The sequence below is a fragment of the Anomaloglossus baeobatrachus genome, chromosome 2 (assembly GCF_048569485.1).
Source record: "Anomaloglossus baeobatrachus isolate aAnoBae1 chromosome 2, aAnoBae1.hap1, whole genome shotgun sequence".
In the NCBI taxonomy this organism is placed as follows: Eukaryota; Metazoa; Chordata; class Amphibia; order Anura; family Aromobatidae; genus Anomaloglossus; species Anomaloglossus baeobatrachus.
The window spans coordinates 342,148,970-342,293,148 of record NC_134354.1 but is presented as its reverse complement, the minus strand read 5'-3'; the positions used below and the strand labels follow the sequence as shown (position 1 = coordinate 342,293,148).

Sequence of the window (144,179 nt, the reverse complement as noted above, 5' to 3'; positions counted from 1 at the left end):
TGGTTTCACTGAGGATTGAACCCAGAACTTACTGCATGTGAAGCAGACTTGATGACAACCACACTAGAAAACCTGTAAAACCTGCACAGTAATGGCAATTAGAGACGAGGTTTGACCGCCAGGGGAAAAAAAAAAAATAAGTCGTAGTACTGTTGGTGATGGAAGACAAAACATCCCATTATTCGTGAACAAAGCCAAGAACTTTTTATATTGCAAATTGATAGAGTATTACTTCTACACCAAGAACTGATAAGTTTCACTGGGGATTGAATCAGGACCTTCTGCATGTAAAGCACACATGATTACCACTACACTATGAAACCTGACAAAAAATTATAGAGTATTGGCTATCAGAGCAAAATTGTGACTAACGGGGCCTTTATATTGCTGAAGAAAAGTATTTTTGGTAATGAAAAATTTACAATTTTTATTACATATTTTACCAGTTTTATTCCTACAAAGGTATATTGATTAAATTGAAGTTTACATTGAATGTGTTACTTTTTTCTACACAGTTTAGTCGTTTGCTTTTGTATTTATGGGAACTATATATTTTAAAACAAAAAGGATTTTTATAATATGTGATTATGTTTTCTGCTAAATTAGTCAATAAAAAAGAAACCCAAAATCACAGTTCTCTTTGTGATGGAAGCCAATATGTATTGTCATTTGGCAACGAAACCAAGAATTTCATATACTACAGGTTGAGAGCAAATTACTTCAACACCGAAAAAAGATTGGTTTCACTGGGGATTAAACCCAGAACGTTCTGCATGTGAAGCAGACTTGATAACCACCACCTGAGAAAACCTGTGAAATCCTGCAAAGTAATGGCAATTACAAACGAGTTTTGACCGCCAGGGGCAAAAAAAAAATAATTCGTAGTTCTGTTGGTTATGGAAGCCAAAACATCCCGTCATTCAGCAACAAAGCCAAGAACTTCATATATTGTAGTTGGATAGGGTACTATTTCAACACCAAGAACAGATTGGTTTCACTGGGGATTGAACCCAGAACCTTCTGCGTGTGAAACAGACGTGATGACCACTACACTATGAACCATGTGAAATCCTGCAAAGTAATGGCAATTGGAGACGAGTTTTGACCGCCAGGGGAAAAAAAAAAAATTCGTAGTTCTGTTGGTGATGGAAGCCAAAACATCCTGTTATTCGACAACAAAGCCAAGAACTTTATATGTTGCTGGTTGATAGGGTATTATTTCAACACCAAGAACAGATTGTATTCACTGGGGATTTACCTCAGGACCTTTTGCGTATTAAGCAGACGTGATGACCACTACACTTTGAAACCTGTGAAATCCTGCAAAGTAATGGCAATTAGAGACTAGTTTTGACCGCCAGGGGAAAAAAAAAATAATTCGTAGTTCTGTTGATGATGGAAGCTAAAACATCTCATCATTCGGCAGCAATGCCAAGAACTTCATATATTGTAGTTTGATAGGTTATTATTTCAACACCAAGAACATATTGGTTTTACAGGGTATTGAACACTGGACCTTCTGCATATTAAGCAGACGTGATGACCACTACACTATGAAACCTTGTGGAAAGTTACTGTGTATTGGCAAGCAGAGCAGAATTGTGACTGACGTGGCCTTTTTATTGCTGAAGGAAAGTATTTTTGGTTCATGAAACATTTGTAATTTTGATTACATATTTTACCAGTTTTATTCCTACAAAGGGATATTGCTTAAATTGAAGTTTACATTGAATGTGTTACTTTTTTCTATACAGTTTAGTCGTTTGCTTTTGTATTTATGGGAACTATATATTTTAAAACAAACAGGATTTTTATAATATGGGATTATGTTTTCTCCTAAAATGGTCAATAAAAAAGAAACCCAAAATCGTAGTTCTCTTGGTGACGGAAGCCAAAATGTATTGTCATTTGTAGAGTTGAGCGCGGTTCGCGGTTCGAGGTTCTCCAGTTCTAAGCTCGAGTGATTTTGGGGGCTGTTCGAGATCGAACTAGAACTCGAGCTTTTTGCAGAAGCTCGATAGTTCTAGATTCATTCGAGAACGGTTCTAGCAGCAAAAAGCAGGGCTTTTTACAGCTACAGTGTGCAGGAGCCATCTCTGGCAGCCTGCCAGAAGCTGGTAACCAAGATAAACATCGGGTATCCAACCAAATCGGGTATCCAACCAAAGCGCTTTGGTTAGCAACCCGATGTTTATCCTAGTTACGTGCAGGAAGCTCACACTTCCCCGCTCAGCTCGCTCCGCCCCCTCCTGCCCGCAGCATGTACACACGTACACACACACACACACACACACACGGTCCCGCTCGGCTTACCTGCGGTGATGAAGTCCCGCCATCCCGACCTCAGCGCTGTCACTGTCCTCCACGGCCGCCGCTTGTCACATCACCTCTCGCTTCCGACCCGAGACTGACTAGCGGTGACGTCACGGGCCTGTCGCGATATTTGGCTGTGAAAGCGGTGGTCATTGAACTCAGTGACAGGTCGGCAGTGCTGGAGATCAGCGCAGGTAATGTACCTCGCTGACAGGAAGCACTTGTCATGCCCTGCAGTGACCTGGGCTGACCCATTGATGTTAGCTCAGGTAACTGCACTGCTCTCCCAGCCAATGGGGAACATCCTGCTCTTCATTGACTGGGACAGTGTGGATCGTCATGGCAACCCCTTGGATTACACCAGACCTGGATTTGTTTTTCATTCTTATAAATTGGTTAAAGAGGGAATGTTTTGGGGAGTGTTTTTTCAAATAAAAATGTGTTTGTCGTCTATTTTTTTTTATTACTGACTGGGTTGGTGATGTCGGGTATCTGATAGACGCCTGACCTCACCAACCCCAGGGCTTGATGCCAGGTGACATTACACATCTGGTATTAACCCCATATATTACCCTGTTTGCCACCGCACCAGGGCGTGGGATGAGCTGGGGCGAAGCACCAGGATTGGCGCATCTAATGGATGCGCCACTTCTGGGGCGGCTGCGGCCTGCTATTTTTAGGCTGGGGAGAGTCCAATAACCATGGACCTCCCTAGTCTGAGAATATCAGACCCCAGCTGTCTGCTTTACCTTGGCTGGTGATCCAATTTTGGGGGGACCCCTACGTGTTCTTTTTTTTTAATTATTTATTTAATTTAAAATAACAGCGTGGGGTGCCCTCAGTTTTGGATTACCAGCCGGGTACAAATAGGCAACTGGGGGTTGGGGGCAGACTTACCTGCCTGCTGTACCTGGCTAGCATACAAAAATATGGCGAAGCCCACATAACTTTTTCAGGGGGCAAAAAACTTCTGCATACAGTCCTGGATGGAGTATGCTGAGCTTTGTAGTTCTGCAGCTGCTGTCTGTCTGTATGGAGAAGAGCAGACAGCAGCTGCAGAACTACAAGGCTCAGCATACTCCATCCAGGACTGTATGCAGAAGTTTTTTGCCCACCAAAAAAATGACGTGGGCTTCGCCATATTTTTGTATGCTAGCCAGGTACAGCAGGCAGCCACGGGCTGCTTCCAACCCCCAGTTGCCTATTTGTACCCGGCTGGGAACCAAAAATATAGGGAAGCCCATTTTTTTTTAATTATTTCACTTATTTCATGAAATAATTAAAAAACAAATGACGTGGGCTTCGCCCCATTTTTGTGTCCAGCCGGGTACAACTAGGCAGCTGGGGATTGGAATCCGCAGCATAGGTTAGCCCGAGGTTTCTGGGCGCCTCTGCTGCGGATTTCAGTCCGCAGCCGTCCCAGAAAATGGCGCTCTCATAGAAGTGCCATCATCTGGCGCTGTATCCAACTCTTCCAACAGCCCTGGAGCCGGGTGGCTTGTTGGGTAATCATGAGTTAATACTGGCTTTGTTTTACTAGCCAGTATTAAGCCAGAGATTCTTAATGTCAGGCACGTTTGACCCGGCCATTAAGAATCTACAATAAAGGGTTAAAAAAAGACACCACACAGAGAAAAAATACTTTAATAGAAATAAATACACAGACACATTAGAGACTCCATCTTTATTACCCCCTGTCAGCCCTCCACGATCCTGCTCTTCTGTCTTCTTTCTTTCTAGTGTAGTAGTAGTGACGATTGTAGTGAGGATGAGGTTCACCAGCCCATCACTTGGAGCTGGGGAACCTCATCCTCAGTACAATCCTCACTAGTGTAGTAGTAGTGACGATTGTAGTGAGGATAAGGTTCACCAGCTCATCACTTGGGGCTGGGGAACCTCATCCTCAGTACAATCCTCACTACAATCGGGAAGCAGCGTGCAGCGTTCACTCCGTGAGTGATGAGTGCTGGCTGTCAGCGGTAACAGCGGTAACTAGAGATGAGCGAACCGGTCCCGGTTCAGCTCGAGGTTGGTTCGCCGAACGGAGGTCCCGTTCGAGTTCGGCTCGTCGAACGTTCGACGAACCGAACTCGAACTGCATAGGAAACAATGGCAGGCAATCACAAACACATAAAAACACCTAGAAAACACCCTCAAAGGTGTCCAAAAGGTGACAAACAACTCACAACACAACACAAACACATGGGAAAGTGACAAGGACATATACTCATGCGAAAACAAAACAGCTGGACAAGGAAAAAGAGTTGGACACACAGATATATGAGTATATGCAAGTAAACATCGATTCCATTATTGTGCAACTTGAGCCCTGCTCATTTTAGGCTTCCAATCTTGATAAATTGCCTGAGCTCGCCACGTACGCCTTGGGGATCTTGTCGTGTCCTGCAGCCAGCGTTCTCTCGGAACCTGTCTTCAGTGCTGCTGGGGGTCTGCTGGCAGATAAGCACACGTGTCTGTCCACTGACAATGTTGACATGGCTCTCAGAGGACTTTTCTTCCCCTGGGTCAGCCAGGGGACGGGAAAGGCACGCGTATTTTTGAGAGTGCTTCATGCAAAGCATCTTTTTCATTTTGAAAAGGGGGGTCAAGTGATGGCAGTCAAGTGGGGTGTGTGTGGCCCAATTAGTGGAAACGAGGGAGACTGTGGTTGGATTCCCTTCGCTTTTGAAAAAAGAACCAAGATGAACAAGTCGGGGCTCTCAGAGGACTTTTCTTCCCCTGGGTCATCCAGGGGAGGTGAAAGGCACGCGTATTTTTGAGAGTGCTTCATGCAAAGCATCTTTTTCATCTTGAAAATTGGCTCAACTGATGCCAGTCAAGTGGGGTGTGTGTGGCCCAGTTAGTGGAAACGAGGGAGACTGTGGTTGGAGTCCCCTCGCTGTGTTTCTAAAAGAACCAAGATGAACAAGTCATGGCTCTCAGAGGACTTTTCTTCCCCTGGGTCAGCCAGGGGACGGGAAAAGGCACGCGTATTTTTGAGAGTGCTTCATGCAAAGCATCTTTTTCATTTTGAAAAGGGGCATCAACTGATGTCAGTCAAGTGGGGTGTGTGTGGCCCAATTAGTGGCAACGAGGGAGACTGTGGTTGGAGTCCCCTCGCTGTGTTTCTAAAAGAAACAAAATGAACAAATCATGGCTCTCAGAGGACTTTTCTTCCCCTGGGTCAGCCAGGGGACGGGAAAGGCACGCGTATTTTTGAGAGTGCTTCATGCAAAGCATCTTTTTCATTTTGAAAAGGGGCATCAACTGATGTCAGTCAAGTGGGGTGTGTGTGGCCCAATTAGTGGCAACGAGGGAGACTGTGGTTGGAGTCCCCTCGCTGTGTTTCTAAAAGAAACAAAATGAACAAATCATGGCTCTCAGAGGACTTTTCTTCCCCTGGGTCAGCCAGGGGACGGGAAAGGCACGCGTATTTTTGAGAGTGCTTCATGCAAAGCATCTTTTTCATTTTGAAAAGGGGCATCAACTGATGTCAGTCAAGTGGGGTGTGTGTGGCCCAATTAGTGGCAACGAGGGAGACTGTGGTTGGAGTCCCCTCGCTGTGTTTCTAAAAGAAACAAAATGAACAAATCATGGCTCTCAGAGGACTTTTCTTCCCCTGGGTCAGCCAGGGGACGGGAAAGGCACGCGTATTTTTGAGAGTGCTTCATGCAAAGCATCTTTTTCATCTTGAAAATTGGCTCAACTGATGCCAGTCAAGTGGGGTGTGTGTGGCCCAGTTAGTGGAAACGAGGGAGACTGTGGTTGGAGTCCCCTCGCTTTGTTTCTAAAAGAACCAAGATGAACAAGTCATGGCTCTCAGAGGACTTTTCTTCCCCTGGGTCAGCCAGGGGACGGGAAAGGCACGCGTATTTTTCAGAGTGCTTCATGCAAAGCATCTTTTTCTTTTTCAAAAGGGGGCTCAACCGATGCCAGTCAAGTGGGGTGTGTGTGGCCCAATTAGTGGCAACTAGGGAGACTGTGGTTGGAGTCCCCTCGCTGTGTTTCTAAAAGAAACAAAATGAACAAATCATGGCTCTCAGAGGACTTTTCTTCCCCTGGGTCAGCCAGGGGACGGGAAAGGCACGCGTATTTTTGAGAGTGCTTCATGCAAAGCATCTTTTTCATCTTGAAAATTGGCTCAACTGATGCCAGTCAAGTGGGGTGTGTGTGGCCCAGTTAGTGGAAACGAGGGAGACTGTGGTTGGAGTCCCCTCGCTGTGTTTCTAAAAGAACCAAGATGAACAAGTCATGGCTCTCAGAGGACTTTTCTTCCCCTGGGTCAGCCAGGGGATGGGAAAGGCACGCGTATTTTTGAGAGTGCTTCATGCAAAGCATCTTTTTCTTTTTCAAAAGGGGGCTCAACCGATGCCAGTCAAGTGGGGTGTGTGTGGCCCAGTTAGTGGAAACGAGGGAGACTGTGGTTGGAGTCCCCTCGCTGTGTTTCTAAAAGAACCAAGATGAACAAGTCATGGCTCTCAGAGGACTTTTCTTCCCCTGGGTCAGCCAGGGGACGGGAAAGGCACGCATATTTTTGAGAGTGCTTCATGCAAAGCATCTTTTTCATCTTGAAAATTGGCTCAACTGATGCCACTTAAGTGGGGTGTGTGTGGCCCAGTTAGTGGAAACGAGGGAAACTGTGGTTGGAGTCCCCTCGCTGTGTTTTACATGCTTTTAGAAGGGCATGACATGGCTTGGAGGTTGACTTTCAGCATCTGCAAACTGTTGGCAACCAAAATGCTGCCTTTCCAACCTTTTTAACTGAAGATTTTCGAGACCTTATGCCCATCGCAGTGCCCCAAGAGCCGATGCCCAGGCGCCACTCCTTCTCCAACAAAGGCGTGCACGCGCTACACCAGCATGTCGCACTAAACATCACTGATTCCTTGAGAAACTCTGTGTGACAGGGTGCATTTCACCACAGATAATTGGCCCAGTAAGCATGGACAGGGGCGTTACATGTCGCTGACTGGACAATGGGTTACTGTGGGGAGAGATGGAGAAGGGTCTGCTGTACAAGTCTTGCCGTCCCCACGAGTTGTTTCAATCCTTCTTCTGTATGTAGAAGTTAATACACTGCTTCTGCCTCTTCAACCTCGTGTGGGTCCTCCACCTTGGCGCAAACCCTGTGTGGTCAGGCCACCCTTCCTTGTAACTGCGCACAAGGAATACCACACACCTCCTTACTATGCTGGCAGCAGAGCTCAATGCCATCAGGCGGTCAAAGGTTTACTTTGAAATGTATGGGAAATGTGAGTCACACCGCTGAGAAGTTGTAGACGGTTAGCTCTGGAGACCGAGTTTCATCAATGGTTGTCTCCACTCAACCAGCAGCCAGGGAAGGCCGGGTGCGACAATGATGCAAACATGGGTGCGGCCCTTCGCTGTGACAATGTGACACACGTGCCTTGTGTGGTTCACGTGTTGAACCTGGTTGTCCAGCAATTTTTAAAGCACTATCCTGGCCCACATGGCCTTCTGCAGAGAGCACGGTGTAACGCCTTCCTTGATCCACACACTCAGATGGGCTGTAAATGATAGCCTAGAGGGAAGCCACTCACCAAGCAGGACCCCTAGAACCCTGAAACCCTTTAACCCCTATACAGGGATTAGGAATTACACAGGGCCCAAGGTGATTAATACCTGTGGAAGGCTGCAGTTCCAGAGAATAGTAGTCAGGCAGGGTCAAAACATTAATTGAGGAACAGGAACAGAATGGGACGGCCAGGACTTAATCAGAAAACAAGCAGAGGTGAAATGCGGATCGGCCAACAAGGTACATAAATAGCAAGCAGGAAAAGTAGTCAGGTAACAAGCACACAAAATCATAAAACTGAACTGGGGTTAAAATTAACCAGAGGTTCATAGCTATGTCTGGCAGTGGTCTGCAGACAGGATGGGCATAAAAAAGGGTGTGGTGTCTTCCCATTGGTTGTAGCTGAATGATGGTATTTCATCTGTGAGATACCCACCAGCTACATTCAGCCAGAGATTCTGCATCTGTCAAGGTAATGCAGCCCAGTGGGTGAGCATAACCTGTGTCCACCTGCACCGCTGGCATCGACTCCTCTCCCATCATCAGCACTATGCATGAAAGGAACACGTTGTCACCTGGCGACCGGAGTACAAATTGACGGAGCGTACTCCGTTGGTGACTTAACAGCCGTGTGCGGCAATGATGCAAACTTGGCTGCGGGCCATCGTCAGGGCAATGTGACACACGTGCCTTGTATGGCTCACGTGTTGAACCTAATTCTCCAGCAATTTTTAAAACACCATCCCGGCCTACATGGCCTTGTGCAGCGGGCACGCTCGCCATGTGCTCACTTCCATCGTGCGCACACAGCAGCTCAACAACTTTCATCACTCCGGAAGTCTTAGGGTCTGGCAGTTAAACGCCGGAAATGCGATGTTCCGACACGCAGGAATTGGAATCTGCACATGTTGCAGCGTGTGTGGCAGCACCGCAGAGCCCTGCTGAAATCCGGTATGACATATAGCCTGGGATAACTTGATCCAGAGGTGGTGCAGATCCCGCTGCTGGAGTGGTGTCAGATCAAGGACCTATGCACCCTGCTACACAGTTTACAAATGTCGAAGAAGATGTTTAGCACTGGCAATGTCATTCTCAGCGTGACAATTCTGGTCATCTACATGATGGAGCACACTGTAATTATTATTCGGAGTCAGGTGTTGGGACAAGAGGAAGGGGAGGAAGTACAGGAGGAGTCATATGCGGAAGGGATAACAAGATCTACGAGGTCCAGATGGTCAGCGGCACCTATGCGGCAGTCATGGTGAGGGAGAGGGATTAACAAGGGCGCATAGTATCAGCAAAAAGTGTTGAGGAAAGTGCAGGAGCCCATGAAGAAATGGAGGACGAACTGGCGATGGGCATGGAAGACTCAGCAGATGAGTGAGAGCTTGCTCACATTTCGGTTGTGCGAGGTTGTGGGGAGAGGGCAGAGGAAGGAGGCACGATTCTCACCTCTCTGCCACCAACACACCAAGGACTTGGTCCTCCTGGATGCACAAGACACATGAGCGCCTTCTTGCTGCACTACCTACATGACCCTCGAATTGTACGAATTCGAAGTAATCCTGAATACTGGGTTGCCACACTGTTAGATCCCCGGTACAAGACAAAATTTGGCGAAATAATTCCTGCCATAGAAATGGACGCACGTATACAGGAGTATCTGCAGAATGTGGTACGCAATCTTAGATCTGCTTTTCCACTAAACACCAGTGCTGCACAGAGTGAATCTCAACGCTTTGTCATGGATAGGAGGAAATGGTCTTTTCCTTGTCCACATCGGAGGGACCGAGGGATGGCTGCTGTGCTGAGATGGCGATGAGTACGGTGTCCCTGCAGAGTTGCACTTTTGGTCATATACCAAAATGAGTTGAAAAAGGACAGATGCTGGTGGAAAGGGGAACAGGTGTGTTGGAAAGGGGAAAAAAGTTTTGGTCCGTGGATTTGGTGGTTAAGCAAAAGTAACATTTGATGAAGAAACACCATCTGTTACAGTGGGACTGGCAGATTTGGATAAGGTGGTATATACTATGTTACCGCTATATAACGAAAATTAATAAGAAAAGAAAGAGAAAGGTATATATCCCCATCAGCAGTCAGTGTCCACCGTGCTCACAGTTGGAAAAGGAGAGGTTGGCAACTGGAAGGTTTGGTGGAGGATACAGAGCTGTGTGGCTATGAAACTAATAGTAGCCTGAACCGAGTTAGACGCCATTCGGATCTGGAGACTGGGAGCCCTGTTAGCGTCACAGGGTCCACATGCCCACCCAGCCCAGGAACTCTTTGTTAACAACACAGGAGCCATTGAGTACGCTGACCGTGTGCGTAGGGGCAACACCTGTGGACAGCATGCGCATCAGCAGCAGCAGGCCTGTTAATGCCACTGGGCTGCACAAGCAGGACTGGTAGGACAGGAGCTGGTCTTAACCGTTCTGCGTTACCAACTGTGGTGGTGGCCTGCATCGACACCCTATTCCTGCCTACCTCTGGCCTAAAGCCGCAATGGGTTCAACACATGGAGGTGTGCTCTTTCGGAGCATAATAGAAGAATGCGCACCTCCTTGTTGGCTCCAGCCCCTTTTATAACCTGGGTCCGCCCCAAACCAGGGTGAACCACAATGAACCTCCTGAAGACAAAAGTAGAGTGACACGTCATGAGTGGCATAACTAGCGTCCTATTTGGAACCACAACTTCAATGATGACCTCATGGCTGCCATGACCCAAACACCTCACCAGTCATCGTCTGACCATCAATAATGCGGTGACAAGTCATAGGGGTGGGCCTCTGCAAGCCATTTGGGAGGACACCTGATGCCCTGTGGTCTATATGGGACCCCCACATCAGGGGCAGGGCCAAAGAGTTCATTACCGGACCTAGTCTCTGATGCAGTAAGTGCCTGAGCATGCTCAGTAGCATGAAATACAGTCTCTGAAAAAAGACTATCAGCTTTAGCATGGTGTCTAGGCACAAAACAGGACTTAAACCCAGCACGGAATGCAAGTACCTGTGCAAAGAGGCTTTTGACACTTAGTGTGGGAGCATGCGCTGTATCCCGAAATGAAGACTTAGCGTCAGGAATGGCACAGTCAGGCTGAGCATACTCACTAGGCGAAACACTGTAGTTAGGCTGCAGCTGGGGTAAATCGGCACACGCATGCGCACTAGCTGCCTCTCCACACTTAGACGTGGAGGAGAAATTGCTCTTCGGGTGTGAACTTGGAGATGCTGTCTATGAACAGAAGGAAAAGCTAAAGGAAGCCTCACTTTCTATCCCTCCGAATTATCAAATGCAGCAATGAATTCCCTGAGTTTGCTATAACATTAGCGTAGCAAAATGTGCATGAGGGTGTCATGTAGAGGTGCTAGAAATAGCTTGGCACCAGTGAAGCACTAATAAAATACAACATCCAGTTCTATGATGCCACTAAATGGCAGTATTTTTTGCTATCATTATACCTTATTAAAAACAGAGCAGGAGGGTGTCATGCAGAGGTGCTGCACATAGCTTGGTAGCAGTGGGGCACTAATTGAATACAACAGCCAGTTCTATGATGCCACTAAATGGCAGTATTTTTTGCTATCATTATAGCTTATTAAAAACAGAGCAGGAGGGTGTCATGCAGAGGTGCTGCACATAGCTTGGTACCAGTGGGGCACTAATGGAATACAACAGCCAGTTCTATGATGCCACTAAATGGCAGTATTTTTTGCTATCATTATAGCTTATTAAAAAAAGAGCAGGAGGGTGTCATGCACAGGTGCTAGAAATAGCTTGGCACCAGTGGGGCACTAATGGAATACAACAGCCAGTTCTATGATGCCACTAAATGGCAGTATTTTTTGCTATCATTATAGCTTATTAAAAACAGAGCAGGAGGGTGTCATGCAGAGGTGCTGCACATAGCTTGGTACCAGTGGGGCACTAATGGAATACAACAGCCAGTTCTATGATGCCACTAAATGGCAGTATTTTTTGCTTTCATTATAGCTTATTAAAAACAGAGCAGGAGGGTGTCATGCAGAGGTGCTGCACATAGCTTGGTACCAGTGGGGCACTAATGGAATACAACAGCCAGTTCTATGATGCCACTAAATGGCAGTATTTTTTCCTATCATTATAGCTTATTAAAAACAGAGCAGGAGGGTGTCATGCACAGGTGCTGCACATAGATTTGCACTAGTGTGACTAGACAAAAGTCCAATAGCCACGTTTAGGATGCCACTAGGTACACTGACTGTTTGCTAGGATAATGGCTTAGTTAAAAAGAGTTGGAGTGTGCAATGCAGGCAGACGTGCTGCAAATATCTTTCCACTAGTGTGACTACACAAAAGTACAATAGTCACGTTTAGGATGCCACTAGGTACACTGACTGTTTGCTAGTATAATGGCTTAGTTAAAAAGAGTTGGAGTGTGCAATGCAGGCAGACGTGCTGCAAATATCTTTCCACTAGTGTGACTACACAAAAGTACAATAGCCACGTTTAGGATGCCACTAGGTACACTGACTGTTTGCTAGTATAATGGCTTAGTTAAAAAGAGTTGGAGTGTGCAATGCAGGCAGACGTGCTGCAAATATCTTTCCACTAGTGTGACTACACAAAAGTACAATAGTCACGTTTAGGATGCCACTAGGTACACTGACTGTTTGCTAGTATAATGGCTTAGTTAAAAAGAGTTGGAGTGTGCAGAGGACAGGAGGGTACAGTGCCAGGATTGTGGGGCTCTGGGTAGAGGAATGGAAGCCTGCCTTTCTATTCACTCCTAATGGGGTAATGCAGCGACGAAATCCCTGACCTTGGCTACACAGACGCTGTCTCTGTTTTCAGGACCTGTCACCTATGGCTCTGACCCTGCCGGTTTGATCCCTTAAAAGGACTGATAGAAAGTGCTCTCCCTAAGCTGTCCAGCGCTGTGTATGGAACGCATACAGCTGTATCGGCGATAGGACAAAGGACGGAGCTGCGACAGTGATGTCTGACACCCATGACGCAGAAGAGATAATGGCGTCCTGGAGGAAAATGTCCGGTTTTATAATGCAGGGACATGTGACATGGACATCCTATCACACATGCCGTTGCTTCTCTGGCTAAAAGTCCACTTAGCTGTGTGTGTGTCTGGGATTGGCTGACATGCTGGCCCGCCCCACTACATGCGCGCGCTTAGGGAAGGAAGACAAGGGAAAAAAAAAAATGGCGATCGCCATTATACAAACAGGAGTGATCTGAAGGCGCTGTTCACGCACACTATACACTGAAATGTCATAATAGTGTGAGTCACAGAGTGACTTACACTATTACAGCGGAAAGCCAGCTAGGAATTAGCTGTTTTTTTGCTGGTAGAACCGTTCTCGAACGTTTCTAGAACTATCGAGCTTTTGCAAAAAGCTCGAGTTCTAGTTTGATCTAGAACAGGCCCCAAAATCACTCGAGCCTAGAATTGGAGAACCTCGAACCGCGAACCGCGCTCAACTCTAGTGCGGGGTAGTGCCACAAGAAATTCTAAGTTTGCCCAGATGCTCAAGGAGTACCTTGCAGATCGAACAACTGTACTTCGACATTCCTCTGTGCCTTACAATTATTGGGTATCCAAGGTGGACATGTGGCATGAATTGGCTCTCTACGCCTTGGAAGTCCTGGCCTGCCCTGCCGCTAGCGATTTGTCAGAGCGTGTTTTTAGTGCCGCAGGTGGAATCATTACAGATAAACGCACCCGCCTGTCAACTGAAAATGCTGACAGGCTGACTCTGATCAAGATGAACAAGGGTTGGATTGGGCCAGACTTCACCACACCACCAGCAAATGAGAGCGGAATTTAAAGTTTGAAACGGGAATTTGCCATGTACCTCCACTCACCCATGGGTACACACTTCTGGACTTTGGATAATCACTGGACTGCTCCTCCTTCTCCTCATGCGCCACCATGATGACCGTTACAATAGTTAGGCCTTTGTTTCAGGTATACCCCCAGTGGTACATTTTTTCGCCCATTCTTTCAGAATGGACATTACAACGACAGGAGACCCGCTCCTTTGCAATGGGAACAATGTTTTGAGGCCCTCATGCACGTCTCTATCCAGGGACAACGTGGAGCCTCCCAATTTTTGGCTGCCCTGCCAAAGGGCTATACTACAATAGACCCACTTCCTTACAATAGGCACTTCAGGTTTACAGGCCCTCATGCACGTCTGTATGCAGGGGCATTGGTGAACCTCACAATTTTGGACTGCCATGGCAAAGGAAAATACTACAAAGACTCACTTCCTCAAAATGGGCACATTAGACTCAAGAGGCCTTCATGTACATCTCTTCTCAGGGACATCGGAGTGCCACACAATGTTTTACGTAAAATCTTACATGTATTAATCTCAAAATGTAACATACGCCAGCTCTATCTCACTATTGGGTATGTGCCCTTAACATTTCTGCCATGAAAATTCATTTTGGTGTCATTTTGGAAGGTTTTCTGGTGAGTCCGTAAAAATGGTGTAAAACGCGGACAAAATTGTTCACAGCTGTGACTTTTGAGTGATAAATGCTTCAAGGGGTCTTCCCCATGCTGTTGTCATGTCATTTGAGCACTCTACTGAGACTTTTGTGACATTTTTAGGGTTTCTACATGCTGCCGGGGGTCATTTCATAAAAATACTCGGGTCTCCCATAGGATAACATTGGGCTCGGTGCTCGGGCCGAGTACACGAGTATCTTGGGATGCTCGGCCCGAGCCTCGAGCACCCGAGCTTTTTAGTACTCGCTCATCAATAGTAATGAAACATTTACAATTTTTATTACATATTTTACTAGTTTTATTCCTACAAAGGGATATTGCTTAAATTGAAGTTTACATTGAATGTGTTACTTTTTTCTACACAGTTTAGTTGTTTGCTTTTGTATTTATGGGAACTATATATTTTGAAAAAAACAGGATTTTTATAATATGGGATTATGTTTTCTGCTAAAATGGACAATAAAAAAGAAACCCAAATTCGTAGTTCTCTTTGTGATGGAAGCCAAAATGTATTGTCATTTGGCACTGAAACCAAGTATTTTATATATTACAGGTTGATAACAAATTACTTCAACAGAGAAAACGGCTTGATTTACTAGGGATTAAACCCAGGACCTTCTGCGTGTGAAGCAGATGTGATGACTACTACACTTTGAAACCTGTGAAATCCTGCAAAGTAATGGCAATTAGAGACGAGTTTTGACCGCCAGGGGAAAAAAAAAAAGTAATTCGTAGTTCTGTTGATGATGGAAGCGAAAACATCCCATCATTCGGCAACAAAGTCAAGAACTTCATATATTGTGGTTTGATAGGGTATTATTTCAACACAAAGAAACGATTGGTTTCACTGGGGATTGTACCCAGGACCTTCTGAGCATTAAGCAGACGTGTTGACCACTACACTATGAAACCTGATGAAAAGTTACTCTGTATTGGCAAGCAGAGCAGAATTGTGACTGACGGGGCCTTTTTATTGCTGAAGGAAAGTATTTTTGGTAATGAAACATTTACAATTTTTATTACATATTTTACCAGTTTTATTCCTACAAAGGGGTATTGCTTAAATTGAAGTTTACATTGAATGTGTTACTTTTTTCTACACAGTTTAGTCGTTTGCTTTTGTATTTATGGGAACTATATATTTTGAAACAAACAGGATTTTTATAATATGGGATTATGTTTTCTGCTAAAATGGACAATAAAAAAGAAACCCAAAATCGTAGTTCTCTTAGTGATGGAAGCCAAAATGTATTGTCATTTGGCACTGAAACCAAGAATTTTATATATTACAGGTTGATAGCAAATTACTTCAACAGCGAAAACGGCTTGTTTTTACTAGGGATTAAACCCAGGACCTTCTGCGTGTGAAGCAGACGTGATGACTACTATACTTTGAAACCTGTGAAGTCCTGCAAAGTAATGGCAATTAGAGACGAGTTTTGACCGCCAGGGGAAAAAAAAAAATAATTCGTAGTTCTGTTGGTGATGGAAGCCAAAACATCCCGTCATTCGGCAAAAAAGCCAAGAACTTCATATATTGTAGTTGGATAGGGTATTATTTCAACACCAAGAACAGATTAGTTTCACTGGGGATTGAACCCAGAACCTTCTGCGTGTTAAGCAGACGTGATGACCACTACACTATGAAACATGGGAAAGCCTGCAAAGTAATGGCAATTAGAGACGAGTTTTGACCGCCAGGGGAAAAAAATAATAATTCGTAGTTCTGTTGGTGATGGAAGCCAAAACATCCTGTTATTCGGCAACAAAGCCAAGAACTATATATATTGCAGGTTGATATGGTATTATTTCAACACCAAGAACAGATGGGTTTCACTGGGGATTTAACTCAGGTCCTTGTGCGTGTAAAGCAGACGTGATGACCACTACACTATGAAGCCTGATGAAAAGTTTCTGTGTATTGGCTAGCAGAGCAGAATTTTGACTGACGGGGCCTTTTTATTGCTGAAGGAAAGTATTTTTGGTAATGAAACATTTACAATTTTTATTACATATTTTACCAGTTTTATTCCTACAAAGGGATATTGCTTAAATTGAAGTTTACATCGAATGGGATTATGTTTTCTGCTAAAATGGACAATAAAAAAGAAACCCAAAATCGTAGTTCTCTTTGTGATGGAAGCCTAAATGTATTGTCATTTGGCACTGAAACCAAGAATTTTATATATTACAGTTTGATAGCAAATTACTTCAACAGCGAAAACGGCTTGTTTTTACTAGGGATTAAACCCAGGACCTTCTGCGTGTGAAGCAGACGTGATGACAACTACACTTTGACACCTGTGAAATCCTGCAAAGTAATGGCAATTAGAGACGAGTTTTGATAACCAGGGGAAAAAAAAATAATTCGTAGCTCTATTCGTGATGGAAGCCAAAACATCCCGTCATTCGGCAACAAAACCAAGAACTTCATATATTGTAGTTGGATAGGGTATTATTTCAACACAAAGAACAGATTGGTTGCACTGGGGATTGAACCCAGGACCTTCTGCGTGTTAAGCAGATGTGATGCCCACTACACTATGAAACCTGATGGAAAGTTACTGTGTATTGGCAAGCAGAGCAGAATTGTGACTGACGGGGCCTTTTTATTGCTGAAGGAAAGTATTTTTGGTAATGAAACATTTACAATTTTTATTACATATTTTACCAGTTTTATTCCTACAAAGGGGTATTGCTTAACTTGAAGTTTACATTGAATGTGTTCCTTTTTTCTACACAGTTTAGTCGTTTGCTTTTGTATTTATCGGAACTATATATTTTGAAACAAACAGGATTTTTATAATATGGGATTATAATTTCTGCTAAAATGGACAATAAAAAAGAAACCCAAAATCGTAGTTCTCTTTGCGATGGAAGCCAAAATGTATTGTCATTTGGCACTGAAACCAAGAATTTTATATATTACAGGGTGATAGCAAATTACTTCAACAGCGAAAACGGCTTGTTTTTACTAGGGATTAAACCCAGGACCTTCTGCGTGTGAAGCAGACGTGATGACTACTACACTTTGAAACCTGTGAAGTCCTACAAAGTAATGGCAATTAGAGACGAGTTTTGACCACCAGGGGAAAAAAAAAATAATTCGTAGTTCTGTTGGTGATGGAAGCCAAAACATCCCGTCATTCGGCAAAAAAGCCAAGAACTTCATATATTGTAATTGGATAGGGTATTATTTCAACACCAAGAACGGATTAGTTTCACTGGGGATTGAACCCAGGACCTTCTGCGTGTTAAGCAGACATGATGACCACTACACTATGAAACCTTACAGAAAGTTACTATGTATTGGTAAGCAGAGCAGAATTGTGACTGACGGGGCATTTTTATTGCTGAAGGAAAGTAATTTTGGTTACATAGTTACATAGTTACTTAGGTTGAAAAAAGACCTAGGTCCATCTAGTTCAACCTTCCTCCACCAGTTCTACATTTAGTCACTAAGTCATTTATAACCAACAATGTTTTGTGTACTGAGGAAATCATCCAGCCCTTTTTTAAAAGCTGTTACAGTATCTGCCATTACTACCTCTTGTGGTAGGGCATTCCACAGTCTGACTGCTCTAACTGTAAAGAACCCTTTCCTATTTAGCTGTTGGAATCGCTTTTCTTCCACTCGCAGTGAGTGCCCCCTGGTCCTTAGTACTGTCTTTGGAAGAAATAAGTCATGTGCCAGTCCTTTATATTGACCACACATGTATTTATACATATAAATGAGATCTCCTCTGAGACGTCTTTTTTCTAAGCTAAACATATCTAACTTTTTCAACCTGTCATCATATGGGAGGCCTTCCATTCCTTGTAATAGTCTAGTTGCCCGCCTTTGAACTGACTCTAACTTCTGAATGTCCTTTTTAAAATGTGGAGCCCAAAACTGGATCCCGTATTCCAGATGTGGCCTTACAAGTGATTTATAGAGGGGTAACAATACGTTGGGATCACGTAATCTAATCTCTCTTTTTATACACCCTAAAATATTGTTTGCTTTAGCAGCTGCTGCTTAACATTGAGTGCTGCTGCTCAGCTTATTTGTAATGAGAATACCCAAGTCCTTCTCCTGTTCTGTAGTCCCGAGTTTACTTCCATTTAATATATACGCAGCTATAGGATCACTCCGTCCTAGGTGCATTACTTTACATTTATCAACATTAAATCTCATTTGCCAAGTATCTGCCCATTCTGACATCTTATCCAGATCTTTTTGTAATATTGTACTATCCAGGTCAGTTTTTAATATCCTACATAGTTTGGTGTCATCGGCAAAGACTGACACTGTACTATCAATCCCATCCACAAGGTCATTAATAAAGAGATTAAAAAGAATCGGTCCAAGCACAGATCTCTGCGGCACCCCACTGCTGACTATAGCCCATTTAGAGAATGTACCATTTATGACTACTCTTTGTTTCCTATCTTTTAGCCAATTCCTTACCCAGTTGCATATTGTGTCCCCTAGTCCTTGCTTCTGGAACTTTAGTATAAGGCTATTATGTGGTACAGTATCAAATGCCTTTGCAAAGTCCAAATAAATCACATCAACTGCATTACCAATATCCAGGTTTGAACTTACCCCCTCATAGAACCCCAACAGGTTGGTTAGACACGACTTATCTTTCATGAATCCATGCTGTTTGTCAGTTATCATATTATTTTCTGCAATATATTTTTGCATGTCATCCCTTAAAATGCCCTCAAAAACTTTGCATACTACTGATGTCAGGCTTACCTCTTACCTTTCCTAAATATCGGTACCACATCAGCAATCCTCCAATCCTGAGGCACCAACCCTGTTACAAGTGAGTCTAAAAAGATGAGATACAGTGGTCTGTCGATTACGGAGCTCAATTCCCTCAATATTCGTGGATGAATGCCATCTGGCCCTAGGGATTTGTCAATGTTTAATTTACTCAGACGTAGGCGTACTTCATCTTGTGTTAAATTAATTATATCGGGTGGTGAACTTTGATTTTTCACTTGTTGAATGATCCCTGGTACAGTCAATTCCTTGGTGAATACAGATGAGAAATGCCTATTTAATATCTCAGTCTTTTGTTTGTCCTCTATAACTAACTTGTTATATTTTAAGGGGCCGATACTATCCTTTGTTTTCCTTTTGGCATTAATGTATTCATAAAAGATTTTGGGATTTATTTTAATGTCATTGGCGATTTTTGTTTCAGTAGCTTATTTTGCTTGTTTGATTTCTTTTTTACATTTCCTATTGATATCTTTATACTTCTGAAATGCTATTTCTGTATTCTCAGCCTTTAAGATTTTAAATGCCCTTTGTTTTTGTTTTATTATACTTTGTACAGTCTTAATTATCCATAGTGGTTTCTTTTTATTCCTGGACATTTTATTACCAGAGGGTATACGTTTTTTACAGGACTCTAGTAGTATATCCTTAAACTTACCCCATTTATGTTCGGTATCCCCAGTTATTATGACTTTGTCCCAATCTACATTTAAGCTCTTCCCTTAATTTGTTGAAATCAGCTTTCCTAAAATTCCAGGTTTTAGCATCCCCCTTTGAAATGTTCTATTGAATATTATGTTGAAGCTTACCATATTATGATCACTGGTGCCCAAGTGCTCCCGGACCTGTAGATCTGAAATTGTATCTGGTCTATTTGACAGGACCAGATCTAGCAAATTATCTCCCCTGGTCGGTTCACCTACCATCTGAGAGAGGAAATTGTCTTGAATAGTAGATAAGAACTTACAGATTTTAGCAGAACCAGAAGATTCTATGTCCCACTGTATGTCTGAATAGTTGAAATCCCCCATAATAAGAACTCGATTATTATTATTAGCTGCCTTTTCAATTTGTTCCAGCATTTCACCCTCTATTTGTTGAGGTATGTTAGGAGGCTTATAGCAAACTCCAATTAGTATTTTTCCATTATTCCCCTCCCCATGTACATTTAGCCATACTGACTCTACATTGTTGCTGTTCCCCTCAATGTCATCATACAACACAGGTTTTAGGTACATATTTTACCAGTTTTATTCCTACAAAGGGATTTTTCTTGAATTGAAGTTTACATTGAATGTGTTACTTTTTTCTACATAGTTTAGTCATTTGCTTTTGTATTTATGGGAACTATATATTTTGAAACAAACAGGATTTTTATAATATGGGATTATGTTTTCTGCTAAAATGGACAATAAAAAAGAAACCCAAAATTGTAGTTCTCTTTGTGATGGAAGCCAAAATGTATTGTCATTTGACAACGAAACCAAGAATTTCACAGGTTGAGAGCAAATTACTTCAACACCGAAAAAAGATTGGTTTCACTGGGGATTGAACTCAGAACGTTCTGCATGTGAAGCAGACTTGATGACCACCACACTAGAAAACCTGTGAAATCCTGCAAAGTAATGGCAATTAGAGACGAGTTTTGACCGCCAGGGGCAAAAAAAAATAATTCGTAGTTCTGTTGGTGATGGAAGCCAAAACATCCCGTCATTCGGCAACAAAGCCAAGAACTTCATATATTGTAGTTTGATAGGGTATTATTTCAACACCAAGAACAGATTGCTTTTACTGGGGATTGAACCCAGGACCTTCTGCGCGTTATGCAGACGTGATGACCACTACACTATGAAACCTGTGAAAACCTGCAAAGTAATGGCAATTAGAGACGAGTTTTGACCGCCAGGGGAAAAAAAAAAAATAATTCATAGTTCTGTTGGTGATGGAAGCTAAAACAACCCATCATTCGTCAACAAAGCCAAGAACTTCATATATTGTAGTTTGATAGGGTATTATCTCAACACCAAGAACAGACTGGTTTTACTGGGTATTGAACCCGGGACCTTTTATGTGTTAAGCAGACGTGATGACCACTACACTATGAAACCTGTTGAAAAGTTGCTGTGTATTGGCTAGCAGAGCAGAATTGTCACTGACGGGGCCTTTTTATTGCTGATGGAAAGTATTTTTGGTAATGAAACATTTACAATTTTTATTACATATTTTACCAGTTTTATTCCTACAAAGGGATATTGCTTAAATTGAAGTTTACATTGAATGTGATACTTTTTTCTACACAGTTTAGTCGTTTGCTTTTGTATTTATGGGAACTATATATTTTGAAACAAACAGGATTTTTATAATATGGGATTATGTTTTCTGCTAAAATGGTCAATAAAAAAGAAACCCAAATTCGTAGTTCTCTTTGTGATGGAAGCCAAAATGTATTGTCATTTGGCAACAAAACCAAAAATTTCATTTCTTACAGGTTGATAGGAAATTACTTCAACACCGAAAACTGGTTGGTTTCACTGGGGATTGAACCCAGAACTTACTGCATGTGAAGCAGACTTAATGACAACCACACTAGAAAACCTGTGAAATCCTGCACAGTAATGCCAAATAGAGACGAGTTTTGACTAGAGTTGAGCGCGGTTCGTGGTTCGTGGTTCTCCAGTTCGCGGCTCGAGTGATTTTGGGGGCTGTCTTAGATCGATCTAGAACTCGAGCTTTTTGATAAAAGCTCGATAGTTCTAGATTCGTTCCAGAACGGTTCTAGCAGCAAAAAAAACAGCTAATTCCTAGCTGGCTTTCCGCTGTAATAGTGTAAGTCACTCTGTGACTTACACTATTATAATATTTCAGTGTATAGTGTGCGGGAGCAGCGCGTTCAGATCACTGCTGTATGGATAATGGCAATCGCCATTTTTTTTTTTTCCTTGTCTTCCTTCCCTAAGCGCGCGCGTGTAGTGGGGAGGGCCAGCATGTCAGCCAATCCCAGACACACACACAGCTAAGTGGACTTTTAGCCAGAGAAGCAACGGCATGTGTGATAGGATGTCCATGTCACATGTCCCTGCATTATTAAACCGGACATTTTCCTCCAGCACGCCATTATCTGCCTTCTGCGTCCTTGGTGTCAGACTTCACTGGCGCAGCTCCTATCGCCGATACAGCTGTATACGCTCCATACACAGTGCTGGGCAGCATAGGGATAGCACTTTCTATCAGTCCTTTTAAAGGCTCATACCGGCAGGGTCAGAGCCATAGGTGACAGGTCCTGAAAACAGAGTTTAACAGCTACACAAGATGACAGCGTCTGTGTAGCTAAGGTCAGGGATTTCCTCGCTGCATTTTCCCATTAGGAGGGATAGAAAGGCAGGCTTCATTTCCTCTACCCAGAGACCCACAACCCTGCCACTGTACCCTCCTGCCCTTTGCACACTCCAACTCATTGTTACTAAGCCATTATACTAGCAAACACTGAGTGAACTTAGTGGCATCCTAAACGTGGCTATTGGACTTCTGTATAGTTCCAGTAGTGCACAGATATTTGCAGCACCTCTGCCTGCATTGCACACTCAAACTCATTGTTACTAAGCCATTATATTAGCAAACACTGAGTGAACCTAGTGGCATCCTAAACGTGGCTATTGGATTTCTGTATAGTCCCACTAGTGCAAAGATATTTGCAGCACGTCTGCCTGCATTGCACACTCAAACTCATTGTTACTAGGCCATTATACTAGCAAACAATGAGTGAACTTAGTGGCATCCTAAACGTGGCTATTGGACTTCTGTATAGTCCCAGTAGTGCACAGATATTTGCAGCACCTCTGCCTGCATTGCACATTCAAACTCATTGTTACTAAGCCATTATACTAGCAAACACTGAGTGAACCTAGTGGCATCCTAAACGTGGCTATTGGACTTCTGTATAGTCCCACTAGTGCAAAGATATTTGCAGCACGTCTGCCTGCATTGCACACTCAAACTCATTGTTACTAAGCCATTATACTAGCAAACAATGAGTGAACTTAGTGGCATCCTAAACGTGGCTATTGGACTTCTGTATAGTCCCAGTAGTCCACAGATATTTGCAGCACCTCTGCCTGCATTGCACATTCAAACTCATTGTTACTAAGCCATTATACTAGCAAACACTGAGTGAACCTAGTGGCATCCTAAACGTGGCTATTGGACTTCTGTATAGTCCCACTAGTGCAAAGATATTTGCAGCACGTCTGCCTGCATTGCACACTCAAACTCATTGTTACTAAGAAATTATACTAGCAAACAATGAGTGAACCTAGTGGCATCCTAAACGTGGCTATTGGACTTCTGTATAGTCCCACTAGTGCAAAGATATTTGCAGCACGTCTGCCTGCATTGCACACTCAAACTCATTGTTACTAAGCCATTATACTAGCAAACACTGAGTGAACCTAGTGGCATCCTAAATGTGGCTATTGGACTTCTGTATAGTCCCACTAGTGCAAAGATATTTGCAGCACGTCTGCCTGCATTGCACACTCAAACTCATTTTTACTAAGCCATTATACTAGCAAACACTGAGTGAACCTAGTGGCATTCTAAACGTGGCTATTGGACTTCTGTATAGTCCCAGTAGTGCACCGATATTTGCAGCACGTCTGCCTGCATTGCACACTCAAACTCATTGTTACTAAGCCATTATACTAGCAAACACTGAGTGAACCTAGAGGCATCCTAAACGTGGCTATTGGACTTCTGTATAGTCCCACTAGTGCAAAGATATTTGCAGCACTGCTGCCTGCATTGCACACTCAAACTCATTGTTACTAAGCCATTATACTAGCAAACACTGAGTGAACCTAGTGGCATCCTAAACGTGGCTATTGGACTTCTGTATAGTCCCACTAGTGCAAAGATATTTGCAGCACGTCTGCCTGCATTGCACACTCAAACTCATTGTTACTAAGCCATTATACTAGCAAACACTGAGTGAACCTAGTGGCATCCTAAACGTGGCTATTGGACTTCTGTATAGTCCCAGTAGTGCACAGATATTTGCAGCACGTCTGCCTGCATTGCACACTCAAACTCATTGTTTCTAAGCCATTATACTAGCAAACACTGAGTGAACCTAGTGGCATCCTAAACGTGGCTCTTGGACTTCTGTATAGTCCCACTAGTGCAAAGATATTTGCAGCACGTCTGCCTGCATTGCACACTCAAACTCATTGTTACTAAGCCATTATACTAGCAAACACTGAGTGAACCTAGTGGCATCCTAAACATGGCTATTGGACTTCTGTATTGTCCCACTAGTGCAAAGATATTTGCAGCACGTCTGCCTGCATTGCACACTCAAACTAATTGTTACCAAGCCATTATACTAGCAAACACTGAGTGAACTTAGTGGCATCATAAAATTGGCTGTTGGACTTCTGTATTGTCCCACTAGTGCAAAGATATTTGCAGCACGTCTGCCTGCATTGCACACTCAAACTCATTGTTACTAAGCCATTATACTAGCAAACACTGAGTGAACCTAGTGGCATCTTAAACGTGGCTATTGGACTTCTGTATAGTCTCACTAGTGCGAAGATATTTGCAGCACGTCTGCCTGCATTGCACACTCAAACTCATTGTTACTAAGCCATTATACTAGCAAACACTGAGTGAACCTAGTGGCATCCTAAACGTGGCTATTGGACTTCTGTATAGTCCCACTAGTGCAAAGATATTTGCAGCACGTCTGCCTGCATTGCACACTAAAACTCATTGTTACTTACTAAGACATTATAATACCAAAAATTGAGTAAACTTAGTGGCATACAAGAAGTGGCTGTTGTACTCCATTAGTGGCCCATTGGTGCAAATCTATGTGCAGCACCTGTGCAGGACACCCTCCTGCTCTGTTTTTAATAAGCTATAATGATAGCAAAAAATACTGCCATTTAGTGGCATCATAGAACTGGATGTTGTATTCCATTATTGTCCCACTGGTGCCAAGCTATTTCTAGTACCTGTGCAGGACACCCTCCTGCTCTGTTTTTAATAAGCTATATTGATAGCAAAAAATACTGCCATTTAGTGGCATTATAGAACTGGATGTTGTATTCCATTATTGTCCCACTGGTGCCAAGCTATTTCTAGCACCTGTGCAGGACACCTTCATGCACATTTTGCTACGCTAATGTTATAGCAAACTTAGGGAATTCATTGCTGCATTTGATAATTCGGAGGGATAGAAAGTGAGGCTTTCTTTAGCTTTTCCTTCTGTTCATAGACAGCATCTCCAAGTCCACACCCGAAGAGCAATTTCTCCTCCACGTGTAAGTGTGGAGAGGCAGCTAGTGCGCATGCGTGTGCCGATTTACCCCAGCTACAGCCTAACTACAGTGTTTCACCTAGTGAGTATGCTCAGCCTGACTGTGCCATTCCTGATGCTAAGTCTTCATTTCGGGATACAGCGCATGCTCCCACACTTAGTGTGAAAAGCCTCTTTGCACAGGTACTTGCATTCCGTGCCGGGTCTAAGTCCTGTTTTGTGCCGAGACACCATGCTAAAGCTGATAGTCTTTTTTCAGAGACGCTATTTCATGCAACTGACCATGCTCAGGCACTTACTGCATCAGAAACTAGGTCCGGTAATGAACTCTTTGGCCCTGCCCCTGATGTGGGGGGGCCCATATAGACCACAGGGCATCAGGTGTCCTGACGATGTGGCCAGGCCACTCCCAAATGGCTTGCAGAGGCCCGCCCCTATGACTTGTCACCTCATTATTGATGGTAAAACAATGACTGGTGAGGTGTTTGTGTTGTGGCCGCCATGATGTCATTATTGAAGTTGCGGTTCCAAATAGGACGCTAGTTATGCCACTCATGACGTGTCACTCTGGTTTTTTCTCCAGGAGGTGCATTGTGGTCCACCCTGGTTTGGGGCGGACCCAGGTTATAAAACGGGCTGGAGCCAACAAGGAGGTGCGCAGTCTTCTATTATGCTCCGAAAGAGCACACCTCCATGTGTTGAACCCATTGTGGCTTTAGGCCAGAGGTAGGCAGGGATAGGGCGTCGATGCAGGCCGCCACCACAGTTGGTAACGCAGAACGGTTAAGACCAGCTCCTGTCCTTCAAGTCCTGCTTGTGCAGCCCAGTGGCATTAACAGGCCTGCTGCTGCTGATGCACCTGCTGTCCACAGGTGTGGCCCCAATGCACACGGTCAGCGTACTCAATGGCCCCTGTGATGTTAACAGGGAGTTCCTGGGCTGGGTGGGCGTGTGGACCCTGTGACGCTAACAGGGCTCCCAGTCTCAAGATCCGAGTGGCGTCTAACTCGGTTCAGGCAACTATTAGTTTCATAGCCACACAGATCTGTATCCTCCACCGAACCTTCCATTTGCCAACCTCTCCTTTTCCATCTGGGAGCACGGTGGACATTGACTGCTGATGGGGATATATACCTTTCTCTTTTTTTTTTCTTATTAATTTTCGTTATATACCGGTAACATAGTATATACCACCTTATCCAAATCTGCCAGTCCCACCGTAACAGATGGTGTTTCTTCATCAAATGTTACTTTTGCTTAACAACCAAACCCACTCACAAAAACTTTTTTCCCCTTTCCAACACACCTGTTCCCCTTTCCACCAGCATTTGTCATTTTTCAACTCATTTGGTATATGACCAAAAGTGCAACTCTGCAGGGACACCGTACTCAATGCCATCTCAGCCCAGCAGCCAGCCCTCGGTCCCTCAGATGTGGACAAGTAAAAGCCCATTTCCTCCTATCCATGACAAAGCATTGAGATTCACTCTGTGCAGCACTGGTGTTTACTGGAAAAGCAGATCTAAGAATCCGTACCACCTTTTGCAGATACTCCTGTATACGTGCGTCCCTTTCTATGGCTGATATTATTTCGCCAAATTTTGTCTTGTACCGGGGATCTAACAGTGTGGCAACCCAGTAGTTAGCATTACTTCGAATTCGTACAATCCGAGGGTCATGTTGTAGGTAGTGCAGCAAGAAGGCGCTCATGTGTCTTGTGCATCCAGGAGGACCAAGTCCTTGGTTTGTTGGTGGCAGAGAGGTGAGAATCGTGCCTCCTTCCTCTGCCCTCTCCCCCCAACCTCGCACAACCGAAATGTGAGCAAGCTCTCACTCATCTGCTGAGTCTTCCATGCCCATCGCAAGTTCGTCCTCCATTTCTTCATGGGCTCCTGCACCTTCCTCAACAATTTTTGCTGATACTATGCGCCCTTGTTAATCCCTATCCCCCACCATGACTGCCGCCTAGGTGCCGCTCAACGTATGGACCTTGTACATCTTATTATCCCTTCTGCATATGACTCCTCCTGTACTTCCTCCCCTTCCTCTTGGACCAACACCTGACTCCGAATAATGCTTACAGTGTGCTCCATCTTGTAGATGACCAGAATTGTCACGCTGAGAATGGCATCGCTAGTGCTAAACATCTTCGTCGACATTTGTAAACTGTGTAGAAGGGTGCATAGGTCCTTGATCTGACACCACTCCAGCAGCGTGATCTGCACCACCTCTGGATCAAGTTAGCCCAGGGTATACATTATAACGTATTTCAGCAGGGCTCTGCGGTGCTTCCACAGACGCTGCAACATGAGCAGATTCCAATTCCTGCGTGTCGGAACATCGCATTTCCGGCGTTTAACCGCCAGACCCTAAGACTTCAGGAGCGATGAAAGTTGTTGAGCTGCTGGGTGCGAAGGATGAAAGTGAGCACATAGCAGCGTGCCCGCTGCACAAGGCCATGTAGGCCGGGATGGTATTTTAAAAATTGCTGGAGAATCAGATTCAACACGTGAGCCATACAAGGCACGTGTGTCACATTGCCCTGACGAAGGGCCGCAGACAGGTTTGCATCATTGCCGCACACGGCTGTTAAGTCACCAACGTAGTCCACTCAATTAATTTGTACTCCGGTCGCCAGGTGACAACGTGTTCCTTTCGTGCATAGTGCTGATGATGGGAAAGGAGTCGATGCCTGTGGCGCAGGTGGACGCAGGTTATGGTCACCCACTGGGTTGCGTTACCTTGACAGATACAGAGCCACAGGCTGAATGTAGGTGGTGGGTATCTCACAGATGAAGTACCATCATTCAGCTACAACCAATGGGAAGACACCACACCCTTTTTTAAGCCCCTCCTGTCTGCAGACCACTGCCAGACAAAGCTATGAACCTTTTGTTACTGTTACCCCCAGTTCAGTTTTATGAGTTTGTGTGCTTGTTACCTGACTACTTTTCCTGCTTGCTGTTTATGTACCTCGTTAGCCGATCCGCATTTCACCTCTGCTTGTTTTCTGATTAAGTCCTGGCCATCCCATTCTGTTCCTCTTCCTCAATTAATGTTTTTGACCCTGCATGACTACTATTCTCTGGAACTGCAGCCTTCCACAGGTATTGATCAACTTGGGCCCTGTGTAATTCCAAATCACTGTATAGGGGTTAAAGGGTTTCAGGGTTCTGGGTGTCCAGCTTGGTGAGTGGCTTGCCTCTAGCCTATCCTTTACAGCCCATCTGAGTGTGTCGATCCAGGCAGGCGTTACACCGTGCCCTCTGCAGAAGGCCATGTAGGCCGGGATAGTGTTTTAAAAATTGCTGGACAACCAGGTTCAACACGTGAGCCATACAAGGCACGTGTGCCACATTGCCCTGAAGAAGGGTCGCAGACTGGTTTGCATCATTGTCGCACCCGACCTTCCCTGGCTGCTGGTTGAGTGGAGACAACCATTGATGAAACTCGGTCTCACTCTCCAGAGCTAACCGTCCACAATTCCTCAGTGGTGTCTCACATTTCCCCTACATTTCAAAGTAAACATTTGACCGCCTGATAGCCTTAACCTCTGCTGCCAGCATAGTAAGGAGGTGTGTGGGATTCCTTGGGCGCAGTTACAAGGAAGGGTGGACTGACCACACAGGGTTTGGGCCAAGGTGGAGGACCCACACGAGGTTGAGAAAGCAGAAGCAGCGGATGAACTTGTACATACAGAGGAAGGATTGACACACAAGTCGTGGGGACGGCAAGACTTGTACAGCAAACCCTTCTCCATCTCTCACCATAGTTACCCAGTGCCCAGTCAGCAACATGTAACTCCCCTGTCCATGCTTACTGGTCCAAGTATCTGTGGTGAAATGCACCCTGTCACACACAGAGTTTCTCAAGGAATCGGTGAGGTTGTGTGCGACCTACTGTGGTAGCGCGGGCACGCCTTTCTTGGAGAAGGAGTGACGACTGGCCATCGGCTCTTGGGGCACTGCAATGGGCATAAGGTCTCGAAAATCCTCGGTCTCCAAAGGGTGTAAAGGCAGCCTTTCTGTTGCCAACAAGTTGCAGATGATGAAACTCAACCTCTTAGGCATGTCATGCCCTTCGAAAATCTTGTAAAACACAGCGAGGGGACTCCAACCACAGTCTCCCTCGTTTCCACTAATTGGGCCACAGACACCCCACTTGACTGGCATCACTTGATCCCCCTTTTCAAAATGAAAACGATGCTTTGCATGAAGCACTCTCAAAAATACGCGTGCCTTTCCCGTCCCCTGGCTGAATCAGGGGAAGAAAAGTCCTCTGAGAGCCATGACTTGTTCATCTTGGTTCTTTTACAAACACAGCGAGGGGACTCCAACCACAGTCTCCCTCTGCCACTAATTGGGCCACACACACCCCACTTGACTGGCATCAGTTGACCCCCCTTTTGAAAAAGAAAAAGATGCTTTGCATGAAGCACTCTCAAAAATACGTGTGCCTTTCCCATCCCCTGGATAACCCAGGGGAAGAAAAGTCCTCTGAGAACCATGACTTGTTCATCTTGGTTCTTTTAGAAACACAGCGAGGGGACTCCAACCACAGTCTCCCTCGTTGCCACTAATTGGGCCACACACAACCTACTTGACTGGCATCAGTTGACCCCCTTTTGAAAAAGAAAAAGATGCTATGCATGAAGCACTCTCAAAAATACGCGTGCCTTTCCCATTCCCTGGCTGACCCAGGGGAAGAAAAGTCCTCTGAGAGCCAAAACTTGTTCATCTTGGTTCTTTTAGAAACACAGCGAGGGGACTCCAACCACAGTCTCCCTCGTTGCCACTAATTGGGCCACACACACCCCACTTGACTGGCATCAGTTGACCCCCCTTTTGAAAAAGAAAAAGATGCTTTGCATGAAGCACTCTCAAAAATACGCGTGCCTTTCCCATCCCCTGGCTAACCCAGGGGAAGAAAAGTCCTCTGAGAGCCATGACTTGTTCATCTTGGTTCTTTTAGAAACACAGCGAGGGGACTCCAACCACAGTCTCCCTCGTTGCCACTAATTGGGCCACACACACCCCACTTGACTGGCATCAGTTGACCCCCCTTTTGAAAAAGAAAAAGATGCTTTGCATGAAGCACTCTCAAAAATACGCGTGCCTTTCCCGTCCCCTGGCTGACCCAAGGGGAAGAAAAGTCCTCTGAGAGCCATGACTTGTTCATCTTGGTTCTTTTAGAAACACAGCGAGGGGACTCCAACCACAGTCTCCCTCGTTGCCACTAATTGGGCCACACACACCCCACTTGACTGGCATCAGTTGACCCCCCCTTTTGAAAAAGAAAAAGATGCTTTGCATGAAGCACTCTCAAAAATACGCGTGCCTTTCCCATCCCCTGGCTGACTCAGGGGAAGAAAAGTCCTCTGAGAGCCATGACTTGTTCATCTTGGTTCTTTTAGAAACACAGCGAGGGGACTCCAACCACAGTCTCCCTCGTTGCCACTAATTGGGCCACACACACCCCACTTGACTGGCATCAGTTGACCCCCTTGTGAAAAAGAAAAAGATGCTTTGCATGAAGCACTCTCAAAAATAAGCGTGCCTTTCCCGTCCCTTGGGTGACCCAGGGGAAGAAAAGTCCTCTGAGAGCCTTGTCCACATTGTCAGTGGACAGACACGTGTGCTTATCTACCAGCAGACCCCCAGCAGCACTGAAGACAGGTTCCGAGAGAACGCTGGCTGCAGGACACGACAAGATCCCCAAGGCGTACGTGGCAATCTCAGGCAATTTATCCAGATTGGAAGCCTAAAATGAGCAGGGCTCAAGTTGCACAGTAATGGCATCGATGTTTCCTTGCATATACTCATATATCTGTGTGTCCTCCTCTTTTTCCTTGTCCAGCACTTTTGTTTTCGCATGAGTATATGTCCTTGTCACTTTCCCATGTGTTTGGGATGTGTTGTGCGTTGTTTGTCACCTTTTGGACACCATTGAGGGTGTTTTCTATGTGTTTTTATGTGTTTGTGAATGCCTGCCATTGTTTCCTATGCAGTTCGAGTTCGGTTCGTCGAACGTTCGATGAACCGAACTCGAACGGGAGCTCATCTCTAGTTTTGACCGCCAGGGTAAAAAAAAAAAATAATTCGTAGTACTGTTGGTGATGGAAGACAAAACACCCCGTTATTCAGTAACAAAGCCAAGAACTTTTTATATTGCTGGTTGATAGAGTATTACTTCAACACCAAGAACAGATAGGTTTCACTGGGGATTGAATCAGGACCTTCTGCATGTAAAGCACACATGATAACCACTACACTATGAAACCTGACAAAAAAATTATAGAGTATTGGCTATCGGAGCAAAATTGTGACTGACAGGGCCTTTTTATTGCTGAAGGAAAGTATTTTTGGTAATGAAACATTTACAATTTTTATTACATATTTTACCACTTTTATTCCTACATAGGGATATTGCTTAAATTGAAGTTTACACTGAATGTGTTACTTTTTTCTACATAGTTTAGTCGTTTGCTTTTGTATTTATGGGAACTATATATTTTAAAACAAACAGGTTTTTTTATAATATGGGATTATGTTTTCTGCTAAAATGTTCAATAAAAAAGAAACCCAAAATCGTAGTTCTCCTTGTGATAGAAGCCAAAATGTATTGTCATTTGGCAACGAAACCAAGAATTTCATACTTTACAGGTTGATAGGAAATTACTTCAACACCGAAAACAGATTGGTTTAACTGGGTATTGAATCCAGAACGTTCTGCATATGAAGCAGACTTGATGACCACCACACTTTAAAACCTGTGAAATCCTGCAAAGTAATGGCAATTAGAGACGAGTTTTGACTGCCAGGAAAAAAAAAAATTCGTAGTTCTGTTGGTTATGGAAGCTAAAACATCCCGTCATTCGGCAACAAAGCCAAGAACTTCATGTATTGTAGTTGGATAGGGTATTATTTCAACACCAAGAACAGACCAGTTTTACTGGGGATTAAACCCAGGACTTTCTGCATGTTGAGCAGATGTGATGACCACTACACTATGAATCCTAATGAAAAGTTACTGTGTGTTGGCTAGCAGAGCAGAATTGTGACTGACGGGGCCTTTTTATTGCTGAAGGAAAGTATTTTTGGTAATGAAACATTTACAATTTTTATTACATATTTTACCAGTTTTATTCCTACAAAGAGATATTGCTTAAATTGAAGTTTACATTGAATGTGTTACTTTTTTCTACACAGTTTAGTCGTTTGCTTTTGTATTTATGGGAACTATATATTTTAAAACAAACAGGATTTTTATAATATGGGATTATGTTTTCTGCTAAAATGGTCAATAAAAAAGAAAGCCAAAATCGTAGTTCTTTGTGATGGAAGCCAAAATGTATTGTCATTTGGCAACGAAATCAAGAATTTCATACTTTACAGGTTGATAGGAAATTACTCCAACACCGAAAACAGATTGGTTTAACTGGGTATTGAATCCAGAACGTTCTGCACATGAAGCAGACTTGATGACCACCACACTTTAAAACCTGTGAAATCCTGCAAAGTAATGGCAATTAGAGACGAGTTTTGACCACCAGGGAAAAAAAAAAATAATTCGTAGTTCTATTGGTGATGGAAGCCAAAACATCCCGTCATTCGGCAACAATGCCAAGAACTTCATATATTGCAGTTGCATAGGGTATTATTTCAACACCAAGAACAGATTGGTTTCACTGGGGATTGAACCAAAAACCTTCTGCGTGTTAAGCAGACGTGATGACCACTACACTATGAAACCTGTGAAATCCTGCAAAGCAATGGCAATTGGAGACGATTTTGACCGCCAGGGAAAAAAAAAAAATATCAAAGTTCTGTTGGAAGCCAAAACATCCTGTTATTCGACAACAAAGCCAAGAACTTCATATATTGTAGTTGGATAGTGTATTATTTCAACACCAAGAACAGATTGGTTTTACTGGGGATTAAACCCAGGACCTTCTGCGTGTTAAGCAGACGTGATGACCACTACACTATGAAACCTGATGAAAAGTTACTGTGTATTGGCTAGCAGAGCAGAATTTTGACTGACGGGGCCTTTTTATTGCTGAAGGAAAGTATTTTTGGTAATGAAACATTTACAATTTTTATTACATATTTTACCAGTTTTATTCCTACAAAGGGATATTGCTTAAATTGAAGTTTACATTGAATGTGTTCCTTTTTTCTACACAGTTTAGTCGTTTGCTTTTGTATTTATGGCAACTATATATTTTAAAACAAACAGGATTTTTATAATATGGGATTATGTTTTCTGCTAAAATGGACAATAAAAAACAAACCAAAATAGTAGTTCTCTTTGTGATGGAAGCCAAAATGTATTGTCATTTGGCAACGAAACGAAGAATTTTATATACTACAGGTTGATAGCAAATTACTTCAACAGCGAAAACAGATTGGTTTCACTGGGGATTGAACCCAGGACCTTCTGCGTGTGAAGCAGACGTGATGACCACTACACTATGAAACCTGTGAAATCCTGCAAAGCAATGGCAATTGAAAACGAGTTTTGACCGCCAGGGGAAAAAAATTATTAGTTCTGTTGGTGATGGAAGCCAAAACATCCCATCATTCGGCAACAAAGCCAAGAACTTCATATATTGTAGTTTGATAGAGTATTATTTCAACACCAAGAACAGATTGCTTTTACTGGGGATTGAACCAGTGTTAAGCAGATGTGATGACTACTACACTATGAAACCTTCTGAAAAGTTACTGTGTATTGGCAAGCAGAGCAGAATTGTAACTGACGGGACCTTTTTATTGCTGAAGAAAAGTGTTTTTGGTAATGAAACATTTACAATTTTTATTACATATTTTACCAGTTTTATTCCTACAAAGGGATATTGCTTAAATTGAAGTTTACATTGAATGTGTTACTTTTTTTCTTTGTTCTGAAACAAACAGGATTGTTATAATATGGGATTATGTTTTCTGCTTAAATGTTCAATAAAAAAGAAACCCAAAATCGTAGTTCTCCTTGTGATGGAAGCCAAAACATCCTGTTATTCGGCAACAAAGCCAAGTACTTAATATATTGCAGGTTGATAGGGTATTATTTCAACACCAAGAAGAGACTGGTTTCACTGGGGATTGAACCCAGGACCTTCTGCGTGTTAAGCAGACGTGATGACCTCTACACTATGAAACCTGTAAAATCCTGCAAAGCAATGGCAATTGGAGACGAGTTTTGACCGCCAGGGAAAAAAAAAAAAATTCTTAGTTCTGTTGGTGATGGAAGCCAAAACATCCCATCATTCTGCAACAAAGCCAAGAACTTCATATATTGTAGTTTGATAGGGTATTATTTCAACACCAAGAACAGACTGGTTTTACTGGGGATTAAACCCAGGACCTTTCCGTGTTAAGCAGACATGATGACCACTACACTCTGAATCCTGATGAAAAGTTACTGTGTATTGGCTAGCAGAGCAGAATTGTGACTGACAGGGCCTTTTTATTGCTGAAGGAAAGTATTTTTGGTAATGAAACATTTTCAATTTTTATTACACATTTTACGGATATTGCTTAAATTGAAGTTTACATTGAATGTGTTACTTTTTTCTACATAGTTTAGTCGTTTGCTTTTGTATTTATGGGAACTATATATTTTAAAACAAACAGGTTTTTTTATAATATGGGATTATGTTTTCTGCTAAAATGTTCAATAAAAAAGAAACCCAAAATCGTAGTTCTCCTTGTGATAGAAGCCAAAATGTATTGTCATTTGGCAACGAAACCAAGAATTGCATACTTTACAGGTTGATAGGAAATTACTTCAACACCGAAAACAGATTGGTTTCACTGGGTATTAAACCCAGAACGTTCTGCATATGAAGCAGACTTGATGACCACCACACTTTAAAACCTGTGATTCCTGCAAAGTAATGGCAATTAGAGACGAAATTTGACTGCCAGGAAAAAAAAAAATTCGTAGTTCCTTTGGTTTTGGAAGCTAAAACATCCCATCATTCGGCAACAAAGCCAAGAACTTCATGTATTGCAGTTGGATAGGGTATTATTTCAACACCAAGAAGAGACTGGTTTCACTGTATTTATGGGAACTATAAATTTTGAAACAAACAGGATTGTTATAATATGGGATTATGTTTTCTGCTAAAATGTTCAATAAAAAAGAAACCCAAAATTGTAGTTCTCCTTGTGATAGAAGCCAAAATGTATTGTCATTTGGCAACGAAACCAAGAATTTCATACTTTACAGGTTGATAGGAAATTACTTCAACACCGAAAACAGATTGGTTTCACTGGGTATTGAACCCAGAACGTTCTGCATATGAAGCAGACTTGATGACCACCACACTTTAAAACCTGTGATTCCTGCAAAGTAATGGCAATTAGAAACGAAATTTGACTGCCAGGAAAAAAAAATAATTCGTAGTTCCTTTGGTTATGGAAGCTAAAACATCCCATCATTCGGCAACAAAGCCAAGAACTTCATGTATTGCAGTTGGATAGGGTATTATTTCAACACCAAGAAGAGACTGGTTTCACTGGGGACTGAACCCAGGACCTTCTGCGTGTTAAGCAGACGTGATGACCACTACACTATGAAACCTGTGAAATCCTGCAAAGCAATGGCAATTGGAGACGAGTTTTGACCGCCAGGGAAAAAAAAAAAATTCAAAGTTCTATTGGTGATGGAAGACAAAACATCCTGTTATTCGGCAACAAAGCCAAGAAATTAATATATTGTAGTTGGATAGGGTATTATTTCAACACCAAGAACAGACTGGTTTTACTGGGGATTAAACCCAGGACCTTCTACGTGTTAAGCAGACATGATAACCACTACACTATGAATCCTGATGAAAAGTTACTGTGCTTTTGTATTCATGGGAACTATATATTTTTAAACAAACAGGATTTTTATATTATGGGATTATGTTTTCTGCTAAAATGGACAATAAAAAAGAAACCCAAAATAGTAGTTCTCTTTGTGATGGAAGCCAAAATGTATTGTCATTTGGCAACGAAACCAAGAATTTTATATATTACAGGTTGATAGCAAATTACTTCAACAGCGAAAACAGATTGGTTTCACTGGGGATTGAACCCAGGACCTTCTGCGTGTGAAGCAGACGTGATGACCACTACACTATGAAACCTGTGAAATCCTGCAAAGCAATGGCAATTGAAAACGAGTTTTGACCGCCAGGGGAAAAAAATTATTAGTTCTGTTGGTGATGGAAGCCAAAACATCCCATCATTCGGCAACAAAGCCAAGAACTTCATATATTGTAGTTTGATAGAGTATTATTTCAACACCAAGAACAGATTGCTTTTACTGGGGATTGAACCAGTGTTAAGCAGATGTGATGACTACTACACTATGAAACCTTCTGGAAAGTTACTGTGTATTGGCAAGCAGAGCAGAATTGTAACTGACGGGACCTTTTTATTGCTGAAGAAAAGTGTTTTTGGTAATGAAACATTTACAATTTTTATTACATATTTTACCAGTTTTATTCCTACAAAGGGATATTGCTTAAATTGAAGTTTACATTGAATGTGTTACTTTTTTTCTTTGTTCTGAAACAAACAGGATTGTTATAATATGGGATTATGTTTTCTGCTTAAATGTTCAATAAAAAAGAAACCCAAAATCGTAGTTCTCCTTGTGATGGAAGCCAAAACATCCTGTTATTCGGCAACAAAGCCAAGTACTTAATATATTGCAGGTTGATAGGGTATTATTTCAACACCAAGAAGAGACTGGTTTCACTGGGGATTGAACTCAGGACCTTCTGCGTGTTAAGCAGACGTGATGACCTCTACACTATGAAACCTGTAAAATCCTGCAAAGCAATGGCAATTGGAGACGAGTTTTGACCGCCAGGGAAAAAAAAAAAAATTCTTAGTTCTGTTGGTGATGGAAGCCAAAACATCCCATCATTCTGCAACAAAGCCAAGAACTTCATATATTGTAGTTTGATAGGGTATTATTTCAACACCAAGAACAGACTGGTTTTACTGGGGATTAAACCCAGGACCTTTCCATGTTAAGCAGACATGATGACCACTACACTCTGAATCCTGATGAAAAGTTACTGTGTATTGGCTAGCAGAGCAGAATTGTGACTGACAGGGCCTTTTTATTGCTGAAGGAAAGTATTTTTGGTAATGAAACATTTCCAATTTTTATTACATATTTTACGAGTTTTATTCCTACTAAGGGATATTGCTTAAATTGAAGTTTACATTGAATGTGTTACTTTTTTCTACATAGTTTAGTCGTTTGCTTTTGTATTTATGGGAACTATATATTTTAAAACAAACAGGTTTTTTTATAATATGGGATTATGTTTTCTGCTAAAATGTTCAATAAAAAAGAAACCCAAAATCGTAGTTCTCCTTGTGATAGAAGCCAAAATGTATTGTCATTTGGCAACGAAACCAAGAATTGCATACTTTACAGGTTGATAGGAAATTACTTCAACACCGAAAACAGATTGGTTTCACTGGGTATTAAACCCAGAACGTTCTGCATATGAAGCAGACTTGATGACCACCACACTTTAAAACCTGTGATTCCTGCAAAGTAATGGCAATTAGAGACGAAATTTGACTGCCAGGAAAAAAAAAAATTCGTAGTTCCTTTGGTTTTGGAAGCTAAAACATCCCATCATTCGGCAACAAAGCCAAGAACTTCATGTATTGCAGTTGGATAGGGTATTATTTCAACACCAAGAAGAGACTGGTTTCACTGTATTTATGGGAACTATAAATTTTGAAACAAACAGGATTGTTATAATATGGGATTATGTTTTCTGCTAAAATGTTCAATAAAAAAGAAACCCAAAATTGTAGTTCTCCTTGTGATAGAAGCCAAAATGTATTGTCATTTGGCAACGAAACCAAGAATTTCATACTTTACAGGTTGATAGGAAATTACTTCAACACCGAAAACAGATTGGTTTCACTGGGTATTGAACCCAGAACGTTCTGCATATGAAGCAGACTTGATGACCACCACACTTTAAAACCTGTGATTCCTGCAAAGTAATGGCAATTAGAAACGAAATTTGACTGCCAGGAAAAAAAAATAATTCGTAGTTCCTTTGGTTATGGAAGCTAAAACATCCCATCATTCGGCAACAAAGCCAAGAACTTCATGTATTGCAGTTGGATAGGGTATTATTTCAACACCAAGAAGAGACTGGTTTCACTGGGGACTGAACCCAGGACCTTCTGCGTGTTAAGCAGACGTGATGACCACTACACTATGAAACCTGTGAAATCCTGCAAAGCAATGGCAATTGGAGACGAGTTTTGACCGCCAGGGAAAAAAAAAAAAATTCAAAGTTCTGTTGGTGATGGAAGACAAAACATCCTGTTATTCGGCAACAAAGCCAAGAAATTAATATATTGTAGTTGGATAGGGTATTATTTCAACACCAAGAACAGACTGGTTTTACTGGGGATTAAACCCAGGACCTTCTACGTGTTAAGCAGACATGATAACCACTACACTATGAATCCTGATGAAAAGTTACTGTGCTTTTGTATTCATGGGAACTATATATTTTTAAACAAACAGGATTTTTATATTATGGGATTATGTTTTCTGCTAAAATGGACAATAAAAAGAAACCCAAAATAGTAGTTCTCTTTGTGATGGAAGCCAAAATGTATTGTCATTTGGCAACGAAACCAAGAATTTTATATATTACAGGTTGATAGCAAATTACTTCAACAGCGAAAACAGATTGGTTTCACTGGGGATTGAACCCAGGACCTTCTGCGTGTGAAGCAGACGTGATGACCACTACACTATGAAACCTGTGAAATCCTGCAAAGCAATGGCAACTGAAAACGAGTTTTGACCGCCAGGGGAAAAAAATTATTAGTTCTGTTGGTGATGGAAGCCAAAACATCCCATCATTCGGCAACAAAGCCAAGAACTTCATATATTGTAGTTTGATAGGGTATTATTTCAACACCAAGAACAGATTGCTTTTACTGGGGATTGAACCAGTGTTAAGCAGACGTGATGACTACTACACTATGAAACCTTCTGGAAAGTTACTGTGTATTGACAAGCAGAGCAGAATTGTAACTGATGGGGCCTTTTTATTGCTGAAGAAAAGTGTTTTTGGTAATGAAACATTTACAATTTTTATTACATATTTTACCAGTTTTATTCCTACAAAGGGATATTGCTTAAATTGAAGTTTACATTGAATGTGTTACTTTTTTCTACACAGTTTAAACGTTTGCTTTTGTATTTATGGGAACTATAAATTTTGAAACAAACAGGATTGTTATAATATGGGATTATGTTTTCTGCTAAAATGTTCAATAAAAAAGAAACCCAAAATCGTAGTTCTCCTTGTGATAGAAGCCAAAATGTATTGTCATTTGGCAACGAAACCAAGAATTTCATACTTTACAGGTTGAGAGGAAATTACTTCAACACCGAAAACAGATTGGTTTCACTGGGTATTGAACCCAGAACTTTCTGCATATAAAGCAGACTTGATGACCACAACACTTTAAAACCTGTGATTCCTGCAAAGTATTGGCAATTTGAGACAAAATTTGACTGGCAGGAAAAAAAAAATTTGTAGTTCCGTTGGTTATGGAAGCTAAAACATCCCGTCATTCGGCAACAAAGCCAAGAACTTCATGTATTGCAGTTGGATAGGGTATTATTTCAACACCAAGAACAGACTGGTTTTACTGGGGATTAAACTCAGGACTTTCTGCGTGTTAAGCAGACGTGATGAGCACTACACTATGAAACCTGTGAAATCCTGCAAAGCAATGGCAATTGGAGACGAGTTTTGACCGCCAGGGAAAAAAAAATAAATTCTTAGTTCTGTTGGTGATGGAAGCCAAAACATCCCATCATTCTGCAACAAAGCCAAGAATTTCATATATTGTAGTTTGATAGGTTATTATTTCAACACCAAGAACAGACTGGTTTTACTGGGGATTAAACCCAGGACCTTCTACGTGTTAAGCAGACATGATGACCACTACACTATGAATCCTGATGAAAAGTTACTGTGTATTGGCTAGCAAAGCAGAATTGTGACTGACAGGGCCTTTTTATTGCTGAAGGAAAGTATTTTTGGTAATGAAAAATTTCCAATTTTTATTACATATTTTACGAGTTTTATTCCTACAAAGGGATATTGCTTAAATTGAAGTTTACATTGAATGTGTTACTTTTTTCTACATAGTTTAGTCGTTTGCTTTTGTATTTATGGGAACTATAGATTTTAAAACAAACAGGTTTTTTTATAATATGGGATTTTGTTTTCTGCTAAAATGTTCAATAAAAAAGAAACCCAAAATCGTAGTTCTCCTTGTGATAGAAGCCAAAATGTATTGTCATTTGGCAACGAAACCAAGAATTTCATACTTTACAGGTTGATAGGAAATTACTTCAACACCGAAAACAGATTGGTTTAACTGGGTATTGAATCCAGAACGTTCTGCATATGAAGCAGACTTGATGACCACCACACTTTAAAACCTGTGAAATCCTGCAAAGTAATGGCAATTAGAGACGAGTTTTGACTGCCAGGAAAAAAAACAAATTCGTAGTTCTGTTGGTTATGGAAGCTAAAACATCCCGTCATTCGGCAACAAAGCCAAGAACTTCATGTATTGTAGTTGGATAAGGTATTATTTCAACACCAAGAACAGACTGGTTTTACTGGGGATTAAACCCAGGACTTTCTGCGTGTTAAGCAGACGTGATGACCACTACACTATGAATCTTAATGAAAAGTTACTGTGTATTGGCTAGCAGAGCAGAATTGTGACTGACGGGGCCTTTTTATTGCTGAAGGAAAGTATTTTTGGTAATGAAACATTTTCAATTTTTATTACATATTTTACCAGTTTTATTCCTACAAAGGGATATTGCTTAAATTGAAGTTTACATTGAATTACTTTTTTCTACATAGTTTAATCGTTTGCTTTTGTATTTATGGGAACTATAAATTTTGAAACAAACAGGATTGTTATAATATGGGATTATGTTTTCTGCTAAAATGAAAAAGAAACCCAAAATAGTAGTTCTCTTTGTGATGGAAGCCAAAATGTATTGTCATTTGGCAACGAAACCAAGAATTTTATATATTACAGGTTGATAGCGAAAACAGATTGGTTTCACTGGGGATTGAACCCAGGACCTTCTGCGTGTGAAGCAGACGTGATGACCACTACACTATGATACCTGTGATATCCTGCAAAGCAATGGCAATTGAAAACGAGTTTTGACAGCCAGGGGAAAAAAATTATTAGTTCTGTTGGTGATGGAAGCCAAAACATCCCATCATTCGGCAACAAAGCCAAGAACTTCATATATTGTAGTTTGATAGGGTATTATTTCAACACCAAGAACAGATTGCTTTTACTGGGGATTGAACCAGTGTTAAGCAGACGTGATGACTACTACACTATGAAACCTTCTGGAAAGTTACTGTGTATTGGCAAGCAGAGCAGAATTGTAACTGATGGGGCCTTTTTATTGCTGAAGAAAAGTGTTTTTGGTAATGAAACATTTACAATTTTTATTACATATTTTACCAGTTTTATTCCTACAAAGGGATATTGCTTAAATTGAAGGTTACATTGAATGTGTTACTTTTTTCTACACAGTTTAATCGTTTGCTTTTGTATTTATGGGAACTATAAATTTTGAAACAAACAGGATTGTTATAATATGGGATTATGTTTTCTGCTAAAATGTTCAATAAAAAAGAAACCCAAAATCGTAGTTCTCCTTGTGATAGAAGCCAAAATGTATTGTCATTTGGCAACGAAACCAAGAATTTCATACTTTACAGGTTAATAGGAAATTACTTCAACACCGAAAACAGATTGGTTTCACTGGGTATTGAACCCAGAACGTTCTGCATATGAAGCAGACTTGATGACCACCACACTTTAAAACCTGTGATTCCTGCAAAGTAATGGCAATTAGAGATGAAATTTGACTGCCAGGAAAAAAAAAATTCGTAGTTCTGTTGGTTATGGAAGCTAAAACATCCCGTCATTTGGCAACAAAGCCAAGAACTTCATGTATTGCAGTTGGATAGGGTATTATTTCAACACCAAGAACAGACTGGTTTTACTGGGGATTAAACCCAGGAACTTCTGCGTGTTAAGCAGACGTGATGACCTTCTACGTGTTAAGCAGACATGATGACCACTACAGTATGAATCCTGATGAAAAGTTACTGTGTATTGGCTAGCAGAGCAGAATTGTGACTGACGGGGCCTTTTTATTGCTGAAGAAAAGTGTTTTTGGTAATGAAACATTTACAATTTTTATTACATATTTTACCAGTTTTATTCCTACAAAGGGATATTGCTTAAATTGAAGATTACATTGAATGTGTTACTTTTTTCTACACAGTTTAATCGTTTGCTTTTGTAATTATGGGAACTATAAATTTTGAAACAAACAGGATTGTTATAATATGGGATTATGTTTTCTGCTAAAATGTTCAATAAAAATGATTGAACCCAGTACCTTCTGCGTGTGAAGCAGACATGATGACCACTACACTATGAAACCTGTGAAATCCTGCAAAGCAATGGCAATTGAAAACGAGTTTTGACAGCCAGGGGAAAAAAATTATTAGTTCTGTTGGTGATGGAAGCCAAAACATCCCATCATTCGGCAACAAAGCCAAGAACTTCATATATTGTAGTTTGATAGGGTATTATTTCAACACCAAGAACAGATTGCTTTTACTGGGGATTGAACCAGTGTTAAGCAGACGTGATGACTACTACACTATGAAACCTTCTGGAAAGTTACTGTGTATTGGCAAGCAGAGCAGAATTGTAACTGATGGGGCCTTTTTATTGCTGAAGAAAAGTGTTTTTGGTAATGAAACATTTACAATTTTTATTACATATTTTACCAGTTTTATTCCTACAAAGGGATATTGCTTAAATTGAAGATTACATTGAATGTGTTACTTTTTTCTACACAGTTTAATCGTTTGCTTTTGTATTTATGGGAACTATAAATTTTGAAACAAACAGGATTGTTATAATATGGGATTATGTTTTCTGCTAAAATGTTCAATAAAAAAGAAACCCAAAATCGTAGTTCTCCTTGTGATAGAAGCCAAAATGTATTGTCATTTGGCAACGAAACCAAGAATTTCATACTTTACAGGTTAATAGGAAATTACTTCAACACCGAAAACAGATTGGTTTCACTGGGTATTGAACCCAGAACGTTCTGCATATGAAGCAGACTTGATGACCACCACACTTTAAAACCTGCGATTCCTGCAAAGTAATGGCAATTAGAGATGAAATTTGACTGCCAGGAAAAAAAAAATTCGTAGTTCTGTTGGTTATGGAAGCTAAAACATCCCGTCATTTGGCAACAAAGCCAAGAACTTCATGTATTGCAGTTGGATAGGGTATTATTTCAACACCAAGAACAGACTGGTTTTACTGGGGATTAAACCCAGGAACTTCTGCGTGTTAAGCAGACGTGATGACCTTCTACGTGTTAAGCAGACATGATGACCACTACAGTATGAATCCTGATGAAAAGTTACTGTGTATTGGCTAGCAGAGCAGAATTGTGACTGACGGGGCCTTTTTATTGCTGAAGAAAAGTGTTTTTGGTAATGAAACATTTACAATTTTTATTACATATTTTACCAGTTTTATTCCTACAAAGGGATATTGCTTAAATTGAAGATTACATTGAATGTGTTACTTTTTTCTACACAGTTTAATCGTTTGCTTTTGTAATTATGGGAACTATAAATTTTGAAACAAACAGGATTGTTATAATATGGGATTATGTTTTCTGCTAAAATGTTCAATAAAAATGATTGAACCCAGTACCTTCTGCGTGTGAAGCAGACATGATGACCACTACACTATGAAACCTGTGAAATCCTGCAAAGCAATGGCAATTGAAAACGAGTTTTGACAGCCAGGGGAAAAAAATTATTAGTTCTGTTGGTGATGGAAGCCAAAACATCCCATCATTCGGCAACAAAGCCAAGAACTTCATATATTGTAGTTTGATAGGGTATTATTTCAACACCAAGAACAGATTGCTTTTACTGGGGATTGAACCAGTGTTAAGCAGACGTGATGACTACTACACTATGAAACCTTCTGGAAAGTTACTGTGTATTGGCAAGCAGAGCAGAATTGTAACTGATGGGGCCTTTTTATTGCTGAAGAAAAGTGTTTTTGGTAATGAAACATTTACAATTTTTATTACATATTTTACCAGTTTTATTCCTACAAAGGGATATTGCTTAAATTGAAGATTACATTGAATGTGTTACTTTTTTCTACACAGTTTAATCGTTTGCTTTTGTATTTATGGGAACTATAAATTTTGAAACAAACAGGATTGTTATAATATGGGATTATGTTTTCTGCTAAAATGTTCAATAAAAAAGAAACCCAAAATCGTAGTTCTCCTTGTGATAGAAGCCAAAATGTATTGTCATTTGGCAACGAAACCAAGAATTTCATACTTTACAGTTTGATAGGAAATTACTTCAACACCGAAAACAGATTGGTTTCACTGGGTATTGAACCCAGAACGTTCTGCATATGAAGCAGACTTGATGACCACCACACTTTAAAACCTGTGATTCCTGCAAAGTAATGGCAATTAGAGACGAAATTTGACTGCCAGGAAAAAAAAAAAAATCGTAGTTCTGTTGGTTATGGAAGCTAAAACATCCCGTCATTCGGCAACAAAGCCAAGAACTTCATGTATTGCAGTTGGATAGGGTATTATTTCAACACCAAGAACAGACTGGTTTTACTGGGGATTAAACCCAGGACCTTCTGCGTGTTAAGCAGACGTGATGACCACTACACTATGAAACCTGTGAAATCCTGTTGATAGCAAATTACTTCAACAGCGAAAACGGATTGATTTCACTGGGGATTGAACCCAGGATCTTCTGCGTGTGAAGCAGACGTGATGACCACTACACTATGAAACCTGTGAAATCCTGCAAAGCAATGGCAATTTACCTACCCCGGTGTCATCCTGGGGACGGATAAGAATGGCGTATTTTTGAATGTGCTTGATGCAAATCTAGCTGTGAAGTGTACAACTGGGGCACAACTGCTGCCACTGAAGGGGTGGGTGTGTGTGGGGCCCAATTTTTGGAAAAAAAGGGAGACTCCGCTTGGAGTAACCCTTGCTTACATTGTTTTTAAAAGAAGCCAAGATGAACAGAGCTGGGATCAGGAAAGACTTTGCTACCTATCCCGGTGTCATCCTGGGGACAGATAAGAATGGCGTATTTTTGAATGTGCTTGATGCAAATCTAGCTGTGAAGTGTACAACTGGGGCACAACTGCTGCCACTGAAGGGTGGGTGTGTGTGGGGCCCAATTTTTGGACAAAAGGGAGACTCCGCTTGGAGTAACCCTTGCTTGCTGTGTTTTTAAAAGAAGCCAAGATGAACAGAGCTGGGATCAGGAAAGACTTTGCTACCTACCCCGGTGTCATCCTGGGGACGGATAAGAATGGCGTATTTTTGAATGTGCTTGATGCAAATCTAGCTGTGAAGTGTACAACTGGGGCACAACTGCTGCCACTGAAGGGGTGGGTGTGTGTGGGCCCAATTTTTGGAAAAAAAGGGAGACTCCGCTTGGAGTCACCTTGCGGTGTTTTACATGACTTTAGAAGGGCGTGCCATGCCTATATCTGTGTGTCCTCCTCTTTTTCCTTGTCCAGCTTTTTTGTTTTCGCATGAGTATATGTCCTTGTCACTTTCCCATGTGTTTGAGTTGTTTGTCACCTTTTGGACACCTTTGAGGGTGTTTTCTAGGTGTTTTTCTGTGTTTGTGATTGTCTGCCATTGTTTCCTATGTAGTTCGAGTTCGGTTCGTCGAACGTTCGACGAGTCGAACTCGAACGGGACCTCCGTTCGGCGAACCGACCTCGAGCCGAACCGGGACCGGTTCACTCAACTCTAGTGATGACTACTACACTATGAAACCTTCTGGAAAGTTACTGTGTATTGGCAAGCAGAGCAGAATTGTAACTGATAGGGCCTTTTTATTGCTGAAGAAAAGTGTTTTTGGTAATGAAACATATACAATTTTTATTACATATTTTACCAGTTTTATTCCTACAAAGGGATATTGCTTAAATTGAAGATTACATTGAATGTGTTACTTTTTTCTACACAGTTTAATCGTTTGCTTTTGTATTTATGGGAACTATAAATTTTGAAACAAACAGGATTGTTATAATATGGGATTATGTTTTCTGCTAAAATGTTCATTAAAAAAGAAACCCAAAATCGTAGTTCTCCTTGTGATAGAAGCCAAAATGTATTGTCATTTGGCAACGAAACCAAGAATTTCATACTTTACAGGTTGATAGGAAATTACTTCAACACCAAAAACAGATTGGTTTCACTGGGTATTGAACCCAGAATGTTCTGCATATGAAGCAGACTTGATGACCACCACACTTTAAAACCTGTGATTCCTGCAAAGTAATGCCAATTAGAGACGAAATTTGACTGCCAGGAAAAAAAAAAATTCGTAGTTCTATTGGTTATGGAAGCTAAAACATCCCGTCATTCGGCAACAAAGCCAAGAACTTCATGTATTGCAGTTGGATAGGGTATTATTTCAACACCAAGAACAGACTGGTTTTACTGGGGATTAAACCCAGGACTTTCTGCGTGTTAAGCAGACGTGATGACCACTACACTATGAAACCTGCGAAATCCTGTTGATAGCAAATTACTTCAACAGCGAAAACGGAGTGGTTTCACTGGGGATTGAACCCAGGACCTTCTGCGTGTGAAGCAGACGTGATGACCACTACACTATGAAACCTGTGAAATCCTGCAAAGCAATGGCAATTGAAAACGAGTTTTGACCGCCAGTTGAAAAAAATTATTAGTTCTGTTGGTGATGGAAGCCAAAACATCCCATCATTCTGCAACAAAGCCAAGAGCTTCATATATTGTAGTTTGATAGGGTATTATTTCAACACCAAGAACAGACTGGTTTTACTGGGGATTAAACCCAGGACCTTCTACGTGTTAAGCAGACATGATGACCACTACACTATGAATCCTGATGAAAAGTTACTGTGTATTGGCTAGCAGAGCAGAATTGTGACTGACGGGGCCATTTTATTGCTGAAGGAAAGTATTTTTGGTAATGAAACATTTACAATTTTTATTACATATTTTACCAGTTTTATTCCTACAAAGGGATATTGCTTAAATTGAAGTTTACATTGAATGTGTTACTTTTTTCTACACAGTTTAATCGTTTGCTTTTGTATTTATGGGAACTATAAATTTTGAAACAAACAGGATTGTTATAATATGGGATTATGATTTCTGCTAAAATGTTCAATAAAAAAGAAACCCAAAATCGTAGTTCTCCTTGTGATAGAAGCCAAAATGTATTGTCATTTGGCAACGAAACCAAGAATTTCATACTTTACAGGTTGATAGGAAATTACTTCAACACCGAAAACAGATTGGTTTCACTGGGTATTGAACCCAGAACGTTCTGCATATGAAGCAGACTTGATGACCACCACACTTTAAAACCTGTGATTCCTGCAAAGTAATGGCAATTAGAGACGAAATTTGACTGCCAGGAAAAAAAAATAATTCGTAGTTCCGTTTGTTATGGAAGCTAAAACATCCCGTCATTCGGCAACAAAGCCAAGAACTTCATGTATTGCAGTTGGATAGGGTATTATTTCAACACCAAGAAGAGACTGGTTTCACTGGGGATTGAACCCAGAACCTTCTGCGTGTTAAGCAGACGTGATAACCACTACACTATGAAACCTGTGAAATCCTGCAAAGCAATGGCAATTGGAGACGAGTTCTGACCGCCAGGAAAAAAAAAAAAAAATCAAAGTTCTGTTGGTGATGGAAGACAAAACATCCTGTTATTCGGCAACAAAGCCAAGAAATTCATATATTGTAGTTGGATAGGGTATTATTTCAACACCAAGAAGAGATTGGTTTCACTGCGGATTAAACCCAGGACCTTCTGCGTGTTAAGCAGACGTGATGACCTTCTACGTGGTAAGCAGACATGATGACCACTACACTATGAATCCTGATGAAAAGTTACTGTGTATTGGCTAGCAGAGCAGAATTGTGACTGACAGGGCCTTTTTATTGCTGAAGGAAAGTATTTTTGGTAATGAAACATTTACAATTTTTATTACATATTTTACCAGTTTTATTCCTACAAAGGGATATTGCTTAAAATGAAGTTTACATTGAATGTTTTACTTTTTTCTACACAGTTTAGTCGTTTGCTTTTGTATTTATGGGAACTATATATTTTTAAACAAACAGGATTTTTATAATATGGGATTATGTTTTCTGCTAAAATGGACAATAAAAAAGAAACCCAAAATAGTAGTTCTCTTTGTGATGGAAGCCAAAATGTATTGTCATTTGGCAACGAAACCAAGAATTTTATATATTACAGATTGATAGCAAATTACTTCAACAGCGAAAACAGATTGGTTTCACTGGGGATTGAACCCAGGACCTTCTGCGTGTGAAGCAGACGTGATGACCACTACACTATGAAACCTGTGAAATCCTGCAAAGCAATGGCAATTGAAAACGAGTTTTGACAGCCAGGGGAAAAAAATTATTAGTTCTGTTGGTGATGGAAGCCAAAACATCCCATCATTCGGCAACAAAGCCAAGAACTTCATATATTGTAGTTTGATAGTGTATTATTTCAACACCAAGAACAGATTGCTTTTACTGGGGATTGAACCAGTGTTAAGCAGACGTGATGACTACTACACTATGAAACCTTCTGGAAAGTTACTGTGTATTGGCAAGCAGGGCAGAATTGTAACTGATGGGGCCTTTTTATTGCTGAAGAAAAGTGTTTTTGGTAATGAAACATTTACAATTTTTATTACATATTTTACCAGTTTTATTCCTACAAAGGGATATTGCTTAAATTGAAGATTACATTGAATGTGTTACTTTTTTCTACACAGTTTAATCGTTTGCTTTTGTATTTATGGGAACTATACATTTTGAAACAAACAGGATTGTTATAATATGGGATTATGTTTTCTGCTAAAATGTTCAATAAAAAAGAAACCCAAAATCCTAGTTCTCCTTGTGATAGAAGCCAAAATGTATTGTCATTTGGCAACGAAACCAAGAATTTCATACTTTACAGGTTGATAGGAAATTACTTCAACACCGAAAACAGATTGGTTTCACTGGGTATTGAACCCAGAACGTTCTGCATATGAAGCAGACTTGATGACCATCACACTTTAAAACCTGTGATTCCTGCAAAGTAATGGCAATTAGAGACGAAATTTGACTGCCAGGAAAAAAAAATTTCGTAGTTCTGTTGGTTATGGAAGCTAAAACATCCCGTCATTCTGCAACAAAGCCAAGAACTTCATGTATTGCAGTTGGATAGGGTATTATTTCAACACCAAGAACAGACTGGTTTTACTGGGGATTAAACCCAGGACCTTCTGCGTGTTAAGCAGACGTGATGACCACTACACTATGAAACCTGTGAAATCCTGTTGATAGCAAATTACTTCAACAGCGAAAACGGATTGGTTTCACTGGGGATTGAACCCAGGACCTTCTGCGTGTGAAGCAGACGTGATGACCACTACACTATGAAACCTGTGAAATCCTGCAAAGCAATGGCAATTGAAAACGAGTTTTGACCGCCAGGGGAAAAAAATTATTAGTTCTGTTGGTGATGGAAGCCAAAACATCCCATCATTCGGCAACAAAGCCAAGAACTTCATATATTGTAGTTTGATAGGGTATTATTTCAACACCAAGAACAGATTGCTTTTACTGGGGATTGAACCAGTGTTAAGCAGACGTGATGACTACTACACTATGAAACCTTCTGGAAAGTAACTGTGTATTGGCAAGCAGAGCAGAATTGTAACTGATGGGGTCTTTTTATTGCTGAAGAAAAGTGTTTTTGGTAATGAAACATTTCCAATTTTTATTACATATTTTACCAGTTTTATTCCTACAAAGGGATATTGCTTAAATTGAAGTTTACATTGAATGTGTTACTTTTTTCTACACAGTTTAATCGTTTGCTTTTGTATTTATGGGAACTATAAATTTTGAAACAAACAGGATTGTTATAATATGGGATTATGTTTTCTGCTAAAATGTTCAATAAAAAAGAAACCCAAAATCGTAGTTCTCCTTGTGATAGAAGCCAAAATGTATTGTCATTTGGCAACGAAACCAAGAATTTCATACTTTACAGGTTAATAGGAAATTACTTCAACACCGAAAACAGATTGGTTTCGCTGGGTATTGAACCCAGAACGTTCTGCAAATGAAGCAGACTTGATGACCACCACACTTTAAAACCTGTGATTCTTGCAAAGTAATAGCAATTAGAGACGAAATTTGACTGCCAGGAAAAAAAAAAAATCCGTAGTTCTGTTGGTTATGGAAGCTAAAACATCCCGTCATTCGGCAACAAAGCCAAGAACTTCATGTATTGCAGTTGGATAGGGTATTATTTCAAAACCAAGAAGAGACTGGTTTCACTGGGGATTGAACCCAGGACCTTATGCGTGTTAAGCAGACGTGATAACCACTACACTATGAAACCTGTGAAAGCCTGCAAAGAAATGGCAATTGGAGACGAGTTTTGACCGCCAGGGAAAAAAAATATAAATTCAAAGTTCTGTTGGTGATGGAAGACAAAACATCCTGTTATTCGGCAACAAAGCCAAGAACTGCATGTATTGTAGATGGATAGAGTATTATTTCAACACCAAGAAGAGATTGGTTTCACTGGGGATTGAACCCAGGACCTTCTGCGTGTTAAGCAGACTTGATGACCACAACACTATGAAACCTGATGAAAATTTACTGTGTATTGGCTAGCAGAGCAGAATTGTGACTGACGGGGCCTTTTTATTGCTGAAGGAAAGTACTTTTGGTAATGAAACATTTACAATTTTTATTACATATTTTACCAGTTTTATTCCTACAAAGGGATATTGCTTAAATTGAAGTTTACATTGAATGTGTTACTTTTTTCTACACAGTTTAGTCGTTTGCTTTTGTATTTATGGGAACTATATATTTTTAAACAAACAGGATTTTTATAATATGGGATTATGTTTTCTGCTAAAATGGACAATAAAAAAGAAACCCAAATAGTAGTTCTCTTTGTGATGGAAGCCAAAATGTATTGTCATTTGGCAACAAAACCAAGAATTTTATATATTACAGGTTGATAGCATATTACTTCAACAGCGAAAACAGATTGGTTTCACTGGTAATTGAACCCAGGACCTTTTGCGTGTGAAGCAGACGTGATGACCACTACACTATGAAACCTGTGAAATCCTACAAAGCAATGGCAATTGAAAACGAGTTTTTACCGCCAGGGGAAAAAAATTATTAGTTCTGTTGGTGATGGAAGCCAAAACATCCCATCATTCGGCAACAAAGCCAAGAACTTCATATATTGTAGTTTGATAGGGTATTATTTCAACACCAAGAACAGATTGCTTTTACTGGGGATTGAACCAGTGTTAAGCAGACGTGATGACTACTACACTATGAAACCTTCTGGAAAGTTACTGTGTATTGGCAAGCAGAGCAGAATTGTAACTGATGGGGCCTTTTTATTGCTGAAGAAAAGTGTTTTTGGTAATGAAACATTTACAATTTTTATTACATATTTTACCAGTTTTATTCCTACAAAGGGATATTGCTTAAATTGAAGTTTACATTGAATGTGTTACTTTTTTCTACACAGTTTAATCGTTTGCTTTTGTATTTATGGGAACTATAAATTTTGAAACAAACAGGATTGTTATAATATGGGATTATGTTTTCTGCTAAAATGTTCAATAAAAAAGAAACCCAAAATCGTAGTTCTCCTTGTGATAGAAGCCAAAATGTATTGTCATTTGGCAACGAAACCAAGAATTTCATACTTTACAGGTTAATAGGAAATTACTATAACACCGAAAACAGATTGGTTTCACTGGGTATTGAACCCAGAACGTTCTGCATATGAAGCAAACTTGATGACCACCACACTTTAAAACCGGTGATTCCTGCAAAGTAATGGCAATTAGAGACGAAATTTGACTGCCAGGAAAAAAAAAAATTCGTAGTTCTGTTGGTTATGGAAGCTAAAACATCCCGTCATTCGGCAACAAAGCCAAGAACTTCATGTATTGCAGTTAGATAGGGTATTATTTCAACACCAAGAACAGACTGGTTTTTACTGGGGATTAAACCCAGGACCTTCTGCGTGTTAAGCAGACGTGATGACCACTACACTATAAAACCTGTAAAATCCTGTTGATAGCAAATTACTTCAACAGCGAAAACAGATTGGTTTCACTGGGGATTGAACCCAGGACCTTCTGCGTGTGAAGCAGACGTGATGACCACTACACTATGAAACCTGTGAAATCCTGCAAAGCAATGGCAATTGAAAACGAGTTTTGACCGCCAGGGGAAAAAAATTATTAGTTCTGTTGGTGATGGAAGCCAAAACATCCCATCATTCGGCAACAAAGCCAAGAACTTCATATATTGTAGTTTGATAGGGTATTATTTCAACACCAAGAACAGATTGCTTTTACTGGGGATTGAACCAGTGTTAAGCAGACGTGATGACTACTACACTATGAAACCTTCTGGAAAGTAACTGTGTATTGGCAAGCAGAGCAGAATTGTAACTGATGGGGTCTTTTTATTGCTGAAGAAAAGTGTTTTTGGTAATGAAACATTTCCAATTTTTATTACATATTTTACCAGTTTTATTCCTACAAAGGGATATTGCTTAAATTGAAGTTTACATTGAATGTGTTACTTTTTTCTACACAGTTTAATCATTTGCTTTTGTATTTATGGGAACTATAAATTTTGAAACAAACAGGATTGTTATAATATGGGATTATGTTTTCTGCTAAAATGTTCAATAAAAAAGAAACCCAAAATCGTAGTTCTCCTTGTGATAGAAGCCAAAATGTATTGTCATTTGGCAACGAAACCAAGAATTTCATACTTTACAGGTTAATAGGAAATTACTTCAACACCGAAAACAGATTGGTTTCGCTGGGTATTGAACCCAGAACGTTCTGCAAATGAAGCAGACTTGATGACCACCACACTTTAAAACCTGTGATTCTTGCAAAGTAATAGCAATTAGAGACGAAATTTGACTGCCAGGAAAAAAAAAAAATTCGTAGTTCTGTTGGTTATGGAAGCTAAAACATCCCGTCATTCGGCAACAAAGCCAAGAACTTCATGTATTGCAGTTGGATAGGGTATTATTTCAAAACCAAGAAGAGACTGGTTTCACTGGGGATTGAACCCAGGACCTTATGCGTGTTAAGCAGACGTGATAACCACTACACTATGAAACCTGTGAAAGCCTGCAAAGAAATGGCAATTGGAGACGAGTTTTGACCGCCAGGGAAAAAAAATATAAATTCAAAGTTCTGTTGGTGATGGAAGACAAAACATCCTGTTATTCGGCAACAAAGCCAAGAACTGCATGTATTGTAGATGGATAGGGTATTATTTCAACACCAAGAAGAGATTGGTTTCACTGGGGATTGAACCCAGGACCTTCTGCGTGTTAAGCAGACGTGATGACCACAACACTATGAAACCTGATGAAAATTTACTGTGTATTGGCTAGCAGAGCAGAATTGTGACTGACGGGGCCTTTTTATTGCTGAAGGAAAGTATTTTTGGTAATGAAACATTTACAATTTTTATTACATATTTTACCAGTTTTATTCCTACAAAGGGATATTGCTTAAATTGAAGTTTACATTGAATGTGTTACTTTTTTCTACACAGTTTAGTCGTTTGCTTTTGTATTTATGGGAACTATATATTTTTAAACAAACAGGATTTTTATAATATGGGATTATGTTTTCTGCTAAAATGTTCAATAAAAAAGAAACCCAAAATCGTAGTTCTCCTTGTGATAGAAGCCAAAATGTATTGTCATTTGGCAACGAAACCAAGAATTTCATACTTTACAGGTTGATAGGAAATTACTTCAACACGGAAAACAGATTGGTTTCACTGGTAATTGAACCCAGGACCTTTTGCGTGTGAAGCAGACGTGATGACCACTACACTATGAAACCTGTGAAATCCTGCAAAGCAATGGCAATTGAAAATGAGTTTTGACCGCCAGGGGAAAAAAATTATTAGTTCTGTTGGTGATGGAAGCCAAAACATCCCATCATTCGGCAACAAAGCCAAGAAATTCATATATTGTAGTTTGATAGGGTATTATTTCAACACCAAGAACAGATTGCTTTTACTGGGGATTGAACCAGTGTTAAGCAGACGTGATGACTACTACACTATGAAACCTTCTGGAAAGTTACTGTGTATTGGCAAGCAGAGCAGAATTGTAACTGATGGGGCCTTTTTATTGCTGAAGAAAAGTGTTTTTGGTAATGAAACATTTACAATTTTTATTACATATTTTACCAGTTTTATTCCTACAAAGTAATATTGCTTAAATTGAAGTTTACATTGAATGTGTTACTTTTTTCTACACAGTTTAATCGTTTGCTTTTGTATTTATGGGAACTATAAATTTTGAAACAAACAGGATTGTTATAATATGGGATTATGTTTTCTGCTAAAATGTTCAATAAAAAAGAAACCCAAAATCGTAGTTCTCCTTGTGATAGAAGCCAAAATGTATTGTCATTTGGCAACGAAACCAAGAATTTCATACTTTACAGGTTAATAGGAAATTACTATAACACCGAAAACAGATTGGTTTCACTGGGTATTGAACCCAGAACGCTCTGCATATGAAGCAAACTTGATGACCACCACACTTTAAAACCGGTGATTCCTGCAAAGTAATGGCAATTAGAGACGAAATTTGACTGCCAGGAAAAAAAAAAATTCGTAGTTCTGTTGGTTATGGAAGCTAAAACATCCCGTCATTCGGCAACAAAGCCAAGAACTTCATATATTGCAGTTGGATAGGGTATTATTTCAACACCAAGAACAGACTGGTTTTTACTGGGGATTAAACCCAGGACCTTCTGCGTGTTAAGCAGACGTGATGACCACTACACTATAAATCCTGTGAAATCCTGTTGATAGCAAATTACTTCAACAGCGAAAACAGATTGGTTTCACTGGGGATTGAACCCAGGACCTTCTGCGTGTGAAGCAGACGTGATGACCACTACAGTATGAAACCTGTGAAATCCTGCAAAGCAATGGCAATTGAAAACGAGTTTTGACAGCCAGGGGAAAAAAATTATTAGTTCTGTTGGTGATGGAAGCCAAAACATCCCATCATTCGGCAACAAAGCCAAGAACTTCATATATTGTAGTTTGATAGGGTATTATTTCAACACCAAGAACAGATTGCTTTTACTGGGGATTGAAGCAGACGTGATGACTACTACACTATGAAACCTTCTAGAAAGTTACTGTGTATAGGCAAGCAGAGCAGAATTGTAACTGATGGGGCCTTTTTATTGCTGAAGAAAAGTGTTTTTGGTAATAAAACATTTACAATTTTTATTACATATTTTACCAGTTTTATTCCTACAAAGGGATATTGCTTAAATTGAAGATTACATTGAATGTGTTACTTTTTTCTACACAGTTTAATCGTTTGCTTTTGTATTTATGGGAACTATAAATTTTGAAACAAACAGGATTGTTATAATATGGGATTATGTTTTCTGCTAAAATGTTCAATAAAAAAGAAACCCAAAATCGTAGTTCTCCTTGTGATAGAAGCCAAAATGTATTGTCATTTGGCAACGAAACCAAGAATTTCATACTTTACAGGTTGATAGGAAATTACTTCAACACGGAAAACAGATTGGTTTCACTGAGTATTGAATCCAGAATGTTCTGCATATGAAGAAGACTTGATGACCACCACACTTTAAAACCTGTGATTCCTGCAAAGTAATGGCAATTAGAGACGAAATTTGACTGCCAGGAAAAAAAAAAATTCGTAGTTCTGTTGGTTATGGAAGCTAAAACATCCCGTCATTCGGCAACAAAGCCAAGAACTTCATGTATTGCAGTTGGATAGGGTATTATTTCGACACCAAGAACAGATTGGTTTTACTGGGGATTAAACCCAGGACCTTCTGCGTGTTAAGCAGACGTGATGACCACTACACTATGAAACCTGTGAAATCCTGTTGATAGCAAATTACTTCAACAGCGAAAACGGATTGGTTTCACTGGGGATTGAACCCAGGACCTTCTGCTTGTGAAGCAGACATGATGACCACTACACTATGAAACCTGTGAAATTCTGCAAAGCAATGGCAATTGAAAACGAGTTTTGACCGCCAGAGGAAAAAAATTATTAGTTCTGTTGGTGATGGAAGCCAAAACATCCCATCATTCGGCAACAAAGCCAAGAACTTCATATATTGTAGTTTGATAGGGTATTATTTCAACACCAAGAACAGATTGCTTTTACTGGGGATTGAACCAGTGTTAAGCAGATGTGATGACTACTACACTATGTAACCTTCTGGAACGTTACTGTGTATTGGCAAGCAGAGCAGAATTGTAACTGATGGGGCCTTTTTATTGCTGAAGAAAAGTGTTTTTGGTAATGAAACATTTACAATTTTTATTACATATTTTACCAGTTTTATTCCTACAAAGGGATATTGCTTAAATTGAAGTTTACATTGAATGTGTTACTTTTTTCTACACAGTTTAATCGTTTGCTTTTGTATTTATGGGAACTATAAATTTTGAAACAAACAGGATTGTTATAATATGGGATTATGTTTTCTGCTAAAATTTTCAATAAAAAAGAAACGCAAAATCGTAGTTCTCCTTGTGATAGAAGCCAAAATGTATTGTCATTTGGCAACGAAACCAAGAATTTCATACTTTACAGGTTGATAGGAAATTACTTCAACACCGAAAACAGATTGGTTTCACTGGGTATTGAACCCAGAACGTTCTGCATATGAAGCAGACTTGATGACCACCACACTTTAAAACCTGTGATTCCTGCAAAGTAATGGCAATTAGAGACGAAATTTGACTGCCAGGAAAAAAAAAAATTCGTAGTTCTGTTGGTTATGGAAGCTAAAACATCCCGTCATTCGGCAACAAAGCCAAGAACTTCATGTATTGCAGTTGGATAGGGTATTATTTCAACACCAAGAAGAGACTGGTTTCACTGGGGATTGAACCCAGGACCTTCTGCGTGTTAAGCAGACGTGATGACCACTACACTATGAAACCTGTGAAATCCTGCAAAGCAATGGCAATTGGAGACTAGTTTTGACCGCCAGGGAAAAAAAAAAAAATTCTTAGTTCTGTTGGTGATTGAAGCCAAAACATCCCATCATTCTGCAACAAAGCCAAGAACTTCATATATTGTAGTTTGATAGGGTATTATTTTAACACCAAGAACAGACTGGTTTTACTGGGGATTAAACCCAGGACATTCTACGTGTTAAGCAGACATGATGACCACTACACTATGAATCCTGATGAAAAGTTACTGTGTATTGGCTAGCAGAGCAGAATTGTGACTGACAGGGCCTTTTTATTGCTGAAGGAAAGTATTTTTGGTAATGAAACATTTCCAATTTTTATTACATATTTTACGAGTTTTATTCCTACAAAGGGATATTGCATAAATTGAAGTTTACATTGAATGTGTTACTATTTTCTACATAGTTTAGTCGTTTGCTTTTGTATTTATGGGAACTATATATTTTAAAACAAACAGGTTTTTTTTATAATATGGGATTATGTTTTCTGCTAAAATGTTCAATAAAAAAGAAACCCAAAATCGTAGTTCTCCTTGTGATAGAAGCCAAAATGTATTGTCATTTGGCAACGAAACCAAGATATTCATACTTTACAGGTTGATAGGAAATTACTTCAACACCGAAAACAGGTTGGTTTAACTGGGTATTGAATACAGAACGTTCTGCATATGAAGCAGACTTGATGACCACCACACTTTAAAACCTGTGAAATCCTGCAAAGTAATGGCAATTAGAGACGAGTTTTGACTGCCAGGAAAAAAAAAAAAATTCGTAGTTCTGTTGGTTATGGAAGCTAAAACATCCCGTCATTCGGCAACAAAGCCAAGAACTTCATGTATTGCAGTTGGATAGGGTATTATTTCAACACCAAGAAGAGACTGGTTTCACTGGGAATTGAACCCAGGACCTTCTGCGTGTTAAGCAGACGTGATGACCACTACACTATGAAACCTGTGAAATCCTGCAAAGCAATGGCAATTGGAGACGAGTTTTGACCGCCAGGGAAAAAAAAAAAAAATTCTTAGTTCTGTTGGTGATGGAAGCTAAAACATCCCGTCATTCAGCAACAAAGCCAAGAACTTCATGTATTGTAGTTGGATAAGGTATTATTTCAACACCAAGAACAGACTGGTTTTACTGGGGATTAAACCCAGGACTTTCTGCGTGTTAAGTAGATGTGATGACTACTATACTATGAAACCTTCTGGAAAGTTACTGTGTATTGGCAAGCAGAGCTGAATTGTAACTGATGGGGCCTTTTTATTGCTGAAGAAAAGTGTTTTTGGTAATGAAACATTTACAATTTTTATTACATATTTTACCAGTTTTATTCCTACAAAGGGATATTGCTTAAATTGAAGTTTACATTGAATGTGTTACTTTTTTCTACACAGTTTAATCGTTTGCTTTTGTATTTATGGGAACTATACATTTTGAAACACACAGGATTGTTATAATATGGGATTATGTTTTCTGCTAAAATGTTCAATAAAAAAGAAACCCAAAATCGTAGTTCTCCTTGTGATAGAAGCCAAAATGTATTGTCATTTGGCAACGAAACCAAGAATTTCATACTTTACAGGTTGATAGTTAATTACTTCAACACCGAAAACAGATTGGTTTCACTGGGTATTGAACGCAGAACATTCTGCATATGAAGCAGACTTGATGACCACCACACTTTAAAACCTGTGATTCCTGCAAAGTAATGGCAATTAGAGACGAAATTTGACTGCCAGGAAAAAAAAAAAAAACGTAGTTCCGTTGGTTATGGAAGCTAAAACATCCCGTCATTCGGCAACAAAGCCAAGAACTTCATGTATTGCAGTTGGATGGGGTATTATTTCAACACCAAGAATAGACTGGTTTCACTGGGGATTGAACCCAGGACCTTCTGCGTGTTAACCAGACATGATAACCACTACACTATGAAACCTGTGAAATCCTGCAAAGCAATGGCAATTGGAGACGAGTTTTGACCGCCAGGGAAAAAAAAAAAATTCAAAGTTCTGTTGGTGATGGAAGACAAAACATCCTGTTATTCGGCAACAAAGCCAAGAAATTCATATATTGTAGTTGGATAGGGTATTATTTCAACACCAAGAAGAGATTGGTTTCACTGGGGATTGAACCCAGGACCTTCTGCGTGTTAAGCAGACGTGAAGACCACTACACTATGAAACCTGATGAAAAGTTACTGTGTATTGGCAAGCAGAGCAGAATTGTGACTGACGGGGCCTTTTTATTGCTGAAGGAAAGTATTTTTGGTAATGAAACATTTACAATTTTTATTACATATTTTACCAGTTTTATTCCTACAAAGGGATATTGCTTAAATTGAAGTTTACATTGAATGTGTTACTTTTTTCTACACAGTTTAGTCGTTTGCTTTTGTATTTATGGGAACTATATATTTTTAAACAAACAGGATTTTTATAATATGGGATTATGTTTTCTGCTAAAATGGACAATAAAAAAAGAAACCCAAAATAGTAGATCTCTTTGTGATGGAAGCCAAAATGTATTGTCATTTGGCAACGAAACCAAGAATTTTATATATTACAGGTTGATATCAAATTACTTCAACAGCGAAAACAGATTGGTTTCACTGGGGATTGAACCCAGGACCTTCTGCGTGTGAAGCAGACGTGATGACCACTACACTATGAAACCTGTGAAATCCTGCAAAGCAATGGCAATTGAAAACGAGTTTTGACAGCCAGGGGAAAAAAATTATTAGTTATGTTGGTGATGGAAGCCAAAACATCCCATCATTCGGCAACAAAGCCAAGAACTTCATATATTGTAGTTTGATAGGGTATTATTTCAACACCAAGAACAGATTGCTTTTACTGGGGGTTGAACCAGTGTTAAGCAGACGTGATGACCACTACACTATGAAACCTGTGAAATCCTGCAAAGCAATGGCAATTGAAAACGAGTTTTGACAGCCAGGGGAAAAAAATTATTAGTTATGTTGGTGATGGAAGCCAAAACATCCCATCATTCGGCAACAAAGCCAAGAACTTCATATATTGTAGTTTGATAGGGTATTATTTCAACACCAAGAACAGATTGCTTTTACTGGGGGTTGAACCAGTGTTAAGCAGATGTGATGACTACTACACTATGAAACCTTCTGGAAAGTTACTGTGTATTGGCAAGCAGAGCAGAATTGTAACTGATGGGGCCTTTTTATTGCTGAAGAAAAGTGTTTTTGGTAATGAAACATTTACAATTTTTATTACATATTTTACGAGTTTTATTCCTACAAAGGGATATTGCTTAAATTGAAGATTACATTGAATGTGTTACTTTTTTCTACACAGTTTAATCGTTTGCTTTTGTATTTATGGGAACTATAAATTTTGAAACAAACAGGATTGTTATAATATGGGATTATGTTTTCTGCTAAAATGTTCAATAAAAAAGAAACCCAAAATCGTAGTTCTCCTTGTGATAGAAGCCAAAATGTACTGTCATTTGGCAACGAAACCAAGAATTTCATACTTTACAGGTTGATAGGAAATTACTTCAACACCGAAAACAGATTGGTTTCACTGGGTATTGAACCCAGAACATTCTGCATATGAAGCAGACTTAATGACCACCACACTTTAAAACCTGTGATTCCTGCAAAGTAATGGCAATTAGAGACGAAATTTGACTGCCAGGAAAAAAAAAAAATTCGTAGTTCCGTTGGTTATGGAAGCTAAAACATCCCGTCATTCGTCAACAAAGCCAAGAACTTCATGTATTGCAGTTGGATAGGGTATTATTTCAACACCAAGAAGAGACTGGTTTCACTGGGGATTGAACCCAGGACCTTCTGCGTGTTAAGCAGACATGATAACCACTACACTATGAAACCTGTGAAATCCTGCAAAGCAATGGCAATTGGAGACGAGTTTTGACCGCCAGGGAAAAAAAAAAAATTCAAAGTTCTGTTGGTGATGGAAGACAAAACATCCTGTTATTCGGCAACAAAGCCAAGAACTTCATGTATTGTAGTTGGATAAGGTATTATTTCAACACCAAGAACAGACTGGTTTTACTGGGGATTAAACCCAGGACTTTCTGCGTGTTAAGTAGATGTGATGACTACTATACTATGAAACCTTCTGGAAAGTTACTGTGTATTGGCAAGCAGAGCAGAATTGTAACTGATGGGGCCTTTTTATTGCTGAAGAAAAGTGTTTTTGGTAATGAAACATTTACAATTTTTATTACATATTTTACCAGTTTTATTCCTACAAAGGGATATTGCTTAAATTGAAGTTTACATTGAATGTGTTACTTTTTTCAACACAGTTTAATCGTTTGCTTTTGTATTTATGGGAACTATAAATTTTGAAACAAACAGGATTGTTATAATATGGGATTATGTTTTCTGCTAAAATGTTCAATAAAAAAGAAACGCAAAATCGTAGTTCTCCTTGTGATAGAAGCCAAAATGTATTGTCATTTGGCAACGAAACCAAGAATTTCATACTTTACAGGTTGATAGGAAATTACTTCAACACCGAAAAAAGATTGGTTTCACTGGGTATTGAACCCAGAACGTTCTGCATATGAAGCAGACTTGATGACCACCACACTTTAAAACCTGTGATTCCTGCAAAGTAATGGCAATTAGAGATGAAATTTGACTGCCAGGAAAAAAAAAAAATTCGAAGTTCTGTTGGTTATGAAAGCTAAAACATCCCATCATTCGGCAACAAAGCCAAGAACTTCATGTATTGCAGTTGGATAGGGTATTATTTCAACACCAAGAAGAGACTGGTTTCACTGGGGATTGAACCCAGGACCTTCTGCATGTTAAGCAGACGTGATGACCACTACACTATGAAACCTGTGAAATCCTGCAAAGCAATGGCAATTGGAGACGAGTTTTGACCGCCAGGGAAAAAAAAAAAATTCTTAGTTCTGTTGGTGATGGAAGCCAAAACATCCCATCATTCTGCAACAAAGCCAAGAACTTCATATATTGTAGTTTGATAGGGTATTATTTCAACACCAAGAACAGACTGGTTTTACTGGGGATTAAACCCAGGACCTTCTACGTGTTAAGCAGACATGATGACCACTACACTATGAATCCTGATGAAAAGTTACTGTGTATTGGCTAGCAGAGCAGAATTGTGACTGACAGGGCCTTTTTATTGCTGAAGGAAAGTATTTTTGGTAATGAAACATTTCCAATTTTTATTACATATTTTACGAGTTTTATTCCTACAAAGGGATATTGCTTAAATTGAAGTTTACATTGAATGTGTTACTTTTTTCTACACAGTTTAATCGTTTGCTTTTGTATTTATGGGAACTATAAATTTTGAAACAATCAGGATTGTTATAATATGGGATTATGTTTTCTGCTAAAATGTTCAATAAAAAAGAAACCCAAAATCGTAGTTCTCCTTGTGATAGAAGCCAAAATGTATTGTCATTTGGCAACGAAACCAAGAATTTCATACTTTACAGGTTGATAGGAAATTACTTCAACACCGAAAACAGATTGGTTTCACTGGGTATTGAACCCAGAACGTTCTGCATATGAAGCAGACTTGATGACCACCACACTTTAAAACCTGCAATTCCTGCAAAGTAATGGCAATTAGAGACGAAATTTGACTGCCAGGAAAAAAAAAAATTCGTAGTTCTGTTGGTTATAGAAGCTAAAACATCCTGTCATTCGGCAACAACGCCAAGAACTTCATGTATTGCAGTTGGATAGGGTATTATTTTAACACCAAGAACAGACTGGTTTTACTGGGGATTAAACCCAGGACCTTCTGCGTGTTAAGCAGACGTGATGACCACTACACTATGAAACCTGTGAAATCCTGTTGATAGCAAATTACTTCAACAGCGAAAACGGATTGGTTTCACTGGGGATTGAACCCAGGACCTTCTGCGTGTGAAGCAGACGTGATGACCACTACACTATGAAACCTGTGAAATCCTGCAAAGCAATGGCAATTGAAAACGAGTTTTGACCGCCAGGGGAAAAAAATTATTAGTTCTGTTGGTGATGGAAGCCAAAACATACCATCATTCGGCAACAAAGCCAAGAACTTCATATATTGTAGTTTGATAGGGTATTATTTCAACACCAAGAACAGATTGCTTTTACTGGGGATTGAACCAGTGTTAAGCAGATGTGATGACTACTACACTATGAAACCTTCTGGAAAGTTACTGTGTATTGGCAAGCAGAGCAGAATTGTAACTGATGGGGCCTTTTTATTGCTGAAGAAAAGTGTTTTTGGTAATGAAACATTTACAATTTTTATTACATATTTTACCAGTTTTATTCCTACAAAGGGATATTGCTTAAATTGAAGTTTACATTGAATGTGTTACTTTTTTCTACACAGTTTAATCGTTTGCTTTTGTATTTATGGGAACTATAAATTTTGAAACACACATGATTGTTATAATATGGGATTATGTTTTCTGCTAAAATGTTCAATAAAAAAGAAACCCAAAATCGTAGTTCTCCTTGTGGTAGAAGCCAAAATGTATTGTCATTTGGCAACGAAACCAAGAATTTCATACTTTACAGGTTAATAGGAAATTACTATAACACCGAAAACAGATTGGTTTCACTGGGTATTGAACCCAGAACGTTCTGCATATGAAGCAAACTTGATGACCACCTCACTTTAAAACCGGTGATTCCTGCAAAGTAATGGCAATTAGAGACGAAATTTGACTGCCAGGAAAAAAAAAATTCGTAGTTGTGTTGGTTATGGAAGCTAAAACATCCCGTCATTCGGCAACAAAGGCAAGAACTTCATGTATTGCAGTTGGATAGGGTATTATTTCAACACCAAGAACAGACTGATTTTTACTGGGGATTAAACCCAGGACCTTTTGCGTGTTAAGCAAACGTGATGACCACTACACTATAAAACCTGTGAAATCCTGTTGATAGCAAATTACTTCAACAGCGAAAACTGATTGGTTTCACTGGGGATTGAACCCAGGACCTTCTGCGTGTGAAGCAGACGTGATGACCACTACACTATGAAACCTGTGAAATCCTGCAAAGCAATGGCAATTGAAAACGAGTTTTGACCGCCAGGGGAAAAAAAATATTAGTTCTGTTGGTGATGGAAGCCAAAACATCCCATCATTCGGCAACAAAGCCAAGAACTTCATATATTGTAGTTTGATAGGGTATTATTTCAACACCGAGAACAGATTGCTTTTACTGGGGATTGAACCAGTGTTAAGCAGACGTGATGACTACTACACTATGAAACCTTCTGGAAAGTTACTTTGTATTGGCAAGCAGAGCAGAATTGTAACTGACAGGGCCTTTTTATTGCTGAAGAAAAGTGTTTTTGGTAATGAAACATTTACAATTTTTATTACATATTTTACCAGTTTTATTCCTACAAAGGGATATTGCTTAAATTGAAGATTACATTGAATGTGTTACTTTTTTCTACACAGTTTAATCGTTTGCTTTTGTATTTATGGGAACTATAAATTTTGAAACAAACAGGATTGTTATAATATGGGATTATGTTTTCTGCTAAAATGTTCAATAAAAAGATTGAACCCAGGACCTTCTGCGTGTGAAGCAGACGTGATGATCACTACACTATGAAACTTGTGAAATCCTGCAAAGCAATGGCAATTGAAAACGAGTTTTGACAGCCAGGGGAAAAAAATTATTAGTTCTGTTGGTGATGGAAGCCAAAACATCCCATCATTCGGCAACAAAGCCAAAAACTTCATATATTGTAGTTTGATAGGGTATTATTTCAACACCAAGAACAGATTGCTTTTACTGGGGATTGAACCAGTGTTAAGCAGATGTGATGACTACTACACTATGAAACCTTCTGGAAAGTTACTGTGTATTGGCAAGCAGAGCAGAATTGTAACTGATGGGGCCTTTTTATTGCTGAAGAAAAGTGTTTTTGGTAATGAAACATTTACAATTTTTATTACATATTTTACCAGTTTTATTCCTACAAAGGGATATTGCTTAAATTGAAGTTTACATTGAATGTGTTACTTTTTTCTACACAGTTTAATCGTTTGCTTTTGTATTTATGGGAACTATAAATTTTGAAACACACATGATTGTTATAATATGGGATTATGTTTTCTGCTAAAATGTTCAATAAAAAAGAAACCCAAAATCGTAGTTCTCCTTGTGGTAGAAGCCAAAATGTATTGTCATTTGGCAACGAAACCAAGAATTTCATACTTTACAGGTTAATAGGAAATTACTATAACACCGAAAACAGATCGGTTTCACTGGGTATTGAACCCAGAACGTTCTGCATATGAAGCAAACTTGATGACCACCACACTTTAAAACCGGTGATTCCTGCAAAGTAATGGCAATTAGAGACGAAATTTGACTGCCAGGAAAAAAAAAAATTCGTAGTTCTGTTGGTTATGGAAGCTAAAACATCCCGTCATTCGGCAACAAAGCCAAGAACTTCATGTATTGCAGTTGGATAGAGTATTATTTCAACACCAAGAAGAGACTGGTTTCACTGGGGATTGAACCAAGGACCTTCTGCGTGTTAGGCAGACGTGATGACCACTACACTATGAAACCTGTGAAATCCTGTTGATAGCAAATTACTTCAACAGCGAAAACGGATTGGTTTCACTGGGGATTGAACCCAGAACCTGCTGCGTGTGAAGCAGACGTGATGACCACTACACTATGAAACCTGTGAAATCTTGCAAAGCAATGGCGATTGAAAACGAGTTTTGACCGCCAGGGGAAAAAAATTATTAGTTCTGTTGGTGATGGAAGCCAAAACATCCCATCATTCGGCAACAAAGCCAAGAACTTCATATATTGTAGTTTGATAGGGTATTATTTCAACACCAAGAACAGATTGCTTTTACTGGGGATTGAACCAGTGTTAAGCAGATGTGATGACTACTACACTATGAAACCTTCTGGAAAGTTACTGTGTATTGGCAAGCAGAGCAGAATTGTAACTGATGGGGCCTTTTTATTGCTGAAGAAAAGTGTTTTTGGTAATGAAACATTTACAATTTTTATTACATATTTTACCAGTTTTATTCCTACAAAAGGATATTGCTTAAATTGAAGTTTACATTGAATGTGTTACTTTTTCTACACAGTTTAATCGTTTGCTTTTGTATTTATGGGAACTATAAATTTTGAAACAAACAGGATTGTTATAATATGGGATTATGTTTTCTGCTAACATGTTCAATAAAAAACAAAAGCAAAATCGTAGTTCTCCTTGTGATAGAAGCCAAAATGTATTGTCATTTGGCAACGAAACCAAGAATTTCATACTTTACAGGTTGATAGGAAATTACTTCAACACCGAAAACAGATTGGTTTCATTGGGTATTGAAGCCAGAACGTTCTGCATATGAAGCAGACTTGATGACCACCACACTTTAAAACCTGTGATTCCTGCAAAGTAATGGCAATTAGAGACGAAATTTGACTGCCAGGAAAAAAAAAATTCGTAGTTCTGTTGGTTATGGAAGCTAAAACATCCCATCATTCGGCAACAAAGCCAAGAACTTCATGTATTGCAGTTGGATAGGGTATTATTTCAACACCAAGAAGAGACTGGTTTCACTGGGGATTGAACCTAGGACCTTCTGCGTGTTAAGCAGACGTGATAACCACTACACTATGAAACCTGTGAAATCCTGCAAAGCAATGGCGATTGAAAACGAGTTTTGACCGCCAGGGGAAAAAAATTATTAGTTCTGTTGGTGATGGAAGCCAAAACATCCCATCATTCGGCAACAAAGCCAAGAACTTCATATATTGTAGTTTGATAGGGTATTATTTCAACACCAAGAACAGATTGCTTTTACTGGGGATTGAACCAGTGTTAAGCAGATGTGATGACTACTACACTATGAAACCTTCTGGAAAGTTACTGTGTATTGGCAAGCAGAGCAGAATTGTAACTGATGGGGCCTTTTTATTGCTGAAGAAAAGTGTTTTTGGTAATGAAACATTTACAATTTTTATTACATATTTTACCAGTTTTATTCCTACAAAAGGATATTGCTTAAATTGAAGTTTACATTGAATGTGTTACTTTTTCTACACAGTTTAATCGTTTGCTTTTGTATTTATGGGAACTATAAATTTTGAAACAAACAGGATTGTTATAATATGGGATTATGTTTTCTGCTAACATGTTCAATAAAAAACAAAAGCAAAATCGTAGTTCTCCTTGTGATAGAAGCCAAAATGTATTGTCATTTGGCAACGAAACCAAGAATTTCATACTTTACAGGTTGATAGGAAATTACTTCAACACCGAAAACAGATTGGTTTCATTGGGTATTGAACCCAGAACGTTCTGCATATGAAGCATACTTGATGACCACCACACTTTAAAACCTGTGATTCCTGCAAAGTAATGGCAATTAGAGACGAAATTTGACTGCCAGGAAAAAAAAAATTCGTAGTTCTGTTGGTTATGGAAGCTAAAACATCCCATCATTCGGCAACAAAGCCAAGAACTTCATGTATTGCAGTTGGATAGGGTATTATTTCAACACCAAGAAGAGACTGGTTTCACTGGGGATTGAACCCAGGACCTTCTGCGTGTTAAGCAGACGTGATGACCACTACACTATGAAACCTGCGAAATCCTGCAAAGCAATGGCAATTGGAGACGAGTTTTGACCGCCAGGGAAAAAAAAAAAATTCTTAGTTCTGTTGGTGATGGAAGCCGAAACATCCCATCATTCTGCAACAAAGCCAAGAACTTCATATATTGTAGTTTGATAGGGTATTATTTCAACACCAAGAACAGACTGGTTTTACTGGGGATTAAACCCAGGACCTTCTACGTGTTAAGCAGACATGATGACCACTACACTATGAATCCTGATGAAAAGTTACTGTGTATTGGCTAGCAGAGCAGAATTGTGACTGACAGGGCCTTTTTATTGCTGAAGGAAAGTATTTTTGGTAATGAAACATTTCCAATTTTTATTACATATTTTACGAGTTTTATTCCTACAAAGGGATATTGCTTAAATTGAAGTTTCCATTGAATGTGTTACTTTTTTCTACATAGTTTAGTCGTTTGCTTTTGTATTTATGGGAACTATATATTTTAAAACAAACAGGTTTTTTTATAATATGGGATTATGTTTTCTGCTAAAATGTTCAATAAAAAAGAAACCCAATATCGTAGTTCTCCTTGTGATAGAAGCCAAAATGTATTGTCATTTGGCAACGAAACCAAGAATTTCATACTTTACAGGTTGATAGGAAATTACTTCAACATCGAAAACAGATTGGTTTCATTGGGTATTGAACCCAGAACGTTCTGCATATGAAGCAGACTTTATGACCACCACACTTTAAAACCTGTGATTCCTGCAAAGTAATGGCAATTAGAGACGAAATTTGACTGCCAGGAAAAAAAAAAAAATTCGTAGTTCCGTTGGTTATGGAAGCTAAAACATCCCGTCATTCGGCAACAAAGCCAAGAACTTCATGTATTGCAGTTGGATAGGGTATTATTTCAACACCAAGAAGAGACTGGTTTCACTGGGGATTGAACCTAGGACCTTCTGCGTGTTAAGCAGACGTGATAACCACTACACTATGAAACCTGTGAAATCCTGCAAAGCAATGGCAATTGGAGACGAGTTTTGACCGCCAGGGAAAAAAAAAATTCAAAGTTCTGTTGGTGATGGAAGACAAAACATCCTGTTATTCGGCAACAAAGCCAAGAAATTCATATATTGTAGTTGGATAGGGTATTATTTCAACACCAAGAAGAGATTGGTTTCACTGGGGATTGAACCCAGGACCTTCTGCGTGTTAAGCAGACGTGATGACCACTACACTATGAAACCTGATGAAAAGTTACTGTGTATTGGCTAGCAGAGCAGAATTGTGACTGACGGGGCCTTTTTATTGCTGAAGGAAAGTATTTTTGGTAATGAAACATTTACAATTTTTATTACATATTTTACCAGTTTTATTCCTACAAAGGGATATTGCTTAAATTGAAGTTTACATTGAATGTGTTACTTTTTTCTACACAGTTTAGTCGTTTGCTTTTGTATTTATGGGAACTATATATTTTTAAATAAACAGGATTTTTATAATATGGGATTATGTTTTCTGCTAAAATGGACAATAAAAAAGAAACCCAAAATAGTAGTTCTCTTTGTGATGGAAGGCAAAATGTATTGTCATTTGGCAACGAAACCAAGAATTTTATATATTACAGGTTGATAGCAAATTACTTCAACAGCGAAAACAGATTGGTTTCACTGAGGATTGAACCCAGAACCTTCTGCGTGTGAAGCAGACGTGATGACCACTACACTATGAAACCTGTGAAATCCTGTAAAGCAATGGCAATTGAAAACGAGTTTTGACCGCCAGGGGAAAAAAATTATTAGTTCTGTTGGTGATGGAAGCCAAAACATCCCATCATTCGGCAACAAAGCCAAGAACTTCATATATTGTAGTTTGATAGGGTATTATTTCAACACCAAGAACAGATTGCTTTTACTGGGGATTGAACCAGTGTTAAGCAGACGTGATGACTACTACACTATGAAACCTTCTGGAAAGTTACTGTGTATTGGCAAGCAGAGCAGAATTGTAACTGATGGGGCCTTTTTATTGCTGAAGAAAAGTGTTTTTGGTAATGAAACATTTACAATTTTTATTACATATTTTACCAGTTTTATTCCTACAAAGGGATATTGCTTAAATTGAAGATTACATTGAATGTGTTACTTTTTTCTACACAGTTTAATCGTTTGCTTTTGTATTTATGGGAACTATAAATTTTGAAACAAACAGGATTGTTATAATATAGGATTATGTTTTCTGCTAAAATGTTCAATAAAAAAGAAACCCAAAATCGTAGTTCTCCTTGTGATAGAAGCCAAAATGTATAGTCATTTGGCAACGAAACCAAGAATTTCATACTTTACAGGTTGATAGGAAATTACTTCAACACCGAAAACAGATTGGTTTCACTGGGTATTGAACCCAGAACGTTCTGCATATGAAGCAGACTTGATGACCACCACACTTCAAAACCTGTGATTCTTGCAAAGTAATGGCAATTAGAGACGAAATTTGACTGCCAGGAAAAAAAAAAATTCGTAGTTCTGTTGGTTATGGAAGCTAAAACATCCCGTCATTCGGCAACAAAGCCAAGAACTTCATGTATTGCAGTTGGATAGGGTATTATTTCAACACCAAGAACAGACTGGTTTTACTGGGGATTAAACCCAGGACCTTCTGCGTGTTAAGCAGACGTGATGACCTTCTACGTGTTAAGCAGACATGATGACCACTACACTGTGAATCCTGATGAAAAGTTACTGTGTATTGGCTAGCAGAGCAGAATTGTGACTGACAGGGCCTTTTTATTGCTGAAGGAAAGTATTTTTGGTAATGAAACATTTACAATTTTTATTACATATTTTACCAGTTTTATTCCTACAAAGGGATATTGCTTAAATTGAAGTTTACATTGAATGTGTTACTTTTTTCTACACAGTTTAGTCGTTTGCTTTTGTATTTATGGGAACTATATATTTTAAAACAAACAGGTTTTTTTATAATATGGGATTATGTTTTCTGCTAAAATGTTCAATAAAAAAGAAACCCAAAATCGTAGTTCTCCTTGTGATAGAAGCCAAAATGTATTGTCATTTGGCAACGAAACCAAGAATTTCATACTTTACAGGTTGATAGGAAATTACTTCAACACCGAAAACAGATTGGTTTCACTGGGTATTGAACCCAGAACGTTCTGCATATGAAGCAGACTTGATGACCACCACACTTTAAAACCTGTGATTCCTGCAAAGTAATGGCAATTAGAGACGAAATTTGACTGCCAGGAAAAAAAAAAATTCGTAGTTCCGTTGGTTATGGAAGCTAAAACATCCTGTCATTCGGCAACAAAGCCAAGAACTTCATGTATTGCAGTTGGATAGGGTATTATTTCAACACCAAGAAGAGACTGGTTTCACTGGGGATTGAACCTAGGACCTTCTGCGTGTTAAGCAGACGTGATAACCACTACACTATGAAACCTGTGAAATCCTGCAAAGCAATGGCAATTGGAGACGAGTTTTGACCGCCAGGGAAAAAAAAAAAAAATTCAAAGTTCTGTTGGTGATGGAAGACAAAACATCCTGTTATTCGGCAACAAAGCCAAGAAATTCATATATTGTAGTTGGATAGGGTATTATTTCAACACCAAGAAGAGATTGGCTTCACTGGGGATTGAACCCAGGACCTTCTGCGTGTAAAGCAGACGTGATGACCACTACACTATGAAACCTGATGAAAAGTTACTGTGTATTGACTAGCAGAGCAGAATTGTGACTGACGGGGCCTTTTTATTGCTGAAGGAAAGTATTTTTGGTAATGAAACATTTACAATTTTTATTACATATTTTACCAGTTTTATTCCTACAAAGGGATATTGCTTAAATTGAAGTTTACATTGAATGTGTTACTTTTTTCTACACAGTTTAGTCGTTTGCTTTTGTATTTATGGGAACTATATATTTTTAAATAAACAGGATTTTTATAATATGGGATTATGTTTTCTGCTAAAATGGACAATAAAAAAGAAACCCAAAATAGTAGTTCTCTTTGTGATGGAAGCCAAAATGTATTGTCATTTGGCAACGAAACCAAGAATTTTATATATTACAGGTTGATAGCAAATTACTTCAACAGCGAAAACAGATTGGTTTCACTGAGGATTGAACCCAGAACCTTCTGCGTGTGAAGCAGACGTGATGACCACCACACTATGAAACCTGTGAAATCCTGTAAAGCAATGGCAATTGAAAACGAGTTTTGACCGCAAGGGGAAAAAAATTATTAGTTCTGTTGGTGATGGAAGCCAAAACATCCCATCATTCGGCAACAAAGCCAAGAACTTCATATATTGTAGTTTGATAGGGTATTATTTCAACACCAAGAACAGATTGCTTTTACTGGGGATTGAACCAGTGTTAAGCAGACGTGATGACTACTACACTATGAAACCTTCTGGAAAGTTACTGTGTATTGGCAAGCAGAGCAGAATTGTAACTGATGGGGCCTTTTTATTGCTGAAGAAAAGTGTTTTTGGTAATGAAACATTTACAATTTTTATTACATATTTTACCAGTTTTATTCCTACAAAGGGATATTGCTTAAATTGAAGATTACATTGAATGTGTTACTTTTTTCTACACAGTTTAATCGTTTGCTTTTGTATTTATGGGAACTATAAATTTTGAAACAAACAGGATTGTTATAATATAGGATTATGTTTTCTGCTAAAATGTTCAATAAAAAAGAAACCCAAAATCGTAGTTCTCCTTGTGATAGAAGCCAAAATGTATTGTCATTTGGCAACGAAACCAAGAATTTCATACTTTACAGGTTGATAGGAAATTACTTCAACACCGAAAACAGATTGGTTTCACTGGGTATTGAACCCAGAACGTTCTGCATATGAAGCAGACTTGATGACCACCACACTTTAAAACCTGTGATTCTTGCAAAGTAATGGCAATTAGAGATGAAATTTGACTGCCAGGAAAAAAAAAAATTCGTAGTTCTGTTGGTTATGGAAGCTAAAACATCCCGTCATTCGGCAACAAAGCCAAGAACTTCATGTATTGCAGTTGGATAGGGTATTATTTCAACACCAAGAACAGACTGGTTTTACTGGGGATTAAACCCAGGACCTTCTGCGTGTTAAGCAGACGTAATGACCAATACACTATGAAACCTGTGAAATCCTATTGATAGCAAATTACTTCAACAGCGAAAACGGTTTGGTTTCACTGGGGATTGAACCCAGGACCTTCTGCGTGTGAAGCAGACGTGATGACCACTACACTATGAAACCTGTGAAATCCTGCAAAGCAATGGCAATTGAAAACGAGTTTTGACCGCCAGGGGAAAAAAATTATTAGTTCTGTTGGTGATGGAAGCCAAAACATCCCATCATTCGGAAACAAAGCCAAGAACTTCATATATTGTAGTTTGATAGGGTATTATTTCAACACCAAGAACAGATTGCTTTTACTGGGGATTGAACCAGTGTTAATCAGACGTGATGACTACTACACTATGAAACCTTCTGGAAAGTTACTGTGTTGTGGCAAACAGAGCAGAATTGTAACTGATGGGGCCTTTTTATTGCTGAAGAAAAGTGTTTTTGGTAATGAAACATTTCCAATTTTTATTACATATTTTACCAGTTTTATTCCTACAAAGGGATATTGCTTAAATTGAAGTTTACATTGAATGTGTTACTTTTTTCTACACAGTTTAATCGTTTGCTTTTGTATTTATGGGAACTATAAATTTTGAAACAAACAGGATTGTTATAATATGGGATTATTTTTTCTGCTAAAATGTTCAATAAAAAAGAAACCCAAAATGGTAGTTCTCCTTGTGATAGAAGCCAAAACGTATTGTCATTTGGCAACGAAACCAAGAATTTCATACTTTACAGGTTAATAGGAAATTACTTCAACACCGAAAACAGATTGGTTTCACTGGGTATTGAACCCAGAACGTTCTGCATATGAAGCAGACTTGATGACCACCACACTTTAAAACCTGTGATTCCTGCAAAGTAATGGCAATTAGAGACGAAATTTGACTGCCAGGAAAAAAAAATAATTCGTAGTTCTGTTGGTTATGGAAGCTAAAACATACCGTCATTCGGCAACAAAGCCAAGAACTTCATGTATTGCAGTTGGATAAGGTATTATTTCAACACCAAGAACAGACTGGTTTTACTGGGGATTGAACCCAGAACTTGCTGCATGTGAAGCAGACTTGATGACAACCACACTAGAAAACCTTTGAAATCCTGCACAGTAATAAAAACTAGAGACGAGTTTTGACTAGAGTTGAGCGCGGTTCGTGGTTCGTGGTTCATGGTTCTCCAGTTCGCAGCTCGAGTGATTTTGGGGGCTGATCTAGAACTCGAGCTTTTTGGTAAAAGCTTGATAGTTCTAGATACGTTAGAGAACGGTTCTAGCAGCAAAAAAAAAAGCTAATTCCTAGCTGGCTTTCCGCTGTAATAGTGTAAGTCACTCTGTGACTCACACTATTATGACATTTCAGTGTATAGTGTGCGGGAACAGCGCGTTCAGATCACTGCTGTATGGATAATGGCGATCGCCATTTTTTTTTTCCTTGTCTTCCTTCCCTAAGCGCGCGCGTGTAGTGGGGAGGGCCAGCATGTCAGCCAATCCCAGACACACACAGCTAAGTGGACTTTTAGCCAGAGAAGCAACGGCATGTGTGATAGGATGTCCATGTCACATGTCCCTGCATTATAAAAACGGACATTTTCCTCCAGCATGCCATTATCTGAATTCTGCGTCCTTGGTGTCAGACATCACTGGCGCAGCTCCTATCGCCGATACAGCTGTTTACGCTCCATACACAGCGCTGGACAGCATAGGGATAGCACTTTCTATCAGTCCTTTTAAGAACTCATACCGGCAGGGTCAGAGCCATAGGTGACAGGTCCTGAAAACAGAGTTTAACAGCTACACAAGATGACAGCGTCTATATAGCTAAGGCCAGGGATTTCCTCGCTGCATTTCTCCATTAGGAGGGATAGAAAGGCAGGCTTTCTTTCCTCTACCCAGAGACCCACAACCCTGCCACTGTACCCTCCTGCCCTTTGCACACTCCAACTCATTGTTACTAAGCCATTATACTAGCAAACACTGAGTGAACTTAGTGGCATCCTAAACGTGGCTATTGGACTTCTGTATAGTCCCAGTAGTGCACAGATATTTGCAGCACCTCTGCCTGCATTGCACACTCAAACTCATTGTTACTAAGCCATTATACTAGCAAACACTGAGTGAACCTAGTGGCATCCTAAACGTGGCTATTGGACTTCTGTATAGTCCCAGTAGTGCACAGATATTTTCAGCACCTCTGCCTGCATTGCACACTCAAACTCATTGTTACTAAGCCATTATACTAGCAAACACTGAGTGAACCTAGTGGCATCCTAAACGTGGCTATTGGACTTCTGTATAGTCCCACTAGTGCAAAGATATTTGCAGCACGTCTGCCTGCATTGCACACTCAAACTCATTGTTACTAAGCTATTATACTAGCAAACACTGAGTGAACTTAGTGGCATCCTAAACGTGGCTATTGGACTTCTGTATAGTCCCAGTAGTGCACAGATATTTGCAGCACCTATGCCTGCATTGCGCACTCAAACTCATTGTTACTAAGCCATTATACTAGCAAACACTGAGTGAACCTAGTGGCATCCTAAACGTGGCTATTGGACTTCTGTATAGTCCCACTAGTGCAAAGATATTTGCAGCACGTCTGCATGCATTGCACACTCAAACTCATTGTTACTAAGCCATTATACTAGCAAACACTGAGTGAACTTAGCGGCATCCTAAACGTGGCTATTGGACTTCTGTATAGTCCCAGTAGTGCACAGATATTTGCAGCACCTCTGCCTGCATTGCACACTCAAACTCATTGTTACTAAGCCATTATACTAGCAAACACTGAGTGAACCTAGTTTCATCCTAAACGTGGCTATTGGACTTCTGTATAGTCCCACTAGTGCAAAGATATTTGCAGCACGTCTGCCTGCATTGCACACTCAAACTCATTGTTACTAAGCCATTATACTAGCAAACACTGAGTGAACCTAGTGGCATCCTAAACGTGACTATTGGACTTCTGTATAGTCCCACTAGTGCACAGATATTTGCAGCACGTCTGCCTGCATTGCACACTCAAACTCATTGTTACTAAGCCATTATACTAGCAAACACTGAGTGAACCTAGTGGCATCCTAAACGTGGCTATTGGACTTCTGTATAGTCCCACTAGTGCAAAGATATTTGTAGCACGTCTGCCTGCATTGCACACTCAAACTCATTGTTACTAAGCCATTATACTAGCAAACACTGAGTGAACCTAGTGGCATCCTAAACGTGGCTATTGGACTTCTGTATAGTCCCACTAGTGCAAAGATATTTGCAGCACATCTGCCTGCATTGCACACTCAAACTCATTGTTACTAAGCCATTATACTAGCAAACACTGACTGAACCTAGTGGCATCCTAAACGTGGCTTTTGGACTTCTGTATAGTCCCACTAGTGCAAAGATATTTGCAGCACTGCTGCCTGCATTGCACACTCAAACTCATTGTTACTAAGCCATTATACTAGCAAACACTGAGTGAAATTAGTGGCATCCTAAAGTTGACTATTGGACTTCTGTATAGTCCCACTAGTGCACAGATATTTGCAGCACGTCTGCCTGCATTGCACACTCAAATTCATTGTTACTAAGCTATTATACTAGCAAAACCTGAGTGAACCTAGTGGCATCCTAAACGTGGCTATTGGACTTCTGTATAGTCCCACTAGTGCAAAGATATTTTCAGCACGTCTGCCTGCATTGCACACTCAAACTCATTGTTACTAAGCCATTATACTAACAAACACTGAGTGAACCTAGTGGCATCCTAAACGTGGCTATTAGACTTCTGTATTGTCCCACTAGTGCAAAGATATTTGCAGCACGTCTGCCTGCATTGCACACTCAAAGTAATTGTTACTAAGCCATTATACTAGCAAACACTGAGTGAAATTAGTGGCATCATATAAGTGGCTGTTGGACTTCTGTATAGTCCCAGTAGTGCACAGATATTTGCAGCACCTCTGCCTGCATTGCACACTCAAACTCATTGTTACTAAGCCATTATACTAGCAAACACTGAGTGAACCTAGTGGCATCCTAAACGTGGCTATTGGACTTCTGTATAGTCCCACTAGTGCAAAGATATTTGCAGCACGTCTGCATGCATTGCACACTCAAACTCATTGTTACTAAGCCATTATACTAGCAAACACTGAGTGAACTTAGCGGCATCCTAAACGTGGCTATTGGACTTCTGTATAGTCCCAGTAGTGCACAGATATTTGCAGCACCTCTGCCTGCATTGCACACTCAAACTCATTGTTACTAAGCTATTATACTAGCAAACACTGAGTGAACCTAGTGGCATCCTAAACGTGGCTATTGGACTTCTGTATAGTCGCAGTAGTGCACAGATATTTTCAGCACCTCTGCCTGCATTGCACACTCAAACTCATTGTTACTAAGCCATTATACTAGCAAACACTGAGTGAACCTAGTGGCATCCTAAACGTGGCTATTGGACTTCTGTATAGTCCCACTGGTGCAAAGATATTTGCAGCACGTCTGCCTGCATTGCACACTCAAACTCATTGTTACTAAGCTATTATACTAGCAAACACTGAGTGAACTTAGTGGCATCCTAAACGTGGCTATTGGACTTCTGTATAGTCCCAGTAGTGCACAGATATTTGCAGCACCTCTGCCTGCATTGCACACTCAAACTCATTGTTACTAAGCCATTATACTAGCAAACACTGAGTGAACCTAGTGGCATCCTAAACGTGGCTATTGGACTTCTGTATAGTCCCACTAGTGCAAAGATATTTGCAGCACGTCTGCATGCATTGCACACTAAAACTCATTGTTACTAAGCCATTATACTAGCAAACACTGAGTGAACTTAGCGGCATCCTAAACGTGGCTATTAGACTTCTGAATAGTCCCACTAGTGCACAGATATTTGCAGCACCTCTGCCTGCATTGCACACTCAAACTCATTGTTACTAAGCCATTATACTAGCAAACACTGAGTGAACCTAGTGGCATCCTAAACGTGGCTATTGGACTTCTGTATAGTCCCACTAGTGCAAAGATATTTGCAGCACGTCTGCCTGCATTGCACACTCAAACTCATTGTTACTAAGCCATTATACTACCAAACACTGAGTGAACCTAATGGCATCCTAAACGTGGCTATTGGACTTCTGTATAGTCCCACTAGTGCACAGATATTTGCAGCACGTCTGCCTGCATTGCACACTCAAACTCATTGTTACTAAGCCATTATACTAGCAAACACTGAGTGAACCTAGTGGCATCCTAAACGTGGCTATTGGACTTCTGTATAGTCCCACTAGTGCAAATATATTTGTAGCACGTCTGCCTGCATTGCACACTCAAACTCATTGTTACTAAGCCATTATACTAGCAAACACTGAGTGAACCTAGTGGCATCCTAAACGTGGCTATTGGACTTCTGTATAGTCCCACTAGTGCAAAGATATTTGCAGCACGTCTGCCTGCATTGCACACTCAAACTCATTGTTACTAAGCCATTATACTAGCAAACACTGAGTGAACCTAGTGGCATCCTAAACGTGGCTATTGGACTTCTGTATAGTCCCACTAGTGCAAAGATATTTGCAGCACTGCTGCATGCATTGCACACTCAAACTCATTGTTACTAAGCCATTATACTAGCAAACACTGAGTGAAATTAGTGGCATCCTAAAGTTGACTATTGGACTTCCGTATAGTCCCACTAGTGCACAGATATTTGCAGCACGCCTGCCTGCATTGCACACTCAAACTCATTGTTACTAAGCCATTATACTAACAAACACTGAGTGAACCTAGTGGCATCCTAAACGTGGCTATTAGACTTCTGTATTGTCCCACTAGTGCAAAGATATTTGCAGCACGTCTGCCTGCATTGCACACTCAAAGTAATTGTTACTAAGCCATTATACTAGCAAACACTGAGTGAACTTAGTGGCATCATATAAGTGGCTGTTGGACTTCTGTATTGTCCCACTAGTGCAAAGATATTTGCAGCACGTCTGCCTGCATTGCACACTCAAACTCATTGTTACTAAGCCATTATACTAGCAAACACTGAGTGAACTTAGTGGCATCATAAAAGTGGATGTTGGACTTCTGTATTGTCCCACTAGTGCAAAGATATTTGCAGCACGTCTGCCTGCATTGCACACTCAAACTCATTGTTACTAAGCCATTATACTAGCAAACACTGAGTGAACCTAGTGGCATCCTAAACGTGGCTATTGGACTTCTGTATAGTCCCACTAGTGCAAAGATATTTGCAGCACTGCTGCATGCATTGCACACTCAAACTCATTGTTACTAAGCCATTATACTAGCAAACACTGAGTGAAATTAGTGGCATCCTAAAGTTGACTATTGGACTTCTGTATAGTCCCACTAGTGCACAGATATTTGCAGCACGTCTGCCTGCATTGCACACTCAAACTCATTGTTACTAAGCCATTATACTAACAAACACTGAGTGAACCTAGTGGCATCCTAAACGTGGCTATTAGACTTCTGTATTGTCCCACTAGTGCAAAGATATTTGCAGCACGTCTGCCTGCATTGCACACTCAAACTCATTGTTACTAAGCCATTATACTAGCAAACACTGAGTGAACCTAGTGGCATCCTAAACGTGGCTATTGGACTTCTGTATAGTCCCACTAGTGCAAAGATATTTTCAGCACGTCTGCCTGCATTGCACACTCAAACTCATTGTTACTTACTAAGACATTATAATACCAAAAATTGAGTAAACTTAGTGGCATACAAGAAGTGGCTGTTGTACTCCATTAGTGGCCCACTGGTGCAAATCTATGTGCAGCACCTGTGCAGGACACCCTCCTGCTCTGTTTTTAATAAGCTATAATGATAGCAAAAAATACTGCCATTTAGTGGCATCATAGAACTGGATGTTGTATTCCATTATTGTCCAACTGGTGCCAAGCTATTTCTAGCACCTGTGCAGGACACCCTCCTGCTCTGTTTTTAATAAGCTATATTGATAGCAAAAAATACTGCCATTTAGTGGCATCATAGAACTGGATGTTGTATTCCATTATTGTCCCACTGGTGCCAAGCTATTTCTAGCACCTGTGCAGGACACCCTCATGCACATTTTGCTACGCTAATGTTATAGCAAACTCAGGGAATTCATTGCTGCATTTGATAATTCGGAGGGATAGAAAGTGAGGCTTTCTTTAGCTTTTCCTTCTGTTCATAGACAGCATCTCCAAGTCCACACCCGAAGAGCAATTTCTCCTCCACATGTAAGTGTGGAGAGGCAGCTAGTGCGCATGCGTGTTCCGATTTACCCCAGCTGCAGCCCAACTACAGTGTTTCTCCTAGTGAGTATGCTCAGCCTGACTGTGCCATTCCTGACGCTAAGTCTTCATTTCGGGATACAGCGCATGCTCCCACACTTAGCTGAAAAGCCTCTTTGCACAGGTACTTGCATTCCGTGCCGGGTCTAAGTCCTGTTTTGTGCCGAGACACCATGCTAAAGCTGATAGTCTTTTTTCAGAGACTCTATTTCATGCAACTGACCATGCTCAGGCACTTACTGCATCAGAAACTAGGTCCGGTAATGAACTCTTTGGCCCTGCCCCTGATGTGGGGGGGCCATATAGACCACAGGGCATCAGGTGTCCTGACGATGTGGCGAGGCCACTCCCAAATGGCTTGCAGAGGCCCGCCCCTATGACTTGTCACCTCATTATTGATGGTCAGACGATGACTGGTGAGGTGTTTGTGTTCTGGCAGTCATGAGGTCATTATTGAAGTTGCGGTTCCAAATAGGACGCTAGTTATGCCACTCATGACGTGTCACTCTGCTTTTGTCTCCAGGAGGTGCATTGTGGTCCACCCTGGTTTGGGGCGGACCCAGGTTATAAAACGGGCTGGAGCCAACAAGGAGGTGCGCAGTCTTCTATTATGCTCCGAAAGAGCACACCTCCATGTGTTGAACCCATTGCGGCTTTAGACCAGAGGTAGGCAGGGATAGGGCGTCGATGCAGGCCACCACCACAGTTGGTAACGCAGAACGGTTAAGACCAGCTCCTCTCCTTCAAGTCCTGCTTGTGCAGCCCAGTGGCATTAACAGGCCTGCTGCTGCTGATGCGCCTGCTGTCCACAGGTGTGGCCCCAATGCACACGGTCAGCGTACTCAATGGCCCCTGTGATGTTAACAGGGAGTTCCTGGGCTGGGTGGGCGTGTGGACCCTGTGACGCTAACAGGGCTCCCAGTCTCAAGATCCGAGTGGCGTCTAACTCGGTTCGGGCAACTATTAGTTTCATAGCCACACAGATCTGTATCCTCCACCTAACTTTCCATTTGCCAACCTCTCCTTTTCCATCTGGGAGCACGGTGGACATTGACTGCTGATGGGGATATATACCTTTCTCTTTCTTTTCTTATTAATTTTCGTTATATACCGGTAACATAGTATATACCACCTTATCCAAATCTGCCAGTCCCACCGTAACAGATGGTGTTTCTTCATCAAATGTTACTTTTGCTTAACCACCAAACCCACTCACAAAAACTTTTTTCCCCTTTCCAACACACCTGTTCCCCTTTCCACCAGCATTTGTCCTTTTTCAACTCATTTGGTATATGACCAAATGTGCAACTCTGCAGGGACACCATACTTAATGCCATCTCAGCCCAGCAGCCAGCCCTCGGTCCCTCAGATGTGGACAAGTAAAAGCCCATTTCCTCCTATCCATGACAAAGCGTTGAGATTCACTCTGTGCAGCACTGGTGTTTACTGGAAAAGCAGATCTAAGAATCCGTACCACCTTCTGCAGATACTCCTGTATACGTGCGTCCCTTTCTATGGCTGATATTATTTCGCCAAATTTTGTCTTGTACCGGGGATCTAACAGTGTGGCAACCCAGTAGTTAGCATTACTTCGAATTCGTACAATCCGAGGGTCATGTTGTAGGTAGTGCAGCAAGAAGGCGCTCATGTGTCTTGTGCATCCAGGAGGACCAAGCCCTTGGTTTGTTGGTGGCAGAGAGGTGAGAATCGTGCCTCCTTCCTCTGCCCTCTCCCCCCAACCTCGCACAACCGAAATGTGAGCAAGCTCTCACTCATCTGCTGAGTCTTCCATGCCCATCGCAAGTTCGTCCTCCATTTCTTCATGGGCTCCTGCACCTTCCTCAACAATTTTTGCTGATAGTATGTGCCCTTGTTAATCCCTATCCCCCACCATGACTGCCGCCTAGGTGCCGCTCAACGTATGGACCTTGTACATCTTATTATCCCTTCTGCATATGACTCCTCCTGTACTTCCTCCCCTTCCTCTTGGACCAACACCTGACTCCGAATAATGCTTACAGTGTGCTCCATCTTGTAGATGACCAGAATTGTCACGCTGAGAATGGCATCGCTAGTGCTAAACATCTTCGTCGACATTTGTAAACTGTGTAGAAGGGTGCATAGGTCCTTGATCTGACACCACTCCAGCAGCGTGATCTGCACCACCTCTGGATCAAGTTAGCCCAGGGTATACATCATACCGTATTTCAGCAGGGCTCTGCGGGGCTTCCACAGACGCTGCAACATGAGCAGATTCCAATTCCTGCGTGTTGGAACATCGTATTTCCAGCGTTTAACCGCCAGACCCTAAGATTTCAGGAGCGATGAAAGTTGTTGAGCTGCTGGGTGCGAAGGATGAAAGTGAGCACATAGCAGCGTGCCCGCTGCACAAGGCCATGTAGGCCGGGATGGTATTTTAAAAATTGCTGGAGAATCAGATTCAACACATGAGCCATACAAGGCACGTGTGTCACATTGCCCTGACGAAGGGCCGCAGACAGGTTTGCATCATTGCCGCACACAGCTGTTAAGTTACCAACGTAGTCCACTCAATCAATTTGTACTCCGGTCGCCAGGTGACAACGTGTTCCTTTCGTGCATAGTGCTGATGATGGGAAAGGAGTCGATGCCTGCGGCGCAGGTGGACGCAGGTTATGGTCACCCACTGGGTTGCGTTACCTTGACAGATACAGAGCCACAGGCTGAATGTAGGTGGTGGGTATCTCACAGATGAAGTACCATCATTCAGCTACAACCAATGGGAAGACACCACACCCTTTTTTAGGCCCCTCCTGTCTGCAGACCACTGCCAGACAAAGCTATGAACCTTTTGTTACTGTTACCCCCAGTTCAGTTTTATGAGTTTGTGTGCTTGTTACCTGACTACTTTTCCTGCTTGCTGTTTATGTACTTCGTTGGCCGATCCGCATTTCACCTCTGCTTGTTTTCTGATTAAGTCCTGGCCATCCCATTCTGTTCCTCTTCCTCAATTAATGTTTTTGACCCTGCATGACTACTATTCTCTGGAACTGCAGCCTTCCACAGGTATTGATCAACTTGTTCCCTGTGTAATTCCAAATCACTGTATAGGGGTTAAAGGGTTTCAGGGTTCTGGGTGTCCAGCTTGGTGAGTGGCTTGCCTCTAGCCTATCCTTTACAGCCCATCTGAGTGTGTCGATCCAGGCAGGCGTTACACCGTGCCCTCTGCAGAAGGCCATGTAGGCCGGGAGAGTGTTTTAAAAATTGCTGGACAACCAGGTTCAACACGTGAGCCATACAAGGCACGTGTGCCACATTGTCCTGAAGAAGGGTCGCAGACTGGTTTGCATCATTGTCGCACCCGACCTTCCCTGGCTGCTGGTTGAGTGGAGACAACCATTGATGAAACTCGGTCTCACTCTCCAGAGCTAACCGTCCACAATTCCTCAGCGGTGTCTCACATTTCCCCTACATTTCAAAGTAAACATTTGACCGCCTGATGGCCTTGAGCTCTGCTGCCAGCATAGTAAGGAGGTGTGTGGGATTCCTTGGGCGCAGTTACAAGGAAGGGTGGACTGACCACACAGGGTTTGGGCCGAGGTGGAGGACCCACACGAGGTTGAGGAGGCAGAAGCAGTGGAGGAACTTGTACATACAGAGGAAGGATTGACTTGTACAGCAAACCCTTCTCCGTCTCTCACCATAGTTACCTAGTGCCCAGTCAGCAACATGTAACTCCCCTGTCCATGCTTACTGGTCCAAGTATCTGTGGTGAAATGCACCCTGTCACACACAGAGTTTCTCAAGGAATCGGTGAGGTTGTGTGCGACCTACTGTGGTAGCGCGGGCACGCCTTTCTTGGAGAAGGAGTGACGACTGGCCATCGGCTCTTGGGGTACTGCAATGGGCATAAGGTCTCGAAAATCCTCGGTCTAAAAAGGGTGTAAAGGCAGCCTTTCTGTTGCCAACAAGTTGCAGATGATGAAACTCAACCTCTTAGGCATGTCATGCCCTTCGAAAATCATGTAAAACACAGCGAAGGGACTCCAACCACAGTCTCCCTCGTTTCCACTAATTGGGCCCCACACACCCCACTTGACTGGCATCACTTTATCCCTCTTTTCAAAATGAAAACGATGCTTTCATGAAGCACTCTCAAAAATACGCGTGTCTTTCCCGTCCCCTGGCTGACCCAAGGGAAGAAAAGTCCTCTGAGAGCCATGACTTGTTCATCTTGGTTCTTTTAGAAACACAGCGAGGGGACTCCAACCACAGTCTCCCTCGTTGCCACTAATTGGGCCACACACACCCCACTTGACTGGCATCAGTTGACCCCCCTTTTGAAAAAGAAAAAGATGCTTTGCATGAAGCACTCTCAAAAATACGCGTGCCTTTCCCATCCCCTGGCTAACCCAGGGGAACAAAAGTCCTCTGAGAGCCATGACTTGTTCATCTTGGTTCTTTTAGAAACACAGCGAGGGGACTCCAACCACAGTCTCCCTCGTTGCCACTAATTGGGCCACACACACTCCACTTGACTGGCATCAGTTGACCCCCCTTTTGAAAAAGAAAAAGATGCTTTGCATGAAGCACTCTCAAAAATACGCGTGCCTTTCCCGTCCCCTGGCTGACCCAGGGGAAGAAAAGTCCTCTGAGAGCCATGACTTGTTCATCTTGGTTCTTTTAGAAACACAGCGAGGGGACTCCAACCACAGTCTCCCTCGTTGCCACTAATTGGGCCACACACACCCCACTTGACTGGCATCAGTTGACCCCCCTTTTGAAAAAGAAAAAGATGCTTTGCATGAAGCACTCTCAAAAATACGCGTGCCTTTCCCGTCCCCTGGCTGACCCAGGGGAAGAAAAGTCCTCTGAGAGCCATGACTTGTTCATCTTGGTTCTTTTAGAAACACAGCGAGGGGACTCCAACCACAGTCTCCCTCGTTGCCACTAATTGAGCCACACACACTCCACTTGACTGGCATCAGTTGAACCCCCTTTTGAAAAAGAAAAAGATGCTTTGCATGAAGCACTCTCAAAAATACGCGTGCCTTTCCCATCCCTTGGGTGACCAGGGGAAGAAAAGTCCTCTGAGAGCCATGTCCACATTGTCAGTGGACAGACACGTGTGCTTATCTGCCAGCAGACCTTCAGCAGCACTGAAGAAAGGTTCCGAGAGAACGCTGGCTGCAGGACACGACAAGATCCCCAAAGCGTACGTGGCAATCTCAGGCAATTTATCCAGATTGGAAGCCTAAAATAAGCAGGGCTCAAGTTACACAGTAATGGCATCGATGTTTCCTTGCATATACTCATATATCTGTGTGTCCTCCTCTTTTTCCTTGTCCAGCTCTTTTGTTTTCGCATGAGTATATGTCCTTGTCACTTTCCCATGTGTTTGTGTTGTGTTGTGAGTTGTTTGTCACCTTTTGGACACCTTTGAGGGTGTTTTCTAGGTGTTTTTATATCTTTGTGAATGCCAGCCATTGTTTCCTATGCAGTTCGAGTCCGGTTCATCGAACGTTCGACGAACCAAACTCGAACGGGAGCTCAGTTCGGTGAACCGACCTCGAGCAGAACCGCGACTGGTTCGCTCATCTCTAGTTTTGACCGCCAGGGGAAAAAAAAAAATAATTCGTAGTACTGTTGGTGATGGAAGACAAAACATCCCGTTATTCGTGAACAAAGCCAAGAAATTTTTATATTGCAGGTTGATAGAGTATTACTTCAACACGAAGAACAGATAGGTTTCACTGGGGATTGAATCAGGACCTTCTGCATGTAAAGCACACATGATTACCACTACACTATGAAACCTGCCTAAAAAAATTATAGAGTATTGGCTATCGGAGCAAAATTGTGACTGACAGGGCCTTTTTATTGCTGAAGAAAAGTATTTTTGGTAATGAAAAATTTACAATTTTTATTACATATTTTACCAGTTTTAGTCCTACAAAGGGATATTGCTTAAATTGAAGTTTACATTGAATGTGTTACTTTTTTCTACACAGTTTAGTCGTTTGCTTTTGTATTTATGGGAACTATATATTTTGAAACAAAAAGGATTTTTATAATATGGGATTATGTTTTCTGCTAAAATGGTCAATAAAAAAGAAACCCAAAATCGTAGTTCTCTTTGTGATGGAAGCCAATATGTATTGTCATTTGGCAACGAAACCAAGAATTTCATATACTACAGGTTGAGAGCAAATTACTTCAACACCGAAAAAAGATTGGTTTTACTGGGGATTGAACCCAGAACGTTCTGCATGTGAAGCAGACTTGATGACCACCACACTAGAAAACCTGTGAAATCCTTCAAAGTAATGGCAATTAGAGACGAGTTTTGACCACCAGGGAAAAAAAAAAATAATTCGTAGTTTTGTTGGTGATGGAAGCCAAAACATCCTGTTATTCGACAACAAAGCCAAGAACTTCATATATTGTAGTTGGATAGGGTATTATTTCAACACCAAGAACAGATTGGTTTCACTGGGGATTGAACCCAGGACCTTCTGCGTGTTAAGCAGACGTGATGACCACTACACTATGAAACCTGTGAAATCCTGCAAAGCAATGGCAATTAAAGACGAGTTTTGACCGCCAGGGGAAAAAAAAAATAATTCGTAGTTCTGTTGGTGATGGAAGCCAAAACATCCTGTTATTCGACAACAAAGCCAAGAACTTCATATATTGTAGTTGGATAGGGTATCATTTCAACACCAAGAACAGATTGGTTTCACTGGGGATTGAACCCAGGACCTTCTGCGTGTTAAGCAGACGTGATGACCACTACACTATGAAACCTGTGAAAGCCTGCAAAGCAATGGCAATTAAAGACGAGTTTTGACCGCCAGGGGAAAAAAAAAATAATTCGTAGTTCTGTTGGTGATGGAAGCCAAAACATCCTGTTATTCGACAACAAAGCCAAGAACTTTATATATTGTTGGTTGATAGGGTATTATTTCAACACCAAGAACAGATTGGTTTAACTGGGGATTTAACTCAGGACCTTTTGCGTATTAAGCAGACGTGATGAACACTACACTATGAAACCTGATGGACAGTTACTGTGTATTGGCAAACAGAGCAGAATTGTGACTGACGTGGCCTTTTTATTGCTGAAGGAAAGTATTTTTGGTAATGAATAGTGATGAGCGAGTATGCTTGTTACTACTCGGTACTCGCACGAGTATCACTGTACTCGGGCAACTTGGCGGGGACCGAGTAATCTCGCATTACTCGTGCTGTACTCGTGGTCTTCATCCCTGCATGTTGGCGCTCTTTTGAGAGCCAGCCCTTATGCAGGGATTGGCTGGCAGACCACTGCAATGCCACAGCCCTGTTAGTTGTGGAATTGCAGTGATTGGCCGGCCTGCACAGCGTGACCGAGCCTTTATACCGGCGGGCGCGCTGTGCTCTGCACACAGCCATCCAGACAGTCAGTGCAGGGAGAGTGTTGCTGCTTCAGGGAAAGGTTTGCGGCCCTTTATAGCTATTTCCATAGCAGGGCTGCAAACAGTGTGACCAGAAGTCCTTCTTAGGACTATTATAGTTGTATACAGGCAGGCAGGGTATAGCCAGGTCGGAGTACAGTAGCAGAGTCTTTCTCAGGACTATTGTTGCTGTATACAGGCAGGGTATAGCCAGGTCGGAATACAGGCTAGTGACTAGAAGAGTCCTTGTCAGGACTATTGTAGCAGTATACAGGCAAGCAGGCAGGCAAGGTATATAGCCATTCCTAGTGGTGACCGTATACCAGCCTTCATCATATCTGGGGCTGGTGTACAAAGTCTAAAACAATCCAGATAGTGTCAGACTTCTCAGTAATTGTCGCTCCTAAAAACCTGTTAGGTTCTTAGTGCGTCCGTGCTTGCATTTAAAAACCGCACGTGTGTGCCTGTCGGTGGCAGCGTACAGGTTCACGTTTTGCACAAACTATTATATAACACACAAGTCTAGTGAATAATACACGTCAGTCAGCAGTGTCTGATAGTGTCAGACTTCTCAGTAATTGTCGCTCCTAAAAACCTGTTAGGTTCTTAGTGCGTCCGTGCTTGCATTTAAAAACCGCACGTGTGTGCCTGTCAGTGGCAGCGTACAGGTGCACGTTTTGCACAAACTATTATATAACGCACAAGTCTAGTGAATAATACACGTCAGTCAGCAGTGTCTGATAGTGTCAGACTTCTCAGTAATTGTCGCTCCTAAAAACCTGTTAGGTTCTTAGTGCGTCCGTGCTTGCATTTAAAAACCGCACGTGTGTGCCTGTCGGTGGCAGCGTACAGGTGCACGTTTTGCACAAACTATTATATAACGCACAAGTCTAGTGAATAATACACGTCAGTCAGCAGTGTCTGATAGCGTCAGACTTCTCAGTAATTGTCGCTCCTAAAAACCTGTTAGGCTCTTAGTGCGTCCGTGCTTGCATTTAAAAACTGCACGTGTGTGCCTGTCGGTGGCAGCGTACAGGTGCACGATTTGCACAAACTTGGATATAACGCACAAGTCTAGTGTATAATACACGTCAGTCAGCAGTGTCTGATAGTGTCAGACTTCTCAGTAATTGTCGCTCCTAAAAACCTGTCAGGTTCTTAGTGCGTCCGTGCTTGCATTTAAAAACCGCACGTGTGTGCCTGTCGGTGGCAGCGTACAGGTGCAGGATTTGCACAAACTTGGATATAACGCACAAGTCTAGTGAATACACGTCAGCACAGCATTGCAAAATGCGCAAGTTCGTTGGCAAGGAACAAGGAAGTGGACGTGATGGTGGTGCAGGCAGATGCCAAGGTCGTGGGCAAGCTCTAATTTCGCCACAACAAAGGGCCACATCTAGTCACTCGCACGTCCTGTCCCAAATTCTTGGGGACCGCAGCAGTACACCGCTCTTGAACCAAGACCAGTGTCAACAGGTTGTTAGTTGGATAGCGGATAATGCTTCCAGTCAGATTGGCTCCACCACAAACACTCTGTCTTCCACACGGTCAAGTGTCAGTAGCCGTGATACTGCACCGCACATTTCAGAACCTGATCCTCCTTCCTACTACAAGGCTGAGTACACGTCCTCGGACATTACTGATCCCACACTTGGACACTCGGAAGAGCTGTTCACGTTTCCATTCGCACATTCTGGTCTCTCGCCAGCTCATGTTGAAGTGGGTCATGAGGAGATCGTATGTACAGATGCCCAAATATTTGAGCAGCCACGTTCTCACGAAGTTGGCAACGTGTCTCAACAAGGGGTGGACGATGATGAGACACAATTGTCAGGAAGTCAGGAGGAGGAGCAGGGTGCGGAAGAGGAAGACGATGTGGTGGATGATCCAGTAACTGACCCAACCTGGCAGGAGGATATGCAGAGCGAGGACAGCAGTGCACAGGGGGAGGGAGGCGTAGCATCCCAACAGGCAGTAAGAAGCAGGGTGGTGGCTCCAGGCAGAAGTCAGGCAACCGTTCCCCGGAACAACAACACGACACAAGGTGCCTGTACAAATGTTAGGTCTTCCCGAGTTGTTTTATCATGAACTAATAAAAATATATTTTTTAAGGGTTTTTTTCTATGGTCAATAATCGTGAGTACACCCTTCACATAAATTCTTCTGGTCTTTGGTCTTCCCGAGTCTGTCAGTTTTTTAAGTTGGCTCCAGATGATTCTAAAAAGGCCATTTGCAACACCTGCCGTGCCAGCATCAGCAGGGGTACCAAAACTAGCAGCCTGACCACCACCAGCATGATCAGGCACATGTCAGCCAAGCACCCGACTTTGTGGGAAGTACAACAGAGTCGAGGAGCAGTGCTTGCTGATGTCACTGCTACGTCTTCGCTTGTTGTGCATGCGAGCCAATCCCCTGTCCATGCTGCCTGCGAACAAGCCTCCTCTGGTCCTGCACCTGCAGTTGCCTACGCAGAAATAACACCATCATCAAGCACGTCCTTGTCCCATCGCAGCGTTCAGTTATCCATTCAGCAAACCTTTGAACGCAGGCGCAAATACACTGCCAACACCCCACATGCCACAGTTCTAAATGCTAACATTTCGCGACTGCTTGTGCTGGAAATGTTGCCTTTTAGGCTGGTCGAGACAGAAGCATTCCGCGACCTGATGGCGGCAGCTGTCCCACGTTACTCGGTCCCCAGCCGCCACTATTTCTCCCGGTGTGCCGTCCCCGCGTTGCATAACCACGTGTCACAAAACATCACACGTGCCCTGAACAACGCTGTTTCACCCAAAGTCCACCTAACCACAGACACGTGGACAAGTGCTTGTGGGCAAGGCCGCTACATCTCGTTGACGGCACACTGGGTTAATATTGTGGAAGCTGGGACCCAGTCTCAGCGAGGGACGGAACACGTCCTTCCCACACCAACGTTTGCAGGCCCTACCTCAGTCAGGGTTTCACCCACACTCTACAGCTCCGGAATGTCATGCTCTTCAGCCTCCTCCTCCTCCTGCGCATCCTCATCCACTTTACCCTCCACACCAGTCCCAAGCTGGAAGCACTGCAGCACTGCCTCGGCAAAGCGGCAACAGGCTGTGCGTGCTGAAGCTAATCTGCATAGGTGACAAACCCCACAATGCAGAAGAGGTGTGGACAGCTCTGAAACAGCAGGCAGATCACTGGCTCACACCTCTGAACCTAAAGCCAGGAAAGGTCGTGTGTGACAATGGCCGGAACCTGGTGGCGGCTTTGAGGCGAGGCCAGCTGACACATGTTCCATGCGTGGCCCATGTGCTCAACCTCGTGGTTCAGCGGTTTCTAAAGTCATACCCAGAGCTGTCTGATCTGCTGGTAAAAGTTTGCCGCCTGTCTGCACATTTTCGAAAGTCACCTACTGCTTCAGCCGGCCTTGCTGGCTTTCAGCGCCGTTTGCATCTTCCGGCTCACAGACTGGTGTGTGATGTCCCCACGCGTTGGAATTCAACTCTGCACATGTTGGTCAGGATATGTGAGCAGAAGAGGGCAGTTGTTGAGTACCTGCATCACCTAAGCCGTCGGGAAATGGGTCAAACTCCACACATAACACCTGAGGAGTGGAGATGGATGTCCGACCTATGTACCATCCTCCAAAACTTTGAGGACTCCACCAAGATGGTGAGTGGTGATGACGCCATTATTAGCGTCACCATACCGCTTCTCTGCCTTCTAAAACGGTCTCTGCTCAAAAACAAACATGATGCATTGCAGGCGGAGCGCGATGAGTTGCAGCAAGAAACAGTAGTGGGTGTGGGTGATAACACAGAGCCCAGCCTCGTCTCATCACAACGTGCAGTGGAGGACTATGACGAGGAGGAGGATGAAGACATGGAGCAACTCTCCGGCCAAATTGAGGATATGACATGCACACCAGTCATATCCTCGGTTCAGCGTGGCTGGCCAGAGGACAGGGTAGATGAGGAGGAGGAGGAGGAGGACAGCATGTTCAGTCATCGTGTTGGTCAGGATACTGAAGTACTGGCTGTTAAGAGTCTGGCGCACATGGCTGACTTTATGGTAAGCTGCCTGTCTCGTGACCCTCGCGTTAAGAACATCTTGGCCAACAATCATTACTGGTTGGTAACACTGTTAGACCCACGCTACAAGGAGAACTTTATGTCTCTTATTCCCGAGGCGGAGAGGTCAACCAAAATGCAGCAGTTCCGGAAGGCCATAGTCACAGAAGTAGGCAAAGCATTCCCCTCACAAAACGCTAGCGGCATAGGTCAGGAATCAGTGGACACCCAAGGCGTACAGCCGAGAGAGGCACAAGTCCAATCCGCCAGAGGTAGGGGAACAGTCTTTAAGATGTGGGACAGTTTTCTCAGCCCCTCATGTACCACAGCCCCTGAGGTGCGGGGTAGTGCCACAAGAAATTCTAAGTTTGCCCAGATGCTCAAGGAGTACCTTGCAGATCGAACAACTGTACTCCGACATTCCTCTGTGCCTTACAATTATTGGGTATCCAAGGTGGACACGTGGCATGAATTGGCTCTCTACGCCTTGGAAGTCCTGGCCTGCCCTGCCGCTAGCATTTTGTCAGAGCGTGTTTTCAGTGCCGCAGGTGGAATCATTACAGATAAACGCACCCGCCTGTCAACTGAAAATGCTGACAGGCTGACTCTGATCAAGATGAACAAGTGTTAGATTGGGCCAGACTTCACCACACCACCAGCAAATGAGAGCGGAATTTAAAGTTTGAAACGGGAATTTGCCATGTACCTCCACTCACCCATGGGTACACACTTCTGGACTTTGGATAACCGCTGGACTGCTCCTCCTTCTCCTCATGCACCACCATGATGACCGTTACAGTAGTTAGGCCTTTGTTTCAGGAATACCCCCAGTGGTAAATTTTTTCGCCCATTCTTTTGGAATGGACATTACAACGACAGGAGACCCGCTCCTTTGCAATGGGAACAATGTTTTGAGGCCCTCATGCACATCTCTATCCAGGGACAACGTGGAGCCTCCCAATTTTTGGCTGCCCTGCCAAAGGGCTATACTACAATAGACCCACTTCCTTACAATGGGCACTTCAGGGTTACAGGCCCTCATGCACGTCTCTATCAAGGGACAACGTGGAGCCTCCCAATTTTTGGCTGCCCTGCCAAAGGGCTATACTACAATAGACCCACTTCCTTACAATGGGCACTTCAGGGTTACAGGCCCTCATGCACGTCTCTATCCAGGGACAACGTGGAGCCTCCCAATTTTTGGCTGCCCTGTCAAAGGGCTATACTACAATAGACCCACTTCCTTACAATGGGCACTTCAGGTTTACAGGCCCTCATGCACGTCTGTATGCAGGGGCATTGGTGAACCTCACAATTTTGGACTGCCCTGGCAAAGGAAAATACTACAAAGACTCACTTCCTCAAAATGGGCACATTAGACTCAAGAGGCCTTCATGTACGTCTCTTCTTAGGGACATCGGAGTGCCACACAATGTTTTAGGTAAAATCTTTCATGCATTAATCTCAAAAAGTAACATACACCAGCTCTATCTCACTATTGGGTATGTGCCCTTAACATTTCTGCCATGAAAATTCATTTTGGTGTCATTTTGGAAGGTTTTCTGGTGAGTCCGTAAAAATGGTGTAAAACGCGGACAAAATTGTTCACAGCTGTGACTTTTGAGTGATAAATGCTTCAAGGGGTCTTCCCCATGATGTTGCCATGTCATTTGAGCACTCTTCTGAGACTTTTGTGACATTTTTAGGGTTTCTACATGCTGCTGGGGGTCATTTCATAAAAATACTCGGGTCTCCCATAGGATAACATTGGGCTCGGTGCTCGGGCCGAGTACACGAGTATCTTGGGATGCTCGGCCCGAGCCTCGAGCACCCGAGCTTTTTAGTACTCGCTTATCACTAGTTATGAAACATTTACAATTTTTATTACATATTTTACCAGTTTTATTCCTACAAAGGGATATTGCTTAAATTGAAGTTTACATTGAATGTGTTACTTTTTTCTACACAGTTTAGTCGTTTGCTTTTGTATTTATGGGAACTATATATTTTGAAACAAACAGGATTTTTATAATATGGGATTATGTTTTCTGCTAAAATGGACAATAAAAAAGAAACCCAAAAATAAAACCCAGGACCTTTTGCGTGTTAAGCAGATGTGATGACCACTACACTATGAAACCTTACGGAAAGTTACTGTGTATTGGTAAGCAGAGCAGAATTGTGACTGACGGGGCCTTTTTATTGCTGAAGGAAAGTATTGGTTACATAGTTACATAGTTACTTAGGTTGAAAAAAGACCTAGGTCCATCTAGTTCAACCTTCCTCCACCAGTTCTACATTTAGTCACTAAGTCATTTATAACCAACAATGTTTTGTGTACTGAGGAAATCATCCAGCCCTTTTTTAAAAGCTGTTATAGTATCTGCCATTACTACCTCTTGTGGTAGGACATTCCACAGTCTGACTGCTCTAACTGTAAAGAACCCTTTCCTATTTAGCTGTTGGAATCGCTTTTCTTCCACTCGCAGTGAGTGCCCCCTGGTCCTTAGTACTGTCTTTGGAAGAAATAAGTCATGTGCCAGTCCTTTATATTGACCACACATGTATTTATACATATAAATGAGATCTCCTCTGAGACGTCTTTTTTCTAAGCTAAAGATATCTAACTTTTTCAACCTGTCATCATATGGGAGGCCTTCCATTCCTTGTAATAGTCTAGTTGCCCGCCTTTGAACTGACTCTAACTTCTGAATGTCCTTTTTAAAATGTGGAGCCCAAAACTGGATCCCGTATTCCAGATGTGGCCTTACAAGTGATTTATAGAGGGGTAACAATACGTTGGGATCACGGGATCTAATCTCTCTTTTTATACACCCTAAAATCTTGTTTGCTTTAGCAGCTGCTGCTTGACATTGAGTGCTGCTGCTCAGCTTATTTGTAATGAGAATACCCAAGTCCTTCTCCTGTTCTGTAGTCCCGAGTTTACTTCCATTTAATGTATACGCAGCTATAGGATCACTCCATCCTAGGTGCATTACTTTACATTTATCAACATTAAATCTCATTTGCCAAGTATTTGCCCATTCTGACATCTTATCCAGATCTTTTTGTAATATTGTACTATCCAGGTCAGTTTTTAATATCCTACATAGTTTGGTGTCATCGGCAAAGACTGACACTGTACTATCAATCCCATCCACAAGGTCATTAATAAAGAGATTAAAAAGAATCGGTCCAAGCACAGATCCCTGCGGCACCCCACTGCTGACTATAGCCCATTTAGAGAATGTACCATTTATGACTACTCTTTGTTTCCTATCTTTTAGCCAATTCCTTACCCAGTTGCATATTGTGTCCCCTAGTCCTTGCTTCTGGAGCTTTAGTATAAGGCTATTTTGTGGTACAGTATCAAATGCCTTTGCAAAGTCCAAATAAATCACATCAGCTGCATTACCAATATCCAGGTTTGAACTTACCCCCTCATAGAACCCCAACAGGTTGGTTAGACACGACTTATCTTTCATGAATCCATGCTGTTTGTCAGTTTTCATATTATTTTCTGCAATATATTTTTGCATGTCATCCCTTAAAATGCCCTCAAAAACTTTGCATACTACTGATGTCAGGCTTACTGGACGGTAGTTGCCTGGATCTACCCTCTTACCTTTCCTAAATATCGGTACCACATCAGCAATCCTCCAATCCTGAGGCACCAACCCTGTTACAAGTGAGTCTAAAAAGATGAGATACAGCGGTCTGTCGATTACGGAGCTCAATTCCCTCAATATTCGTGGATGAATGCCATCTGGCCCTGGGGATTTGTCAATGTTTAATTTACTCAGACGTAGGCGTACTTCATCTTGTGTTAAATTAATTATATCGGGTGGTGAACTTTGATTTTTCACTTGTTGAATGATCCCTGGTACAGTCAGTTCCTTGGTGAATACAGATGAGAAATGCCTATTTAATATCTCAGTCTTTTGTTTGTCCTCTATAACTAACTTGTTATTATATTTTAAGGGGCCGATACTATCCTTTGTTTTCCTTTTGGCATTAATGTATTTATAAAAGATTTTGGGATTTATTTTAATGTCATTGGCGATTTTTGTTTCAGTAGCTAATTTTGCTTGTTTGATTTCTTTTTTACATTTCCTATTGATATCTTTATACTTCTGAAATGCTATTTCTGTATTCTCAGCCTTTAAGATTTTAAATGCCCTTTGTTTTTGTTTTATTATACTTTGTACAGTCTTAATTATCCATAGTGGTTTCTTTTTATTCCTGGACATTTTATTACCAGAGGGTATACGTTTTTTACAGGACTCTAGTAGTATATCCTTAAACTTACCCCATTTATGTTCGGTATCCCCAGTTATTATGACTTTGTCCCAATCTACACAATTAAGCTCTTCCCTTAATTTGTTGAAATCAGCTTTCCTACAATTCCAGGTTTTAGCATTCCCCCTTTGAAATGTTCTATTGAATATTATGTTGAAGCTTACCATATTATGATCGCTGGTGCCAAAGTGCTCCCGGACCTGTAGATCTGAAATTGTATCCGGTCTATTTGACAGGACCAGAACTAGCAAATTATCTCCCCTGGTCGGTTCACCTACCATCTGAGAGAGGAAATTGTCTTGAATAGTAAATAAGAACTTACAGATTTTAGCAGAACCAGAAGATTCTATGTCCCACTGTATGTCTGGATAGTTGAAATCCCCCATAATAAGAACCCGATTATTATTATTAGCTGCCTTTTCAATTTGTTCCAGCATTTCACCCTATATTTGTTGAGGTATGTTAGGAGGCTTATAGCAAACTACAATTAGTATTTTTCCATTATTCCCCTCCCCATGTACATTTACCCATACTGACTCTACATTGTTGCTGTTCCCCTCAATGTCCTCATACAACACAGGTTTTAGGTACATATTTTACCAGTTTTATTCCTACAAAGGGATTTTTCTTGAAATTAAGTTTACATTGAATGTGTTACTTTTTTCTACATAGTTTAGTCATTTGCTTTTGTATTTATGGGAACTATATATTTTGAAACAAACAGGATTTTTATAATATGGGATTATGTTTTCTGCTAAAATGGACAATAAAAAAGAAACCCAAAATCGTAGTTCTCTTTGTGATGGAAGCCAAAATGTATTGTCATTTGGCAACGAAACCAAGAATTTTCTATATTACAGGTTGATAGCAAATTACTTCAACAGCGAAAACGGCTTGTTTTTACTAGGGATTGAACCTAGGACCTTCTGCGTATGAAGCAGACATGATGACATCTACACTTTGAAACCTGTGAAATCCTGCAAGGTAATGGCAATTAGAGACGAGTTTTGATAACCAGGGGAAAAAAAAATAATTCGTAGTTGTATTGGTGATGGAAGCCAAAACATCCCGTCATTCGGCAACAAAGCCAAAAACTTCATATATTGTAGTTTGATAGGGTATTATTTCAACATTAAGAACAGATTGCTTTTACTGGGGATTGAACCAGTGTTAAGCAGACGTGATGACAACTACACTATGAAACCTGATGGAAGGTTACTGTGTATTGGCAAACAGAGCAGAAATGTGACTGACGGGGCCTTTTTATTGCTGAAGGAAAGTATTTTTGGTAATGAAACATTTACAATTTTTATTACATATTTTACCAGTTTTATTCCTGCAAAGGGATATTGCTTAAATTGAAGTTTACATTGAATGTGTTACTTTTTTCTACATAGTTTAGTCGTTTGCTTTTGTATTTATGGGAACTATATATTTTGAAACAAACAGGATTTTTATAATATGGGATTATGTTTTCTGCTAAAATGGACAATAAAAAAGAAACCCAAAATCGTAGTTCTCTTTGTGATAAAAGCCAAAATGTATTGTCATTTGGCAAAGAAACCAAGAATTTTATATATTACAGGTTGATAGCAAATTATTTCAACAGCGAAAACGGCTTGTTTTTCCTAGGGATTGAACCCAGGACCTTCTGCGTGTGAAGCAGATGTGATGACAACTACACTTTGAAACCTGTGGAATCCTGCAAAAATAATGGCAATTAGATACGAGTTTTGATAACCAGGGGAAAAAAAAAATAATTCGTAGTTCTATTGGTGATGGAAGCCAAAACATCCCGTCATTCGGCAACAAAGCCAAGAACTTCGTATATTGTAGTTGGATAGGGTATTATTTCAACACCAAGAACAGATTGGTTTCACTGGGGATTGAACCCATGACATTCTGTGTGTGAAGCAGATGTGATGACTACTACACTTTGAAACCTGAGAAATCCTGCAAAGTAATGGCAATTAGAGACGAGTTTTGACCACCATGGGAAAAAAAAAAATAATTCGTATTTCTGTTGGTGATGGAAGCCAAAACATCCTGTTATTCGGCAACAAAGCCAAGTACTTAATATATTGCAGGTTGAAAGAGTATTATTTCAACACCAAGAACAGATGGGTTTCACTGGGGATGGAACCTAGGATCTTCTGCGTGTAAAGCAGACGTGATTACCACTACACTATGAAACCTGACAAAAAATTATAGTGTATTGGCTATCGGAGCCGAATTGTAACTGATGGGGCCTTTTTATTGCTGAAGAAAAGTGTTTTTGGTTAATGAAACATTTACAATTTTTATTTCATATTTTACTAGTTTTATTCCTACAAAGGGATTTTGCTTAAATTGAAGTTTATATTGAATGTGTTACTTTTTTTCACATAGTTTGGCCTTTTGCTTTTGTATTCATGGGAACTATATTTTTTGAAACAAACAGGATTTTTATAATATGGGATTATGTTTTCTGCTGAAATGGTCAATAAAAAAGAAACCCAAAATCGTAGTTCTCTTGGTGATGGAAGCCAAAATGTATTGTCATTTGGCAACGAAACCAAAAAGTTCATATATTACAAGTCGATAGGAAATTACTTCAACACCGAAAACAGATTGGTTTCACTGGGGATTGAACCCAGGACCTTCTGAATGTGAAGCAGATGTGATGACCACTACACTATGAAACCTGTGAAATCCTGCAAAGCAATGGCAATTGGAGACGTGTTTTGACCGCCAGGGGAAAAAAAAAAAATTCGTAATTCTGTTGGTGATGGAAGCCAAAACATCCCATCATTTGGCAACAAAGCCAAGAACTTCATATATTGTAGTTTGATAGGGTTTTATTTCAACACCAAGAACAGATTGGTTTTACTGGGGATTGAACCTAGGACTTTCTGCGTGTTAAGCAGACGTGATGACCACTACACTATGAAACCTGATGAAAAGTTACTGTGTATAGGCTAGCAGAGCAGAATTTTGACTGACGGGGCCTTTTTATTGCTGAAGGAAAGTATTTTTGGTAATGAAACATTTACAATTTTTATTACATATTTTACCAGTTTTAGTCCTACAAAGGGATATTGCTTAAATTGAAGTTTACAATGAATGTGTTACTTTTTTTCTACACAGTTTAGTCGTTTCCTTTTGTATTTATGGGAACTATATATTTTAAAACAAACAGGATTTTTATAATATGGGATTATGTTTTCTCCTAAAATGGTCAATAAAGAAGAAACCAAAAATCGTAGTTCTCTTTGTGACGGAAGCCAAAATGTATTGTCATTTGGCAACGAAACCAAGAATTTTATATATTTCAGGTTGATAGCAAATTACTTCAACAGCGAAATTGGCTTGTTTTTACTGAGGATTGAACCCAGGACCTTCTGCGTGTGAAGCATACGTGATGACTACTACACTTTGAACCCTTTGAAATCCTGCAATGTAATGGCAATTAGAGACGAGTTTTGACCACCAGGGGAAAAAAAAAATAATTCGTAGTTCTATTGGTGATGAAAGCCAAAACATCCCGTCATTCGGCAACAAAGCCAAGAACTACATATATTGTAGTTGGATAGGGTATTATTTTAACACCAGGAGCAGTTTGGTTTCACTGGGGATTGAACCCAGTTTATATTGAATGTGTTCCTTTTTTCCACATAGTTTGGTCTTTTGCTTTTGTATTTATGGTAACTATATTTTTTGAAACAAACAGGATTTTTATAATATGGGATTATGTTTTCTGCTAAAATGGTCAATAAAAAAGAAACCCAAAATCGTAGTTCTCTTGGTGATGGAAGCCAAAATGTATTGTCATTTGGCAATGAAACCAAGAATTTCATATATTACAAGTCGATAGGAAATTACTTCAACACCGAAAAAAAGATTGGTTTTACTGGGGATTGAACCCAGAACGTTCTGCATGTGAAGCAGACTTGATGACCACCACACTAGAAAACCTGTGAAATCCTGCAATGTAACGGCAATTAGAGACGAGTTTTGACCGCCAGGGGCAAAAAAAAAATAATTCGCAGTTCTGTTGGTTATGGAAGCCAAAACATCCCGTCATTCGGCAACAAAGCCAAGAACTTCATATATTGTAGTTGGATAGGGTACTATTTCAACACCTAAAACAGATTGTTTTCACTTGGGATTGAACCCAGAACATTCTGCATGTGAAGCAGACTTGATGACCACCACACTTTAAAACTTGTGAAATCCTGCAAAGTAATGGCAATTAGAGACGAGTTTTGACCGCCAGGGGAAAAAAAAAAATAATTCGTAGTTCTGTTGGTTGTGGAAGCCAAAACATCCCGTCATTTGGCAACAAAGCCAAGAACTTCATGTATTGTAGTTAGATAGGGTATATCTCAACACTAAGAACAGATTGGTTTCACTGGGGATTACACCCAGGACCTTCAGCATGTTAAGCAGACGTAATGACCACTACACTATGAATCCTGATGGAAAGTTACTGTGTAGTTGCTAGCAGAGCAGAATTGTGACTGACGGGGCCTTTTTATTGCTGAAGGAAAGTATTTTTGGTTAATGAAACATTTGCAATTTTTCTTACATATTTTACCAGTTTTATGCCTACAAAGGGAATTTGCTTAAATTGAAGTTTACATTGAATGTGTTACTTTTTTCTACATAGTTTAGTCGTTTGCTTTTGTATTTATGGGAATTATATATTTTGAAACAAACAGGATTTTTATAATATGGGATTATGTTTTCTGCTAAAATGATCAAAAAAAAGAAACCCAAAATCATAGTTCTCCTTTGATAGAAGCCAAAAAGTATTGTCATTTGGCAATGAAACCAAGAATTTCATATCTTACAGGTTGATAGAAAATTACTTCAACACCAAAAACAGATTGGTTTCACTGTGGATTGAACCCATAACATTTTGCATGTAAAGCAGACTTGATGACCACCACACTAGAAAACCTGTGAAATCCTGCAAAGTAATGGCAATTAGAGACGAGTTTTGACCGCCAGGGGAAAAAAAAAATAAGACGTACTTCTGTTAGTGATGGAAACCAAAACATCCCTTAATTCGGCAACAAAGCGAACACCTTCATATATTGCACGTTCATAGGTTCCTATTGCAACACTAAGAAGAGATAGGTTTCACTGGGGATTGAATCCAGGACTTTCTGCGTGGAAAAAAGGCGTGATTACCACTACACTATGAAACAAGACAAAAATTATAGAATAGCAGAGCAGAATTGTGACTGACGGGGCCTTTTTATTGCTGATGGAAAGTATTTTTGATAATGAAACATTTACAATTTTTATTACATATTTTACCAGTTTTATTCCTACAAAGGGATATTGCTTAAATTGAAGTTTACATTGAATGTGTTACTTTTTTCTACACAGTTTAGTCGTTTGCTTTTGTATTTATGGGAACTATTTATTTTGAAACAAACAGGATTTTTATAATATGGGATTATGTTTTCTGCTAAAATGGACAATCAAAAAGAAACCCAAAATCGTAGTTCTCTTTGTGATGGAAGCCAAAATGTATTGTCATTTGGCAACGAAACCAAAAATTTTATATATTACAGGTTGATAGCAACTTACTTCAACAGTGAAAACGGCTTGTTTTTACAAGGGATTAAACCCAGGACCTTCTGAGTGTGAAGCAGATGTGATGACTACTACACTTTGAAACCTGTAAATTCCTGCAAAGTAATGGCAATTAGAGACGAGTTTTGACCACCAGGGGAAAAAAAATAATAATTCGTAGTTCTGTTGATGATGGAAGCTAAAACATCCCATCATTCGGCAACAATTCCAAGAACTTCATATATTGCACGTTGATAGGGTATTATTTCAACACCAAGAACAGATGGGTTTCACTGGGGATTGAACCCAGGACTTTCTGCAAGTAAAGCAGACGTGATTACCACTACACTATGAATCCTGACAAACAATTATAGAGTATTGGCTATCGGAGCCGAATTGTAACTGACGGGGCCTTTATATTACTGAAGGAAAGTGTTTTTGGTTAATGAAACATTTACAATTTTTATTACATATTTTACCAGTTTTATTCCTACAAAGAGATTTTGCTTAAATTGAAGTTTACATTGAATGTGTTACTTTCAAGGGATTTACAAAGGGATTTTGCTTAAATTGAAGTTTATATCAAATGTGTTACTTTTTTTTACATAGTTTGGTCTTTTGCTTTTGTATTTATGGGAACTATATTTTTTGCAACAAAGAGATTTTTTACAATATGGGCTTATGTTTTCTGCTAAAATGGTCAATAAAAAAGATACCCAAAATCGTAGTTCTCTTGGTGATAAAAGCCAAAATGTATTGTCATTTGGCAACGAAACCAAGAATATCATATCTTACAGGTTGATAGGAAATTACTTCAATACCGAATACAGATTGTTTTCACTGAGGATTGAACCCAAGATGTTCTGCATGTGACGGGATGACCACTACACTATGAAACCTATGAAATTCTGCAAAGTAATGGCAATTAGAGACGAGTTTTGACCGCCAGGGGAAAAAAAAAATAATTCGTAGTTCTGTTGGTGATGGAAGCCAAAACATCCTGTTATTCGGCAACAAAGCCAAGAACCTTATACAAGGCAGGTTGATAGGGTATTATTTCAACACCAAGAAAAGATGGGTTTCACTGGGGATTGAACCCAGGACCTTCTGCGTGTAAAGCTGACGTGATGACCACTACACTATTAACCTGATGGGAAGTTACTGTGTATTGGCAAGCAGAGCAAAATTGTGACTGATGGGGCCTTTTTATTGCTGAAGGTAAGTATTTTTGGTTAATGAAACATTTACAATTTTTATTACATATTTTACCAGTTTTAATCCTACAAAGAGATTTGGCTTAAATTGAAGTTTACATTGAATGTGTTACTTTTTTCTACATAGTTTAGTCGTTTGCTTTTGTATTTATGGTAACTATATATTTTGAAACAAACAGATTTTTTTATATGGGATTATGTTTTCTGCTAAAATGGTCAATAAAAAAGAAACCCAAAATCGTAGTTCTCTTTGTGATGGAAACCAAAATGTATTGTCATTTGGCAACAAAATAAAGAATATTATATATTACAGGTTGATAGCAAATCACTTCAACAGCGAAAACGGCTTATTTTTACTGGGGATTGAACCCAGGACCTTCTGCGTGTGAAGCAGATGTGATGACTACTACACTTGAAACCTGTGAAATCCTGCAAAATAATGGCAATTAGAGACGAGTTTTGACCACCAGGGAAAAAAAAAATAATAATTCGCAGTTCTATTGGTGATGGAAGCTAAAACATCCCGTCATTTGGCAACAAAGATGAGAACTTCATACATTGTCGTTTGATAAGGTATTATTTCAACACCAAGAACATTTTGGATTCACTGGGGATTGAACCTAGGACCTTCTGCATGTTAAGCAGACGTGATTACCACTACACTATGAAACCTGACAAAAAATGTAGAGTATTGGCTATCGAAGCCGAATTGTAACTGACGGGGCCTTTTTCTTGCTGAAGAAAAGTGTTTTTGGTTAATGAAACTTTTACAATTTTTATTACATATTTTACTAGTTTTATTCCTACAAAGGCATTTTGCTTAAATTGAAGTTTATATTGAATGTGTTACTTTTTTCTACATAGTTTGGTCTTTTGCTTTTGTATTTATGGAAACTATATTTTTTAAACAAACAGGATTTCTATAATATGGGATTATGTTTTCTGCTAAATTGGTCAATAAAAAAGAAACCCAAAATCGTAGTTCTCTTGGTGATGGAAGCCAAAATGTATTGTCATTTGGCAACGAAACCAATAATTTCATATATTACAAGTCGATAGGAAATTACTTCAACACCGAAAACAGATTGGTTTCACTGGGGATTGAACCCAGGACCTTCTGCGTGTAAGGCAGACGTGATGACCACTACACTATGAAACCTGTGAAATCCTGCAAAGCGAAGGCAATTGGAGACGAGTTTTGACCGCCAGGGGAAAAAAAAATAAATTCGTAGTTCGGTTGATGATGGAAGCCAAAAAATCCCATCATTCAGCAACAAAGGCAAGAACTTCATATATTGTAGTTGGATAGGGTATTATTTCATCAAAAAGAACAGATTGGTTTCACTGGGGATTGAACCAAGGACCTTCTGCATGTTAAGCAGACGTGATGACCACTACGCTATGAAACCTGTGAAATCCTGCAAAGCAATGGCAATTGGAGACGAGTTTTGACCGCCAGGGGAAAAAAAAATGCATAGTTCTGTTGGTGATGGAAGCCAAGACATCCTGTTATTCGGCAACAAAGCCAAGAACTTTATATATTGCACGTTGATGGGGTATTATTTCAACACCAAAAAAAAGATTGGTTTTACTGGGGATTGAACCCAGGACCTTCTGCGTGTAAAGCAGACGTGATTACCACTACACTATGAAACCTGACAAAAAATATAGAGTATTGGTTATCGGAGCCGAATTGTAACTGACGGGGCCTTTTTATTGCTGAAGAAAAGTGTTTTTGGTTAATGAAACATTTACAATTTTTATTACATATTTTACTAGTTTTATTCCTACAAAGGGATTTTGCTTAAATTAAAGTTTATATTGAATGTGATACTTTTTTCTACATAGTTTGGTCTTTTGCTTTTGTATTTATGGGAACTATATTTTTTGAAACAAACAGGATTTTTATAATATGGGATTATGTTTTCTGCTAAAATGGTCAATAAAAAAGAAACCCAAAATAGTAGTTCTCTTGGTGATGGAAGCCAAAATGTATTGTCATTTGGCAACGAAAGCAAGAATTTCATATATTACAAGTCGATAGGAAATTGCTTCAACACCGAAAACAGATTGGTTTCACTGGGGATTGAACCCAGGACCTTCTGTGTAAAGCAGACGAGTTGACCGTTACACTATGAAACCTGTGAAATCCTGCAAAGCAATGGCAATTGGAGACGAGTTTTGACCGCCAGGGGAAAAAAAAAATTCGTATCTCTGTTGATGATGGAAGCCAAAACATCCCGTCATTCGGCAACAAAGCCAAGAACTTCATATATTGCAGGTTGATAGGGTTTTATTTCAATCAGTAATTTATATCAGCTCACCGCTCACCGTGTGTAGGCTCACTCCTGGTTGTCCCCTGGAGCACGGACAGGCACTGCCACAGCCTAGTATTGCAGATAAAAAAGAAGGGATGTCCAGCTCTTCAGGCAGAGAAACCAAGGTCTTTAATTCATCATGCAGATACAACGAAATACATGGCCAGCACTACGCGTTTTAGGTGTAAAACTCACCCTTAATCATGATGCTGGAAAGGAGGCGCTACAGAGTTTATATACAGTTGTCAAAGCAGGTGTTTAGAACACTTGAGCACCATACACATTTTAAGTGAGGCTTCCATAATGATTATAATATAATACAAACAAGATTTTTTTTAGATTTTTTGGATTTTCTTAAAAATATCTGGACTAAATATAGATATATTACAGCATACTGGTTATGGTGCGCCAATATACAGTGCAAATATGCATACTTGAAAATACACGCACATATTAGTACATAAATATACATAAACATGCACAATTACAATGACACCTATAAATCTGCACATGGAAATAATTGTTTTTTTCTGTGATTTTTCCCTTTTTATTTTAATTATTTAATAGTGACACCTTATATAAGATTTAATTCAAAAACAAAATGTTCTTTAAATTGAATGATGTCCTACATTTATGTGCAGTTGGTAATCATGCTTTTGTTGAATATATTTCTGAATATAAAACTTCCCATTTCTATGTAGCTCATCTATAATACTGGATTCGTATTGAGAAAAAAAATTATCAGTTCTTAAAATTTTAATAATTTATTTGGTGATTTTTTTGATGATTTTTTGGCTGTGTCTGCCTAGATATAATACAAAGTACAATTAATAGTAAGCAAAGGTTGTTGAGATTGTATTTTAAATTGCAGCCATTCATGTCAAGCTGTTATCTGTGATAATTATTGCTTTTGTTTAACTCAGTGTGTGGAAAATCGGCCGTACACCTCCACGGCAAACTATAAGATTAGCACTAACAGATCAAAGCCGCAAGTTGTAATCAGTGCCATTAAGACTGTAGCACGATCATCCATAAACTTCACATGGGAGAACTTCTGTTGTGAACACTGGGAGATAAGCCCCAAGCTTTTTTATAGGGACATGAACACACCCTACTACCAATAGGATCATTGTGAATCACACGATCGCAGGTAGTATGAAGCAGACTTAAAAGTTCCACATTGCAGAAGCAGACCTACATGTTGCAAATGTTCGTTTATTAACAGTAGAGTTGAGCTTGGATCGCGGTTCTCCAGTTCGCAGTTCGAGTGATTTTGGGGGGTGTTCTAGAACGAACTAAAACTCGAGCTTTTTGCTAAAGTTCGATAGTTCTAGTTACGTTCGAGAGCGGTTCTAGCAGCAAAAAGCAGGGCTTTTTGCAGCTAGTGTGCAGGAGCCATCGCTGGCAGCCTGCCAGAAGCTGGTAACCAAGATAAACATCGGGTATCCAAGCAAAGCGCTTTGGTTAGTAACCCGATATTTATCCTAGTTACGTGTGCACCCTCCTGCACGCGGCCTGTACACACGTACACACACACACACACACACACACTCACACTCACCTGTCCCCAGCCAAGCAGTCCACGACACTGACGTCCTCAGCGCCATATGACCCCGCTAGGCTCCACCCACTTCGCACTCTGCCGCCAGCACACATAGCTCTGCCCACCTGGCACTCTGCACACATGGTCCTGCTAGGCTTCGCCCAACTGACAATCTGCACACATGGTCCCGCTAGGCTCCGCCCACCTGGCACTATGCACACATGGCTCTGCTAGGCTCCGTCCATCTGGCACTTTGCACACATTACCCTGCTTGGCTCCGCCCACCTGTCACTCTGCACACATGGTCCCGCTAGGCTCCGCCCATCTGGCACTCTGCACACATGGTCCCGCTAGGCTCCGCCCACCTGGCACTCTGCACACATGGTCCCGCTAGGCTCCGCCCACCTTGCCCTCTGCACACATGGTCCCGCTAGGCTCCGCCCACCTGGCACTCTGCACACATTGCCCCGCTAGGCTTCGCCACCTGGAACTCTGCACACATGGTCCCGCTAGGCTCCGCCCACCTGGCACTCTGCTCACATGGTCCCGCTAGGCTCCGCCCACCTTGCACTCTGCACACATTACCCCGCTAGGCTCCGCTCACCTGGCACTCTGCACACATGGTCCCGCTCGGCTTACCTGCGGTGATGAAGTCCCGACCTCAGCGCTGTCACTGTCCTCCATAGCCGCCGCTTGTCACATCACCTTCTCTCACTTCCGACCCGAGACTGACTAGCGGTGATGTCACGAGCCGCTCGCGATACTTGGCTGTGAAGATGATTGAAGTCAGTGTGCAGGAGATCAGCGCAGGTAATGTACCTCGCTGACAGCAGCACTTGTCATCCCCTGCAATGACCTGGGCTGACCTATTGATGTTAGCTCAGGTCACTGCACTGCTCTCCCAGCCAATGGGGAACATCCTGCTCTTCATTGACTGGGACAGTGTGGATCGTCATGGGAACCCCTTGGATTACACTAGACCTGGATTTGTTTTTCTATCTAATAAATTGGTTAAAGAGGGAATGTATTGGGGAGTGTTTTTTCAAATAAAAATGTGTTTGTCGTCTATTTTTTTTTATTACTGACCGGGTTGGTGATGTCGGGTGTCTGATAGACGCCTGACCTCACCAACCCCAGGGCTTGGTGCCAGGTGACATTACACATCTGGTATTAGCCCCATATATTACCCCGTTTGCCACCGCACCAGGGCACGGGATGAGCTGGGGCGAAGCACCAGAATTGGCGCATCTAATGGATGCGCCACTTCTGGGGCGGCTGCGGCCTGCTACTTTTAGGCTAGTGAGAGTCCAATAACCATGGACCTCCCTAGTCTGAGAATATCAGACCCCAGCTGTTTGCTTTACCTTGGCTGGTGATGCAATTTTGGGGGGACCCCTACGTGTTTTTTTTTTTTAATTATTTATTTAATTTAAAATAACAGCGTGGGGTGCCTCAGTTTTGGATTACCAGCCAAGGTGAAGCTGCCAGCTGTGGTCTGCAGGCTGCAGCCGTCTGCTTTACCCTAGTTGGCTACAAAAATAGGGGGAACCCTACGTCATTTTATTTTTCATTTTTTTGGCTAAATACAAAGCTAAGCACCCCTTAGTGCCACATGAAAGGCACCAAAGGGTGCAAAATTACAAAATGCAGGAGAGTGGGACATTATGTGTCTTTCTGCCATTATAATGACAGAAAAGACTGATATAAAGTGTACAAGCACTGTATAATCACCAGAGCGCTCTATGCTGTGAAAAGCAGTAGAAAATGGCACTGGAGTGAACATGTGACCGCCTCATGTAGGTTGAAGCTATTTATCCTGGGTAAATTTATGTATTTTCCCTCCATCAGTTTTTTTGTAGTACGCAAAAAAAACAGAAGGCACACGGATGACAAACAGATGACATACGGACCGTCTACGGAACGGAAACGGATGCCACACGGATGCACCCGTGAAAAAAACGGACTGTTTTTTGCAGACCGCAAAAATGGATCGGTCGTGTTAATGTAGCCTTATTCTGATCTGCCGTTTATAAACAGCAGGCAGAAATAAGTGAATAGCGCCCCCCAGCGTCAGAAAATCTCCGGGGTTTCAGGCGTAGCTGAGACCCTGGAGATCCTGATTCAGGACGGTTTTTCCGGTCCCCGCTCACGTGATCACAGGTATACACCGTACACTGATGATCACGTTACAGTAAATGACAGTGTCGGTAAAAAATTATTTATCTCCCATCTGGCATGAACAAACATGATAAATCTCCTACCCGGTCCCCTCCGGTCCCCCGGTGTCGCCAAAGTGCCCCCCCTGATGCCCTCCCAGAAATCCAAGATGGCCGAGCGCACAGCAGCGCGCCGGCCGCATTCACCCTACTCTTCTGATTTCTGTCACATGTGCCATGACACATGCGACAGAAAACTCCTCCCCAGGCCCTGCCAGGTCACCCCCTATAACCCCACCGGTGTTCCCCGGTGTCCCACGGTACCTGTGCAGTGTTGATCCCCCGCGGCCCTCTCCTTCACAATAGACGCTGCCGCATGCACAGAGCGGCTGTCAGCTCAAGTTCCTGTGTTCAGACACAGTGAGTGGTAGTTATGCATCTGTAAGCTAAATGGGTGGCATGGTGGCTCAGTGGTTAGCACTGCAGTCTTGCAGCACTGAAGTACTGGGTTCAATTCTCACCAACAACACCATCTGCAAGGAGTTTGTATGTTCTTCCTGTGTTTGTGTGGGTTTCCTCTGGGTACTCTGGTTTCCTCCCACACTCCAAAGACATACAGATAGGGAATTTAGATTGTGAGCCCCAATGGGGACAGTGTTCCCAATGTATGCAAAGTGCAATGGAATTAATAGCGCTGAATAAATTATTATTATTACTGCAATGCACTGTTCATGAGGTAAGGAACATAGTTGATCAGGAGAGCTATATACTACATTTCCAAATGGAGGCATTTGATTTTATAGTTGCCCTGCTGAACGACTACCAAACATGAGAGTCCGTTATACGCCACAAGAAAACACATCTAAATAACGAGCTCTGTTGTTTAGTATTCATTCAGCTGGATAACTGGACTTAAAGGGGTATTCCATCTCCAAGATCCTATCCCCAATATATAGTAGGTGGAATAGCAATAATATCAGCAAATACCAAGATTTGGAAATGTAGAATAGTTCTCCTGATTAGGCATGCCCTTACCTCATGAGCAGGGCATTGCAGCTTTGGTAGCAACCGTTACGACATGGACTCTGCTGCTGTGGACCCAGTGAGAGTGGGTGCAGATTCATTGCACTCACATAGAGGGTCTGCACTCCTAGAAAATGGGGGATACGTTCCCGTTTTTTCCTTACAATAAATTTGTGAAAGAGGGAATGTTTTGAGGAGTTTTCTTTCAAATACATTTTTTTTTTTTATTAGTACTGACAGTTTGTGATGTCAGGTATCTGACAGACGCCATGACATCACAAACTGCTGGGCTTGATGTCAGGTGACTTTACAACTAGTATCAACCCCATTTATTACCCCGTTTGCCACTGCACCAGGGCACGGGATGAGCTGTGGTGAAGCGCCAGGATTGGCGCATCTAGTGGATGTGCCACGTCTAGGGTGCCTGTGGCCTGCTATTTTTAGGCTGTGAAGGCCGAATAACTATGGACCTTCCCACCCTGAGAATACCAGACCACAGCTGTCCGCTTTACCTTGGCTGGTGATCCAATTTGGGGGGGACCCTACTTTTTTTTGTAATTATTATTATTTATAAAATAATTATAAAAAAAGAGCCTGGGGTGACCTCCACATTGGATCTCCAACCACGGTAAAGCTGCCAGCTGTGGTTTTCAGGCTACAGCCGTCTGCTTTACCCTAGCTGGCTATCAAAAATGGGGGGACCCAACATCATTTTTTTTTTAACTATTTTTTAAATAAAAAAAATTAATGGGCTTCCCTGTATTTTGATTGCCAACCAAGGTAAAGCCAGGCAGATGGGGGTCTCAACCCATAGCTGTCTGCTTTATCTGCACTGAGAATCAAAAATACCGCGGAGCGCTACGTCATTTTTTTAAAGATTTGTTTTTACAGCACTGTCATGTCAGGCAATCAAAATACAGGGAAACCCTTTTTGTTTTTAGTTATTTAAATAAATAATTAAAAAAATATATATGGGCTCCTGCTGCATTTTTTGTATTGCTAGCTAAGGGTAATCCAAGCAGCTACTGGCTGCTAACCCCCACTGCTTGGTGTTACCTTCACTGGCAATGGAAAATCCAGGGAAGCATTTTTTTATTTTTTTTTGCCAAAAAACTACAAAAAAATGACGTGGGCTTCGCCATATTTTTGTATGCTAGCCAGGTACAGCAGGCAGGTACGGGCTGCCCGTAACCCCCAGCTGCCTATTTGTACCCGGCTGGGAACTAAAAATATAGGGAAGCCCTTTTTTAATTAATTTATGAATTTTATGAAATAATTAAAAAAAAAACAAAAAAACGACGTGGGCTTCGCCCCATTTTTGTGTCCAACCGGGTACAACAAGGCAGCTGGGGATTGGAATCCACAGCACAGGTTAGCCCAAGGTTTCTGGGCCCCTCTGCTGAGAATTGCAGTCCGCAGCTGCCCCAGAAAATGGCGCTCTCATAGAAGCGCCATCATCTGGCGCTGTATCCAACTCTTCCAACAGCCCTGGAGCCAGGTGGCTTGTTGGGTAATCATGAGTTAATACTGGCTTTGTTTTACTAGCCAGTATTAAGCCAGAGATTCTTAATGTCAGGCACGTTTGACCTGGCCATTAAGAATCTCCAATAAAGGGTTAAAAAAAAACACCACACAGAAAAAAAATACTTTAATAGAAATAAATACACAGACACATTAGAGACTCCATCTTTATTACCCCTTGTCAGCCCTCCACGATCCTGCTCTTATGTCTTCTTTCTCCTTCAACACATGCAGCTCTGTCTGCTCCATCAAACAGCACAGCTGCATGGGGGAAGACGCTTTGCTCCGTGCAGAAATCACTCTGTGAGAGTGACCACAGGCTCCCGGCTGTAAGCGGTGGCACGGGTTGCCATAGCAACGCTGCTCCGATCATGTGATTCCGGTGCCGCTGCGTGCTGGTAGCGGGACGTCCCCGTCACTGCTACCAAGCGCATTGCTATGGCAACGGTGATCTCCGTGATTGACCGGCTGTGTCAGCCGGTCAGGAGCCGGCTTCTGCGGACGCTGGTAACTACGGTAAACATCGGGTAAGCAAGAAGCCCTTTCCTTGGTTACCCGATGTTTACCGTAGTTACCAGCATCCGCTGCTCTCACGCTGCCAGTGCCAGCCCCCTGCATACATAACCAGACTACACATCGGGTTAAATTAACCCGATGTGTACTCTGGCTAGGAGTGCAGGAAGCCAGCACTAAGCGGTGTGCGCTGGTAACCAAGGTAAATATCGGGTTGGTTACCCGATATTTACCTTTGTTACCAAGTGCAGCATCGCTTCCACGCGTCGCTGCTGGCTGGGGGCTGTGGTCACTGGTTTCTGGTGAGATCTGCCTGTGTGACAGCTCACCAGCAACCCGTGTAGCGACGCTCCAGCGATCCCTGCCAGGCCAGGTTGCTGGTGGGATCGCCGGAGCTTCGCTTAGTGTGACGGTACCTTAAGGGAACGTGGAAGCAGAGCGGGGAGTCGAGCTAGAGCACCCTGTAACAGATATGCAATGACAGGTTCTACATGACGCGTCATAGTCATGTGACCAGTCTGTAGCCAATGAGATAACAGGCACCTGACTGGTCACATGGCTATTTTTCACGTCATGATAGGTCCTGCATCACTGCTGGCAGTGCTGGTTACCGGGAGGATTCAGCGATCATCGGATGGAATAGCGGCAGGAGACAGAGTGCAGGAGGGATTGCGGGAACCGGTAAGTGTTATGGCAATGTTTATTAACTGTATGTGTACATTTATAATGTGTTTTTATGTGTTTGTGATTTCCTCCTATTGTTCCCCATGCGGTTCGAGTTCGGTTCGTCGAACGTTCGCCGAACTCGAACGAGACCTTCGTTCGGCGAACCGAACTCGAGCCGAACCACGGCCGGTTCGCTTATCTCTAATTAACAGTCATTATGAAGTCACAGTATCCACACGTTATCCACACACGGAGTCAAAGTTAACAACAATGGTAACTGGCAGTTAATTTATATATTGTGGAAAATTATATGGGCCACAATATGGTGGCAAGGGAGACTTATTTAATATATATTTTTTAATAATGAATCATGAGGTCTCTGCAAAGATTTATTTGATGATTTTTGGCTGTGTCTGCCTAGATGTAGTACAAAGTACAAGGATTGTTGAGATTATAATTTAAATTGTGACTATTCATGTCAAACTGTTATCTATGGTATAATTAATGCTTTTGTTATGCTCAGTGTGTGGAAAATCAGCCACACACCTCCACGGCAAGCTGTCAGATTAACACTATCAGATGAAAACCGCATGTTGTAATCAGTGCCATTAAATCAGTAGCTGGATCATTCATAAACTTCACATAGGAAAACCTCTGTTGTGAACACTGGGATACCAGCCCCAAGCTTTTTTTTTAGGGACGTGAACACACCCTGCTAACAATAGGATCATTGTGAATCACACGATCGCAGATAGTATAAGGCTATGTGCCCACGCTAGAATGTCCCTGCGGATTTTTTTGCCTGAAAATCCGCGACATTCGCGGCAAATCCGCACCCGCGGATTTGCCGCGAATTTACTGCGGATTTACCGCGGATTTGCCGCGGATTTTGATGCGGATTTTATTTTTTTTTTCCGCCATTCAAAACCAAAAATCCGGACCAAATCTGCACCAAACAATTGACATGCTGCAGATTTTTCCGGATCAAAATCCGCGGCAAATTCGCAGCGGAAAAATCCGCAGCATGGACACAGCATTTCCAAAATGCCATTGAAATGGCTTGGAAGTGCCACTGCTGCAGATTTTCGGGAAATCCGCGGCAAATCCGCGGAAAAATCCGCGCAAAATCCGCGGTAAATCCGCAGCATGGGCACATAGCCTAAAGCAAACTTGAAAGTTCACCATTACAGAAGCAGACCTACGTGTTGCAAATGTTCGTTTACTACTAGACATTATAAAATCAAATTATCCACACACTGAGTCAAGATTGATAACAATGGTAACTGGCACTCGATTTATACATTGTGGAAAATTCTATAAGCCACAATATGATGGCAAAAGAGACTTATTTAATATATATTTTTTAATAATAAATCATGAGGTCTCTGCGGAGATTCAGACCATGAGGGAAAGTAGTTCCTAGTCTGAATATCCACCAGACCTCTCTTTTACGTAAAAATGTTTCTAAGTTACCCCCTCTATAAGACTTCTGTATTTTTTCTATGCCATATACTCGTAGGGTGTCAAATTGTCCATTGTGTTTATTAATGAAGTGTTTTGATAATTGGGAGGTGCCTCTGGAAGTTTTTTTGTGTCTTATGTCGTACAGATGTTCCTTAATGCGTATATGCAGTTCCCGTTTAGTACTACCTATATATTTTAATTTGCAGATTGTGCATTCTGCCAAGTAGATAATATATGTACTTTTACAGTTTATAAAGGTTTTAATTGCATAGCTACTACTGGCATTATTATTATCAAAGGATGTGATTTTTTTAGAAGTTAATGGACATAATTTGCAATGTTTCCTGGCACATTGGTAGAAACCCTTTAAGGATAACCAGTTAGTGCCTATAAAGTTCGATTTCTTACTGATAATGTCACTTGGGGATAATTTGTCACCCAGAGAGGTTGATCGTTTAGCAACCACTCTACAGTTGTTATCGAGAATTTTTTTCAGAACTCTGTCTGTTTTTAATGTATTTAAATTAAAATAAAAGATTTTACGTATATCATTAAATTGGTTGCTGTATTGTAATGCAAGGGTAATGACTGAATTAATGGTAGATCGATTCTTAGATGAATTATGGGGATGAACTTTAGTTGGAGTGATTCGAGATTTTACGATTTTTTGTGCTCTATTGAGCATCCAGTTCTTATATCCTCTGTTTCTAAGTCTAGAATTAATTGTATTTATTTCAGTTTGTAAGGTTGTTTGTGAATTACAATTCCTATAAGCACGTTGAGTTTCCCCTACTGGTATAGCTTTAATAGTATGTATTGGGTGATGGCTTGCTGCATGCAATATGTTGTTACCTGATACTTGTTTTCCATGGGTGCATGTTTCAATGTAACCATTACTATGCCCCGTCAGCCGCAAATCAAGGAACTCCACAGCAAATTGCTGGAAGTTCACTTTAAATTTTATGTTGAGAGGATTATTGTTTAAATAGGTAGTGAGGTCTGATACGAGAGACCCACCGCCCGCCCACACCAGGAGGACGTCATTGATGAATCTCCCATACCAGACCACACACTCTGCAAATGGATTGTCATCGCTGTAAATATACATTTCCTCCCACCAACTCATAACTAGGTTTGCGACTGACAGGGAATATTTAGCACCCATAGATACTCCTACCCTTTGGATGAAAAATGTAGGATCAAATAGAAAGTAGTTATTAGCCATAAGAAACTTAATGGTGTCCAATATGAACAACACCTTTTCATTGTCAAAATTCGAATATTTTACCAAATGATGTTGAACCGCCATTAATGCTACCTGCTGGGGTATTGAAGTATATAAAGAGATGACATCTGCTGTTATCCACCCATAACCATTCTGCCATTTGATGTTTTTGATTCCATTCAAGACACTGATAGTGTCTCTAAGGTAACCTGGGACTCGACGGGCCAGAGGCTGCAACACCGAATCAATCCATTGTCCAAGCCTCTCACCCACCGAGCTAATACCTGACATTATAGGCCGCATGGGAGGTGGATTTTCCCCTTTGTGTGTTTTAGGTAACCCGTATAAAATGGGTATTTTGGGGGTATCAATTACGAAATATTCAGCATGTTTTTTACTATAGCAACCAAGGGAGGCCCCTTCACTTATTAACTTGTGAATTTTTTTGTTGATGGTAAGGGTGGGATCGGTGGCAACAGGGGCATATGTATTATTATCTGATAACAAAAGATACATCCAATCAATATAATCAGTCTTATCCATTAGTACCACCGATCCCACATTATCAGATTTTTTGATGATAATATTACTATTATTTTCTAGTTGATGTAGTGCCTCCCTCTGCTGGACATTCAAGTTATTGAGATTGGTGTTTTTGCCCGAATCATGTAGTAATCTAAAATCCCTTTCCATATTTTTTTGAAAATCAACTATGGCTTCACATCTTTCATTTAAGGGATAAAAATCTGGATTGGGGACTCGAGCTGCAATATTGCTATCAAAGGGGGACTCTGGTTTGTGTTGATTATCTAGGTCTTCCAATGACAATAATGCAAGTTGTTCTCTAAAATCAAAATTTGCATACACATTTTCATGCTTAGCCTTATTAGTGTTTAATTGTGCATCAGCCTCTTCTTTATAACAGCATTACGAACAAATCTATTGATATCACACAATGTACCAAAAAAAATCAAAATTGTTTGTTGGGGCAAAATTTAAACCCAGTGCAAGAAGTGCTCTTTGTGTTTCTGACACATTATGTGACGACAAATTAATGACATCAAAATTGGCATCTAGGTCTAAGTCCTTTTTGGACGTAGGGCATAACCTTTTGGATTTATGCTTCCTACCTCCTCTTCTACATTTCTTTTGAAATTTTTCTGTTTTCTGTAGTAGTTTTTTGAAGGTTGAAATGTTGATTCAACAGATGATTCATCAGTAGTGTATACCATAGAAGTGTCCAGATCAGAGGAACCAAATGAGACTTTAGATTTCATTTTGGGAGTTTTTAGTATGGAGCGCGGGCTTTTCCATTTATTTGCATTCTCCCATCTGCCCCATTCATAGACTTGGTTAGATGAATAGTCATGTAAGTCCCTATTAAGCTTGCGTTTTTTCATGTGCATAATACTTGATTCAATTTTATCAACAGATACTTGTATGCGATTAATAGTTTCCAGAAAATCTTCTTCCGAAACAGTAGATTTAAATGTAGATTTTGCTTCATCCAAACTTGTCTGGGTCTCTTTAAGTGTGATCTCTTCATGTTCGATAATTAGACCCATGAGCTTCAGAGAGCAAAAAGATAATAAATCATTCCATTTGGAGACAAATTCTTCAGAATAGACTGTGTTGGGAATTTTTTTCAGGCGTAAGCCCCTTGGAATAATAGACTTTTCAGCATAGTTCTTTAAGGTGGTTACATTCCACCAAATTCTATTTTCTTTTTCTGCCAATTTTTGCAATATTTTCACTGATTCATCGCTTGATACAGAAATGGCAAGTGCATGCGTGTTTGTAGCACCAAATAGTAACTTAGCTTTATCTAGTCGTTGGCTACGGCCATTCATCTTACTGGTTAGATGAACAAAATGGGTTAAGTCCAGAAAGGTAACAACATTGTATGCTCAATTAGTATGGAAAGCAAAGCCACGGGAGTCCCGAAAGGCAGAAAATAATCCAGTAATATATATCAGCTCACCGTGTGTAGGCACACTCCTGGTTGTCCCCTGGAGCACAGACAGGCACTGCCATAGCCTAGTATTGCAAATAAAGAAGAAGGGATGTCCAGCTCTTTAGGCAGAGAAACCAAGGTCTTTAATTCATCACGCAGATACAATGAAAAACATGACCAGCACTACACGTTTCAGGTGAAACACTTATTTCAACACCATGAAGAGATTTGTTTTACTGGGGATTGAACCTAGGACCTTCTGCATGTTAAACAGACGTGATGACCACTGCACTATGAAACCTGATAGAAACTTACTGTGTATTGGCTTGCAGAGCAGAATTGTGACTGACGGGGCCTTTTTATTGCTGAAAGAAAGTATTTTTGGTTAATGAAACATTTACAATTTTTATTACATATTTTACCAGTTTTATTCCTACAAAGGGATTTTGCTTAAATTGAAGTTTACTCTTAAAAATCGTTTATTATTATTAGTTAAAACAGAACAAACATTTTGTTCTACTCATAAATAGGCATAGAAACATAAAACAAAAAAATCAGGTGCAAGTGCAGGTGTCAGACAAACAGTGCCCTCGCCTAGGGACAGCCCCAGACCATGTGGCTAGGTGAGTTAGGGGTATAGATTCGTCACTGTCAGAATGATACTGCTTAGTATGTGCTGTGACTCTCCCTCATAAGTTAGCTTACTTCACTTAAATGAGCCTAAGTTAGCATAGTCAGACTCGCCGTCCTTGCTCATCTCTAGCGGGGGTTACCACCACCAAATAAACGTGATTAACATGTAGTACAAATATATACAGAACCATAGACAACAGAGACAATAGGCGTTAGGTGTCCAGGGTTCTACTGTTACATAGATTTCCCTAGTTTGACAATACTGGAAGGTTAGATTAGAGTCTAGGATGCCACTTAGCTTGTGGATCTCCTAGCTCTCCCGACGCGTTTCACCCCCCTAACGCTGTATAGGGGATCATCAGGGGAAAAATGGAGGAATCACTCCTTGGAAAGAATGACACCTGCAGATAAATGATGCATAAATAAGTAAATGGGTATTAATATAAATATTCTTTAGACTGCAATCTTTATGAGGTCATAGCCCTCAAGATAACTTACAAGGTAGTAGATCCCTGTGATAGAGTACTTGTGTTCTTAAAAGATGCCAGGGAGACTATCTCCAAACCAAATAGTGATTGCAACTTCCCATCGGATAGTGCCTGTATGTCAAAGAATGCAATGAATATCCACTGTGTGATGCATAATGTATCATAACTCATACTCATGATAGAGTTGGGAAGGGTCTTGTCGGCATAAGGCTATCTATCTTTTACCTTGACTCTCCGGGGATGAAAGTACAGGTATAGCGGATTTGTCTATTGTAGCCAGGAAGTTAGATCCATTCCTGATGTTCAGGTTGTCACTGAGTTTCTAGGTCAAAATATAGCTCCTGTGAACAGATATAGGATAAGTATGAACCTATATTTCATCTATCAGATTCTACATGAACTGGGTAGCAAATACCTTTTGTCGGGCAGTCAGACAAAATAATCTATAGGATTTGGAGAATACAGCTCCTCCAGATGTGGCTGATCACTGATTTTTTCCTATAGGAAAGGTATACTACATTACTGGATGTTCTCATAAATCTCACCCACACAGCTCTGTGAGAAGCAAAAAAATGGCAGGGCATTTTACCTGTAGGGAACAGTTCATATATGGATGTGGACAAACGGGTGCAAAGGTCCCTAGTCGCCTGCGTTCGGACCGTGTGTAAGGTATATTCTTATCTCCTGTAACCAATTATTACATCATACAATTAGGCTCTCTGAATAATGCTCAATACATGCATGAATTAAGATACAGTGGTACAAGTGCTAGGTCTACCTGTAAGGAGGCAAAGAAGGGAGGTCTGTCATGGGATTATGGCTACCTGTAGACCCCGAGTATATATACCCTGTAACAGAAAAAATGATGATAATAATAATATATCGTATTCTTGGAATCCAGTGATACAGGTACAAGGGGCACAGTGCATACTCCAGTACATATTATGTATGTCTTATAGATAAACTCACATCATAGTGCTCAGTACATACATTGATGACAGTGTGTTTACCTCACAAGTCCCATAGACATTGCCAGACAGGGAGCATGAGAAATGAATTGCATAATGGGCCTGAACACTGGGTTTGGAGTTATTTTGTAGTTATATAGGGTCCTGTCCCATACAAACTAGGGACAGGATTATTATCTATACTCATAAAGCCCTGAAAATTTGTATGAAAATGAATCTTATGCAGGCAGATCACTTACCATCCTATGGGCTCAACCAGCAAGGACTGTCAGTCCCGAGTGTTTTTACGTTTATACCCCGCGTATGGTCATTGCATACCATATACTAGCAACATTAATATTAGACTGCAACAACTATGGGACAATTCCCTTATATGATTTATCCCGGACCCAAGGAAAGCAATAGCAATTATCTTTTGTCTATCCAATACTTAATGCTCCAATACGCATTGGCCCTGTTTGCATCCCATTATGCACGATACCTATGTGCCAATCAGGTGCGTCTGATCCATCAAGTAATACTGTACATATATTCCGTGATACTAGTGCTTATGGAACGGTATGGAATGCAATTATGCGCTCCATAATCATGATCTCCGCCCCTATATGACATGACCCCGCCCAGACGTAGAAGGCTATGCGCTCCACTGGTTGGGATCCAGAACATCGTCTAGTACCGCCCCTAGCAAGTCACCTGACTCACATAGTATATGACGCATAGCGATATATGTATCGCAATGCGTACCGTGTGCACACCATATCATACACCCCAGTAAAGCACACCGGCAGGTCACTTAACCTATGAATATGTAGGCTATTGCGATCTGTTTACATATACGATCTAGTACATCCCTCAGCACCGCCCCCGGCCAGTCACCTGACCTGCTATGCATGTGACACACAGGGATACATCACTTCCGGCCGACGATGCCTCGGCACATAGCGATGCGTCACTTCCGGCCAACGGGGCACTTCCGGTTGGCGGGCGGGACTTTTTATCCGGCCCGGAAAAGGTTTAAATACCTTATCCGGGAGTGGGGAATCGGACAGGAACAATCAGACGTGGTGGTCTCCCGGACATCCTCCCCTTGCATCCTCCCTGGCATCTATTGGACCGTGGGCTCCCAGCGTACATAGAGTGTTTCCACTCGGGACTGACAGTCCTTGCTGGTTGAGCCCATAGGATGGTAAGTGATCTGCCTGCATAAGATTCATTTTCATACAAATTTTCAGGGCTTTATGAGTATAGATAATAATCCTGTCCCTAGTTTGTATGGGACAGGACCCTATATAACTACAAAATAACTCCAAACCCAGTGTTCAGGCCCATTATGCAATTCATTTCTCATGCTCCCTGTCTGGCAATGTCTATGGGACTTGTGAGGTAAACACACTGTCATCAATGTATGTACTGAGCACTATGATGTGAGTTTATCTATAAGACATACATAATATGTACTGGAGTATGCACTGTGCCCCTTGTACCTGTATCACTGGATTCCAAGAATACGATATATTATTATTATCATCATTTTTTCTGTTACAGGGTATATATACTCGGGGTCTACAGGTAGCCATAATCCCATGACAGACCTCCCTTCTTTGCCTCCTTACAGGTAGACCTAGCACTTGTACCACTGTATCTTAATTCATGCATGTATTGAGCATTATTCAGAGAGCCTAATTGTATGATGTAATAATTGGTTACAGGAGATAAGAATATACCTTACACACGGTCCGAACGCAGGCGACTAGGGACCTTTGCACCCGTTTGTCCACATCCATATATGAACTGTTCCCTACAGGTAAAATGCCCTGCCATTTTTTTGCTTCTCACAGAGCTGTGTGGGTGAGATTTATGAGAACATCCAGTAATGTAGTATACCTTTCCTATAGGAAAAAATCAGTGATCAGCCACATCTGGAGGAGCTGTATTCTCCAAATCCTATAGATTATTTTGTCTGACTGCCCGACAAAAGGTATTTGCTACCCAGTTCATGTAGAATCTGATAGATGAAATATAGGTTCATACTTATCCTATATCTGTTCACAGGAGCTATATTTTGACCTAGAAACTCAGTGACAACCTGAACATCAGGAATGGATCTAACTTCCTGGCTACAATAGACAAATCCGCTATACCTGTACTTTCATCCCCGGAGAGTCAAGGTAAAAGATAGATAGCCTTATGCCGACAAGACCCTTCCCAACTCTATCATGAGTATGAGTTATGATACATTATGCATCACACAGTGGATATTCATTGCATTCTTTGACATACAGGCACTATCCGATGGGAAGTTGCAATCACTATTTGGTTTGGAGATAGTCTCCCTGGCATCTTTTAAGAACACAAGTACTCTATCACAGGGATCTACTACCTTGTAAGTTATCTTGAGGGCTATGACCTCATAAAGATTGCAGTCTAAAGAATATTTATATTAATACCCATTTACTTATTTATGCATCATTTATCTGCAGGTGTCATTCTTTCCAAGGAGTGATTCCTCCATTTTTCCCCTGATGATCCCCTATACAGCGTTAGGGGGGTGAAACGCGTCGGGAGAGCTAGGAGATCCACAAGCTAAGTGGCATCCTAGACTCTAATCTAACCTTCCAGTATTGTCAAACTAGGGAAATCTATGTAACAGTAGAACCCTGGACACCTAACGCCTATTGTCTCTGTTGTCTATGGTTCTGTATATATTTGTACTACATGTTAATCACGTTTATTTGGTGGTGGTAACCCCCGCTAGAGATGAGCAAGGACGGCGAGTCTGACTATGCTAACTTAGGCTCATTTAAGTGAAGTAAGCTAACTTATGAGGGAGAGTCACAGCACATACTAAGCAGTATCATTCTGACAGTGACGAATCTATACCCCTAACTCACCTAGCCACATGGTCTGGGGCTGTCCCTAGGCGAGGGCACTGTTTGTCTGACACCTGCACTTGCACCTGATTTTTTTGTTTTATGTTTCTATGCCTATTTATGAGTAGAACAAAATGTTTGTTCTGTTTTAACTAATAATAATAAACGATTTTTAAGAGTAGATCTAATAGTGGTGTTTTGGATAACTACTACTCTATACAACATTTTTTAGTGGTTCAGATATTAAATTGAAGTTTACATTAAATGTGTTATTTTTTTCTACATAGTTTAGTCGTTTGCTTTTGTATTTATGGGAACTATATATTTTAAAACAAACAGGATATTTATAATATGGGAAGATGTTTTCTGCTAAAATGGTTAATAAAAAAGAAACCCAAAATCGTAGTTCTCTTGGTGATGCAAGCCAAAATGTATTGTCATTTGGCAACGAAACCAAGAATTTCATATTTTACAGGTTGATAGGAAATTACTTCAACACCGAAAACGGATTGGTTTCACTGGGGATTGAACCCAGGAACTTCTGGGTGTGAAGCAGAAAAGTTTGTGATTTCTTCTGGTGGACCAACCCAAATCAGTAGCATGTCATCAAGGTAACTGCCATACCAAAGGATGCTACTGCTGCTGCTGCTGCTGCTGAATGGGTTGGCATCACCGTATAAAAACTGTTCCTTCCACCTCACCATGACAATGTTAGCTAGCGAGGGGGAGAATCGAGCCCCCATACTGACTCCCCTACACTGCAAATAATACTGTCCATCAAAGGTAAAATAATTGTGTTGTAAGAGAAACTGTACAGCCATCAAAATAAAATCCTTAAGTTCAGTTTCATAAGTGCTGAATCTGTCCAAATGTTGTGACAGAGATCTTAATGCTATATTGTGTGGTATTGAAGGGTACAATGAAATTAAATCGCATGAGAGCCATCGATAGTTTTTTTGCCAATGAAATCTATCTAATGCTTTGACAATCTCTTTCGTGTCTTTGATAAAACCTGGGATGTTATAAACCAATGGTTGCAAAAATTGATCCACCCAACCTCCTAATTTTTCCCCCAAAGACCCTATGCCGGAGGGGGGGAGGAAAAATGTTTTTATGTATTTTACGTAATTAATGGTATATTGGTACCACAGGAAATGACACAAATAGATTGTCTTTTATTTTACTATCAATGGCTCCCATTCAAACACCCTCTTCCAAGATTTTTAACATAAGAATATTGTAATGGTCAGTAGGATCCTTTTGTAGTTCAGCATAGGTATCCAGGTCCTGTAGATCAGAGAGAGTTAATTTCTTATATAGGCCAGAGTCGAGCAGGACAATCAACCCTCCTTTATCTGCTTGTCTGATCACTATGTTAGTATTATGAATTAGTTCAGACAATGCGGTTCTTTCTCCTTTTGTGAGATTATCTCTGTGGGGGGAGAATGTCCTGTTCAGCTCTGTTAATTCTTGGACTATCAGTTCTTGAAAAGTGTCCATTATCATTGGTCATGATTGAACTGGATAATATGTCTAATTAGACAACTGAATTTTTGATCTAATGTCTTCAGAGTAAAATTGCTGATTCTGGTCCGACTGGAGAAGACGGAGGTCCATGATGGCTTTTTGTTCTTGAAACAATGGGTAGTCATTTGCAATATAAGGTTTATCAGTTGGTACAATAGTCTTTTGGATATTTACTGTTGTCTCTGTATCTTGAAAGAAGTGTCGCTTTAACGTTATATTTCTGGCAAATTTTTTCAGGTCTAAGCTGGTATGGAAGACAACAAAATTAGTATTAGGTGAGAATCCCAAGCCCTTGCTTAATAGAGAAATTTGATTCTCTGAAAGGATATAAGCAGATAGGTTCCAGACTGGCACATTATCTAATTGTAATTTCGTCCTCCTTTTATGTTTTTTTTATGAAATCCTTGCGAAGTAATGGCAATTAGAGACAAGTTTTGACCACCAGGAAAAAAACAAACAAATTCGTAGTTCTAATGGTGATGGAAGCCAAAACATCCCATCATTCGGCAACAATGCCAAGAACTTCATATACTGTAGGTTGATAGGAAATTACTTCAACACCGAAAACAGCTTGTTTTCACTGGGGATTGAACCCAGGACCTTCAGTGTGTGAAGCAGACATGATGACCACTACACTATGAAACCTGTGAAATCCTGCAAAGCAATGGCAATTGGAGACGAGTTTTGACCACCAGGGGAAAAAAAAAAATCGTAGTTCTGTTGGTGATGGAAGCCAAAACAACCCATCATTCGGCAACACAGCCAAAAACTTCATATATTGTAGTTTGATAGAGTATTATTTCAACACCAAGAACAAATTGGTTTTACTGGGGATTGAACCCAAGACCTGCTACGTGTTAAGCAGACGTGATGACCACTACACTAGGAAACCTGGTGAAAAGTTACTGTTTATTGGCTAGCAGAGCAGAATTTTGACTGACGGGGCCTTTTTATTGCTGATGGAAAGTATTTTTGGTAATAAAACATTTACAATTTTTATTGCATATTTTACCAGTTTTATTCCTACAAAGGGATATTGCTTAAATTGAAGTTTACATTGAATGTGTTACATTTTTCTACACAGTTTAGTCGTTTGCATTTGTATTTATGGGAACTATGTATTTTGAAACAAACAGGATTTTTATAATATGGGATTATGTTTTCTGCTAAAATGGTCAATAAAAAAGAAACCCAAATTCGTAGTTCTCTTTGTAATGGAAGCCAAAATGTATTGTCATTTGGCAACGAAATGAAGGATTTCATTTCTTACAGGTTGATAGGAAATTACTTCAACACCGAAAACAGGTTGGTTTCACTGGGGATTGAACCCAGAACTTACTGCATGTGAAGCAGACTTGATGACAACCACACTAGAAAACCTGTAAAATCCTGCACAGTAATGGCAATTAGAGACGAGGTTTGACCGCCAGGGGAAAAAAAAAAATAATTCGTAGTACTGTTGGTGATGGAAGACAAAACATCCCATTATTCGTGAACAAAGCCAAGAACTTTTTATATTGCAAGTTGATAGAGTATTACTTCTACACCAAGAACTGATAAGTTTCACTGGGGATTGAATCAGAACCTTCTGCATGTAAAGCACACATGATAACCACTACACTATGAAACCTGACAAAAAATTATAGAGTATTGGCTATCAGAGCAAAATTGTGACTAACGGGGCCTTTATATTGCTGAAGAAAAGTATTTTTGGTAATGAAAAATTTACAATTTTTATTACATATTTTACCAGTTTTATTCCTACAAAGGTATATTGATTAAATTGAAGTTTACATTGAATGTGTTACTTTTTTCTACACAGTTTAGTCGTTTGCTTTTGTATTTATGGGAACTATATATTTTGAAACAAAAAGGATTTTTATAATATGTGATTATGTTTTCTGCTAAATTAGTCAATAAAAAAGAAACCCAAAATCGCAGTTCTCTTTGTGATGGAAGCCAATATGTATTGTCATTTGGCAACGAAACCAAGAATTTCATATACTACAGGTTGAGAGCAAATTACTTCAACACTGAAAAAAGATTGGTTTCACTGGGGATTAAACCCAGAACGTTCTGCATGTGAAGCAGACTTGATAACCACCACCCTAGAAAACCTGTGAAATCCTGCAAAGTAATGGCAATTACAGACGAGTTTTGACCGCCAGGGGCAAAAAAAAAATAATTCGTAGTTCTGTTGGTTATGGAAGCCAAAACATCCCGTCATTTAGCAACAAAGCCAAGAACTTCATATATTGTAGTTGGATAGGGTACTATTTCAACACCAAGAACAGATTGGTTTCACTGGGGAATGAACCCAGAACCTTCTGCCTGTGAAACAGACGTGATGACCACTACACTATGAACCATGTGAAATCCTGCAAAGTAATGGCAATTGGAGACGAGTTTTGACCGCCAGGGGAAAAAAAAAAAATTCGTAGTTCTGTTGGTGATGGAAGCCAAAACATCCTGTTATTCGACAACAAAGCCAAGAACTTTATATATTGCTGGTTGATAGGGTATTATTTCAACACCAAGAACAGATTGTATTCACTGGGGATTTACCTCAGGACCTTTTGCGTATTAAGCAGACGTGATGACCACTACACTTTGAAACCTGTGAAATCCTGCAAAGTAATGGCAATTAGAGACGAGTTTTGACCGCCAGGGGAAAAAAAAAATAATTCGTAGTTCTGTTGATGATGGAAGCTAAAACATCTCATCATTCGGCAGCAATGCCAGAACTTCATATATTGTAGTTTGATAGGTTATTATTTCAACACCAAGAACATATTGGTTTTACAGGGTATTGAACCCTGGACTTTCTGCATATTAAGCAGACGTGATGACCACTACACTATGAAACCTTGTGGAAAGTTACTGTGTATTGGCAAGCAGAGCAGAATTGTGACTGACGGGGCCTTTTTATTGCTGAAGGAAAGTATTTTTGGTTAATGAAACAATTTTGATTACATATTTTACCAGTTTTATTCCTACAAAGGGATATTGCTTAAATTGAAGTTTACATTGAATGTGTTACTTTTTTCTATACAGTTTAGTCGTTTGCTTTTGTATTTATGGGAACTATATATTTTAAAACAAACAGGATTTTTATAATATGGGATTATGTTTTCTCCTAAAATGGTCAATAAAAAAGAAACCCAAAATTGTAGTTCTCTTGGTGACAGAAGCCAAAATGTATTGTCATTTGTAGAGTTGAGCGCGGTTCGCGGTTCGAGGTTCTCCAGTTCTAAGCTCGAGTGATTTTGGGGGCTGTTCGAGATCGAACTAGAACTCGAGCTTTTTGCAGAAGCTCGATAGTTCTAGATACGTTCGAGAACGGTTCTAGCAGCAAAAAGCAGGGCTTTTTACAGCTACAGTGTGCAGGAGCCATCTCTGGCAGCCTGCCAGAAGCTGGTAACCAAGATAAACATCGGGTATCCAACCAAAGCGCTTTGGTTAGTAACCCGATGTTTATCCTAGTTACGTGCAGGAAGCTCACACTTCCCCGCTCAGCTCGCTCCGCCCCCTCCTGCCCGCAGCACGTACACACGTACACACACACACACACAGACGGTCCCGCTCGGCTTACCTGCGGTGATGAAGTCCCGCCATCCCGACCTCAGCGCTGTCACTGTCCTCCATGGCCGCCGCTTGTCACATCACCTCTCGCTTCCGACCCGAGACTGACTAGCGGTGACGTCACGGGCCTCTCGCGATATTTGGCTGTGAAAGCGGTGGTCATTGAACTCAGTGACAGGTCGGCAGTGCTGGAGATGAGCGCAGGTAATGTACCTCGCTGACAGGAAGCACTTGTCATGCCCTGCAATGACCTGGGCTGACCCATTGATGTTAGCTCAGGTAACTGCACTGCTCTCCCAGCCAATGGGGAACATCCTGCTCTTCATTGACTGGGACAGTGTGGATCGTCATGGCAACCCCTTGGATTACACCAGACCTGGATTTGTTTTTCATTCTTATAAATTGGTTAAAGAGGGAATGTTTTGGGGAGTGTTTTTTCAAATAAAAATGTGTTTGTCGTCTATTTTTTTTTATTACTGACTGGATTGGTGATGTCGGGTATCTGATAGACGCCTGACCTCACCAACCCCAGGGCTTGATGCCAGGTGACATTACACATCTGGTATTAACCCCATATATTACCCTGTTTGCCACCGCACCAGGGCGTGGGATGAGCTGGGGCGAAGCACCAGGATTGGCGCATCTAATGGATGCGCCACTTCTGGGGCGGCTGCGGCCTGCTATTTTTAGGCTGGGGAGAGTCCAATAACCATGGACCTCCCTAGTCTGAGAATATCAGACCCCAGCTGTCTGCTTTACCTTGGCTGGTGATCCAATTTTGGGGGGACCCCTACGTGTTCTTTTTTTTTAATTATTTATTTAATTTAAAATAACAGCGTGGGGTGCCCTCAGTTTTGGATTACCAGCCGGGTACAAATAGGCAACTGGGGGTTGGGGGCAGACTTACCTGCCTGCTGTACCTGGCTAGCATACAAAAATATGGCGAAGCCCACATAACTTTTTCAGGGGGCAAAAAACTTCTGCATACAGTCCTGGATGGAGTATGCTGAGCTTTGTAGTTCTGCAGCTGCTGTCTGTCTGTATGGAGAAGAGCAGACAGCAGCTGCAGAACTACAAGGCTCAGGATACTCCATCCAGGACTGTATGCAGAAGTTTTTTGCCCACCAAAAAAATGACGTGGGCTTCGCCATATTTTTGTATGCTAGCCAGGTACAGCAGGCAGCCACGGGCTGCTTCCAACCCCCAGTTGCCTATTTGTACCCGGCTGGGAACCAAAAATATAGGGAAGCCCATTTTTTTTTAATTATTTCCCTTATTTCATGAAATAATTAAAAAACAAATGACGTGGGCTTCGCCCCATTTTTGTGTCCAGCCGGGTACAACTAGGCAGCTGGGGATTGGAATCCGCAGCATAGGTTAGCCCGAGGTTTCTGGGCGCCTCTGCTGCGGATTTCAGTCCGCAGCCGTCCCAGAAAATGGCGCTCTCATAGAAGTGCCATCATCTGGCGCTGTATCCAACTCTTCCAACAGCCCAGGAGCCGGGTGGCTTGTTGGGTAATCATGAGTTAATACTGGCTTTGTTTTACTAGCCAGTATTAAGCCAGAGATTCTTAATGTCAGGCACGTTTGACCCGGCCATTAAGAATCTACAATAAAGGGTTAAAAAAAAGACACCACACAGAGAAAAAATACTTTAATAGAAATAAATACACAGACACATTAGAGACTCCATCTTTATTACCCCCTGTCAGCCCTCCACGATCCTGCTCTTCTGTCTTCTTTCTTTCTAGTGTAGTAGTAGTGACGATTGTAGTGAGGATGAGGTTCACCAGCCCATCACTTGGAGCTGGGGAACCTCATCCTCAGTACAATCCTCACTAGTGTAGTAGTAGTGATGATTGTAGTGAGGATAAGGTTCACCAGCTCATCACTTGGGGCTGGGGAACCTCATCCTCAGTACAATCCTCACTACAATCGGGAAGCAGCGTGCAGCCTTCACTCCGTGAGTGATGAGTGCTGGCTGTCAGCGGTAACAGCGGTAACTAGAGATGAGCGAACCGGTCCCGGTTCGGCTCGAGGTCGGTTCGCCGAACGGAGGTCCCGTTCGAGTTCGGCTCGTCGAACGTTCGACGAACCAAACTCAAACTGCATAGGAAACAATGGCAGGCAATCACAAACACATAAAAACACCTAGAAAACACCCTCAAAGGTGTCCAAAAGGTGACAAACAACTCACAACACAACATAAACACATGGGAAAGTGACAAGGACATATACTCATGCGAAAACAAAACAGCTGGACAAGGAAAAAGAGGAGGACACACAGATATATGAGTATATGCAAGTAAACATCGATTCCATTATTGTGCAACTTGAGCCCTGCTCATTTTAGGCTTCCAATCTTGATAAATTGCCTGAGCTCGCCACGTACGCCTTGGGGATCTTGTCGTGTCCTGCAGCCAGCGTTCTCTCGGAACCTGTCTTCAGTGCTGCTGGGGGTCTGCTGGCAGATAAGCACACGTGTCTGTCCACTGACAATGTGGACATGGCTCTCAGAGGACTTTTCTTCCCCTGGGTCAGCCAGGGGACGGGAAAGGCACGCGTATTTTTGAGAGTGCTTCATGCAAAGCATCTTTTTCATTTTGAAAAGGGGGGTCAAGTGATGGCAGTCAAGTGGGGTGTGTGTGGCCCAATTAGTGGAAACGAGGGAGACTGTGGTTGGATTCCCTTCGCTTTTGAAAAAAGAACCAAGATGAACAAGTCGGGGCTCTCAGAGGACTTTTCTTCCCCTGGGTCATCCAGGGGAGGTGAAAGGCACGCGTATTTTTGAGAGTGCTTCATGCAAAGCATCTTTTTCATCTTGAAAATTGGCTCAACTGATGCCAGTCAAGTGGGGTGTGTGTGGCCCACTTAGTGGAAACAAGGGAGACTGTGGTTGGAGTCCCCTCGCTGTGTTTCTAAAAGAACCAAGATGAACAAGTCATGGCTCTCAGAGGACTTTTCTTCCCCTGGGTCAGCCAGGGGACGGGAAAAGGCACGCGTATTTTTGAGAGTGCTTCATGCAAAGCATCTTTTTCATTTTGAAAAGGGGCATCAACTGATGCCAGTCAAGTGGGGTGTGTGTGGCCCAATTAGTGGCAACGAGGGAGACTGTGGTTGGAGTCCCCTCGCTGTGTTTCTAAAAGAAACAAAATGAACAAATCATGGCTCTCAGAGGACTTTTCTTCCCCTGGGTCAGCCAGGGGACGGGAAAGGCACGCGTATTTTTGAGAGTGCTTCATGCAAAGCATCTTTTTCATTTTGAAAAGGGGCATCAACTGATGTCAGTCAAGTGGGGTGTGTGTGGCCCAATTAGTGGCAACGAGGGAGACTGTGGTTGGAGTCCCCTCGCTGTGTTTCTAAAAGAAACAAAATGAACAAATCATGGCTCTCAGAGGACTTTTCTTCCCCTGGGTCAGCCAGGGGACGGGAAAGGCACGCGTATTTTTGAGAGTGCTTCATGCAAAGCATCTTTTTCATCTTGAAAATTGGCTCAACTGATGCCAGTCAAGTGGGGTGTGTGTGGCCCAGTTAGTGGAAACGAGGGAGACTGTGGTTGGAGTCCCCTCGCTGTGTTTCTAAAAGAACCAAGATGAACAAGTCATGGCTCTCAGAGGACTTTTCTTCCCCTGGGTCAGCCAGGGGACGGGAAAGGCACGCGTATTTTTCAGAGTGCTTCATGCAAAGCATCTTTTTCTTTTTCAAAAGGGGGCTCAACCGATGCCAGTCAAGTGGGGTGTGTGTGGCCCAATTAGTGGCAACTAGGGAGACTGTGGTTGGAGTCCCCTCGCTGTGTTTCTAAAAGAAACAAAATGAACAAATCATGGCTCTCAGAGGACTTTTCTTCCCCTGGGTCAGCCAGGGGACGGGAAAGGCACGCGTATTTTTGAGAGTGCTTCATGCAAAGCATCTTTTTCATCTTGAAAATTGGCTCAACTGATGCCAGTCAAGTGGGGTGTGTGTGGCCCAGTTAGTGGAAACGAGGGAGACTGTGGTTGGAGTCCCCTCGCTGTGTTTCCAAAAGAACCAAGATGAACAAGTCATGGCTCTCAGAGGACTTTTCTTCCCCTGGGTCAGCCAGGGGATGGGAAAGGCACGCGTATTTTTGAGAGTGCTTCATGCAAAGCATCTTTTTCTTTTTCAAAAGGGGGCTCAACCGATGCCAGTCAAGTGGGGTGTGTGTGGCCCAGTTAGTGGAAACGAGGGAGACTGTGGTTGGAGTCCCCTCGCTGTGTTTCTAAAAGAACCAAGATGAACAAGTCATGGCTCTCAGAGGACTTTTCTTCCCTTGGGTCAGCCAGGGGACGGGAAAGGCACGCATATTTTTGAGAGTGCTTCATGCAAAGCATCTTTTTCATCTTGAAAATTGGCTCAACTGATGCCAGTCAAGTGGGGTGTGTGTGGCCCAGTTAGTGGAAACGAGGGAAACTGTGGTTGGAGTCCCCTCGCTGTGTTTTACATGCTTTTAGAAGGGCATGACATGGCTTGGAGGTTGACTTTCAGCATCTGCAAACTGTTGGCAACCAAAATGCTGCCTTTCCAACCTTTTTAACCGAAGATTTTCGAGACCTTATGCCCATCGCAGTGCCCCAAGAGCCGATGCCCAGGCGCCACTCCTTCTCCAACAAAGGCGTGCACGCGCTACACCAGCATGTCGCACTAAACATCACTGATTCCTTGAGAAACTCTGTGTGACAGGGTGCATTTCACCACAGATAATTGGCCCAGTAAGCATGGACAGGGGCGTTACATGTCGCTGACTGGGCAATGGGTTACTGTGGGGAGAGATGGAGAAGGGTCTGCTGTACAAGTCTTGCCGTCCCCACGAGTTGTTTCAATCCTTCTTCTGTATGTAGAAGTTAATACACTGCTTCTGCCTCTTCAACCTCGTGTGGGTCCTCCACCTTGGCGCAAACCCTGTGTGGTCAGGCCACCCTTCCTTGTAACTGCGCACAAGGAATACCACACACCTCCTTACTATGCTGGCAGCAGAGCTCAATGCCATCAGGCGGTCAAAGGTTTACTTTGAAATGTATGGGAAATGTGAGTCACACCGCTGAGAAGTTGTGGACGGTTAGCTCTGGAGACCGAGTTTCATCAATGGTTGTCTCCACTCAACCAGCAGCCAGGGAAGGCCGGGTGCGACAATGATGCAAACATGGGTGCGGCCCTTCGCTGTGACAATGTGACACACGTGCCTTGTGTGGTTCACGTGTTGAACCTGGTTGTCCAGCAATTTTTAAAGCACTATCCTGGCCCACATGGCCTTCTGCAGAGAGCACGGTGTAACGCCTTCCTTGATCCACACACTCAGATGGGCTGTAAATGATAGCCTAGAGGGAAGCCACTCACCAAGCAGGACCCCTAGAACCCTGAAACCCTTTAACCCCTATACAGGGATTAGGAATTACACAGGGCCCAAGGTGATTAATACCTGTGGAAGGCTGCAGTTCCAGAGAATAGTAGTCAGGCAGGGTCAAAACATTTATTGAGGAACAGGAACAGAATGGGACGGCCAGGACTTAATCAGAAAACAAGCAGAGGTGAAATGCGTATCGGCCAACAAGGTACATAAACAGCAAGCAGGAAAAGTAGTCAGGTAACAAGCACACAAAATCATAAAACTGAACTGGGGGTAAAATTAACCAGAGGTTCATAGCTATGTCTGGCAGTGGTCTGCAGACAGGATGGGCATAAAAAAGGGTGTGGTGTCTTCCCATTGGTTGTAGCTGAATGATGGTATTTCATCTGTGAGATACCCACCAGCTACATTCAGCCAGAGATTCTGCATCTGTCAAGGTAATGCAGCCCAGTGGGTGAGCATAACCTGTGTCCACCTGCGCCGCTGGCATCGACTCCTCTCCCATCATCAGCACTATGCATGAAAGGAACACGTTGTCACCTGGCGACCGGAGTACAAATTGACAGAGCGTACTCCGTTGGTGACTTAACAGCCGTGTGCGGCAATGATGCAAACTTGGCTGTGGGCCATCGTCAGGGCAATGTGACACACGTGCCTTGTATGGCTCACGTGTTGAACCTAATTCTCCAGCAATTTTTAAAACACCATCCCGGCCTACATGGCCTTGTGCAGCGGGCATGCTCGCCATGTGCTCACTTCCATCGTGCGCACACAGCAGCTCAACAACTTTCATCACTCCGGAAGTCTTAGGGTCTGGCAGTTAAACGCCGGAAATGCGATGTTCCGACACGCAGGAATTGGAATCTGCACATGTTGCAGCGTGTGTGGCAGCACCGCAGAGCCCTGCTGAAATCCGGTATGACATATAGCCTGGGATAACTTGATCCAGAGGTGGTGCAGATCCCGCTGCTGGAGTGGTGTCAGATCAAGGACCTATGCACCCTGCTACACAGTTTACAAATGTCGAAGAAGAAGATGTTTAGCACTGGCAATGTCATTCTCAGCGTGACAATTCTGGTCATCTACATGATGGAGCACACTGTAATTATTATTCGGAGTCAGGTGTTGGGACAAGAGGAAGGGGAGGAAGTACAGGAGGAGTCATATGCGGAAGGGATAACAAGATCTACGAGGTCCAGATGGTCAGCGGCACCTATGCGGCAGTCATGGTGAGGGAGAGGGATTAACAAGGGCGCATAGTATCAGCAAAAAGTGTTGAGGAAAGTGCAGGAGCCCATGAAGAAATGGAGGACGAACTGGCGATGGGCATGGAAGACTCAGCAGATGAGTGAGAGCTTGCTCACATTTCGGTTGTGCGAGGTTGTGGGGAGAGGGCAGAGGAAGGAGGCACGATTCTCACCTCTCTGCCACCAACACACCAAGGACTTGGTCCTCCTGGATGCACAAGACACATGAGCGCCTTCTTGCTGCACTACCTACATGACCCTCGAATTGTACGAATTCGAAGTAATCCTGAATACTGGGTTGCCACACTGTTAGATCCCCGGTACAAGACAAAATTTGGCGAAATAATTCCTGCCATAGAAATGGACGCACGTATACAGGAGTATCTGCAGAATGTGGTACGCAATCTTAGATCTGCTTTTCCACTAAACACCAGTGCTGCACAGAGTGAATCTCAACGCTTTGTCATGGATAGGAGGAAATGGTCTTTTCCTTGTCCACATCGGAGGGACCGAGGGATGGCTGCTGTGCTGAGATGGCGATGAGTACGGTGTCCCTGCAGAGTTGCACTTTTGGTCATATACCAAAATGAGTTGAAAAAGGACAGATGCTGGTGGAAAGGGGAACAGGTGTGTTGGAAAGGGGAAAAAAGTTTTGGTCCGTGGATTTGGTGGTTAAGCAAAAGTAACATTTGATGAAGAAACACCATCTGTTACAGTGGGACTGGCAGATTTGGATAAGGTGGTATATACTATGTTACCGCTATATAACGAAAATTAATAAGAAAAGAAAGAGAAAGGTATATATCCCCATCAGCAGTCAGTGTCCACCGTGCTCACAGTTGGAAAAGGAGAGGTTGGCAACTGGAAGGTTTGGTGGAGGATACAGAGCTGTGTGGCTATGAAACTAATAGTAGCCTGAACCGAGTTAGACGCCATTCGGATCTGGAGACTGGGAGCCCTGTTAGCGTCACAGGGTCCACATTCCCACCCAGCCCAGGAACTCTTTGTTAACAACACAGGAGCCATTGAGTACGCTGACCGTGTGCGTAGGGGCAACACCTGTGGACAGCAGGCGCATCAGCAGCAGCAGGCCTGTTAATGCCACTGGGCTGCACAAGCAGGACTGGTAGGACAGGAGCTGGTCTTAACCGTTCTGCATTACCAACTGTGGTGGTGGCCTGCATCGACACCCTATTCCTGCCTACCTCTGGCCTAAAGCCGCAATGGGTTCAACACATGGAGGTGTGCTCTTTCGGAGCATAATAGAAGAATGCTCACCTCCTTGTTGGCTCCAGCCCCTTTTATAACCTGGGTCCGCCCCAAACCAGGGTGAACCATAATGAACCTCCTGAAGACAAAAGTAGAGTGACACGTCATGAGTGGCATAACTAGCGTCCTATTTGGAACCGCAACTTCAATGATGACCTCATGGCTGCCATGACCCAAACACCTCACCAGTCATCGTCTGACCATCAATAATGCGGTGACAAGTCATAGGGGTGGGCCTCTGCAAGCCATTTGGGAGGACACCTGATGCCCTGTGGTCTATATGGGACCCCCACATCAGGGGCAGGGCCAAAGAGTTCATTACCGGACCTAGTCTCTGATGCAGTAAGTGCCTGAGCATGCTCAGTAGCATGAAATACAGTCTCTGAAAAAAGACTATCAGCTTTAGCATGGTGTCTAGGCACAAAACAGGACTTAAACCCAGCACGGAATGCAAGTACCTGTGCAAAGAGGCTTTTGACACTTAGTGTGGGAGCATGCGCTGTATCCCGAAATGAAGACTTAGCGTCAGGAATGGCACAGTCAGGCTGAGCATACTCACTAGGCGAAACACTGTAGTTAGGCTGCAGCTGGGGTAAATCGGCACACGCATGCGCACTAGCTGCCTCTCCACACTTAGACGTGGAGGAGAAATTGCTCTTCGGGTGTGAACTTGGAGATGCTGTCTATGAACAGAAGGAAAAGCTAAAGGAAGCCTCACTTTCTATCCCTCCGAATTATCAAATGCAGCAATGAATTCCCTGAGTTTGCTATAACATTAGCGTAGCAAAATGTGCATGAGGGTGTCATGTAGAGGTGCTAGAAATAGCTTGGCACCAGTGAAGCACCAATGGAATACAACATCCAGTTCTATGATGCCACTAAATGGCAGTATTTTTTGCTATCATTATACCTTATTAAAAACAGAGCAGGAGGGTGTCATGCAGAGGTGCTGCACATAGCTTGGTAGCAGTGGGGCACTAATGGAATACAACAGCCAGTTCTATGATGCCACTAAATGGCAGTATTTTTTGCTATCATTATAGCTTATTAAAAACAGAGCAGAAGGGTGTCATGCAGAGGTGCTGCACATAGCTTGGTACCAGTGGGGCACTAATGGAATACAACAGCCAGTTCTATGATGCCACTAAATGGCAGTATTTTTTGCTATCATTATAGCTTATTAAAAAAAGAGCAGGAGGGTGTCATGCACAGGTGCTAGAAATAGCTTGGCACCAGTGGGGCACTAATGGAATACAACAGCCAGTTCTATGATGCCACTAAATGGCAGTATTTTTTGCTATCATTATAGCTTATTAAAAAAAGAGCAGGAGGGTGTCATGCACAGGTGCTAGAAATAGCTTGGCACCAGTGGGGCACTAATGGAATACAACAGCCAGTTCTATGATGCCACTAAATGGCAGTATTTTTTGCTATCATTATAGCTTATTAAAAACAGAGCAGGAGGGTGTCATGCAGAGGTGCTGCACATAGCTTGGTACCAGTGGGGCACTAATGGAATACAACAGCCAGTTCTATGATGCCACTAAATGGCAGTATTTTTTGCTATCATTATAGCTTATTAAAAACAGAGCAGGAGGGTGTCATGCAGAGGTGCTGCACATAGCTTGGTACCAGTGGGGCACTAATGGAATACAACAGCCAGTTCTATGATGCCACTAAATGGCAGTATTTTTTGCTATCATTATAGCTTATTAAAAACAGAGCAGGAGGGTGTCATGCACAGGTGCTGCACATAGATTTGCACTAGTGTGACTAGACAAAAGTCCAATAGCCACGTTTAGGATGCCACTAGGTACACTGACTGTTTGCTAGTATAATGGCTTAGTTAAAAAGAGTTGGAGTGTGCAATGCAGGCAGACGTGCTGCAAATATCTTTCCACTAGTGTGACTACACAAAAGTACAATAGTCACGTTTAGGATGCCACTAGGTACACTGACTGTTTGCTAGTATAATGGCTTAGTTAAAAAGAGTTGGAGTGTGCAATGCAGGCAGACGTGCTGCAAATATCTTTCCACTAGTGTGACTACACAAAAGTACAATAGCCACGTTTAGGATGCCACTAGGTACACTGACTGTTTGCTAGTATAATGGCTTAGTTAAAAAGAGTTGGAGTGTGCAATGCAGGCAGACGTGCTGCAAATATCTTTCCACTAGTGTGACTACACAAAAGTACAATAGTCACATTTAGGATGCCACTAGGTACACTGACTGTTTGCTAGTATAATGGCTTAGTTAAAAAGAGTTGGAGTGTGCAGAGGACAGGAGGGTACAGTGCCAGGATTGTGGGGCTCTGGGTAGAGGAATGGAAGCCTGCCTTTCTATTCACTCCTAATGGGGTAATGCAGCGACGAAATCCCTGACCTTGGCTACACAGACGCTGTCTCTGTTTTCAGGACCTGTCACCTATGGCTCTGACCCTGCCGGTTTGATCCCTTAAAAGGACTGATAGAAAGTGCTCTCCCTAAGCTGTCCAGCGCTGTGTATGGAACGCATACAGCTGTATCGGCGATAGGACAAAGGACGGAGCTGCGACAGTGATGTCTGACACCCATGACGCAGAAGAGATAATGGCGTCCTGGAGGAAAATGTCCGGTTTTATAATTCAGGGACATGTGACATGGACATCCTATCACACATGCCGTTGCTTCTCTGGCTAAAAGTCCACTTAGCTGTGTGTGTGTCTGGGATTGGCTGACATGCTGGCCCGCCCCACTACATGCGCGCGCTTAGGGAAGGAAGACAAGGGAAAAAAAAATGGCGATCGCCATTATACAAACAGGAGTGATCTGAAGGCACTGTTCACGCACACTATACACTGAAATGTCATAATAGTGTGAGTCACAGAGTGACTTACACTATTACAGCGTAAAGCCAGCTAGGAATTAGCTCTTTTTTTGCTGCTAGAACCGTTCTCGAACGTTTCTAGAACTATCGAGCTTTTGCAAAAAGCTCGAGTTCTAGTTTGATCTAGAACAGGCCCCAAAATCACTCGAGCCTAGAACTGGAGAACCTCGAACCGCGAACCGCGCTCAACTCTAGTGCGGGGTAGTGCCACAAGAAATTCTAAGTTTGCCCAGATGCTCAAGGAGTACCTTGCAGATCGAACAACTGTACTTCGACATTCCTCTGTGCCTTACAATTATTGGGTATCCAAGGTGGACATGTGGCATGAATTGGCTCTCTACGCCTTGGAAGTCCTGGCCTGCCCTGCCGCTAGCGATTTGTCAGAGCGTGTTTTTAGTGCCGCAGGTGGAATCATTACAGATAAACGCACCCGCCTGTCAACTGAAAATGCTGACAGGCTGACTCTGATCAAGATGAACAAGGGTTGGATTGGGCCAGACTTCACCACACCACCAGCAAATGAGAGCGGAATTTAAAGTTTGAAACGGGAATTTGCCATGTACCTCCACTCACCCATGGGTACACACTTCTGGACTTTGGATAATCACTGCACTGCTCCTCCTTCTCCTCATGCGCCACCATGATGACCGTTACAATAGTTAGGCCTTTGTTTCAGGTATACCCCCAGTGGTACATTTTTTCGCCCATTCTTTCAGAATGGACATTACAACGACAGGAGACCCGCTCCTTTGCAATGGGAACAATGTTTTGAGGCCCTCATGCACGTCTCTATCCAGGGACAACGTGGAGCCTCCCAATTTTTGGCTGCCCTGCCAAAGGGCTATACTACAATAGACCCACTTCCTTACAATAGGCACTTCAGGTTTACAGGCCCTCATGCACGTCTGTATGCAGGGGCATTGGTGAACCTCACAATTTTGGACTGCCATGGCAAAGGAAAATACTACAAAGACTCACTTCCTCAAAATGGGCACATTAGACTCAAGAGGCCTTCATGTACGTCTCTTCTCAGGGACATCGGAGTGCCACACAATGTTTTACGTAAAATCTTACATGTATTAATCTCAAAAAGTAACATACACCAGCTCTATCTCACTATTGGGTATGTGCCCTTAACATTTCTGCCATGAAAATTCATTTTGGTGTCATTTTGGAAGGTTTTCTGGTGAGTCCGTAAAAATGGTGTAAAACGCGGACAAAATTGTTCACAGCTGTGACTTTTGAGTGATAAATGCTTCAAGGGGTCTTCCCCATGCTTTTGCCATGTCATTTGAGCACTCTACTGAGACTTTTGTGACATTTTTAGGGTTTCTACATGCTGCCGGGGGTCATTTCATAAAAATACTCGGGTCTCCCATAGGATAACATTGGGCTCGGTGCTCGGGCCGAGTACACGAGTATCTTGGGATGCTCGGCCCGAGCCTCGAGCACCCGAGCTTTTTAGTACTCGCTCATTAATAGTAATGAAACATTTACAATTTTTATTACATATTTTACCAGTTTTATTCCTACAAAGGGATATTGCTTAAATTGAAGTTTACATTGAATGTGTTACTTTTTTCTACACAGTTTAGTTGTTTGCTTTTGTATTTATGGGAACTATATATTTTAAAACAAACAGGTTTTTTTTATAATATGGGATTATGTTTTCTGCTAAAATGTTCAATAAAAAAGAAACCCAAAATCGTAGTTCTCCTTGTGATAGAAGCCAAAATGTATTGTCATTTGGCAACGAAACCAAGAATTTCATACTTTACAGGTTGATAACAAATTACTTCAACAGAGAAAACGGCTTGATTTACTAGGGATTAAACCCAGGACCTTCTGCGTGTGAAGCAGATGTGATGACTACTACACTTTGAAACCTGTGAAATCCTGCAAAGTAATGGCAATTAGAGACGAGTTTTGACCGCCAGGGAAAAAAAAAAAAGTAATTCGCAGTTCTGTTGATGATGGAAGCGAAAACATCCCATCATTCGGCAACAAAGTCAAGAACTTCATATATTGTGGTTTGATAGGGTATTATTTCAACACAAAGAAACGATAGGTTTCACTGGGGATTGTACACAGGACCTTCTGAGTATTAAGCAGACGTGTTGACCACTACACTATGAAACCTGATGGAAAGTTACTCTGTATTGGCAAGCAGAGCAGAATTGTGACTGACGGGGCCTTTTTATTGCTGAAGGAAAGTATTTTTGGTAATGAAACATTTACAATTTTTATTACATATTTTACCAGTTTTATTCCTACAAAGGGGTATTGCTTAAATTGAAGTTTACATTGAATGTGTTACTTTTTTCTACACAGTTTAGTCGTTTGCTTTTGTATTTATGGGAACTATATATTTTGAAACAAACAGGATTTTTATAATATGGGATTATGTTTTCTGCTAAAATGGACAATAAAAAAGAAACCCAAAATCGTAGTTCTCTTAGTGATGGAAGCCAAAATGTATTGTCATTTGGCACTGAAACCAAGAATTTTATATATTACAGGTTGATAGCAAATTACTTCAACAGCGAAAACGGCTTGTTTTTACTAGGGATTAAACCCAGGACCTTCTGCGTGTGAAGCAGACGTGATGACTACTACACTTTGAAACCTGTGAAGTCCTGCAAAGTAATGGCAATTAGAGACGAGTTTTGACCGCCAGGGGAAAAAAAAAATAATTCGTAGTTCTGTTGGTGATGGAAGCCAAAACATCCCGTCATTCGGCAAAAAAGCCAAGAACTTCATATATTGTAGTTGGATAGGGTATTATTTCAACACCAAGAACAGATTAGTTTCACTGGGGATTGAACCCAGGACCTTCTGCGTGTTAAGCAGACGTGATGACCACTACACTATGAAACCTGTGAAAGCCTGCAAAGTAATGGCAATTAGAGACGAGTTTTGACCGCCAGGGGAAAAAAATAATAATTCGTAGTTCTGTTGGTGATGGAAGCCAAAACATCCTGTTATTCGGCAACAAAGCCAAGAACTATATATATTGCAGGTTGACATGGTATTATTTCAACACCAAGAACAGATGGGTTTCACTGGGGATTTAACTCAGGTCCTTCTGCGTGTAAAGCAGACGTGATGACCACTACACTATGAAGCCTGATGAAAAGTTTCTGTGTATTGGCTAGCAGAGCAGAATTGTGACTGACGGGGCCTTTTTATTGCTGAAGGAAAGTATTTTTGGTAATGAAACATTTACAATTTTTATTACATATTTTACCAGTTTTATTCCTACAAAAGGGATATTGCTTAAATTGAAGTTTACATCGAATGGGATTATGTTTTCTGCTAAAATGGACAATAAAAAAGAAACCCAAAATCGTAGTTCTCTTTGTGATGGAAGCCTAAATGTATTGTCATTTGGCACTGAAACTAAGAATTTTATATATTACAGTTTGATAGCAAATTACTTCAACAGCGAAAACGGCTTGTTTTTACTAGGGATTAAACCCAGGACCTTCTGCGTGTGAAGCAGACGTGATGACAAATACACTTTGACACCTGTGAAATCCTGCAAAGTAATGGCAATTAGAGACGAGTTTTGATAACCAGGGGAAAAAAAAAATAATTCGTAGCTCTATTCGTGATGGAAGCCAAAACATCCCGTCATTCGGCAACAAAACCAAGAACTTCATATATTGTAGTTGGATAGGGTATTATTTCAACACAAAGAACAGATTGGTTTCACTGGGGATTGAACCCAGGACCTTCTGCATGTTAAGCAGACGTGATGACCACTACACTATGAAACCTTACGGAAAGTTACTATGTATTGGTAAGCAGAGCAGAATTGTGACTGACGGGGCATTTTTATTGCTGAAGGAAAGTAATTTTGGTTACATAGTTACATAGTTACATAGTTACTTAGGTTGAAAAAAGACCTAGGTCCATCTAGTTCAACCTTCCTCCACCAGTTCTACATTTAGTCACTAAGTCATTTATAACCAACAATGTTTTGTGTACTGAGGAAATCATCCAGCCCTTTTTTAAAAGATGTTACAGTATCTGCCATTACTACCTCTTGTGGTAGGGCATTCCACAGTCTGACTGCTCTAACTGTAAAGAACCCTTTCCTATTTAGCTGTTGGAATCGCTTTTCTTCCACTCGCAGTGAGTGCCCCCTGGTCCTTAGTACTGTCTTTGGAAGAAATAAGTCATGTGCCAGTCCTTTATATTGACCACACATGTATTTATACATATAAATGAGATCTCCTCTGAGACGTCTTTTTTCTAAGCTAAACATATCTAACTTTTTCAACCTGTCATCATATGGGAGGCCTTCCATTCCTTGTAATAGTCTAGTTGCCCGCCTTTGAACTGACTCTAACTTCTGAATGTCCTTTTTAAAATGTGGAGCCCAAAACTGGATCCCGTATTCCAGATGTGGCCTTACAAGTGATTTATAGAGGGGTAACAATACGTTGGGATCACGGAATCTAATCTCTCTTTTTATACACCCTAAAATATTGTTTGCTTTAGCAGCTGCTGCTTGACATTGAGTGCTGCTGCTCAGCTTATTTGTAATGAGAATACCCAAGTCCTTCTCCTGTTCTGTAGTCCCGAGTTTACTTCCATTTAATATATACGCAGCTATAGGATCACTCCGTCCTAGGTGCATTACTTTACATTTATCAACATTAAATCTCATTTGCCAAGTATCTGCCCATTCTGACATCTTATCCAGATCTTTTTGTAATATTGTACTATCCAGGTCAGTTTTTAATATCCTACATAGTTTGGTGTCATCGGCAAAGACTGACACTGTACTATCAATCCCATCCACAAGGTCATTAATAAAGAGATTAAAAAGAATCGGTCCAAGCACAGATCTCTGCGGCACCCCACTGCTGACTATAGCCCATTTAGAGAATGTACCATTTATGACTACTCTTTGTTTCCTATCTTTTAGCCAATTCCTTACCCAGTTGCATATTGTGTCCCCTAGTCCTTGCTTCTGGAACTTTAGTATAAGGCTATTATGTGGTACAGTATCAAATGCCTTTGCAAAGTCCAAATAAATCACATCAACTGCATTACCAATATCCAGGTTTGAACTTACCCCCTCATAGAACCCCAACAGGTTGGTTAGACACGACTTATCTTTCATGAATCCATGCTGTTTGTCAGTTATCATATTATTTTCTGCAATATATTTTTGCATGTCATCCCTTAAAATGCCCTCAAAAACTTTGCATACTACTGATGTCAGGCTTACCTCTTACCTTTCCTAAATATCGGTACCACATCAGCAATCCTCCAATCCTGAGGCACCAACCCTGTTACAAGTGAGTCTAAAAAGATGAGATACAGTGGTCTGTCGATTACGGAGCTCAATTCCCTCAATATTCGTGGATGAATGCCATCTGGCCCTGGGGATTTGTCAATGTTTAATTTACTCAGACGTAGGCGTACTTCATCTTGTGTTAAATTAATTATATCGGGTGGTGAACTTTGATTTTTCACTTGTTGAATGATCCCTGGTACAGTCAGTTCCTTGGTGAATACAGATGAGAAATGCCTATTTAATATCTCAGTCTTTTGT

The 144,179-nt window shown here is 41.3% G+C and overlaps 4 long non-coding RNA genes and 29 other non-coding genes across 33 annotated transcripts; 2 read left to right on the top strand and 31 right to left on the bottom strand.

Annotated features, from left to right (window-relative positions):
- Positions 1-33,855: 33,855 nt before the first annotated feature.
- On the bottom strand, positions 33,856-33,928 carry TRNAV-CAC (transfer RNA valine (anticodon CAC)). Its single transcript has one exon. It is a non-coding gene; the product is annotated as a tRNA-Val (tRNA).
- Positions 33,929-36,511: 2,583 nt separating this feature from the next.
- TRNAV-CAC (transfer RNA valine (anticodon CAC)) lies at positions 36,512-36,584 on the bottom strand. Its single transcript has one exon. It is a non-coding gene; the product is annotated as a tRNA-Val (tRNA).
- A 2,602-nt stretch (positions 36,585-39,186) lies between these two features.
- On the bottom strand, positions 39,187-39,259 carry TRNAV-CAC (transfer RNA valine (anticodon CAC)). Its single transcript has one exon. It is a non-coding gene; the product is annotated as a tRNA-Val (tRNA).
- Positions 39,260-47,233: 7,974 nt separating this feature from the next.
- TRNAV-CAC (transfer RNA valine (anticodon CAC)) lies at positions 47,234-47,306 on the bottom strand. Its single transcript has one exon. It is a non-coding gene; the product is annotated as a tRNA-Val (tRNA).
- A 905-nt stretch (positions 47,307-48,211) lies between these two features.
- TRNAV-AAC (transfer RNA valine (anticodon AAC)) lies at positions 48,212-48,284 on the bottom strand. The gene has a single exon. It is a non-coding gene; the product is annotated as a tRNA-Val (tRNA).
- Positions 48,285-48,976: 692 nt separating this feature from the next.
- On the bottom strand, positions 48,977-49,049 carry TRNAV-CAC (transfer RNA valine (anticodon CAC)). The gene has a single exon. It is a non-coding gene; the product is annotated as a tRNA-Val (tRNA).
- A 1,010-nt stretch (positions 49,050-50,059) lies between these two features.
- On the bottom strand, positions 50,060-50,132 carry TRNAV-CAC (transfer RNA valine (anticodon CAC)). Its single transcript has one exon. It is a non-coding gene; the product is annotated as a tRNA-Val (tRNA).
- An 893-nt stretch (positions 50,133-51,025) lies between these two features.
- On the bottom strand, positions 51,026-51,098 carry TRNAV-AAC (transfer RNA valine (anticodon AAC)). Its single transcript has one exon. It is a non-coding gene; the product is annotated as a tRNA-Val (tRNA).
- Positions 51,099-52,847: 1,749 nt separating this feature from the next.
- On the bottom strand, positions 52,848-52,920 carry TRNAV-CAC (transfer RNA valine (anticodon CAC)). Its single transcript has one exon. It is a non-coding gene; the product is annotated as a tRNA-Val (tRNA).
- Positions 52,921-53,813: 893 nt separating this feature from the next.
- Positions 53,814-53,886, bottom strand: TRNAV-AAC (transfer RNA valine (anticodon AAC)). The gene has a single exon. It is a non-coding gene; the product is annotated as a tRNA-Val (tRNA).
- Positions 53,887-56,710: 2,824 nt separating this feature from the next.
- TRNAV-CAC (transfer RNA valine (anticodon CAC)) lies at positions 56,711-56,783 on the bottom strand. Its single transcript has one exon. It is a non-coding gene; the product is annotated as a tRNA-Val (tRNA).
- An 892-nt stretch (positions 56,784-57,675) lies between these two features.
- On the bottom strand, positions 57,676-57,748 carry TRNAV-AAC (transfer RNA valine (anticodon AAC)). The gene has a single exon. It is a non-coding gene; the product is annotated as a tRNA-Val (tRNA).
- Positions 57,749-58,662: 914 nt separating this feature from the next.
- On the bottom strand, positions 58,663-58,735 carry TRNAV-AAC (transfer RNA valine (anticodon AAC)). Its single transcript has one exon. It is a non-coding gene; the product is annotated as a tRNA-Val (tRNA).
- A 1,159-nt stretch (positions 58,736-59,894) lies between these two features.
- TRNAV-AAC (transfer RNA valine (anticodon AAC)) lies at positions 59,895-59,967 on the bottom strand. The gene has a single exon. It is a non-coding gene; the product is annotated as a tRNA-Val (tRNA).
- A 416-nt stretch (positions 59,968-60,383) lies between these two features.
- On the bottom strand, positions 60,384-60,456 carry TRNAV-CAC (transfer RNA valine (anticodon CAC)). Its single transcript has one exon. It is a non-coding gene; the product is annotated as a tRNA-Val (tRNA).
- A 1,125-nt stretch (positions 60,457-61,581) lies between these two features.
- On the bottom strand, positions 61,582-61,654 carry TRNAV-AAC (transfer RNA valine (anticodon AAC)). The gene has a single exon. It is a non-coding gene; the product is annotated as a tRNA-Val (tRNA).
- Positions 61,655-62,563: 909 nt separating this feature from the next.
- TRNAV-AAC (transfer RNA valine (anticodon AAC)) lies at positions 62,564-62,636 on the bottom strand. The gene has a single exon. It is a non-coding gene; the product is annotated as a tRNA-Val (tRNA).
- A 1,027-nt stretch (positions 62,637-63,663) lies between these two features.
- TRNAV-CAC (transfer RNA valine (anticodon CAC)) lies at positions 63,664-63,736 on the bottom strand. The gene has a single exon. It is a non-coding gene; the product is annotated as a tRNA-Val (tRNA).
- Positions 63,737-64,747: 1,011 nt separating this feature from the next.
- On the bottom strand, positions 64,748-64,820 carry TRNAV-CAC (transfer RNA valine (anticodon CAC)). The gene has a single exon. It is a non-coding gene; the product is annotated as a tRNA-Val (tRNA).
- Positions 64,821-68,342: 3,522 nt separating this feature from the next.
- TRNAV-AAC (transfer RNA valine (anticodon AAC)) lies at positions 68,343-68,415 on the bottom strand. Its single transcript has one exon. It is a non-coding gene; the product is annotated as a tRNA-Val (tRNA).
- A 1,157-nt stretch (positions 68,416-69,572) lies between these two features.
- On the bottom strand, positions 69,573-69,645 carry TRNAV-AAC (transfer RNA valine (anticodon AAC)). Its single transcript has one exon. It is a non-coding gene; the product is annotated as a tRNA-Val (tRNA).
- A 2,392-nt stretch (positions 69,646-72,037) lies between these two features.
- TRNAV-UAC (transfer RNA valine (anticodon UAC)) lies at positions 72,038-72,110 on the bottom strand. Its single transcript has one exon. It is a non-coding gene; the product is annotated as a tRNA-Val (tRNA).
- Positions 72,111-73,609: 1,499 nt separating this feature from the next.
- Positions 73,610-73,682, bottom strand: TRNAV-CAC (transfer RNA valine (anticodon CAC)). Its single transcript has one exon. It is a non-coding gene; the product is annotated as a tRNA-Val (tRNA).
- Positions 73,683-87,330: 13,648 nt separating this feature from the next.
- Positions 87,331-87,403, bottom strand: TRNAV-AAC (transfer RNA valine (anticodon AAC)). Its single transcript has one exon. It is a non-coding gene; the product is annotated as a tRNA-Val (tRNA).
- A 177-nt stretch (positions 87,404-87,580) lies between these two features.
- On the bottom strand, positions 87,581-87,653 carry TRNAV-AAC (transfer RNA valine (anticodon AAC)). Its single transcript has one exon. It is a non-coding gene; the product is annotated as a tRNA-Val (tRNA).
- Positions 87,654-104,501: 16,848 nt separating this feature from the next.
- Positions 104,502-104,574, bottom strand: TRNAV-UAC (transfer RNA valine (anticodon UAC)). Its single transcript has one exon. It is a non-coding gene; the product is annotated as a tRNA-Val (tRNA).
- A 424-nt stretch (positions 104,575-104,998) lies between these two features.
- On the bottom strand, positions 104,999-105,071 carry TRNAV-UAC (transfer RNA valine (anticodon UAC)). The gene has a single exon. It is a non-coding gene; the product is annotated as a tRNA-Val (tRNA).
- A 13,635-nt stretch (positions 105,072-118,706) lies between these two features.
- Positions 118,707-119,248, bottom strand: LOC142290009 (uncharacterized). Its single transcript, XR_012750200.1, has 3 exons — positions 119,145-119,248; positions 118,930-119,030; positions 118,707-118,832 (listed from the first exon to the last, which is right to left on the bottom strand). It is a non-coding gene; the product is annotated as an uncharacterized LOC142290009 (long non-coding RNA).
- A 116-nt stretch (positions 119,249-119,364) lies between these two features.
- On the bottom strand, positions 119,365-119,762 carry LOC142290008 (uncharacterized). Its single transcript, XR_012750199.1, has 3 exons — positions 119,698-119,762; positions 119,509-119,603; positions 119,365-119,417 (listed from the first exon to the last, which is right to left on the bottom strand). It is a non-coding gene; the product is annotated as an uncharacterized LOC142290008 (long non-coding RNA).
- A 1,142-nt stretch (positions 119,763-120,904) lies between these two features.
- On the top strand, positions 120,905-121,835 carry LOC142290007 (uncharacterized). Its single transcript, XR_012750198.1, has 4 exons — positions 120,905-121,073; positions 121,433-121,502; positions 121,597-121,691; positions 121,783-121,835. It is a non-coding gene; the product is annotated as an uncharacterized LOC142290007 (long non-coding RNA).
- A 116-nt stretch (positions 121,836-121,951) lies between these two features.
- LOC142290005 (uncharacterized) lies at positions 121,952-122,493 on the top strand. The gene is made up of 3 exons (XR_012750197.1): positions 121,952-122,055; positions 122,170-122,270; positions 122,368-122,493. It is a non-coding gene; the product is annotated as an uncharacterized LOC142290005 (long non-coding RNA).
- Positions 122,494-141,414: 18,921 nt separating this feature from the next.
- TRNAV-AAC (transfer RNA valine (anticodon AAC)) lies at positions 141,415-141,487 on the bottom strand. Its single transcript has one exon. It is a non-coding gene; the product is annotated as a tRNA-Val (tRNA).
- Positions 141,488-142,316: 829 nt separating this feature from the next.
- TRNAV-AAC (transfer RNA valine (anticodon AAC)) lies at positions 142,317-142,389 on the bottom strand. Its single transcript has one exon. It is a non-coding gene; the product is annotated as a tRNA-Val (tRNA).
- Positions 142,390-144,179: the final 1,790 nt, after the last annotated feature.